At 38.2% G+C, this 132,624-nt stretch overlaps 5 protein-coding genes across 12 annotated transcripts in view; 3 read left to right on the top strand and 2 right to left on the bottom strand.

Annotated features, from left to right (window-relative positions):
- Window positions 1-33,786: 33,786 nt before the first annotated feature.
- LOC125229135 lies at window positions 33,787-36,892 on the bottom strand. Of its 2 annotated transcripts, XM_048133922.1 has the most exons (3): window positions 36,091-36,892; window positions 34,851-35,802; window positions 33,787-34,336 (listed from the first exon to the last, which is right to left on the bottom strand). In XM_048133922.1, the coding sequence occupies exons 1-2, from the start codon at window positions 36,191-36,193 to the stop codon at window positions 34,856-34,858; spliced, it is 1,050 nt and encodes a 349-aa protein (XP_047989879.1). In that variant the 5' UTR covers window positions 36,194-36,892; the 3' UTR covers window positions 33,787-34,336; window positions 34,851-34,855. The 2 variants fall into 2 exon arrangements, with proteins under 2 accessions (XP_047989879.1, XP_047989874.1); XM_048133917.1 differs by lacking the exon at window positions 33,787-34,336 and having other exon boundaries at window positions 34,730-35,802.
- A 5,827-nt stretch (window positions 36,893-42,719) lies between these two features.
- LOC125232729 (ecdysone 20-monooxygenase) lies at window positions 42,720-90,933 on the top strand. The gene is made up of 9 exons (XM_048138491.1): window positions 42,720-42,925; window positions 72,559-72,760; window positions 73,527-73,725; window positions 80,614-80,804; window positions 85,980-86,175; window positions 86,840-87,002; window positions 87,729-87,962; window positions 88,088-88,285; window positions 88,602-90,933. Exons 1-9 carry the CDS (start codon window positions 42,875-42,877, stop codon window positions 88,704-88,706), a joined length of 1,539 nt encoding a protein of 512 aa, XP_047994448.1. The 5' UTR covers window positions 42,720-42,874; the 3' UTR covers window positions 88,707-90,933.
- A 6,506-nt stretch (window positions 90,934-97,439) lies between these two features.
- Window positions 97,440-99,242, top strand: LOC125232742 (putative hydroxypyruvate isomerase). Its single transcript, XM_048138510.1, has 5 exons — window positions 97,440-97,577; window positions 97,749-97,949; window positions 98,104-98,388; window positions 98,511-98,641; window positions 98,953-99,242. Exons 2-5 carry the CDS (start codon window positions 97,760-97,762, stop codon window positions 99,127-99,129), a joined length of 783 nt encoding a protein of 260 aa, XP_047994467.1. The 5' UTR covers window positions 97,440-97,577; window positions 97,749-97,759; the 3' UTR covers window positions 99,130-99,242.
- On the bottom strand, window positions 99,238-103,852 carry LOC125232736 (aurora kinase B). The gene is made up of 6 exons (XM_048138501.1): window positions 103,661-103,852; window positions 103,366-103,557; window positions 102,569-102,725; window positions 101,956-102,092; window positions 101,597-101,828; window positions 99,238-99,413 (listed from the first exon to the last, which is right to left on the bottom strand). The coding sequence occupies exons 1-6, from the start codon at window positions 103,735-103,737 to the stop codon at window positions 99,315-99,317; spliced, it is 894 nt and encodes a 297-aa protein (XP_047994458.1). The 5' UTR covers window positions 103,738-103,852; the 3' UTR covers window positions 99,238-99,314.
- An 11,394-nt stretch (window positions 103,853-115,246) lies between these two features.
- LOC125224778 overlaps window positions 115,247-132,624 on the top strand; it is a 72,315-nt gene continuing 54,937 nt past the window's right edge. For 4 of the 7 annotated variants that reach the window (XM_048128277.1, XM_048128270.1, XM_048128262.1 and 1 more), the window contains exons 1-2: window positions 115,298-115,424; window positions 120,060-120,242. In XM_048128277.1, the coding sequence (XP_047984234.1) occupies window positions 120,160-120,242 (83 nt within the window). In that variant the 5' untranslated portion in view covers window positions 115,298-115,424; window positions 120,060-120,159. Of the gene's footprint in view, window positions 115,425-120,059; window positions 120,243-132,624 lie in introns of all 7 variants that reach the window. The other 3 variants (XM_048128231.1, XM_048128256.1, XM_048128285.1) reach the window with 3 other exon arrangements.

The following is a 132,624-nucleotide window of genomic DNA, read 5'->3' as shown; positions in this document are numbered from 1 at the left end:
AACAAACATAACTAAATAAATGTCACTGTTCTAAACTTAAATGCATGCTTTTCTTACCAAAATACCAAAGTCACTATGAGTGTGCCGTTCAGATTTGAGGAGTACGGTTCTGACTATCATCAGCAGTTCCACTGCACCAAATGTCACTGTTCTGGACGTAAGTGCATGCTGTTCTTATAAAAATACCAAAGTCACTATAAGCGTGCCGTTCAGATTTGAGGAGTTCGGTTCTGACCATCATCAGCAGTTCCACTGTACCAAATGTCACTGTTCTAGACGTAAGCGCATGCTGTTCTTATAAAAATGGCAAAGTCACTATAAGCGTGCCGTTCAGATTTGAGGAGTTTGGTTCTGGCCATCATCAGCAGTTCCACTGCACCAAATGTCAGTGTTCTGGACGAAAGTGCATGCTGTTCTTATAAAAATACCAAAGTCACTATAAGCGTGCCGTTCAGATTTGAGGAGTTCGGTTCTGACCATCATCAGCAATTCCACTGCACCAAATGTCACTGTTCTGGACGAAAGTGCATGCTGTTCTTATAAAAATACCAAAGTCACTATAAGCGTGCCGTTCAGATTTGAAGAGTTCCGTTCTGGCCATCATCAGCAGTTCCACTGCACCAAATGTCACTGTTCCGTACCTAAATGCATGCTGTTCCTTTAAAAACACAAAAATCACCATATGTATGCCTTTCAGATTCGAGGAGTTCCCTCGATTTCTCCAGGATCCCATCATCAGAACCGGGTTCTGAGAAAAATGGGACCAATCTGTATGCATATACATTCAATCAAAAAAAAATTTTTCAAAATCGGTCCAGTAACGACGGAGATATCGAGGAACAAACATTAAAAAAAAAAAAAAAGCAGACGACTTGATAACCGTCCTTCTTGAGAGATATGAGGCGACGGTTAAAAATAGGTGAATAATACCAAAGATCATTAATAAAATAACTGCTACGCTACGGTCGTACGTATTCGTAAGGGACTGAGTACAAGTTTAGACAAAGCCCTAAAGCCACTACCTACTTATAAAGTAAAGTTTTACTAGGTGTGCTACAGGGAATCTAATTGTACGGTTGAAAGCTATTAAATTATGCAAAATACACAAGCGTATAAGCACGAAGCACTTAAGACATTGCATTTATATAAATTCAAATCGATTCATTCGGGTGGCCAAGTGGTAGTTATGATAAAAACGCATTTTGATCGCGCAGGTAACTCCTCTGGTGTAGCAGCCGTCCATATCTTCAGCTCCCTGAGAAACGCATTATGGTTGGCATGGTGGATGGAAGACGGGGGAGTGGCCATCCACCCATCCGCTGGGTGGACAGCGTTAAGGCATGCCAGGGATTGACACAGGCGCCTATTATTAGGACTGCATCAGAAGACCGTGATCAATGGAGAGCTTTCGCAAAATAATGACCTCATGTGGTCGCGACCCTCAGCCATGAGGAACCGAGGAAGAAGATATCTGCAGTAACTGCATATCATCAGACAGGCCGTATGCTTGTTTGCCATTAGCGGTCCTTAAACGGCCTAAACACTTCAGACGTGAATAATCTTATGACATATATTTTCGTAGCAAAGGATGAAATGAAATGAAATGAAATAATTTATTTGCTCAACATACACTGGTGTTGTAAATTTACATGTCAGTATTTTAATTGTATTACATGAAGGTATGTTCCACCGTAATTGGCATGCAAAATCTTACATTAACTATTATAATTATTTACAGTATTCACACAATATATTTACATTTATAATTAATTATCAATCATATCATAAATATTAATGTTATAACTTTAATTAATAATACAAAATATATTCTCATTATTTTTAATTATACAATTTATCAAAATATTCATTTAAATTATAAAATGGCCGAGTTATCAGGTATGACTTTAATTTTTTTGAGAAATCGTTAATATTATTACATTGCTTAATGTCAGAACTTAAAAAATTGAAGATTTTGAACTCTACTCTATAATCTACTTAGCTGCCATATAGATTCCGTACCTTAGGGATATTCTTTTAAATAACAACATTATTATGTACAAAAGTTACATAGTAGGTATTTAAAAGGTACATTTGTCACGCTTATATTTTTTACATCAGCACTTAAGCAGAGTTATGTACATTAATGTAACATTATAATCATAGCATGGTACTCATTTATGACGCTGCAAATTGTGTATATACAAACATATATTATATTTACAATGTATGTATACATAATATAACTGTATAGTAGAATACGGGGTACTTCCAATAATAAGTGGATACCACAGAACTTTGTATAGGGGCCGAGCGTGTCAAATTTTGTACTGAAGTTGATTCTTGCCTGTATTTTTAAATATGTCTCAGGCTCTTGATTGTTCATAATTTTTGTGTTGTTGCAATTGAATATCACGTAACGAGGCATTTTTTATGTTTTGGTTGACTTCAACTTACAAAAATTGACGCCCGAAAGCTGCAAGCTGCGAGTAAAGACGGACAACTCAGTGGATTTCACTGAGTTCATTTGACACGCTAAGTAGATACGTTTGCTTGATCTATGGTATATATGACATCTGTGGTGGATACGATATAATTTCGAATGATACATTATATCTTTAATTAGAAATAGGTACTAGTTAGTAATCTTATAATATTACCTACTTCAATTGTTAGGCCATATCCCAGAATCTGACTATTGTGTACCTATTTATATAGTTTAAAAAGTAATAGAATACCAGTATCTAATCATGAAATACGAGTATTCCACAACCTAATTTATCTGTACCTTCTGAACTCCGCAGGATTCATAAAAGCTGAGCTTACTTTAGAAGTTAGTTCTTAAATTGAGGAACGTTTTTCTTTGTGTAAAATAAAATGCGTGCTGGACTCATTAGCCATGTAGCATGTAGTGTCCGACTAAGTTATAGTAAGTAATCGATACAATTTAAAAAGCAGAATCTCAAGATTCACAGTTAATTGTAATTTATCTGGACCTCCTAAAATCCGCAGGCATATAGAAGCTCTCAGTAGTTAAGATACACTCTGGGATATGGGCCAACAGCAGTGATAGTAGCGATTTCAAGGTTGTGGATGCAAAGAGCAGCACTGAGACCTCCTATTTTATTAGCTTTCAAAGGAACTACTAAAACTGCGTCAAAATATAAACACAATTTGTTTTGTAGAAAAGTTAAAAAAACCGTAGTTTAAGAGTTGAGAAGAGTTCAGAGTTGTTTTAACTATGTTTTAGTTATGCACTAAATCATAAGAACATAGTTGTAGTATGTATAACAATTATCAATCATTTCATAGTTTTAATCTTAACATTCGCTTTAAAAATATGGCGTAACCGAATATTCGGCCGAATGTTCGGTTCGGTAAGAGCTGAACCGAATGTTCGGCCGAATATTCGTATTCGGCAAAGTCCATATTCGGCCCATCTCTAATATAAACTTTTTCTTTTCCATTAATATTTACTGAGATATTAGGGTTCTAACTGTTCTAAGATTAGTAAATGGCACTAGCACTTTAATAAAATTAACGCGTATCTCGCAAACGGTCTAGGTTACAAAATGGCGACTTTTATATAGGTATAGGTTAGGTTCGTTAGGTATCTTCAAACCGCCGAAGGCCAAACTGCACAGAATAGGAGCCCCGCATAAACGGGGCTCCGTCGATATCGCTTTCTGTCTCTGGCGCCTTAGTAATGCTACGGGAAAAATTTGCAACTTTGCACCACTCTAACTCCTAAATTAGTAGGATTTAAAAAAAAACTTTAATTTATAAAAGATGCTTATTTTAATGCATTCTTTCAAATAAGAACAAAAAAACGTGAAAAAAGTCCCAGAATCGGGCCCCTTTTGCTATACTCTGACCGCCCCTGTCTATACTACTGTAATGTTTGACGTTATCACGTTAAACTACCGTCCGTAACCGACTTTACAGACAACCAATTTTTTTTGTATGGAGTTGGCGTTCTTCTCCTAGTGAGTATTATATTCTTTGCTATGTATTAACTCGCCCTTTGTCAGTTATCTTTGTTCGATTTCTGGACGTTTGTAGCGTTTCTAAACGAACTATCTGTCACTGTCACCAGAAGGCGCGCAACGCGCTCTTTACTCGTCAATGCGTACTTCATAACTTTACCGGAAGAAACTTCCTGCGACGCTGTGCTTTCTCTCGGTACATAATAATCGTTTTATTGTTATGTAAAACGGTTATATTATGTGCCTTTGGAAAGCACAGCGTCGCTTTATGAAGACGTGTTTGTTATCTGCTTGTGACAACTCTACACGCAATTCCCATACAACCATTTCAGTCGCAAAATCTTCAAATCAGTAACTAACTGTCAAATGTGACATAACGCGTGGTAACGTCGTGCAAACAATGCGACCGTATTGATACAATAACAAAATGTAGTCGTCGTGTGCACTCGTTACGGTAACAAAATGTGTACGAATTTGTGGCTGTCAATGTCACTGTCAGAATGACTTTTAACGACACTTTATTAGTCGACGTTTGCACACATAACGGTAACAACATGTGGACGAATTTGTGGCTGTCATTGTCACTGTCAGAACGGTTTCTGACAGTGACATTGACAGAATTTGTACACACATGTGTAGGTTTGATTACCGAACTGCTCCTAAACCACTGTATCCGCAAATGACAATCTGAAATACGAAGGTTTCTCAAACTGTCTTGTGAAGTTGTGGACTGGTTGCTTTGAATCATTTAAATATGAGCGAATTAAATAATAATAAACGACGACGACCATTTAAGCACTCTTCGACATTTTATAGAAATGTGGGAAAGTTAAGAAAAGTGCAAAATGATAATACAAATAGATAAGCACTTTTATAGTTACTTAATGTATTAAATATATAATTTTTAATTCTTATTGATAAAAATGAAGTCTAGTGTTGCTTTACACAATAAAAGTAGGAATCAAATGAAATAGAGTATTTACTGTGATATTAATAGAATTTCTGTTGCGCAATGATAGTTTTTTTCACTACAGATGCTGCTTTTTTTAACGCAGTAGTGCGAGCAAATCAAGCAATGATTCATTTCTTGTCTGGTCGAAACTCTTAGCTTAGATTTAGGTACTGAAAATCGTCGTACGATACACGTGCGAAAAGGACATTCACAACGTGTCGATTTAAAACACTCCCTTCGTTCGTGTATTAATTTATCGCTACTCGTATTGATTTTCCTCTTTTCCGCACTCGTATCTACAAGTATTTTGTTTGGGTTACAAAAAAAACACATTATTTACTCTACTACGTTAACATTACAAATTTGTAGACACTTATCTATACAAAAATCTTGACAAAAGAAGTACAGATCGCTGAAATTAATGTTGATAGTAATATTAATGACGACTACTTCAACAAGTGTCAATTGTGAAATGCCGCAAAATAAAATACTAGTTGCTCTATAGAAGACCATAATAATATGATCCCCGATCCTTTATAACCCAGCAGCTCGGTACGCACGTTACAATTTTTTTTTAATCTTCTTTAGTGAGGGCAACTGAGTACGACGGCATATTTAATTTAATTGTTTATAAAGTTTGAGGATACCTGGAAAAAATTAATACAAGAAGCCATTTTGAAAATATAATAAATATTCACTGCTTTCGGTCTCGCGTGTACGCTGCGACCATTTTGCGACCGTTTGTCGACCGTTTGGTGACCGTTTGGCGACTGTTTTTTACATGGAATATTACCGTCTTAATCCATATTTTAACAACTTTATTGGTTTTCTAGGCATTATTTTTATTATTTCAGTATAGTATATGCACCACAGCACTAAAACTTCACCAATCAATATACATAACACGCAAACACCGAGTAGTCAATAATATTATTACTGGTTAAACTGAGGTAAATTGGACAGTGTTATGGAATAAGCGATCAAGCGACAGTTAGTTGAAATCGAGAAAATGAGCTAGAAGATTTGAAATTTGAATCAGTTGTTGTAAGTTCATTTATAAAGCAAAAAAGTTAATTTTGACATTGAACCTATAAAAGTGTTCATAATTTAAATTGATAAAAAAATAACACCATACCTATTCAAGTTTCGAAGTTATTAACGTTTTTCCGCTTGATTCTTTATTGAACTAATATTGCGATGAGGTTAATTTATTTCGCCGTAGCGTACTATGAGACATATTTTGTCGCTTGATTCTTTAATGCAAATTGTTAGAGGTAAAGTGAATACTGGAATAAAATAAAATTCCATATATTTGAGTAAATAGTGCTATTGTAAATAAATTAACAACAATGTTTTCCTCTACAATGATTAGGACATTTAGGACTAATCCGTCTAACAATTTTGTTTTGTTCTGCAATCAACTTTTTTTAATAAATGTCAAAAAAATCAGCATATATGGCAAAATTGGCGTTGTAACTAATAATAATTCATTAGTACTAGCCAGGATTACACACATAAGATATTATGATATAACAAAACCTCTTGATACTTAGTTCTCATTAAGCGAAATATCCTGCAATTTCAAATATGTAACAACGAATTAAACGACACCAATAGGGCGGTTAAATCGATATTGCGTTTATAAATCATCAAAACTTTAAACCAAAACGAATTAATAACATCTTTATGGCGTTTAACTCGATTTTGCGATTTAGAATATACGCTTATTATAATTTGTAAAAGTAAATTTGGCGTTCAATTCGTTTTTACGTAACGACTTAAGTAGTACACAGGACCATACAAATTTTAACGTGTCGCTTGATTTTACCCCTTAAAATAAGGCTGTAAGCATGATTTTTCAACAAAGAAGTAATCAATACTATAGATTATCACATTTATATCCGAACTGCATTCATAACTTTTTTTTCGGATTTTGGCGCTTAGTTCGCTATTCCATAACACCGTCCAATTGATGGCGCGTTGATAAATTTAGACTTATTTTATGAAATCACTCGAGCAATTTAATTGGCCATGGTAATTAGCCCACATTATATTACAAATGCAAACAATATTTTATCTTTAACAATTTCTTACGCCATTACATTTTAATGTCAAATGATTTTATTTCTTTTTTACTTTGACGTCTCTGACAGTCGCCATTTGAAAAGAATGAAATGAACGAATGATTTTGGGAAAGTAGTCGCCAAACGGTAACAATGTGTGCACGCGTAGTGCACACTTCTGTCACTTCTGTGACCATTTGTGCCTGTTACCAATCGTCCCCATTTGGGTCGCCGCGACTAAACGTCGACCGTACTGCGACTAAGCATTGAGACCCGAAGACCTGTGTGTACACAAAATAGGAGGATTTGCGTAGGAACGGCGACCGATTATGGTTATATGGGTTATGATTACATGTTGAATGAACACCACTATTTAGAAAGGTTAATTCACTTAATTCTTAAAACAAACTTAAAACATGAGTCTCCTTCTCATGATAACTTAAACTCCTACTTTAATCTATAACAGCCTTCATAGGAACTTAACCCTTAAATGCATAGTGATGTATATATGCATCATGTATTTTTGACTCTATTGACAGCATGTCAAAATTCAAATTTGAATAAATCTTTGTCAAGGTCATGCATTTAAGGGTTAAATGATTACCTACTTCTAAAACAGTCTTTATCTCTCATAGAGATCAACTTAGCTGATATAGTCTGTTCGATTTTCAATCGATCGTAATTGCAACAACGATAATACTACAATGTTCATAGCTAGCGCTGGAATGCCACTGAGTGGCCCCATACCCTCAGAGCCTCGGCCCAATTAGTACTGAACTTGTACAATCAAAGTTAAATGTGAGTTAACCACAACCTATTGCACCGCACTGAATAGGCTTGTGTCGTTCACGAACTATGAACTGTTAGGAATAAAATCCCATCAATGACCGAAATGAACTGAATCTTTCCGTGGTCTGAGAATCGGTCCTTGCTCATTTAGTTCAGTATAGGATCGGCGAGCGCGAGCGGTTTGGATCGAGAACGAATGTGTGACTGCGCCGACCGAGAGCGAGAGCTACTTAGCAGAGCAACAATAATTTTTAAGAAAAAAAAACCGCCTTCCTTTGGGGTTCTGCCTTCTGGTGATAAATACTTTCAAATGTTGGATTATGTTATCAATTCGTCTGTATATTTTTTAATGTTTGTTATTCGATATCTCCGTCATTTCTGAACCAATTTTGAAATCTGGATGATTCTGAAGTACTTACAGATGAGAATGATTATCAGAACGGAACTCTAACCAGGGGCGGCTTCATCAGCAGTTCCACTGCACCAAATGTCACTGTTCTGGACGTAAGTGCATGCTGTTCTTATAAAAATACCAAAGTCACTATAAGTGTGCCGTTCAGATTTGAGGAGTTCCGTTCTGTTCTGACCATCATCAGCAATTCCACTGCACCAAATATCACTGTTCTGGATGTAAGTGCAATGCTGTTCTTATAAAAATACCAAAGTCACTATAAGTGTGCCGTTCAGATTTGAGGAGTTCCATTCTGACCATCATCAGGAGTTCCACTGCACCAAATGTCACTGTTCCGTACGTAAATGCATGCTGTTCCTTTAAAAACACAAAAATCACCATATGTATGCCTTTCAGATTTGAGGAGTTCCCTCGATTTCTCCAGGATCCCATCATCAGAACTGGGTTCTGAGAAAAATGGGACCAATCTGTATGCATATACATTCAATAAAAAAAAAAAATTTTCAAAATCGGTCTAGTAACGACGGAGATATCGAGGAACAAACATTTAAAAAAAAAAAAACATACAGACGACTTGATAACCCCTTCCTTTGAGATTTGGAAGGCGGTAAAAAAAGTCAAGTTTTCATATTAAACTTCGGTTACTTACAACCTTTCGGCCCGGAATGTTACTATCTGTGGACTATTCGTATAATTTTGACACTATTCGGTCCCATTCGTTCTGATCTTTCCGACCCTTAGGCTCCCCACAGACAGTCTTAAAAATTCATAATCTTAAAAAAAAAATGTATGGAAATTGACAGTTCAACTGACACTGACATCTGTCAGTGTCAGTTTGAACTGTCAATTTGCATACAAATTTTTTTTAAGATTATGAATTTTTAAGACTGTATGTGGGGAGCCTTAAACAAAGGATACTATAGACTAGACAGCCAAATAATAATACCACTACCGAACGAGATGGTCACATACAAATTATAATAAGAGTAACAGAGAGCAAAATGTTATTTTTTGTCTTTGTCATAGTTTCACTTTTCCGCCGTTGCCACAAACGAGTTTGTGGCAAACAATAAGGACGTGACTTGTCAAGCTTATTATCCGCCCAAATTACGTAGGTTGTTTATGGTAAACTGTCAGCCATTTTTAAAGTGATTCTTAAATTCGCTCCATTATTCTATATCTGTCCCTTACGGGTGTACGCTTGCATCTAGTCTATAGTATCCTTCGTCTGAGTTCCGACCGCAGTGGTCACTGGTCTGGCTGAACTAAATGAGCGAAAGACCTAAAAGAGCGAACTAGTTCATGGGAGCGATTAAAGCTAGGAACATACTACGCGGACGTCCGTCGTAAAACGACCGCGACCGCGACCTATCAGTGTGCACGGAACAAAACATCCAGAGAGCCAGATTTCGATCGGACGTCCGTGCGCTCAAGGCCTCGTCCGCGTCCGTCGACCGATAGTTTGCACGGTTATGTGTAATGTCATTGTCCAGATTCCCGTCCGCGGTCGATTCACGACGGACGTCCGCGTAGTGTGTTCCTTGCTTAAACGACCCATATAACCATAATCGGTCGTCGTTCCTACGCAAATCGTCCTATTTTGTGTACACACAGGTCTTCGGGTCTCAATGCTTAGTCGCAGTACGGTCGACGTTTAGTCGAGGCGACCCAAATGGGGACGAATTGGTAACAGGCACAAATGGTCACAGAAGTGACAGAAGTGTGCACTACGCGTGCACACATTGTTACCGTTTGGCGACTACTTTCCCAAAATCATTCGTTCATTTCATTCTTTTCAAATGGCGACTGTCAGTGACGTCAAAGTAAAAAAGAAATAAAAAAATTGACATTAAAATGTAATGGCGTAAGAATTTGTTAAAGATAAATATTGTTTGCATTTGTAATATAATATTACCATGGCCAATTAAATTACTTGAGTGATTTCATAAAATAAGTCTAAAGGGCCTGGCCGGACTGCCATGGTAAAATCGCCCCTGGCTAAATATGAAATATTGATATGCAGGATTATTTGTATTATTACTACATGTACTACTGCTGAATATTATGCCTCAAACTATTTCCGTTTATGAAAAAAATAAAAAATTTTGTTTTTTATTTTTTTCTTTAAAACCGCGTATCCGATTGACTTGTTCTTTGGATATTTTATAGATATATTAGGGATACATCAATTAAAAAAAAAAATGAACTTCCTGACTTTTTGTTAAGCACATTTTTTTTAAATGTATGTTTTAAATATTTTTTTTTTACCACATACGAGTTAGCGACACCTACTATATTTTCATATAATAATCGCGATTTTATACTCTATTACATATATTTTTATCAAAAATATTAGTTTGGATCAACAATGTCAAAATAAGTTATTTATGTATGCAACAGGAGCAACGTACTAAGTACTAAAGGGTAATATTTAGTACTTAGTACGTTGCTCCTGGAAAGTGATGTATGAAAATTTCGGCATAATTAATGGAACATTTTTTTTTTAATTGGGATATGTACATTATAGGCCGAAGTTATTTTTCATCAACCCTATAGGATAGGTAGGGGTACACCAGTTTAAATTAAATACTGTTTTATAGTTTAATCACTTTTATATATTTAATGACTTTTACTATATTTATTTTAACACATATATTTTATAAATATATTTTATACTTAGGAGCTAGAACAGATCTTTCTCACTCTCCAGTCTGGATCAAAGTGAGGCATGGCGCCTGAGGAACCAATCAAGTGAACAATATGAACATGGAATGAATCAAATCAATCATTCACTTAATCAGTCTGCCTCATTCATTCATTCATTTAACACAGTAGTCAAATCAGTTACCTTTTAATTACAGGTGAGTATTATTAAGTTAATTTTTGTACAATTAAGACCCCTTACTCCTTAGAGCGCTCATCAATTTCACGAAACGGCCATCGATAGATGGCGTTGGCGCTCGGTACGCGAGCACCGGCAACTCAACGCGCGTTTCAACGCAGACACGAATAATCTTGATAGTTTTGAATTAAATTGCTAATAACATAATTTTCAATTTTATATGGGGACTCTTTATTTAATTTCATATTCATGGTATGGTAGTAGTAAATAAGGTATATGAATGTAGTAAAAGTATAGTATTAGTCTACATGTACATATATAAATTCAGGTTTCCTAATTGATTGATTCAACAACCAACACCGCTGAGCCGAAACTACGAAAGCTAGAAAGTCGAAATTTGTATAGATTGCATTAACAAAATTTCGAAGAGATAAGAATCGATTATGAAAATTTACACCCCTAGTAGAGGGAAAAAGGGGGTGAAAGTTTGTAGCGGGATCAATTTGTTTTTTTTTATTAGGAAAATTTTAGTTAGGAACTTGAAATTAGAGAATAGTTTAATAGTGATTTCTGTTTTTTAGGGTTCCGTAGTCAACTAGGAACTCTTATAGTTTCGCCATGTCTGTCTGTCCATCCGTCCGTCCGTCCGTCCGTCCGTCCGTCCGCGGATAATCTCAGTAACCGTAAGCACTAGAAAGCTGAAATTTAGTAACAATATGTATATCAATCACGTCAACAAAGTGCAAAAATGAAAAATGGAAAAAAATGTTTTATTAGTGTAAAGTGTAAAGTGGGGGCTGATTTTTTTTTTCATTCCAACCCCAACGTGTGATATATTTTTGGATAGGTATTTAAAAATGAATAAGGGTTTACTAAGATCGTTTTTTGATAATATTAATATTTTCGGAAATTATCACAGTTATAGTGACTTTCATATTTTTATAAGAACAGCATGCACTTACGTCCAGAACAGTGACATTTGGTGCATTGGAACTGCTCATGATGTACGTCATGCTCCACGGCAGCGCCACCTTAGCTTTGATGAACATAAACATATGGGAAAATATCTATATAAAGTCTACAAAATTCTAGACTAGTTAAAAAAATATCTATGTTTCTAGTTTCGTCGTGAGCTCTTATACATTGTGGCGCTGCTGTAGAGCATACTCCACAGCAGCGCCACCATAAAATATCAATTACTGCATATGGTACAGGCACGTATATGACTTCAAATAATTCTATAACAATTCTATATTGACCTAGCTTACAAAATCCCTACTTTTATTTTGCATATAGGAAAATACGATGCCACAAATCTTTTATAACAAATAATTAATCGCAGCGCCTTAATAAAAAATCAAAACAAACACACTAACAACATTGCCGAGATTTTCAATAAGGCGCTGCGATAATTATTTCTTACAAAAGGTTTGTGGCATCGTATTTTCCTAAATGAAAAATAAAAGTAGGGATTTCGTAAGCAAGGTCAATATAGAATTGTTATAGAATTATTTGAAGCCATATACGTGCCTGTAACATATGCAGTAATTGATATTTTATGGTGGCGCTGCTGTGGAGTATGCTCTACAGCAGCGCCACAATGTATAAGAGCTCACGACGAAACTAGAAACATAGATATTTTTTTAACTAGTCTAGAATTTTATAGACTTTATATAGATATTTTCCCATATGTTTATGTTCATCAAAGCTAAGGTGGCGCTGCCGTGGAGCATGACGTCATGATGTGTCACTTTTTAACCGTCGCCTCAAATCTGAGAGATTTGAGGCGAGGTTCTCAATTCGTCTGTATGTTTATTTATTTTTTTAATTTTTTTATGTTTGTTCCTCGATATCTCCGTTGTTACTGGACCGATTAAAAAAAAATATTGAATGTATATGAATACAGATTGGTCCCATTTTTCTCAGAACCCAGTTCTGATGATGGGATCCTGGAGTAATCGAGGGAACTCCTCGAATCTGAAAGGCATACGTATGGTGATTTTTGTGTTTTTAAAGGAACAGCATGCATTTAGGTACGGAACAGTGACATTTGGTGCAGTGGAACTGCTGATGATGGCCAGAACGGAACTTCTCAAATCTGAACGGCACGCTTATAGTGACTTTGGTATTTTTATAAGAACAGCATGCACTTTCGTCCAGAACAGTGACATTTGGTGCAGTGGAACTGCTGATGATGGTCAGATCAGAACCGATCTTCTCAAATCTGAACGGAACACTTATAGTGACTTTGGTATTCTTATAAGAACATCATGCACTTACGTCCAGTCCAGAACAGTGATATTTGGTGCAGTGGAACTGCTGATGATGGTCAGAACACTCAGAACCAAACTCTTCAAATCTGAACGGCACGCTTATAGTGACTTTGGTATTTTTATAAGAACAGCATGCACTTACGTCCGGAACAGTGACATTTGGTGCAGTGGAACTGCTGATGATGGTCAGAACCGAACTCCTCAAATCTGAACGGCACACTCATAGTGACTTTGGTATTTTTGTAAGAAAAGCATGCATTGAAGTTCAGAACAGTGACATTTATTTAGTTATGTTTGTTAAGCATAATTATTGAGTTTTCAAGTCAAAGTTTGTCAAGCTTCGATTTCTTATAATCGGATTCAGGAGGAATTGAGAAACTCCTCAAACCTTAGCGTTATACGTATATTGATTTGTGTTGCCATCAAATAATTAAAGCATTAAAAGCAGTTTTAAAAAATACCTACACATTTCTACATAATCCAACATTCGCAAGTAGCTTTCACCACAACCCGAAAGGCGGCGGTTTTTTTTTCTTAAAAAATATTAAACGTTTTTTTATGGGATAGGAGGCAAACGAGCAGATAGGCTGCCTGATGGTAAGCGATCACTGCCGCCCATGGACACCAGAAGCACCAGAAGTGTTGGAGGTGCGTTGCCGGCCTTTAAGATGGATGTACGCTCTTTTCTTGAAGGTTTGATGGTCGCATTGGTCCGGAAATACCGCTGGCGACAATTCATTCCACAGTTTAACTGTGCATGACGTGACCAAATTTGCAAAACGTTGCGTCTTAGAAACATTTTAAAGGGTGAAAATCAAAATATGTACACCGTGTCCAATATAAGTTTGAATACAGCACAAATAGCCAATAAAACAAAATGAACAAATAGTTACTACATTATTATTATATTTTATGAATGGCACTCTTATTTACTACATTCACAACAAATGTTTTGGAATAACTCCAGCATTAACTTGTTTACCAGCCTCAAACGCTTCTCAAACGGATCACACGCGGCACGCACCGTTTTCTTCACATTTCATCCCAAATACTCTCAATAATCTTTTTGAAATGATCTAGGTTTATGATTTTATAAAAATTTAGTCTTCAAAGCATGTATGACCATACAAAGTAGTCTAATACGCCTAAACCTGGAGGCCTGGGTGGCCACTCATGTTTCGGATAAAAAACTGCCAAATTAGTCTGAAACTACGCTAGAATACTATTTGCCGAATGTGCTGGAGGTGCGTCTTGTTGGGACACATGATACTCATTCCCAAGCATCCTTTTTAACTTTAAGGCATTTTTTTCTCCAAAACCTTGGTTTTAAAGAAAAAAACGTTGATTTTAACGCTTTTATCTGTAAGTACTGAAGGTAGTTTACCTCGCTTACATACTGGGCCGATGGTGAGCTCGGGAACCTAGGCACATTTTTCTAGTTGCCCGGAACGTTATCTATCCTCGGTACCCATAATAGTTTATTTTGGACACGTGGCGTCTGTTTTATCACATACAGATTCTGCTTATAAAAAATAACTCGTCACCTGCGTGCCGAGCAAGTATTTTGTTGGCACTTTACCTCTTTGTTTTTCTTAGACACTTCGGAAATTTCATGAACTTTGTGCTTGTATTTTATTAAAAGGAATATACTCTTCAGTTTAAATAAGAATTTGATGGCCTGTGATCCCTATATCTTTAGAACTGAGGTAAAATGTGAGTATTCGGACTTATTGGACACGGTGTACATGTTCGTTCTAAAAGTAGCTGATCAAGCATCGTCGGTTTGGAAAGCCTGCGGTAAAATTTTTGCTCATTACTATACATATTCGATTTAAAGGGTTTTGAGATTTAGGAAATAAAACAACGCTTCATTAGATTTAATTTAATAGCATTATGTAATTATAATCTCAATGTAAGTGCAAGCAGTCTTATTTACAATAAACTTAAAAGCGGAAACAAATATATGCAGAAAGAAAAAAAAGAAGCTGTCAATACTGAATCCCCTAGGGTGGCTATGTATGAATAGCACAGAAAAGTATTAAAATAGAATAAAAACCGGCCAAAAGCGTGTCGGGCCACGCTCAGTGTAGGGTTCCGTAGTTTTCCGTATTTTTCTCAAAAACTAACCTATAAAGTTCAAAACAAATTTTCAAAGAAAGTCTTTGTAAAGTTATACTTTTGTGATTTTTTACATATTTTTAAACATATGGTTCAAAAGTTATAGCGATTATTTTCGAAAATATGAAAATTATCAAAAATCGATCTTAGTAAAACCTAATTCATTTTTAAATACCTATCTAACAATACGTTGGGGTTGAAATGAAAAAAAATATCTGCCCCCTCTTTACATGTCGGGGTACCCTAATAAAACATTTATTATTATTAACGACCTTCCACATATTTATAATGAGCCCAAACATGATGGGGTTATGATGAGGAGAATAGCAGTTCTGTTGACCACCTCCTGACTCCATCATGAGAACTTGGACCTCATCTAGTTCGATGGTGCTCGTCAGCCCAAATCTAATGAGCCCGAACATGATGGGATTATGATGAGGAGAATAGCAGTTCTGTTGGCCACCTCCTGACTCCATCATGAGACCCTGGACCTAATCTAGTTCGATGGTGCTCGTCAGCCCAAATCTAATGAGCCCAAACATGATGGGGTTATGATGAGGAGAATAGCAGTTCTGTTGACCACCTCCTGACTCCATCATGAGACCTTGGACCTCATCTAGTTCGATGGTGCTCGTCAGCCCAAATCTAATGAGCCCGAACATGATGGGGTTATGATGAGGAGAATAGCAGTTCTGTTGGCCACCTCCTGACCCCGTCATAAGACCTTGGACCTCATCTACTTCGGTGGTGCTCGTCAGCCCAAATCTAATGAGCCCAAACATGATGGGGTTATGATGAGGAGAATAGCAGTTCTGTTGACCACCTCCTGACTCCATCATGAGACCCTGGACCTCATCTAGTTCGATGGTGCTCGTCAGCCCAAATCTAATGAGCCCAAACATGATGGGGTTATGATGAGGAGAATAGCAGTTCTGTTGACCACCTCCTGACTCCATCATGAGACCTTGGACCTCATCTAGTTCGATGGTGCTCGTCAGCCCAAATCTAATGAGCCCGAACATGATGGGGTTATGATGAGGAGAATAGCAGTTCTGTTGGCCACCTCCTGACCCCGTCATGAGACCTTGGACTTCATCTAGTTCGATGGTGCTCGTCAGCCCAAATCTAATGAGCCCAAACATGATGGGGTTATGATGAGGAGAATAGCAGTTCTGTTGACCACCTCCTGACTCCATCATGAGACCTTGGACCTCATCTAGATCGATGGTGCTCATCAGCCCAAATCTAATGAGCCCAAACATGGTGGAGTTATGATAAGTAGAATAGCAGTTCTGTTGAACATCTCCTGCCTGACTCCATCATCATGAGAACCAGAACCTCATCCTGGTCCCAAAATATAATAATAATTCAAACTCTCAACAAACTTCACGTATAACTTAAAATCCAAAATCATATGAAAAGCATGTCGAATGCTAAAATTGCATAAGGTGTAAAAAGGATCAAGATTTGTTTAGTCGCAGTTTACGGCACTTCTCGGAACTATCGAGCTGCTTACGAAAGCTAGGTGCGCCGGACGATCAAACGCAGGTCCGTTGTCTTCGAGCGCTCGGCGCAGACTGAGCGGGCTCGCGTTAGCACAGTGTCTTTTATTCGAATTTTAGGTGTTTTAAAAACATATCTATCGACAGAAAGGTATGTCTTATATGTATGATTTTTTTCTTATAGGTCAATAAGAAGTTCTAGTTTAGGATAATATTATTTAAGAGTTACAAAAAATGCAGGAATCGCAGGAAAAATACATAATGTAAACCTCTTTTTATCGAAAAAATGGGGAGGATACGGAAGGTTATTTATCCACCATTTCAAGTAAATCTTAAAATGTCAAAGTATTAGCTAACTCGTACAGGATATAACAAATAGGATTGTGATCATTTATTACCCCAAATAACATTTTTAACAGCACAATCACGATTCTAAACGAGCTATCCCACTATGAAAATTGAAAACGTCTTCCGAAAAAACTGATTTTTCGGAAGTATAAAAAGACATATTTTAAAGTAGTACCAATTGACTTTCTAGCTTAAGATATGTACTTTTAGGAACATTATCATTTTTTTAATAATCATTTATAGTTTCTTTATAATTTTGAATGAAAAAGGTTCTATTTTGCAAAAAACGCTCGTCTTTAGGAATAAGGCCTCTTAATATAATCAATAATCAACACGCCCCCTCAAAAATTAACAATTATTTACAATAAAAGATCATATTCCACTTCTAAGTATTGTCTGGGAAAATTACTTTATGACCCAATATTCATTGCTCACGGATTGGGGAAACCCAGAAAAACCCAACCAGGTCATTAAAAAAAAAAAACAATAAAAAAATACAACAATAACACCTAAACATATTTTTTTTTTAAACATTATTGCAAACCCATTTCAGATCGCATTGTTTTAAACGCAGCTGTAGGCAGCTGTTTCGTTAAGGTGTCCGCAATCTGTTTACCTGTGGGAAGATAACACAATTTAATAACATTTTTCTCAATTTGTTCCCTAGAAAAATGATATTTAATGTCGATGTGTTTTGATCTTTTATGGTTAGTGGGGTTGTTGGCAATACTTATACATCCGTTATTATCCTCATAAATAATAATCGGCTGTGTGATATCTACTTTAATGCTTGACGCAAGAGACTTTAACCACAAGGCTTCACGAACAGCCTCAAATAATGCCATGTACTCAGCTTCTGTTGAGGAAGCTGCAACTGACATTTGCCTCTTTGTACTCCATGTGATAGTACATTTATCAAATAACTTGAATAAATAACCTGTAGTACTTTTTCTATCACTTAAGTCATTGCCACCCCAGTCAGAATCTACATAACCACAAAGCACATTATTAAATTCACCTCGTGTGTAAGTTAATTTTAAGTCTATTGTGCCTTTCAAATATCTCAACACCCTTTTTAAACATTGCCATAATTCTTTATTGTTTTTAAATCCCTTTTCAACAAGTGCAGGGATCGGAACCCGTTCCCAAATACCATTTGATATCGTTCTTAAACCGTTACCTATAAATTTTGTTCAATGGGAACAAAATAATTTCGGTTACGGTTCTTATATCGTTCCCTAAACGAACGGTTCATTATAAATTTTGTTCAGTGGGAACAAAATAATTTCGGTTTCGGTTCTTATTTCGTTCCCTCAAAGAACAGTTCCTTACAGTAACGTTTAAATGAACGAACAGAATTTTAGCGTTCCTAAAACCAATATTATTTCGTTCCGAGCCGCGCGGGAGTAGGTATAGCGACTGTAGCGAGCGCCAGAGCCGAACGTTTTCGCCGACGCACGAGCCGCCTTTCGCTGTCTCTTTTTCACACGAAGTTCATGTATATTTCTGTTTCGGTTAGCCGGCCGGCCGCGGCCGGCAATGAAGGTGAAGGTAGGTTGTTTGTTTTGTTTACTTCATTTACTTGAGTTGCAACTTTCGGCGTATAAACAGCGAACGTGCAGTGATAGTGTATGCTTGATATTGAAACTATTAGGATAGGAAGAAACAGCATAGAATATACACCATGTATAAAGGGCGGCAAATTTTAAAATTGTAGGGCTCACCGGCCAATTGTCTTCATAAAACCTGTCTACTTAAAGTTTCACGTTAACGGAATCATTAAAGGATTAAGACGATACAGGAGGCAAGCACGAATTCAGATTTTTAGGTCTTTATCGCCGTCGCGTTGACGGGGGCGGAACCCACAGAGAGGCCCTGTATAGTAAAGTTGTGTGTGCGCGTGGCGCACGCACACAGACGCGTACGCCGGCGGCGCAAGTACTCGCGCTCGAGCCGACCGGCGCCCGCAATCGCTCTCTATAGTCTCTATCTATATTTTTCTAGTTTTGGACTTCTGATTTGCGTATAGTTTTGGACTCCGTGAAGTATACTCGTACTGATTTGAATAGAATGCAAATTTGTCATATTTTAGGTATTCTAAATATTATTCCTTACCTTATACATAATGTAATTATCTTAAAAGGAATCATGATACCGAAATAAAGTTATTCGGTATGTAAAAAACTAAAGCCTTTTCGATGTCAAAAAGAAAGTTTAAAATAATTTTGTGATAAAGTAAATATTTTCTGAAAGGATTGGGTTATACCTAGGGATTGCAATAATATAAAATCCGGATTTTCGGATTATTTTTAGGGCAAAATCCGAACTCCGGATTAAATCCGGATTTTTTTAGTAACTAAAGCCTGACAAGTTTTTATTTGACCCTGGAAGAGTGTCGCTACAAATCGTTTTCATATGGCAATAATGTGCCGACGTCATGTATAATCGGGACAGCGAGTACTGGGTTTCGTTTCGCGTTAATATTTGTAGAAAATTAAAGCATGGTTTTAGAGAATGACAATTTAATAAGCTAGGTTTGAAGACTTGCTACTTCCACACAGCCTAAAATTCATGAAGCTTGTGCCTGTATCGAAGTCGTCGATGTTTATTTTCTTCTTACGTGGGACCTTGTTTTGTACTGGTGGCGATGATGAAACGGCCTCCTTATTTCTTTAAATATTTTTCACGGCAGAGCTAAATACAGACACCATAAATAAGAACAAAAAATATATTAAGCTAAATCGAAACCAACTAATCATTGCATGAGAACATTATTAGGGTGCCCGCCCCCTACACGTAAAGTGGGGAGAGATTTTTTTTTCATTTCAACCCTGACGTGTGATATACCTATTGTTGGATAGGTATTAAAAAATGAATAGGGGTTTACTACTAACATTTTTTGATATTGTTAATTTTTTCGGAAATAATCGCTCGGAAATGTATGGGACATTTCAGAGGTAAACTTTTGTATGGGCTTTGTCAGTCCCGGTATCTATCGTCCTTGATATTAGGCAAGTCAATGTGCACCTCTAACGACTCTTACGCAGTGGCCATTGAGGCCAATCAATTAAAGGTGAGGAAACAGTCTCAGCTGTTGCCATTAGATTTGGTGAAAATAACATTGATCGCGTTGGATATGGTAAGTATGGTTAAGAAACTAAAGCCTGACCAGAAATATAAATAACTATTGTCAGGCAGGAGTGCGCTGTTATTCTGATGTATGGAGTGACAGTTCAGTATAGTATGATGACTATGAAGAAAATAGTTTTAATGAAATTCCGCTACATGGCGCGTAGTCATATATTTCTGGTCATGCTTTACATGTGTATAAAATAAAACAAAACTTATGAATCTTATGATATAATCTTTCCAGTAATTGCCTATGGGAAAATAACATTGTAGTTACCACTGGTAACAACTTAGTGGTAACTCTGACTAGTGGAATAACCCTTATTTTATAACGATATTTCACTAACGAATGTACCAAAATATGATTGACTTTTACACTGAAGCTATAATTATGATAGAGTACACATAATCTTGATACACATTTAATAATATTTTTCTATTTTATTTTCGAGATCTTCTAAACAAGCCCGTAAATTCTCTTCGGGAACTTGTTCTAACTTTTTCTTATAACGACTGCAACTATATTACGCTTGCATGAACAAGGGCACATCGCGTCCGGTTCCGGTTCACTATAAATGGATTGCATGGGTTGTGCTCTCTCAAGGACTGCATCTTGGTCCTTAAAAACATTTAAAAACATATCACTATTACAAATTCACACAGATTAAGTAACACACATATTTATACAAATTAGTGCAGATTATATTTTATACAGCTTTCTCACACTATAAGCACTTACATCCAACTCAAGGTCATCAGAATCGCTTGGATATGGGGTAGTTTTTTCTCTATATATATTTTTTTGAAGGCTAGATCTTCATCATCTATGTCAAAGCTTTTATCTGCAATAAAAATATCTTATTTATTTTGCATAATGTACTTACATTTCTAGAAAATTATTACAATAAGTTACAAGCTTTTGAGAATTGGGCCCTTGGTGTATCTACATGGAATACACAACTGTAGTTGGCGAGTGTATTAGTGTCTACACTGTCTACAGACGACCAAACCGACCAAGGTCCAACAAGTACGGGATTGTAAGAGCGGGAGAGCTACGTCAACCGGGGTGGCTTTAGGAAAATTTGGGGTTACTTTGATGGTATTTGAACGGCTTTAAAATTAACATCATTCATTATTTACTGAAACTGTTCATGTAATTAGTAGATAGATAATAGATCAATAAATATTCTTGTAAATCTACCATAGAAAATCGCGAATTTACTTACAGTATGACTTTAAAACTAAATTTTCAAAGTCACCCCTGCGTTTTAAAGCCACCCCGGTTGACCGTATAAGGCTTTCTCATTTTTTTACAAATAACTGCGTCCCTAATTGACATATGTCGGTACGGTCGCCTGTAAGTACCTACTTTAGGAGTGACACCGAATAGGGCTTGTATTGTAATCCGGATATATCCGCTGATTTTGAAATTCGGATAATTTGCACGTTAAAATCCGGATAAAACGAATAATTCGAATATTGTGAATGACAGAAATACCATTGCAATTTTTAAGAAGCTCATTTGGAAAACAAATTTTAAAGTAAAATTAACACATTTACGATATTAAAGCGATTTATATCAAAAATTACTCCTTGAGTGGCACTACTACCTTATTTAATAATAGTCATACTAGTTATGAAAAGAAAGCTGCACTTTTGGATGGAAGCAAGTCGCTTTGCATGGTGATAGTAGACATCATAGTAAACGATTTTTTCCGAGGATATCGAAATTTCATCCCTTAAGAAGCCGAGCGTAGCGAGGTGTTTTATGAAAATGAAAAAAATTCTATCTTTTTATTGTATCGTCCGATTTTGACAAAACGTATCTCAAATGAAAGGTATTAATTTGTGTAATTAAAAAAAAATACAAAGAAAAAAATTTAAAATAAAAGTAAGAAAAAAATAAAAAAAGTAAATTTCCGTCTCGCACTGAATAACTTCAAAGAATGACAGACAAAATGTACAATGTCGATATACAAGTTTTTTTTAATCGAAGACAGATAAATTTTTAGTTGAAAACTGAAGACCGCATCGAAATCAGAGCAGCATTTTTTAAGATACAAGTTGCCAAAGTTGGGAAAGATCGCTTTATATGGCCACTTTGAAATTCCTTTGCCAGAAAGTCAGAAATAATATGTTTTTCGGACACAGAAAAATACATAGTAACAGTACACATCAAAATAAAATTAAAAATTCCGAGGATATTATAATTTCATCCCTTAGAACGACGAGCGTAGCGAGTCGGTTACGAAAACCGAAAAAAAAATCTCATTTTTTTGTACGTCGTCCGATTTTGACAAAACATGTTTCATTTGAAAGGTATTACTTTATGTAACTTAAAAAAAATATTGAAAAAAATTGGAAAAAAAATGTAAGATTTAAAAAAAAAACCTTAATTTTCGTATCACACTGAATAACCGCAAAAAACGGTAGACACGGTGTATAATTTCGATATATGATTTTTTTAAATTAAAGACAAATAAATGTATGATTATAAACTAAAAACCGAATCGAAATCGAATCAGTAGTTTTTAAGATGCAATTTTGTCAAAGTTGGCTTAGTTTGTTTATATGGTCGCTTATAAATTCCTTAGCCAGAAAGTCAGAAACATTATATTTTTCTCACAGTTAAAAGTATGCATAGGTAATAGACATCATAATAAACAATTTTTTACGAGGATATAAAAAATTCATCCCTTGGAAAGCCGAGCGTAGCGATGTCTGTTACGAAAAACAAAAAAAAGGCAGTTTTTTTTATTGGATCGTCTTTGTAAGGGTTTCTAAGGAATGAAATTTTTATATCCTTGTAAAAAAATGTTTATAATGATGTCTATTACCTATGCATACTTTTAACTGTAAGAAAAATATAATGTTTCTGACTTTCTGGCTAAGGAATTTATATTATAACTATTATAAGCGACCATATAAACAAACTAAGCCAACTTTGACAACTTGCATCTTAAAAACTACTGATTCGATTTCGATTCGGTTTTTAGTTTATAATCATACATTTATTTGTCTTTAATTTAAAAAAATCATATATCGAAATTATACACCGTGTCTACCGTTTTTTGCGGTTATTCAGTGTGATACGAAAATTAAGGTTTTTTTTTTTAAATCTTACATTTTTTTCCAATTTTTTTCAATATTTTTTTTAAAGTTACATAAAGTAATACCTTTCAAATGAAACATGTTTTGTCAAAATCGGACGACGTACAAAAAAATGAGATTTTTTTTTCGGTTTTCGTAACCGACCTCGCTACGCTCGTCGTTCTAAGGGATGAAATTATAATATCCTCGGAATTTTTAATTTTAGTTTGATGTGTACTGTTACTATGTATTTTTCTGTGTCAGAAAAACATGTTATTTCTGACTTTCTGGCAAAGGAATTTCAAAGTGGCCATATAAAGCGATCTTTCTCAACTTTGGCAACTTGTATCTTAAAAAATGCTGATCTGATTTCGATGCGGTCTTCAGTTTTCAACTAAAAATTTATCTGTCTTCGATTAAAAAAAACTTGTATATCGACATTGTACATTTTGTCTGTCATTCTTTGAAGTTATTCAGTGCGAGACGGAAATTTACTTTTTTTATTTTTTTCTTACTTTTCTTTTAAATTTTTTTTCTTTGTATTTTTTTTAAATTACACAAATTAATACCTTTCATTTGAGATACGTTTTGTCAGAATCGGACGATACAATAAAAAGATAGAATTTTTTTCATTTTCATAAAACACTCGCTACGCTCGGCTTCCTAAGAGATGAAATTTCGATATCCTCGGAAAAAATCGTTTACTATAATGTCTACTATCACCATGCAAAGCGGCTTGCTTCCATCCAAAAGTGCAGCTTTTGGCCAAAAATTCTCCATAACAAGTATGACTATAAGTAAATAAATAATAAACAAAAATATTGGGGGACATCTTACATAGATCAACCTAGCCCCAAACTAAGCAAAGCTTGTACTATGGGTGCTAGGCGACGATACGAATACATACTTATATGTCTTATATAGATAAATACATACTTATATATACACAGAAAACATCCAAGACTCAGGAACAAATATCTATGCTCATCACACAAATAAATGCCCTTACCGGGATTCGAATCCGCCGGGACCGCGGCTTAGCAGGCAGGGTTTTTTTCATGAATATTTGTGGATAATCTCATGTAAATGTATATCAATTTAACTCAATCAATCAAGTGACACTGAGTACCGTATCAAACGCTGCACTTTCATTATTGTTAGCATCCGAATACATTATAAATAAATAAATAAATTGCAAACAGAACTAAAACTGTTCAAATTTTCTGACAAAAAGAAGTCTTCTATGTATCCCGCGGCGGAAGACCTGTTTAGTATTGAACTGCAGAACAAGATGAAGTAGTTAAGCAGATACGCTTTTACATTTTATCCTTTCAAAATAGGTTGCAAGTGTTGCAACACCAAAACTTTTTCGCTGTATACGTAACGTAAGGCCCTCTGGCTAAGAACGTCTACCCGAGAGTCCCAAGTGTAACTGGAATGGAGTCACGAAGTCATCAAAGATAAGAGGTGAAAATTATTAGAGAGAAAGATCATTCAGCCTTGTTATTTAACAAAGCTAAATGGTGTTTGTAATATGTCATAGTTCTTTTTGCATTTGAATAAATCGGCAATGAAAACCTCGTAAATGCAATCTGATATTTAAACAAGGAGTAGGTAGGTAATACCTTTTTTAGGTAATATTCGATCTAAACGATCACAACATGACGTTTTGCCTCATATGGCAATCAGATTATGTCTCTAGCATTAAAATTCATTAATATCAAATATTAGTCAAAATTACATAAAAATAAAATCATATATCTTATGGGCAACTGAAGTCATTTCATAAAAACCGGCCAAGAGCGTGTCGGGCCACGCTCAGTGTAGGGTTCCGTAGTTTTCCGTATTTTTCTCAAAAACTACTGAACCTATCAAGTTCAAAACAATTTTCCTAGAAAGTCTTTATAAAGTTCTACTTTTGTGATTTTTTTCATATTTTTTAAATATATGGTTCAAAAGTTAGAGGGGGGGGGGACGCACTTTTTTTCCTTTAAGAGCGATTATTTCCGAAAATATTAATATTATCAAAAAACGATCTAAGTAAACCCTTATTCATTTTTAAATACCTATCCAACGATGTATCACACGTTGGGGTTGGAATGAAAAAAAAAATCTGCCCCCACTTTACATGTAGGGGTGGTACCCTAATAAAACATTTTTTTCCATTTTTTATTTTTGCACTTTGTTGGCGTGATTGATATACATATTGCTACCAAATTTCAGCTTTCTAGTGCTTACGGTTACTGAGATTATCCGCGGACGGACGGACGGACGGACGGACGGACGGACGGACGGACGGACGGACGGACGGACGGACAGACAGATGGCGAAGCTATAAGGGTTCCTAGTTGACTACGGAACCCTAAAAAAGCAAGAATGAAATAACTAAGTAACCTAACCTAACATTAAGGTTACGAACAACAGCTCAAGCCTGATTATAAAATAACAATTTCCTACGACGTGTTTTTCGTATCGTAGTACATAATTATGTTACTAATTATGAGATTTATTAAATAAAATAAAAAATATTCGAAATATCCATTTTATCCGAATATCCGGATTTTCAAATATCGAGTCGAATCATCCGGATTTCGAATTGGACGGATAATTGCAAGCCCTAACACCGAACCACCGGGCAGAGTTTCAGTATTTAGGTTTATGAAGGTTTAGTATAGGTAAGTACTTACTCAGTGGCTCATTCTGTGCATCGATCAAGTCATAAATATCATCATTAGTGCCCCTTTCACTCGCAGCAGTATAAGAACATTGGATGAATTGGGATTCTTCGAGTTCTGGGACACGGAAGTGTTGAATACTAAAAACAATTTATTTTTGTGACTAATTGCACATTTCACATCTTTCATTGTGACGTTTTTAGACTAAGGGCCCGTTGCATCAACCACATTTGACACACACATCATCGTCACGCAGCAGACGCCTATGGAACTGTCCATACAATAAAATTTAACGAATGCTTTAACGGTGACAGACGGTTTGGTGCAACTGACCCTAAAGGTCCATTGTTGATAGTAGCTGATGTAATTTCTATGGTAATTGACTATCTACAGTACCAACGACACAATTAATGGGAAAGTAGTGTATATTGTACACACGCACACGCACACGCACACGCACACGCACACACACACACACACACACACACACACACACACACACACACACACACACACACACACACACACACACACACACACACCTGAGATGACCGTACCAAGGTCAAATAAGGACGCTCGCTCTTGCTAATAGCGGCGTCCCGTCCTTATTTGACCTTGGACTGTACGATTGCCTGTAAATAAATACTTAAGCGTCGTGACATTACTTAAATTTTAAAATCGGTAAAATTGAAAGCACTAAGTTAAAAGAAAAAACTTACTTCATTGTGGTTGTGGTGCAGAATGTTTTCGACGTATTTGTTTCGTTCGACGCCACGTTTACTCACCGCTAGTCTCAAATCAAACTAAAGTTACTAAAGTGATGGCCGTGGCCGACACCGCTTGCACTGTTCGTTCAAATTCTTGGAAATAGAAAAACCGAAATAATTTCGTTCCTGCGAACTGTTCTTTAAAGAACGTATCATTTAATTCCGTTCCCACGAACTGTTCTTTAAAGAACGTATCATTTAATTCTGTTCTTCGGAACAGTTCTCACTCATAAACGTTCGTTCACTGAACGAAAAAGAATACCGGTTAATGGAACCAGAAACGCTAAAGTAAAGTTCTCGGGTCAACGTACGGAACCGTTCCGAAAAAAATACCGGTATCCGATCCCTGTTTATCAACAACATTTTTATTCATTGGTCTCGGTACCAAAGACCACGTGTTGTTTTCAGAGAGAGACTTTAGCTCTTCATCAATGGCAGCTTGCCACTTTGATTTATCAGGTCGAAGCCTAATTTCATCATAAGTTTTAGGTGCATCATCCAATATAGCCTGCTCACTCAATATGTACTCATCGTCATCTGATTCATTATAATTTACAGGCGGACGATTTTTAAGCCTATCACTCCTCCTAGCATCTTCTGTTTTCGTACAATTATTATCAGAGGCACTGCCAGACTTAGGGTCAATAATGGTTTCATTTAATCTGCGCTTTTTAATAGGCGGGCCAACATCATCAGATTTAGATGCATCTGATTTACTATTGTCACTATACCGAGACTCTGATATCACTAATTTTGATTTATTGTTATTATCAGTTTCATGTTAGAAAATTTGTTTCGTCAAAAATAACGTCCCTAACAGTGACAAATTTTCCGCTTTCGGGTCTCCAAACTTTATATCCGTTTGGTTCATAGCCTACCAGTATTCCCTTCCATGATTTATCGTCAAACTTAGACTTACTGGTTTTATTATGTACATAAACTGTGGCACCAAAGACTTTCAAATATTTAAGTTGCGGTTTTTTATCATGCCACAGTTCATATGGAGTTTTTGATTGCATAAGGGCTCTTGAAGGCGTTAAATTTAGTAATCGAACCGCCGTCAATACGGCTTCACCCCAAAATACTTTATCTAACTTAGCACCACTAAGCATAGATCGCCCTTTCTCAGTAATAGATCTTATCATACGTTCCGAGACTCCGTTTTGTTGTGGAGTTCTCGGAACTGTCAGATGGTAAGTTATACCCTTTTCAACACAAAAACTTTTCATCTCAGCGGATATATACTCGCCCCCGTTATCGCAGTATAAATTTACCATTTTTAAATTAAATTTGGCTTCACATTTACTAACGTAGTCTTTAAATGCAGCAAATACCTCTGATTTGTACGTTATCAAATACACAACGCAGTAGTGAGTATACTGGTCAACAAAAATGACAAAATAATTTTTGTTATCTATCGTAGGAGGAGTGATTGGGCCACAAACGTCAGAATGAACAACAAATAAGGGTCTCGTAATGTGATCTTTATTTTTAGCCTGATTAAATGGCAATATTGCCTGTTTACCGTTTATACAAGCTTCACACAAATTGTCATTTGGTTCAATACATTGAATCTGATTAACGTCATCAATCATATCTTTATTTTTCAATTCCAGAAATTTATTTTTACTAATATGGCCCAAACGTTGATGCCATAAGTTATAGTCGGTATTATTAGCTTGGTATAAACGGGAATCAGGAATCACCATATTTAGCGACACGGCAAAGTCTACAACAAACTGTTCAAGCACTTACCAGTCATAACAGTTTTGCCATCTTTACATACTTGGCATCCACCATTTTCGTCGAAAATGATCCTGTAACCAGCCAGCTGCATCTTCCGCACCGACAGCAGATTGTAAGGGGCGTCAGGGCAGAGCAGCACGTTGTCTAAGAGTCCTTGCACGCCCACGTCGCTTGTCACCTTCATTGTTCCCTTTTGTGTAGCTAAAATAAATTCACCTTGCTTAGCAACTGATAATTTTGTTGGTGGGTTAAGAACTGTGAAAGTATTGAAAAGATTTGACCTGTTTATGATGTGGTCCGATGCTCCCGAGTCCAGAATAAATCTCACTTTATCTTCTTCAACATCAGCTGGATACTCGCCGGTCATAAAAGCAAAACCAGCAAAGTCGTTAGGAGTTTCTTGATTCAATTCGACTTGTTGAACTGTGCGTGTCCTGTTTGTTTCGGCCTGTTTTTCTTGAATCATTTGTTTGAAGAAATAACAATCCTTCTTGATGTGACCTTTGCGTCCACAATGATGACATTTTATAAAGTGGGTAGTTTTCCAGTTTTTATTCTTGGGTTGTTTACGACGATTATTATACTGAATTGAAGGCTTGGGTGTATCCAGTTTTCTTTTCTTGAAATTGTGGTTGTTTTGTTCGACGTGAAGTACTTTGGAGCTTGTATCTGCACTATCGTTTCTCAATTTAACCTCGTGGTCTAATAATCTCGTTTTCACAAATGCTAAAGTTATTTATCTTCAGATAACGTCTCAATTGCAGTGATTACGCCATCGTAGGCTGCCGGCAATGTTAATAATAGATGGGCAACCTTATCAGTCTCCTCTAATTTTGCTCCAGCCGCAAGTAGTTCCGTGATCAAGTCGTCGAAGGTGGTAAAATGTCGCACTAAACTTGTATCACCTTGTAATTTCAAAACTAACAGTTTCTTTCTCAGTGCTAGTTGAGTGGCGATACTTTTACGCTCATAAATGGCATCTAGATTTTGGAAAATTTCTCTGGCGGTAGAATCGTCGCGAGCAAAACCGAGGTAAGAGTCAGCTAGATATTCGACAATTATGTTTTTAGCTATCCGGTTGTTTTTAATCCAATCACTTGTATGTTGCGCGAAGTCTTCATCAATTACTTTTAAGACGTCTAGTTCACTTAACAGCGCACGAACTCGAAATTTCCAAACACTGTACTTTTCTCCGTCGAAAGGCTTAATATTCCGTTTTGTTTTTAGATTATCCATTGTGATTAATATTTTTAGAAATGCGATAATCTGGGCCCATAACCTATAGGATAGGTAGGGGTACACCAGTTTAAATTAAATACTGTTTTATAGTTTAATCACTTTTATATATTTAATGACTTTTACTATATTTATTTTAACACATATATTTTATAAATATATTTTATACTTAGGAGCTAGAACAGATCTTTCTCACTCTGCAGTCTGGATCAAAGTGAGGCATGGCGCCTGAGGAACCAATCAAGTGAACAATATGAACATGGAATGAATTAAATCAATCATTCACTTAATCAGTCTGCCTCATTCATTCATTCATTTAACACAGTAGTCAAATCAGTTACCTTTTAATTACAGGTGAGTATTATTAAGTTAATTTTTGTACAATTAATATAATCAATAATCAACAAACCCTCCTTACCCCTCCCCCCTCTGCGTCACCCCTTTACCCTCCCTTAAAGAGCCCAAAAGCGGTTTTTCTAAATTATTGACAAAACCGTTTGACGTAAATTTGAAATGTTAAAGAGAGATAAATAAAACGTAGTAGAGTAAATAATTTGTTTTTTTTGTAACCCAATCAAAATACTTGTAGATGCAAGTGCGGAAAAGAGGAAAATCGATACGAGTAGCGATAAATTAATACACGAACGAAGGGAGTGTTTTAAATCGACACGAGTTGCGAATGTCCTTTTCGCACGTGTATCGTACGACGATTTTCAGTACCTAAATCTAAGCTAAGAGTTTCGACGAGACAAGAAATGAATCATTGCTCGCACTACTGCGTTAAAAAAAAGCAACATCTGTAGGTACTGAAAAAAACTATTATTGCGCAACAGAAGAACCCAATACATTTATGAAAAACTGCGTCACAAATACTAAGTAGTAACTACCAGCATTCATAACAATATAATATACGTCGATTTTCATTAATATTACTATCAACATTAATTTCAGCGATCTGAACTTCTGTGCCATTTCTGCCTAAAAATAATGAAGGTTAGAATAATACTAACTACGTTATGTATAGGAATTTACTCTAGTATGCACTTCACAAGACATCTATTAATATCACAGTAAATACTCTATTTCATTTGATACCTACTTTTATTGTGTAAAGCAATACTACACATCTTTTTTATCAATAAGAATTAAAAATTATATATCTAATACATTAAGTAACTATAAAGTGCTTATCTATTTGTATTATCGTTCTGTACTTTTCTTAACTTTCCCACATTTCTGTAAAATGTCGAAGAGTGCTTAAATGGTCGTCGTTGTTTATTATTATTTAATTCGCTCATATTTAAATGATTCAAAGCAACCAGTCCACAACTTCACAAGACAGTTTGAGAAACCTTCGTATTTCAGATTGTCATTTGCGGATACAGTGGTTTAGGAGCAGTTCGGTAATCAGACCTACACATGTGTGTACAAATTCTGACAATGTCACTGTCAGAAACCGTTCTGACAGTGACAATGACAGCCACAAATTCGTCCACATGTTGTTACCGTTATGTGTGCATACGTCGACTAATAAAGTGTCGTTAAAAATCGTTCTGACAGTGACATTGACAACCACAGATTCGTACACATTTTGTTACCGTAACAAGTGCACACGCCGACTACATTTTGTTATTGTATCAATACGGTCGCATTGTTTGCACGACATTACCACGCGTTATGTCACATTTGACAGTTAGTTACTGATTTGAAGATTTTGCGACCGAAATGGTTGTATGGGGAGATCGGAGCCCTCCGATCAACGAACGAAACGGCACAAGCCTAGCACTGAAGCTATTAGGAATATTGATTAAAAATGTAAGTACCTTAATTTGAATTAAAGGCATGTCATAACTCATAACAAAACAGACAACTTAATCTATATTAATTCGCATAACTGAATACTCCTAATATGAATTGGCATACCGTTTATTACGCATAATGTTTAATACGCATATCATTATTTCGCATAACAGATTTCGTATAATATGAATTAATGCGCATAATGTAAATTGTTATAACGATAATGTAATTGGTATAAGTATAATAAGCATAACTTTGTTTCGTAGAATGTTTAAATGGCATACAAGAAAATTATGTTTTCACCACACTAACGGGTAACGGCTTACTTTTCTGTTCGAAAACAGATAGCAAAATTGCATTTTATCCACAAGAGTGCAAAGTAATTTCATACAAATTTTAACTTGATGTCTTAAGCTAGCTGATAGAATTTTACCTATAAATGATGATTTTGAATCATAAATATTGAAGAAATCGATGGATTTGATTTAGTTTGATGTTTTATAGTCAGTATTTTGTTCGTGTTGGGGTGGTGAAAAATTTGGTTTTCAAACTCAGTGGCAATGTTTAACGTGCCGTACGAAGGTTAATGTGCCTTGAAACCCTCGCAACGCTCAAGATTCCACTTTTTGAACTCTTCCGCTTGCTCGGGTATCAGTATCGGCACGTGCGATCAGCGAAAATCTGAACGATGAAATAATATTATATAAATAAAACATATGAAGATCTCAGAGAATCACCTTCTTTTCCATAGTCTTTGAAAAGTTAATCAGAGAGAAAGAAAGGTGTTCTTTGTCTATTTGTTTTAATAACATTAAAAAGTTATTTCTGGTTTGCTCACGATCAACCTAACACGCTCCTCCTCGCTTCGCTCGTCGTCGCACCTAACTGGACTCTGTTACATGAAATTTGTGTTACTATACTTATTATTATACATTAAATTCGCGCCTTAACACAATTATAAACGAAACGTATTATGATTTCTAAATATATGACTTCATTTTTGTATACAATATTAATACTATCCATAGTAATACATCGAACTAAGGACAATTATGCTCAGCAAGCTTATGACTTAAAATTTTATGAAAATAAAAAATATGGCAATAAAAAATATGATATAACACAGCTATGACGTAAAACAAATATGTTCAAAAATCATTCTGACTTCAAAGTTTTATGACATACAATGTTATGTAAATAATGCTCTGACAATTGAAAATATGACAATAGTTTATAGGCCACCAGAATGTAACCCATTTAAATACTATCCATTTTCAATTTCTTTAGTAAGGTACAGCGGGGCAAATCTAGACTAAAAGGCAATTGTAACTAATCCATTTTTTCCATTATTACACTATTTCCATTATGCCATTATTACATGTACCCACTGAACACGCTTACTACATAACTGGTAGACACTCTATTTTCTGAAAAACACTTATGAAAAACGAAAAAACTTAATAAGTAATGTATAAATAAAATAAAGACTCCTTAACTCAAATAATCTTTTTAATTTATGATTAGCAGATAAGTTCAAAAATGCATGTATGTTTCTTAAAAATAAACAGTTTTTTTTAATAATGCAAACATTGTAAAACATGGAAGAAATTAACCAGTTACATTTGCCCCCCACTCGAGATTTGCCCCGCTGTACATTACTTACCCCTATTTTTTTCATGCTTAATAAGTGAGACAGTATAAAATTAAACACTCAAAATCGGGCGCTCGAAATTGGAAAATCAGCCCCTGATTGATAATCGCTTTCTCCGTTAGTAAGTATGGCAATTCATTTTAGGATAATTAAAGTTATACGAAATAATAGTATGCAAATTTCAATTATGCAGATTCATTGTTATGCGAAATAAGAATTATGCATTTTTAATATTATGCTTATTCAATGTTATGAACAATTATGTTATGCCAAATCTGTTATGCGAATTCAAATTATGCGAATTAATGATAGGCGAGATAGAGGGCACCCGTGCGGTACTCGAGCTTGAAGCCGGTGTACGATTTTGTCCCTGTTGCGGTTGAGTCGGCTGGTCCCTGGTGTGCCGAAGCCAAGGATTTTGTGAAGGCCCTGGGTAGACGCTTGCGGGATAGGGGTTGCGATCCTAGATCGGGTTCGTACCTGGTACAACGTATATCGTTGGCTATACAGCGCGGCAACGCGGCTGGTATTTTGGGGACATTTGTTCCGGGTACTGACCGGGTTGGGATGTAAGGTTTTTATTTAAGAGTACTGTGTTTGCCATTTTTTTTGTGTGTGCTTGTGTTTTGACGATGCATGTTGCGGATAGTGTATGTTATGGTAATGTTTTATTTTGACGAAACCTTAGGTGGACGAACACTCTGTTATATGACGAAGCCTGCGCTGTGGATGTTAACGTATGTATTTTTTAATGATTTCTTTTGTTCAATAATTATGTGCTATTCATTTCTGCTTAAAAATATCTGTTATTATATCAGCTCTAGAGCAAACTCAAAAATAATTTTGAATTAAATGTTAGAAAAAATTTCAAATACTTAATCCTGTTCTCATCAGGAGACCTGCAGACTGCAGACCGAGGATCTCCACGGAGCACTCCCACCCTTAGCATGTTTCTGCCAGCTGGAAATAAACCAATTTATGGTTAAGAATATCTCCACGTTTCACTCCATGGAAATATCAAAAGCTCACAATGAAATCTACTTACTCAGTCTGACAGAACGCACCACACAAAATATGGAACGCCACGGCAGCACGTGGCATGCCGGGCTCCAGGCCCTTAATACGGCCGTCCGATCACTATACAAGAGGATCTCGTCACAAAAAGCCGGCTCTTTCTGAGGCAGACCAATTTATTTTGGGAACAAAATCCTGAAAGACTTGTCTTTCGAAGGGGATGGAGTAACCCTCTTTCAGCCAGGTCAAAATAACATATTTTTAAATTAAAGGAAAAATTGAAAAATTCACACCTCCTGCCGGTGTGAATTTTTCCATTTTTCCTTTAATTTAAAAATATGTAATATCGCTCGCAGACGTTTCTGCATGATAAAAAACAAATTCAGGTCAAAATAACTTCATTTGAAGTTATTTTGCACCAGCAGTCATAAAAGGACCTGATTCGTCCTGCATGGGGTACCTGGCTCATTGTTGAGTGGCAGCACGAGTCTTGGCCTGGCCCGCCGGCTTGGCTTGTGGGTTCGGAGCTGGTTTGCGAGCCGCTGTAGCTTTCCTGTGAGCTCCCCGCCCGCCCCTATTGGACTGGTACCGTGTAGGTCCTGCCCAGTTTCCCTGGAACTGGTACTGATTTCGTGGGACAGGAGTCGAGCTTGAGGAGGCTGGTGTATTCTTAACGGCAGGTACAGGTTTCTTGATTTGCAACCCCTGTTTTTCAATAGCCTTTGAGGCTTTGATTTTCTCTGCAAGCTTGCTTCCGAAAAGTAACTCGTCCCTTTCTTCATCTTGGATGACATTCAGGAAAGGTCTGGCTAGCCCTGGGGTTATCAATTTTATGCGGGTTTGGGTCTCTCCAAAATGCAGATCAGACAGGATCCGGCAACTGTCACTTAACAACTTTATTGCTGTGACTTTGTCATCGGATGCGAGTAGGATCGATAGGCTTCGATTCACAGCTGTAATTCCTAGGCCAAGCTGTTGTTGGCTGGCCTCCAACTTCTTATCCCTATTGCGAACCATCTCCGTAATAGCTGCGGAGATTTCCGGGTTTAGCTTTGGTGCCTGTAATAGGGTGCAGTTCTCTGGAATGAGGTATTCATTCTTTAATTTTTCTTTTGCCTCTGAGGGCAAGCCTTTCCGCAGTAGCGGGGGCCAAAGAGATGCCAATTTTTCGTGGATTTTGTCTCCGAATTTAGGTTTGTCATCTGTTGCTTCACCAAGTGCAGTGACGAGTTCTGGGTCCAGATCCGGTACTTCTGCAGTCTCGGGGACCGGTGCTACGTCGAGCGCGACGGGCGCAGGGGAACCGTCTCCCGGAGCAGCCTCTGGAGCCTCATCGTTGCTAGGCGCGTCCGCGCCTTGGCCATCGTCGTCCGGGATAACCAGGACTTCTTGGTCGAGGAACTCCTCGTCTTCTGTATGTAACAGAAAACAAACCAAAGGATTAGTTTAGTAAACTAATAATAAACCAGGTAAAGCCTTGGACAGCACGTGCGCGAGTGCGAATTTAACTCTTAATCTTATCTCTCGGATATAGACTAAGGTGTTATAATTGACATATTAACATGTATTCGTAATAGAATCCCATGTCTTACATGTGTAATTGCCTTCGTGTTGGCTCACGGCCAACCCCCAGGCTCGCGTCCTGTGTAAGGTACGCGTTATGGGAACGACTGTTAGTCGTTTTAGAAATATCAACTTACCCGAGTTCTCATCTGATGAAGACGATGAAAACCTTAAACCAGCATACTTTCTCAATTTTCTTTGATAATGTTCTATCTTTTCTTGCCGCTTGCGTTTGGTCATGATCGCCGCATGATCGCCGCCATATTTTTGCTTTGCGATCTAACCACGCCGACCAAGAATGAAAATTGAGGTTGTAATGTCTATGGTTTTTCTTTTTTTTGTAACGGTAAGCGGATGCGTGCGTCTGTTGTCGTGCACGAAAAAATAATGAGGATTGCTTCTAGCGACCCCACCAAGGTTGGGGGTGGAGGGGTGGTTTTTTGAGTCAATAGTAATACTTATTTTTTAAATCTCTAAAAATAAGCGTGCAATATGTTGCCAGTAGATTAAATAAACTACAATAATGTAAACTTAATTACATCGAACAATGAAGCGAGGAAATATTAATAATGCATAGTTTGTTGGAGCAAACGTTTGTAAAATTTAAAACTACTTATCTACGATGTGAATTTATTCATCAAAAATTGTATAAATAGCAAAATGTTTCTCATATAAGTGAAATGTAAATTTCTTTTTGAGAAATAAATGATTCTTTAACCCGAACTGACAAAGGGCGAGTTAATACATAGCATCTTCATAAAAGCGACGCTGTGCTTTCCAAAGGCACATAATATGAATATTATTCTTATCCACGTTTATCCAAAACCACGTTTATTCATCAAAAATTGTATGAATAGCAAAATGTTTCTCATATAAGTGAAATGTAAATTTATTTTAGTTGTACTTAGGTTAATTTTAATTGTAATTTCCGGCTTTGCTTTTATCAGCGTGCGTAGCCGAATGGCATTTCTCCGACGCCAAACGAAAACGAAACGCCGCGCCAGTTTGTCCGGCTCTGTCGCGCCAATACGCACGAGCGATAGAGATAGATATCTACTAGCGTTTCGTTTCGTGAGCGTTTCGTGAGCGTTAGTGCCATTCGGCTACGCACCCTGGACTTGAAAAAAAAACGCTGAACCCCATCTACAGGACATATGCCGATCTTGCCTTATAAATAAAAAAATGCTTATATGTTAAAATTTTTAATGTTGTTTCATTTAATGAGCAATTCCCGTTAAGGTTGTAGTTGTACATTTGGATCACGTCTCCGATTTTGATAAAAATTGGTAGGCTGATAGAGTCCATGATGCTGAGCAAGATCCACTAGGTTTCCCAAAATGTCTTATGTAGTTTGTATGAAACCTTCCTTTTTATTAACCGTCGCCTCATATCTCAAGAAGGACGGTTATCAAGTCGTCTGTATGTTTTTTTTTTTATTTTTTATGTTTGTTCCTCGATATCTCCGTCGTTCCTGGACCGATTTTGAAAATTTTTTTTTTGATTGAATGTATATACATACAGATTGGTCCCATTTTTCTCAGAACCCAGTTCTGATGATGGGATCCTGGAGAAATCGAGGGAACTCCTCAAATCTGAAAGGCATACATATGGTGATTTTTGTGTTAATAAAGGAACAGCATGCATTTAGAAATCGGTTCATCCGTGCGAGAGGCTACAATGTCACAGACAGACACACACACAAACAGACAGACACGTCAAAATTATGACACCCCGTCGTTTTTGCGTTGGGGGTTCTGAAATGACGGAGATGTGGAGATGATAAGTAGGTACTTACATAAACCTACTACATGACTACTACTGTACAGTCAAGTGTAAAAATATGGGTGCGTACAACTTATCAAAAATATGTCCCATAGCACTTTATGTCGGCGGAATAAGGTCTCGGTACATATTTTTGAGCGGATAAAATCGATACGTATTTTTGCACTTGACTGTACTATTGTATATATCTACGAGTATATAGAGATTACTAATTTTAATACCATGGAATTGATCAGTGATCACTTCGCTATTGAAATTGGAACTCCGCTCCGCTTTTCGTCAACTCTCTTACAATTCTAGTTTTCCCATTAGGTATAAAGCCTGGCGTCCACAGACATGAGGGAAGATATGAGGGAAAATTATTTAAATAAATAGGTAACACTTATACATATAATAACCACAAAATTAAAATTTTGAAAAAAACCCTAACATAGTGGACCGACTTTCATGAAACATAGAAAAGATTCTTATCCAAAAACGCAAAAACGACGGGGTGTTTTAAATCTAAATTAGTTCATCCGTTCGGGAGCTACGACACACACACACACACACCTAACTTTCGTTAAAACTAAAAATCTAAATCTAATGAGGGCCCTGAGGCATAGTGACTAAGATGCTGGCAGCATTTCCCCGCTGAACCGCAATGCTTAACCGTTAAGCGAGGAAGCTGCCAGCTCTTTTGTCGCCCGTGACATCAGACAACCGCTTTGCCAAGTCTTTGTACGAATCTGGCGCCCGAACCCCACGGGGACACCGTGGGTCTCGACACCAAAAGCAAGAAAGTTGTAATTGGCATCGAGACCTCCGTATTTCCGCCTTTTGCGTCTCAGCAACGTCCGCAGCCGCGCCCGCCTTCTTTGTAGTATCATGAAGGTGGGACGGAGCCAGTGTGTCCACACAGGTTGCGTCCTACACCAGCACTCGTCCCATCCTCCATGAGGGATTCCTTGCAAACTGTAGTAAATACCTCCACTACGTGTGAACCTTTTGTGGTGGAGTAAGGGTGATGGAGTAATTGGAGTAAGTAAGCACATACTGTGTAGAACAGTTACTAGTTAACCTATTAACTTTCGTTAATCTGACACGTTAAACCATTTTCATGTGTCCACTATGTTTAACCCCCGACGCAAAAACGAAGGGGTGTTATAAGTTTGACGTGTCTGTCTGTGTGTTTGTCTGTCTGTCTGTCTGTCTGTCTGTCTGTATGTGTGTCTGTCTGTATGTGTGTCTGTCTGTATGTGTGTCTGTCTGTGGCATCGTAGCTCCCGAACGGATGAACCGATTTAGATTTAGTTTTTTTTGTCTGAAAGCTGAGTTAATCGGGAATGTTCTTAGCCATGTTTCATGAAAATTTTAATTTTGACATGAAATCTTTGAAACCCCCTAGCCGCCTTCTGCAACAGTGAAATGAAAAATATATAACATTTTTTGACACCTACGCCACAGTATAATAAAGAGTACTATCGTACACCCGGCAACCTTACCTTCAAAACAAAATGAGTCCCAAATAAGCTCAAGCACCTAACTGCAAATTTAGTATCCTGCCAGGCAAGTAATATGGTCGCGCGAAAAATTATAAAACATCGGATCCTGCATGGACTCCCCTATTTATAATTCTAATACTTAGATACTTGGAATACGTTGTTGGTTTTATTTGCGCCACACACTACAAATTGTATAAAAGGTATGTAGGATAGCCGATAGTCGCAGGTTAATACTTAATACTTTGCTTAATACATACATAGACTAATAAGAGGTACATAAGTTAGATAGATGCTTATTATGGAATAGGTAGGTACATACTTAAGGCATATAATTAACCGGGCAACTAAAATATTAAACGGGAAGTTAAATATGTCGGGCATACAATAATATAATTTGGCTGTGTTTTAATATTGTGGCGACAAAAAAAATATATGAGCCTCAAATACTAAGTACCATTATTATTGAAAAAACGGCAGCAAATTTCAAGCGACAAAAATATTGCCGAGGAACATTAAACAATACTTTGGCGACTAAAATAATAATTGGCACCTAGTATTGTAAAGCGTAAGATTTTTAATATTTGTAGGCATATAGATGTTAGCATCTAAATAATTATACTTAGCTCATCGTTTAAAGTAGTATTTAAATGGCGGAGGCAACTAAAAAAAATTATTGGGAAGTAGGTTTTTTTAAACACATATAAAATCTGTTTTTTTATCATGCAGAAACGTCTGCGAGCGATATTACATATTGCGCAGTTGGTAAGCGCGATGGCCCCGGCAAGGCCAAAGGTCGCAGGTTCGAGTCCTGCCGTAGGTGTGAATTTTTCCATTTTTCCTTTAATTTAAAAATACATATAAAATCGTTTCTTTATGGAAACGTTGGTCTCATCGGAAGATCAGCGCTGGAAGTCACCAGCAACACGCTGAGGTGAGGCCATTTCGTGGCACTTCATTCCTTTCTGTCGTGTTGTTAATATGTGTAATTTGTCTTGCCTGTGTTCACGAATAAATGTTTATTCTATTCAAACATCGTATTTGAGACCAGTAAACCACGGGTAGTATTTAAATATTTCACATCCTATTTTCGAGCGAGTTGCAAGCGAGGGAACGCGTACCAAATCATTTTATAATAAGTACACAGCAAAAAGAAGTGTATAAGCTTCTAATGGGTCGGTAACGCGCATGTGACACCCCTTGAGTTGCAGTCGTCAATAGGTTACGTTGACCGTTTTCCATCAGGCGGATCGTATGCTTGTTTGCCAACGACGTGGTATTCAAAAAAATTACCATGACAATCGTATAGTATAATATTACAAGAGCAGAATTATTTTCTGCTAGCAGAAAAGTGGGTTAGGGTTAGGTTATTTTTTTTGTAGAATATAAGTCCTACCAAATTTGCTGTCATATTCTCAGGTACTTTGTATGAACAAAACAACGATAGCAAAAAGGAAATGAAATACAGTCCCAGAGGCACCGTTAGGTACGACGACGAGCGAAGCGAGGAGGAGTGTTAGGTATCTTGCATCCCCAACAGACATGACTCGCTATCAAAACAGAAATAGGAAGAAAATGGACAACTTTTTACCGTCTAAATATTATGCAATCAAAAATCTACGGAAGTACTCTTAATCTAGAAGATTATTTTGCTCTTTAACATTATGCCAGCATAAGATTCGATATTATAAAATCTGCGGAACGATTTATGCCAAAGCATATTATGATTAAGGTTTTCCTGCCAAAAAAAATAATCTTTCAGAATGATGTTAAGACTGCGTAAGGCCAGCCTTAGATTCGATAGAGTAAACGTCATGAAAAGTTAAATTAATTGTATAGACGAAGTTGCCTGCACCCCCAAACACCTAATTTCTTACCCATAAGTATAATATTTTGTCGACCGTTATATTTTATAAGAATCCTTTTTTTATTAAATTGACAGCTCAGGTGATGAGTGCCGATGTATAAATTTTAAATGTAGTTTTTATATTAATTTGCTATATAAATATTTTAAAAGAACTGTATATTTTATATTAATAGACAGCCGTTTTCCTATTAAACTGTATCTCTTAAATTGTTTCCAATATAATAATTCAGTTGCCAAATAAATAGTTTGTACTCGCGTCTGAATAAACCGTAGCCGTAATGACATTAAAATGCTACCTCATATTTAAATATTTTGAGGCCCCATTTTAGTCGCCAAACTATTATTTTTGATACCCATTTCTATGGTTATTCAGTCGCCCGGTTAAATACGTGCCCATACTTAATATTAATATCATTGTCTTTTATTAAGAATTTTAATGATGACGAGTCTAGACAGTGCGTTGCGTTTCCCTCGGGCGCCGTTCTTGTATTTACTTTCACCCTTGTCTGTGCAGTGCGCCACCCCACTTAGCAAGAGCGAAGGTTAAAATTCACTAATTCGTTCATACTTTTTAACCGACTTCAAAAAAGGAGGAGGTTCTCAATTCGACTGAATGTTTTTTTTTTATTTTTTTTATTTTTTTTTGTATGTATGTTATTCGATATCTCCGAGAATCGTGGACCGATTTTCAAATTTTTTTTTTTGATCGAATGAGTATAACCCCGAGATGGTCCCATTGACACCAAGTCAGGGTCTGATGATGGGATCTTGGAGAAATCGAGGGAACTCTTCAAATGTTATAGGCACATGTAATGTTTTTAATGTATTTTTCAAAGGTACACCAGTATTTACGTCTGATGGTAATAATTTTATGTGGCTGAGCTGATGATGGAAGGTCAACTCCTCAACGGTTAGGAGTTAAAGGATAATTCTTTCACTATTGTACATATATTCGGACTGATACATATAATATCACTAGGAACCACTAAAAATCAACAAATAAATTAACTTTTTAACAAAAAATAAAACCGCCTTCAAAAAAAGCGTGTTACAAAACACGGAGAAACTAAAAAGCCAAAAATAATAAACTTTCGAATTCAGATTTCTTATCGGATTGCAATCCAAATTATAAACAAATCAATTATTTTTGGAGTCGGGGCCAGCCTGCGTATGGTTGGGTGGGGCAAACAGGAAATAGCAAGGGGACGAACAGGTCTGGAACCGACTACAAAAATAATTGATTTGTTTATAATTTGGATTGCAATCAATCTGAATTCGAAGGTTTATTATTTTTGGCTTTTTAGTTTCTCCGTGTTTTGTAACACGCTTTTTTTGAAGGCGGTTTTTTAATACATTTGAATACTTGAAGTAAATGTGTTTAAATCTTAATGGCTGAAATGGGTCGAGCCTATATTCAGTATCCGCCTAGGAAGAAGGTCGGGCTAAGTGATTAATATTCACACGTTGCGTACTATTTAATTAGTATACTGGTAGAGTTGATGGTCGATATCGACGATATCCAAGATTCATAGTTATTAATTCGTGGATATAGAGCGTGAAATCAAGCGTTCAGGCAAAGCAAGAAGTAAGTATATAGAGGCACAACGTGTTGGCGGTGTGTCAGTCGCTAGCGAGGAGGCAGTGTGCGCACCAGGGCTCCGCAGCCCCGCACCGCGCACGTGAGCTTACGATAAAGGAATTCCTGTGTGATGTTAGTAAACAAAAAGAGTAGAAATAAAAACTGTGCCGTGTTGTTCCTGTCAGTCTTGCAGTGAACTCCTACTCGCCACCATGTCCCTTCCGGGAGGTTACTTTTTCTCTCAATATGTGGAAAGCTTTTGGGTAAGTGTATTTATTACTTACGTACTTACCCTATGTTTTAATCGGCTAATTGAAAAATACTATTATTTAGGTTACACAGGTTCCTACATACAACATGGGTACATGGTACTTTACGTTGACGGTAGAGCATTCTTTATACTTATAGGTACCGGCTTTCAGCGGAACATTTTCAGCATAGAGTCGTATGAAGCTAAGTTGGCAACGATGTTGATAGCCTAGTGTTAAGTAAAAGGCATTAACGTTTACCGCTTAAAATAACAGCTGCACGGTCTATGCATGATATTGAAACACTACATTGCGGTTTCATCTAATAACTACATATAATCAATCATCTTAACCATTCTTTTAAATTATAGATCAAATGAGAGCCCTTGAGCTTTTGCCCCTATTAATCTTATTATAAGTTCGTCTATAAAATTACTAACCTAGTGTTTACAGACACAATTAAAATCACGAACCTATTGTAGTGTAAAGAATATGGTATGAAGTGGAGAATATACATTATTCAGACTCTTTCTTATACGATGCATCGTGGAAACACATCCACTTGCGTGTTTTGGAATAATAATATTAAGTATTAGATAAGAAATATAAAATTTTACAATTTCGATGTAGATTTTCAGTTACAAAGATACCTTTCTCATTAGAATCCCATAAAAAAACACTTGAAGTAATTGATAATACTAGCAGATAGTTTGTGTTTTATAAAACATACACATTCGAAATAGATGCAATAGCGTAGGTATATGGGCTATGAATGAATGAACTGGTTTGCTGGCCGGGCAGAAATAAAAATGATGACTGCTTGGTATTGAAACCGTAGCAATTTTCATGTTGATTCGTACAATTAAGTAAACTCGGCTATTCAACCGTAACAGAGTGTTACGGTCGATGTGTTTACTTAAAGTTTACTACTTCCTGCGCGTGCGTTTTATTAGCTCTGACCTTTGCAAAAACTGCATACCTGATTATAAAAAGTTGGATTAGCCTATATTTAATAAGGTGAAACATGTTCGTGTCTTAATGGAATAGAGACAGGGTTAAGTTGAATGGTTTAGATACAGTGAGGGCAAATGCCGAGTGAATTGTTATATAATTATGTAGTCCACGCCGGGAGTACCTACTGGCACAGTACTGGTTTGCCGTGGAGTAATCGCTCGGGCCTCGGCGCCAGTGCTGCTAAGCTCTGCTGGCTTGCTGGGCATTGCTCAACGCATCTCACGCCGTGGATGTCATGCGTGCGACTAGCTGACCGCGTCGTTGAATATTCAGCGTTTGTTCACTTCGCGATTTATTAAAATGCAAACGGTCGCTAACTCCTCCTGATTCAAGGTTAATTTTTTGTTCCATATAATTATTGCTAACGATGACTTACACGATCACTGCCCTTCAATTTATAACTTAAAAATGGAAGCACTTACTCCTTTTATGTAATGATAAGTATTTTTAGCAGGTAATGATGAACTATTGGCATCGCTGTTTGATAAATATTATTGAACACGTTGTAAACATGTATGACGAACTCGCTACGTACTTACAATAAATTTAGAGAAGGCTTTAGAATCTAAAAAAATAGATAGATATTAGATAGAGATCAGCGATAATTCTTAATGTTAAATCTTAATGTTAATAGCTCATTTACTCGTGACTGATAAGTAGACATGAAAGGTAGAGGAAATCTACATTCATAAGGATAATCCGCTATAAGGTCCTTTAAAAAATAAATTGAAAAAAAGGATAACCCGCCAGGAATTAAAGCGTGTATTGTTATATAGCATGTATTGTGTACTTAATATAATATAGATTAGATAGATAGATTTATTTTTATTTGGTTTGAAGGTGCAAATTGATAATCCCAATTCTAACATTTTTGTGATTCCTTATTACTTTTAGCTCTACGTCATTTTAATAGCTGTTCTGGTTTAGGTAACCACGGGGACAACATGGTTATCTAATCAATTGCTCTAAGCCATTTAAGCCAAGTCATTATATCGTCGGTGGTTCAGTGATGAGCTGATGAGTTTTGTAATTTAGCCATTCATTACTTGTATAATATTTGTAATACCTTAAAATTATGATTCCATCTTGTTTTCGAGTCTACGATAGCCCTCTAGCAGCGAGTTAAAGCCCATTTGTATGATAATGGATTGCCAAACCGGGCTGGGACCTTCGTCTCACCACTGTCGCTAAATAAAATGGCTTAAGTTAATATCAAATCGGAGGGTCGCCGGTCTTTTTATTTAGGTATAGCTTATTTTGTGCGGCGAGGGCGACGGGTCTGAAGGACGATGTTATAGTCGCTTGAGGGCTAAAGATGCCGATATTGCCATTTAAATTGTAACATAAGTCTTGTATTTTTTCCTGTTTTAGGGTTCCGTACCTTATAAAGAAAAAAAGGAAGGAACCTTTTTTTCTTCCGTTTTTTTTTCTTTGTTAGCTGTTCGTACCCATCCGTTAGTGGGTCCGGCTTAGACTTGTCGATTTTTTTTATTATTAGACAAATTTTAATTTTTTATTGAAAATTTATGGTCAATTAAAACTACTGACCTAGTTATTTATTTGAGTAAGATTCACACACTGAGTGTAAGAAGCTCATGTCGGTTATATTTATTGGTTTTTTACTGTATATTTATTTTTGCCTACTCGTAAGTTATGAAATATGTAAGTAACTAATTAAATAACACATCTTACTTTATAATTTTCTTTATAATTTAAGTGTGTTGTAGAGCATTTAGGCCACTTCTAAATGCAAGCAAATGCCATAGATTGAGAAAGCTATCATGTATGGTCGTGCGTACTCGTAGTGTTATAGTGACACATATCTGATGCGCCAGACGACGGACCGGGCGACCTTCGGGAAGCAAAACGAATCCGCCCTCGCTTCGAGTCTGCAGAGGAGCTACCTACTTCTACCTATTTAGGTACCAGCTCCTACTAAAAGAAATAGATGCCTTCATAAACGTTCGTGAATTTCTTAACCTATGGTTAACTGGTAGAGAATGCCTTGCCTTATTTTTTTCCGTACAGTAAAGTTCAAATAAATAAGGCATTTGTATACCTACCTACTAAACACATGCGAAACAAATGTAAGAAACCCTGCAAAGTTTAATTTATATTATATCTCCGGAGTATTTTCTTTGTCATGGGAGCAGTTTGGACTTCTTATAAGAATCTCCAGACTTCAAGTTGAAGAAAACATGTTTGCTGTGCTCAACTTTGAGTCAGATAGATATTTTAGCAAAGAGTAACCTTACAGACAGTCAAAATAAGTTCCCGTTAGTGGTCCCGCCATGCCATTAAGATTTCTTAAAAATATAAATATACAGTGTACGTATCTTATCAAAAACTTTTTATAAATTGTCTAGACATTCCAGAGTAAAGAAACGTGAATGACCTCAAAGTCTAAAATAAACAAGACAGTATTGAAATGAACCCGTAGGTAGGTAATCAAATGTTTGTTCTTCGTTACCCGAAGAACCTGTTTAGACTTTTTATATATCTTTAGGTAAATTATGTAGGTACAATCGCCATCTGATATATCGGAGCGGCCGAATAGTTCATAATAGTATTTTATGCAACTGGCGTTTAAGTGAGGTCAAAAAAGACGAGTGGCGTGAGTAACAATTTGAGGCGAAGCCGAAAATTGTTAATAAAGACGCCACGAGTATTTTTTGACTCAGTTAAACACCGTTGCATACAATACTTTTTCTACGACCATGCACTTACTTTTTAATAGTTTTCTAGAATAACTTTCGTGAAATTCGCACTGTTTCCGGTATTTTGACGCGTCGGCTTATGTAGGGTTTTAACGATCTATGCACGTCACTGTAAATGACGAATAACAACACGGGAGTAGAAAAAATACTATAATAGGGCGACGGAATCAATTATGGACATTTCTTAAGATAAAGTTTTGCCTATTTTTGATATTTCACTGATACAAGTAAAAATTCTACCGCTAACCGTATTAAACTTGAATGTCCTATCCTTCTTTTCCATTTCAAGCGTATTGCAAAACAGATACTGCTATTGGTTTCCCCATAGTTAACAAATTAAAAGGAGAAGGAGGTGTTTTGTCTCCAGTCAAAGTCATGGACGTCAGTGCTCCAGTAATGAATCCCCCATTGGAACATGAAATAAGTTTAAACTTTTACTTTTAAAGCCAACTCATACTTATCGATTCAATTTTATATACCCCAAGTTTACTAATTCTACAATTTACGTAATTTCGATAAACAACTCCGCAGCTACATATGTATAGACGCTAAGTTGTTAAATAATGCATATATCAAAGTCTTCAGCGGGCCGGCATCCTGTCCGAACGATGAGGAGTGCAATCAATTAGAATCGCGTGAACCGAGTGAACTGGCCCAGATACACGCGGAAGAGATACAGGATCATGCTGTTTGCGCAAGCTTTTCTAGCTACTTCTAGCATGTCACGCTCCGTAAGTTAGAATAAATTGATCTCGCGAGTGTCACGGCGCCCTAAATTTGAAAGTGCTTTATTAAGATGCAGCACTGATTCAGATTGTTTCGTGTGCCGAATATATCGACATATGTACTGGTTATAGAATGTGTACGTAATAAATTCATTATATAAAATACAAATACATACAGCATTGCGATACAGCGAGGAAATGTCGCCAGTATCCTTGGTACAATGCCTCAAGGGCCTATTTTAGACATTAGCTAGCTTTTAAGTTTAGTCTTAGTTTCTTATATAATTATGTAAATATGTTCATGTAAATAAAGGGATAAAAAATACATACAAAACATCCATGACATGACTCAGGAACAGATATGTTCTCATCACACAAATAAATGCCCCCACCGGGATTCGAACCCAGGGTCACTAATAAGTAGGCCAAACCGGTCGGCGTCGGTCAGTTAATTATGAGTGATGTCTCATCAATGAAAGATATATTCTTGATTTTTTTGGTCATTTATCAATTATCTGAATACTTAGGCTTGAATTGAACTGAAGCTATTGTTAAAAAATAAAGTCTATGTGTTGAAAGAAGTCCGAGGTGAGCAGTCTCTTATCTAGAACATGTTTGTCATGGAATCATGAATCCTGCCCTTCAACATAACGTAGGTATAGGTACCTAAACGGTATTGTGCATTGAAACTAGTGGGTTCTAGTGGCACGTTTTATACATTAATGTTCTTATGATAATTAATGCATTTTTACAATAACATAATTATTACTAACTATTTGGGAGAAATAAATCAGGCTAAAGTTTAAAAAAAAAATTAGTATTATTAGATTTAAGATTAGGCATTCATCAATTGAACAGAAACAAAATGATGATCATAAAATCCAAAATATATTGCACATAAAATATGGCTCTTACGAATATAGATAAAATATTGAAGAACCGATGGCCGTTGGTCTTATAATTCTATCTGTAGTGCCAATTTAGGTGTTTCAACTCAAAAATCGATGAAAACCGTGTGGAGCCCCTTAAACCGCAATAATAGGATTTTTTAATTGAATTAAGGCATTAAGTCATCATTATGTTTCATGAGTAATTAATTATTATAAGAGTCGTTACAGAGGTAAGCGTTTTGTGTTAAAAAACTGCGAACTTGACTCACGCAACCTGGGGTCCGTTGTTATGTTACACACTAGCTTTTTCCCGCGGCTTCGCCCGCGTACTAAAAGTATTCTTATTCAAACGTATACAAAAATTAAGATCTTTGGATCCGTAGGTTTCCATGTAGGTACATTTGTCTGCGATTATTTCGATTACACATATTAAAATATTATTGTTTTTAAAGAAATGCTTGCAATGATTGTAGAAATGTTACAGAGCGACCAGTATGTAGTAGGTACGAGTAGGTATGTATTATATGATAAACACTGGCCCACTGGGAAACTTCATACAACCCACATAGCCCGTATCCCGACACTATAGTCGGTGGACTCGGTGGGTAAGAAATACTTTCTCGCATTATCGCTTACAATTTTTTGCATTTTGCTTATACTTATTGCAAACGTAAACTTATAAAAAGCAAGCAAACAACGATCTTCTTACAACACATTGAATGTAATAGTTATTACGGATGCAGGACATTCGCCGATGCCTACCTACTAATTTGCCGACCGATTATCCCTATCCCAATCAATATCCTTATCCCTATCCCTGTCCCCGTCTTCGTCCCCATCCACGTCCCTGTCCCTCTCCCTGTCCCTGTCTCTCTCCCTGTCCCTGTCCCTCTCCCTGTCCCTGTCCCTGTCCCTGTCAAATTATTCTTAGTGCACCTCTAAGGAACTTACGTATCAATTTGAAATGTCTTGAACCAGAAGTAAACATAAAACACTCCCTTTTCACCCTTTTAGGGGTAAAATTTTCAAAAAACCTGAAACATGTATTTAATCATACTTATGTTCTTTAGGAATCCTCCTGTGAAGTTTCGAATAAAGTCAAACTAATCTTGTTTCCCCATACAAACTTTGAACCCCCATTTGACCCCCTTAGGAGGTGAATTTTGAAAAATCCTTTCTTAGTGCTCCTCTACACTATTTAAGGAACCTACGTGCCAAATTTGAAATCTCTTAGGACCAGCGGTTTCGGCTGTGCGGTGATATGTCAGTCAGTCAGTCAGTTTCGTTTTTATATCTAGGTTTGACGTATGTGTGACTCGGCAAAAGCATGCCCTTTGGTAGACAATAATAACTATGGTATAAGTTAACGGATTATACTTCCCCTGATACGATGGGAGGATGGATACAGAAGCTGCTAAGCATACTACTAGTAGGTAGTAACTATTAACATTGAAGTGAACGTCAAACGACGAATCATTCATTGTGTGATAATTAAAATTGGAAACCCTCCAATATACGCCTGTAATACGAAATTGATATTTAACAGAAACATACGTTAATTAGGAAATGAAGTAAACCGTATGAATAAATGGACAGAACCCTAACTGAATTAAGTGGCGGGCCAGATGTCGCGTGTTTGCGGGACATCCTTTACCACTTCCCGTGTCCTGGCGTGTCACGAAGGTCAAATCTTTAATAAAACATCTTTTTGTCTTCGTTCTTATGCCGCCGCGCCCTACTTGGTAGATGAGCAGGTGTGGCTTAATTTATTTTGCCCAGAGTGTGCGAAAAAAACGATTAATATCGTGTTACGTCTGGGCCTCGTGATGTGTGGGGATGGGGAAGTTGTTAAAATTAGCTTCAATATTTCAAATTAAATGTCTAAGGCCCACTTGCACCAACCACTTAAACTCAGGGTTAGTGGGCTGTCAACTGTCAAATTCCATATAAAATGGTGGGTTAACCCTCCATTTTCGTTGGTGCAATTAAATCTTATCTTATACCTTTAAACGAGCAATTCTTGTATATTTATTTATTTATATATATACATATATATACCGGTTATCTCGGAAACCGCTCTAACGATTTTGCTGAAATTTGTCATGTGGGGGTTTTCGGGGGTGAAAAATCGATCTAGCGTAGCCTTAGATGCCGAAAAACGCCAATTTTCGAGTTTTCATGCGTTTTTCTTTCGCATACGCAAACGTAAAATAAGGTCGTTAATTTTCTGCGCGTCGGCTCCGCGTAGCTCAGTCGTACGAGGTCGGTCTAATGTTCGCAGACAGATCGCATGTGTCAGGGTTTCGAATGCCGGCCAGAAATTAAGATTTTTTTTGTATTTATAAGAGTTTTTTTTATCTAAAGACGTGATATAATAAAATAGAAATTTGTATTAAAGTGCAGATGTAGTGCGAAAAGATCTTCCTTCGTATTTTTACGGAAACGTATGAACGTGTCATGATATTTCAGCCAGTCTCAGTACAAGACTTACTGACACTTTAGAAAAAGTAAAGGTAATCGGTAAAGTAACGAAGAAAAACCTTTTCGCACTACATCTGTAGGTAATACAGCTGGGAGACATGGAAACAAAGAAAACTGGCATCAAGTCTATCCAATGTCAAATGTTTGCAAAGGTTGTTACTTATCGGAGTTTAAATAAAACTCTTATAAAAATGAGCTACAAAAACATTACCCAGACAGTAAATAAACCGTGACGAAATGTTGGTGACACCTTCATACTCGTCTAGAGATTAAGAGTGCTGCGCATGTGCACTTGATGGTAAACATGCACACGATTCTATCTTCAAAGTATTTACACCTCAGAAGTCAGAGCATTAATAGTTATTTGTTATACAAGGGGGCAAAGTTGTATTTTAACGCCGAGTGTGGAATTGAAAAACGAGCAAGCGAAAGGATTATATAGTTGAACCACGAGCGAAGCGAGTGGTTTGAGAATAGAATCCTGAGCTTGCGAGTTTTTCAATACCTACACGAGAAGTAAAATACATTTGCACTCGTGTGTAACACAAAACTTTTCCCCTCATTATAGCGAGAAAAATACAACGCAAAAAACGCGTTTATTACTGCTTCCAGTAGTTCCACAGGTGGTAAAACATCTTCATCACTAGATTAACCCACTTTTATCAATTTTAAAGCAGAAAATTTGGCTCTATTCAAGGTCAAATTACTTTATCCACTAGTGGATAAAATGCGTTTTTACCCGCTGGTATTAAAGGACAAAACACGTGTTTCCAAGCTAGTGAGGGGAAAATATTGTGATTTACATCCTTAAAACGACAGAAATATTAAAATTACTTATTAAAGTATAATAATCTCGGGCGTAACAGTAGATTGCAATACAAGAGGAAGTTCAAAACGAGTGACAATAAATTAAAACACGCCTAGGTATATCGAAACTTCGAAGGGCCATATGTACTGAAAAACGTTGTACAGTCGACTACAAAGAGATGATGTATCCACTTTTTCACCTTATTGCATTGTAGAATAAGGTGAAAAAGTGGATACATCTCTTTGTAGTCGACTGTACAATACGTGCGAAGAACTCGTGTCGATTTAAAACACTCCCTTCGGTCGTGCTTTAATTTATCTACAATTCGCCACTCGTTACGAATTTCTTCTTCGCTCTTCTCTACTTCCTCTTTTCCGCATCTGTATCGTAATGTACGAACTATTATTTCATCATTATAACGTCCCCGGCATAAAGCTCCCAACCCAACCCAACCGAGCTTTAAGTCTAAACTTGTAAAATATTCAAATTTTTACAGGTTTCCGATGGATCTAACACGTTTCTGTCTGTGTATCTCTATTAAAGTATTCATTATTTATCTAAATTACGCTGTTTTTTTCACAGTAATGTTTTTTATGTAATGTAGGTACATAATAGAGATAATATGTTTTATCAATTAATACGTTATATTTAAATGAACGTCTCGACTCATACGATCAGTTGAAGTGAGTCTTGATTTTTACGAGGTTTTTGACCTAGACCACTACGACGACGTCCAAACAGGAACACGATAAAAATGTCCATAAATATTATCGCTATCAATAATAAGTATGTATGTTCACCATCGATAACCCTGTCCTAACCGAAACGTTGAAATTACAAAATTCGGTTAACGCGTTACGAGTTAAACCGATATAGCTTCTTCACATGTAGCCGGTAAACTGGTGACATTGATTACAATAAATAAATGCTATAATACTTTCAGCAATGCAAATTGTAAGTAGTACCTATCTACAGGTATTCTAGCAATTTCACTAGTCAAATTGACTGATTGTCTTGAATCAACTTCAAAGTCTCGTATTTAAATAATGATATTAGGTGAGCTCGTAGCTACTTATACCTCTAGCTTACTTTTAACGAAACCAAAACAACGCGTGTACGCCGCCGCCAAGCTGAAGTTTGTGCAGTTGCATACAACTACATACTTATACATAATAGCAAGGCCATTACTCGTAGATATGAATAAGCTCGAAGCATAACTTATTGCTTTGTTTAACGCGTTTATCAGTCGAAGTGCATTCAATTGGATGCATTAATTCGTATGATAGGGTCGCGCGTCCTTGCAGAACCATTTACTGAAACTGGAGCACCGAGATAGACTGGAGATGTTCGATTACTACATATCTTATCTTTTACGCACGTGTTGCGTGGCCGACTAAAATATGTGTTGGAGTTTAACCGTAACCCTTAGTTCCTGTGAAACTTTATTTGCGTGGTGGACAGATAGAGAGATATACATATAAATAGTTACATTACGTACAAATGCGGAAAAGAGGAAATTCGCTACGGGTGGCGATAAATTAAAACATGACCGAAGGGAGTGTTTTAATTTGACATGAGGTGATCCCAAATCCCAACCTACAAACAGTGGGTAAAGATTATTAATTATAATTAGTGGCATTCATTAATGCTTATATCGAGTATTATACTTTCAAGGCTCATGTTTAGAAAAAGAAACTTCGATCGATTAAGGCACGGAAACAAGGGTTGAATTAGAGATGGGCCGAATATTCGGTAAATATTTGGTATTCGGCATATTCGGCAAGTTTTTCAATGTTCGTATTCGGCCGAATAGTTCGGTTACATTGCCGAATATTTACCGAATAAACAAAGTAAATAAATAGCGTAAGTAAGTTGTTGCGTAATTCAACGGATAATGACATCCTATTTCAGCATTCTAAGGAACCACCAAATGGAGTTGAAAATGCGTTAAAATATGAGTACCTACCTACAATAATTATGTAAAAAAGTACAAATAACGTAGCTTAAGAAACAAAAATCAAAATTTTCTTATGCACTAAATTACAGGAAAATTAAGATCCTTAGTAACCATAACCAATCATTGAAAAGTTTTTAACTCTAAGCTAGGATTTAAAATATGGCGGAACCGAATATTCGGCCGAATGTTCGGTTCGGTAACAGCTGAACCGAATGTTCGGCCGAATATTCGTATTCGGTAAAGTCCGTATTCGGCCCATCTCTAGGTTGAATTATGGTGCTGTGCTAATATTTGTAAAGGTATGACCGTGACCATAATTTATGGATATTCAGGAAAATATTAGGCAAAATTAAGATGTACTTTATTATTGTTTTGGGTTAAATATTGCCGATGTACCCCTTACCCCATTACGTATACCAATTTATAGACAAGTGTAATTTTACAGGTCCTCATTTCAGAGTGTATTAGAGGTGTTATCATTAAACCGCAAAATACCTATGATATTTCAAGAATAATTAAATTACAAGACTAGGCAACTCAAAAGATGACATACCTGAGTAACTCTGAAACTGTGTATAATATAATAGATATGTCTCGTTACAAGAGGCAGCCAAGGCTTGTTTATAAATGTTCCGTATCTAAATCCTAGACCTACTAATATATGGGCCAGAGAATAATCGCTGTATTCCAATTAAGAAAATAAATTGCCTGCAGATTGGCGAGCGGTTAGAGCTAAAACTATGATTGCTTTTAATGTTCTGATTAATCTGAAAACAATTAAGGTGGTTATAATCTTACTTGTATGTTAGTGTGACAGATTCGCAAGTTACATAAGGCTCCGTGAGTTCGCGTTTTTTTTCCTCACTGAACGTAAAGAGACTTACTAATATTTTTTCATCACATTTGCTGTTTAAAGGTATCATTACGTCTACGTGTACTGAAGCATAATGTACTATTTTATTACCAAGGGAATAATGGATTTAGTTTTAAAAATGAATACAATCCGTACAATATTTCAGGCAAAGGATGTTTCAATCTGCCAAGCACTGCACAACCAAAATTTGTCTATTAAGCTATAAAAGATATTATACGGTATGAAAAATGCATTTTATTGGGTTGGTAAGAAAGTAATGAGCGAATCATAACCAATATTGTAATTTTTATTTAATTTATTATTTTAATCATTTATCAAAAATATAACGGCCTTCGTTATCTACTACTTGTCTCCATCGTTTTGGTAAAGAATGAATAGCATCGGCGAAGAAGTTCTTAGGTTTAGATTCAAAAAACTCAGCTATGTACTGTCGTAGATGGGCTTGATCATCGAACTTTTTTTTCATTCAAGGCATTGCTTAGCGGTCTGAACAATGCGTAATCCGTAGGTGCCAAGTCTGGAGAGTACGGTGGATGAGGTATCACTTTCCAACCTAGCTCCAATAGCTTTAGCCGAGTCACTTTTGCAATGTGTGGGCGAGCATTGTCGTGTAAGAAAAAAACTTTAGCATGCTGTGGACGATTCTGACAGATTTTTTGGTTTAAATTTTCAAGCTGATTACAGTATACTGATGCGGTAACAGTCATTCCACTTGGTAGGAGTTCCCAGTGAATAATACCATGAATATCCCACCAAACGGACAGCATAACTTTTTTCGGGTGAGGCTCTGTTTCTGGTGCCTCTATTCCTTTTTCGTTTGGAGCTATAGCCACTGACGTTTGCGTGTGTGATTTATATATAAGACCCATTTTTCATCTCCAGTGATAAGATGGTCCAACCAGTTGAATGTGCGGCGAAAAGACAGAAGTTGTATGCAGATATCGGCACGGCGGTTTAGTTGATCTCTATCAAGTTCGTGCGGTATCCAAACACTGTATTTGTAGTTTTTTCCCAATTCGTGTAAATGCGTTTCTATGGTGACATGAGAGCAGCCTAACTCGGTAGCAAGAGTACGACTCGTTAGCCTCGGATCTCCTTCAATTAAGGTTTTTAATTTGGCTACATCAATCTTCACCGGTCGACCAGACTTAGGTTGATCTGATAATGAAAAGTCGCCACTACGAAACCGCTGGAACCATCGTTTCGCCGTGGCCTCAGACACAACTTCAGGAGCAACACGCTGACATATATTACGCACTGCTTCGGCGGCTGAATGGCCAGACTGAAATTCATATAGTAAGCAATGCCTTACATGCACTTTTAATTCGTCCATTTTCTTCCTTATATTAGCTCGGCGACAGCTAGTGAATGACTGACGAGAAACTGTGCGACTCGCCCTTTATATACTTTCGACCATAGAAGATTCTAGAACTCTCTCAAAAATTGTATGTGGAATTCAATCGATCGCTTATTACTTTCTTACCAACCCAATATTTATGTTTTACAATTATCTCAGTGTGTTTTGCATTTATTTCGTAAATTTAACTGAGATAAATTGTTATAATTTATAATCTGACAACATACTCTCTACTCGCGCTTGACCGCGTGCGTACGCGAGGCACCCACCGTTGCCTAGCAACGGAGAGTACAACAGATAAAAATATTTAACTGAATGAAAAATAAGTGAAATTTTAGTTCAATCATATGATTTATCTGCTTTTTTGAACATTGCATTTAATTTATACGCAGTCAATTCGAGTTTGTTTTCGTTCAAAAAGTGTTTGTTATCAAAAACAATGGATTTAATATGAATAATCTGATGTAAATCAAGATACACTACTGGTCGCAATGCCGCCGGTTGAAGGTTTTGCCTTATAACTGTTTCCTCTGTATTTTTCTCTCAAATGTGATGAAAAACATTGTGTGTAACTCGGGGAGTATGAGTATTACTAACTCGAGTCTTTAAATCGCTCCGGCAAGCCGTCGCGATTTAACTTACTCTCGTTAGTAATATTCAACTTCCTCCCCTTGTTGCACAATGTACTATAACCACCGCCCAAATCTCAAGGAAGGTGGTGACGTTGACATGTGACATTTGATGAATGGTGCTCAGAACGGAACTCCTCAGCTATGCATAGTTCATGTTAGGAGATTTTGTTCTCTTCTTTCAAGTCACTTTGGTCAAGCTCGATTTCTTATAATCGGATACCGGATTCATGAAGAATTCAAGGAACTCCTTAAACCTTAACGGTAGGTATACGTATAATCATTTGTATTTCCATCAAATAATCAAAGATTTACATTAAAAGCAGTTTTTAGAAAAATACTTACACATTTCTGCATAATTACATAATCCAACATTCGCAAGTACCTTTCACGTTTCAAAGTTTCACCAGAACCCCAAAAGCGGCGGTTTTATTTTCTTAAAAATCATTTTACGACCTTTTCTTTTTAAGGTGGCCAAGAAGGGGTCCCGGGTTAGATAGTTTTTGACATAAGTCGTAACCAGACAGCTTTGGGAAGAACTATTTTGATCACATAATATAATAGGGACAATTTTTGATACCCGTAGATCATTTTAAGATTTTTAAGTTTACCTACCTATAATAACTGGTTTTAGTAACTCGCCCCGCAATTAGAAATCGCATTCGCTGAAATCTACCGCCCAAACTGTAGGTTTTGATTTCTAACTCAATTTCACTAGAAGTATACATAATTATCTACTAATAAGCATATTGTGCATAGCGCCATCTCTCGGTCCGACCCGTTTTCTGTGTACCCTAAACATCGAAATGCCGGGACGTACCCATCATTAAGTATGCCGGCCGAGCCGTGTGAAGTTGAAAATGTTGTAAGAACTTCGCTTCGCTCGTTCGATTAATGTTTTGATTTTTTTAATACCACGTCGGTGGCAAACAGGTATACGGTCCGCCTGATGGAAAGCGGTCACCGTAACTTATGGACGCCTGCAACTCAAGGGGTGTCACATGCGCGTTGCCGACCCATTAGAAACTTGTATACTCCTTTACTTGATTACCTATCAATTTGTAATTACTATAACAGTAACGTAAAATCCCGTTAACAATCTTAAACATGCGGTTCGAGTGTCAAAAATGTACATGGCTAACGGTATCCAGCTACATAAAGTCCATCGCCCTCAATGTTTGCGAATTCTCAACATCAGGCCTTGACACGGACACATCATCGTCTCATCTTCAGTGAGAAAAGAGAACAAGAGTCGCTATATCTAATCTCATTTTTTTATTTTAAACTCTTTTGATACCTCGTGAATCCCATCATTGTAAGTGGATTTTGGTAAATTTTCATCATCATCAATCAATTTGGGAACGCATACGTTCATATTACATATACAAGTACATTTTTTTTGCAAATGTGTTCCATGGTTTATGGAGTCTGCGTTAATATACATAAATAGGACAAAACCACGCACATTAACATAGGTAATAGTAAGGTCGGTTTGATTATCTTTTTCGAGTTTCGGACTTGGTTAATGTAGATATACTTGTACATACATTAGGCGCTTGCCTTTGTTAATTCTGATGACTGATGTAGGTATTTATATTAGAGCTAATATTCGGGTCTTAGACTGGCTACACGAAATGCGTAGGCGTTGTTAGTTACGTAACGCGTTACGCAAATCCAATGTCAAGAGCGCTGCGCTTGCGACAGCAGACCACGCCGAGGGTCGCTGACCGCTGATAGCAAATGTTTAACCTGGGATCTGAACCCGGTCACATTCGAAAGTTTATTTTTAATTGGAATGTTCGATAACCGAACAAAAACAAACGAATATCTATTATGTAGGCACTTACTTAATATAGTGGAAACTGAATAAGTGGAACCTGGGTAAGTGGAAAACCTCTTTAAGTGGACCCAAGTTCTCGGTCCCAGTCCCTTAGCAACGAATTACCTCTATAAGTGGAATTTTGGGGCCTCTATAAGCGGAATCCATTTTTTCGTAAATTTCTTATTTTTACCTCTGCAACTGGAATCAGTCGTCTTCGAAACCTCTATGAGTGGAAAAGCTTGGCGTTATAAAATTTGTATTTTTAATAAACCGCCACAAGGAGGGTAGTTTGTTTCGTTAACATTATGGTTTGTGTTTTAACTATCTATATTGTATGAGATTACACATCGTTCAGTTTGGTTTTAGCTGCGGTGCGGTGCCGTGCTGTTAGATAAGCAAAGCCTAAGCACACAATCAAGTGTTTATCTCTTCGGGAGAAATTAAACAAATTCAGATTTTTTCATTAAAGTACAATCGGTATATTGATTGATTTATTTAACCATAGAGGTACTGGTTTCTCTTGCATAAATAAATATTAGGAGTGATTTTGTTTAAATATATTTAAGTTACTTTATAACAAAGGAAAGATATTGTAGTTTGTATAACAGTATTGTGGATTATTTACAGTAGGTATTGCTTTTTGAAGTCGAGATTACATGCCTACCTATTTTTTGTTAATTTATATCTACATGCATATTAAATAAAAGATACATATTTATTTGACCATATACGTGACCTCTATAAGCGACATTACTAGGATCCACAACCTCTGTTAGGGAGAGCCTCTGTAAGTGAGAAAACGTTTTATTTGAGCCTGGTTAAGTGGAAAACTGGATAAACGGAAAACCTGGATAAGCGGAACTAAACAGCCGGTCCCTTGCGATTCCACTTATACAGTTTCCACTGTACTTACATGTTTGTATGGAAAGCAATTAAGACGGTGTAACTAAACCCTCGCTCACCTTACTTATATATTACTTACTTACTTGACTAATCGACGGTATGGCTAACCCTCCTTTAAATATACCCCGTAAATTTGGCCTTGTGTCGTCTAGTGTGAATATGTAGAACCCTTCAATGTGAACCGCGATAACCCAGATCCTTTAATGAGTATCAGCTGTATTTTTGACTAGTATTTAAATTTTTATTTATTTATATTTTAAAGAAGAATAAAGGTTATTGTAGCATAATAATATAGTGTTATAGAAGAGTATTTTATCAGATTTAGGCCTAGAAAGTTATGAGTGAGAAAATTAATGACGTAATGAAGAAATTTTTAGAATAGAAGTTAGTGAGTGAAACATACATGAAATAAATATTAAAAAATATTTTGGTAATCAATCATCCGCTACGCCTTATTAGTGGTCCCGGCTTGGGCAAGAGCTTGCGGTGCGGTATGGGACCCCTGACCCGAACAAACCACTTTATCGGGAACCTAAGCAAGTAAGCCTGAAGGGCTATCTATCTACGAACTAACCCCCTTTTTGTTTTGTTTCTTTTTCCCTAGCTAAACCCCCGTTTTCCCCAATACTGAGAATAGACCATGACTTCTCGATCTTTCTAATGTATTAACGAAATACCGAGCAGTCGCTAACTTTTATGAGAACTAAGTAAGTCTACTAACTCTTCTAAGATTTTGACTTTTCATCAGTGGACGGCGCTCGCATGCCACTGGCCCCTATAACAAACAAATCCTTTTATTCCAAAGACAGTTTGTTTCCCTAGCCAACTTGATAGAATTTACCTTGAAAAACTAGTTAGCAACACTTAGCGTCCCGTCGCTACAATAAAAGATCAGAAATTGCTACCACAATTATTAATTTCACTCAGATAAATTAAGTAATAAGAGATTTTATAAATTACCAGTTTTACCACATATTTTAAGATAGTAAACACCACATTTAAAGTCCATTTAAACCATATAAATAGTAGTAGTTAAATTATTTCTCCACAATACACGTTTACCAATTATATTTTAAGACCAATCATAAAAGAACTCTACTTTCATAGAAATAGTGTGTGACTACCCTAATCCTATCATTTTCCCTACTCTAGCATATATCTGAAACACAGACCGTCACTTACCATAGATCTTGTGTTCAGAATATGCACAAGTGTATCCCTACTAGAGCTGTACAGTTCAGCCAGCGAAGCTGAGATGAGCAACGTATAGGCTTGAGTTGGTTAGACCCCCCCCCCCCCCCCCCCCCCTCTGCTTTTGCCCGCAGGCTAGGGTAGCAGAGAGTAGATCGCCCTATCCGTGTATATATCCAGTATTCTAGGACACACCAGTACCAGTCACATGGGAGACCCAGCTGCGATCAAACTTTACTTAGATATGGATCGATCACAACCAAAATCCCCAGCGACCAACGCCAGCATGACCAGAGCACCGAGTAAATAATTATATTTATATATAAGACCCCAGCCTCAAATACTGCCGACTTCAGTGAGCAAGGATTACTCCTAATGTCTTTCTTCAATCGTGAAAGTCCTCACTTCCATCTAACAGTTGGACTCTTTGAGACCGGTGAGAAAGTACGCCTTTTGTAAGTATAAATAAAGGCGCCCAAGCCTCCACTTGGAACAAAAAGACTCCTAAACGCCTTATGTTTAACAGCCGCAAGGTATAAAGCGCTTAGCCGGACAACAGTCTGTCACAAACACAGATCAATACAACAAGATGGCCCTTACAGGGCGACTCGCGGTCACCAAGCATACGACAAATCAGGTTTATAAAAGTTTGAACGCGTGCGACACCGATCAGTAGCGCCCAAGTATACGACCCGTTAACAGTGTCCGTGTCCGTTCGGGAAAAAATCTTAAATAATCAATTTTGGTTGCAAACAATGGTCTCTTACAGCATAAAGTGGTGTGGCAAGTCTTCTAACATTTCTACATGTAAAAGATGGAACAACATTCCACAGTTAAGTCAAATTAATTATTTTGTTGAATATTGTTTATTGTCCGCGGAGTTCATTTATACTGGTCAATATGGTTGTGCTGAGCGGCGCCGAGGCGCGTCCATCCCTCTTTACCGAGTTAACAATGTGATATGCTATCCCTTTCACGTAAACGACTAGGCATGGGGCCATGTTAGTTTATGTCTGTTGCGGGAACTTCGTACTGCCGTTCGTACCATGTGCTACCATTTTATGAAATATAAAAGAAAGCAGATTTGTAATAGTGAATAATTATCTAGAATCTGTAGAGTCTGTAGTGGTATTTAGTTCATTGATTAGTTTAGAATATTTAGTTGGTTATTTAACTTAGTAAACGTAAGTAAAAATGCACAGTTTAGTTATTAGTTACTAGAATGATTTTTATTGAGATGCTATCACAATTATCATCCTCCTTGCGTTATCCCGGCATCGGCATTCGCCACGGCTCATGGGAGCCTGGGGTCCGCTTTGGAAACTACTACCAAGATTTGGCGTAGGCACTAGTTTTATGAAAGCGACTGCCATCTGACCTTCCAACCCGAAGGGTAACTAGGCCTTATTATAATTTAATTATAATATTATAATTTGTTGCAAAACAAATTCACCACAGTACTGGTACCGGTACCATTGTCTATAATAGACATGTCCCATTCCCATCCCTACTGCTAATCATAAAGGCGCGCCATTATTTGAAACGACCAATGGCAGCACCGTGCGCGCCCGCCTCACCCCGCAAGGATTGGTGATTTGCGTCTCGAACAATATCGCTTGCATTTGGCTTCTAGTGGGGTGTTCTGTGGTCACAAACAATGATCTGGCTTATAACTTTCACATAATAACCCCATAGAAAATTACTAAATTCAATTTTACTGACCAACTAAACAAACGAGTGAAGTTTCCTTTACGTGCTATAATCTAAGCTTAATTTTACAAGAATTACTCCATATAAAACCAAGCACAGACTTATCTCCAAGCACCAGCCATACATCGACCCTGTCTTTGTATTGCTTGACGGCACTCATGAAACAAAGCACAGAAAACTTCACTATACACAATTACACATTAATTTAAATGTAACACTACGCTATAAATAGAACACTAAAATAAACCCACAACTGACGGTAAAGCAATTCCACCACAGGTCTAAGTTCAACTGTACGACGATATTGTCCCCGCACAATCAAACAGAGACACCATTTCAAAGTTTACAATCACTTAGAATAATTTCCAAGTAAAAATAAACAGAGAAACAATAGCAGAACAACTTCACTCACCAGTATAACACACGAAAGCCAGGGACACTGTTAGTCTTGTAGATATTTTAAGAATCCCGCGCGTCGGCTCGCTCCGACCCTTTTATAGCCTTTAATCCAGACATAATGCGGACTGCAGACGTTTTGCAGACATATTACAGACATACCGCGGACTGCAGACGTTTTGCAGATACAATACAGACGTTTTACAGACATAACGCGGACTGCAGACGTTTTGAAGACACACTACAGACGTTTTATAGACATAACGCGGACTGCAGACGTTTTGCAGACATACTACAGACGTTTTACAGACATAACGCAGACTGCAGACGTAATGCGGACTGCTTTGTTTACTAAGCCGTTAGCCTTATACATTTAACGGCCATGTTCTCTCAGCAAATAATTGTTTACCCATCAGTAGTAACACCTGCATGATTGCACGTGTTTTAGAGAGAGACAGAGCTATTGACTATTTCAATAGTCGATAAATATTTTTACGTAAATATTATTTTGTGAAAGATTGTTTAAATCAATTTAGTAAGTAACTTCGCAATGAAAGATCACATTTGTTCCTAATTGTTACATTGAATGATATATTCAGGAAGTATAATAATCAATATTAGTGATTATTACCTCTCTGACTTGTAATTGGAACCAAGACGCAATATCGGAACGCCATTCGTTTGACAGATCAGATTGTCAATGTCAACAATCGGTTCATGTAAATATAGTTTGTAAATAAGCCCTTTCCTTAAGTTGTGCATCAAATAATAGTGAAATTTTATGAGTGATAACGCGACTAAACATGTGATAAAGCATCACAGATATTATTTGTTAAAATATTCAATGAAATCCCACTTACGAGTACGTTATTTCGGCGGTCGGAGGGGAGTTAATTTTCTTTTTCACTAGTCCATATTAACACACAAACACAAAATATTACAACAACACAATATCATCACTAAAAATTCATGTACACTTTTTCACAACAATTTTTGACAATCAACTGATAGATTCTTTTGTTGCGTAGGTAAACTTGTTTCAGCATTCCAATTTCAAATATCTCCTCTCAACAAAGACCTATCTGTTGAGTGATCTTCCTCAACCTTGGTCTGGCAACTGGCTTTGTAAAAATGTGCGCTAGTTGATCTTCACTAGGCACTTTTGCAATAGCAAGTTCTCCGCTTGTGACCAATTCTCTGGCAAAAAAATGTCGAACACGAATATGTTTCGTTCGACGATGAAACTCTGGATTCTCAGCAAGCTTAATTGCTGCTTCATTATCCACTCTTAAACAAGGTACGTGCTTGAGGTCGGTTATACTGCGAATGAGTCGAGAGAGCCAAATCGACTCCCTTGCAGCTTCATTAGCAGCTACTATTTCGGCTTCCGTTGTGGAGATCGAGACGCTCGATTGTCTTTGGCTAAGCCAGGAAATAGCTCCTCCTGCATACAAGCATAACACGCCACTTGTTGACCTCCCTGTGTTCACGTCTCTAGCATGATCAGCATCACTGTAGCATTATAAATAACCCTTTTTGTAGTCTTTTTGATACAATATTCCTAAGTCAGGCGTATATTGCAAATACCGCATTATTCGCTTCAACTTGATACAGTCATCGTCACTGGGGTTTTCTAGACTTCGTGATACTATGCTAACAGCATAAGCGATATCAGGCCTGGTGCATACCATTAAGTAGGCTAAAGCTCCAACAATCTGTCTATAGTTACTAAGCATGTAACTTCGGTCAATTTTATCACGTAACATGCTTTCCTTTGCTATAGGCGTTGAGACAGGCTTACAGGTATCCATCCCAAATCTGCGTAATACCTTGTTAACGTACGAGGGTTGACAGATTTTTATATCGTCTCCTCTTCTTTGAATCTCTACTCCCAAGAAGTAAGATGCTTCTTTTGTCGTAATCTTGAAGCGACCAGAGAGCTCTTTGACTAGTTCATCGATTAGCTTCTGATTTGTGCCAGCCACCAAGCCGTCGTCAACATATAAAGCTACAATCAGCTTTCCACCATCCTTAGTGCGAGTCAAAAGGCATGGATCCGCGTCGCTCGGTTTAAAGCCAATTTCTTTGAAGAAATCCAGGATCCACCGATTCCAACATCGTGGAGCCTGTTTCAAACCATAGAGGCTTTTCCGTAAAAGGCACACTTGACCAGAGCCATCATCATAGCCTTCTGGTTGTCTCATATAGATTTCATCATCCAGGGAACCATACAAGAATGCAGTTGCAACATCAAATTGTAGCATCGCCATTCCTTCACTTGCGGCTACGCTAATAACAGAGCGAACTGTCGCCATTCTGGTTACTGGACTGAAGGTTTGCTCGTAATCTATACCTCTTTTTTGATAGAATCCTTTAATTACAAGTCTAGCCTTGTATTTTTCCACTGAACCGTCAGGATTAATTTTTATGCGGAACACCCACTTACAAGCTTTTCTTCCTTTTGGTAAGTTTTTCAGTTCCCATGTCTGGTTCTCTTTCCAGGATTTCATTTCAGCATCCATAGCTGCTTTCCAAAATTCTTTTCTGGGCTCAGAATAACTTCCTTGATCGAAGTCGGTTCGTGATAGTCAGGGTAGCCCATTTCTGCGTTCATTACAAAATCTTTGAATCTTTCAGGAGGACGAAGATTAGAACGATTTCTCAATATAATCCGTTCTGGTGCGATAGACTCGTCTTGGTCTTCCCCAAACAACATTTCTTCCGTCGATCTCGATCGTCGAAATACATATGGACTATGCTCTTTGTTCCTCTCATTCTCCTCTGATTCAACAGATTCTTGTTGGACCTCTTCTGGTAACTCTGGCAATGCATCTTCGAATTCATCTGCGCTAGTGACAGGTAATTCAGAACAATCTACAACTTGGTCTCCTCTAGAACCAAACTCTTCAGTCTCGTCATGCTGAATCTCAGGATCAACCATGCTATGATTTCCTTCAACACCAAGTCTGTTACGTTGTTCTAAATTCTGATCACGCTCATTTTGCAGAACATCAACAGATCTAGGTACCTCCTTACGAAGAAGAATCTCAAGCTCAGTCGTTTCTTCTCCTCTTTCCTTGTTGTCATCGTCTATTTTTGTTTGAATAGGTCTTTCATCAAAAATAATGTCTCTAGACCTTACCAAGGAGTTCGTACCTTTGTTCCAGAGTCGATAGCCATCGTCGTTGTCATAGCCAATTAAGATGCATTTCGTTGCTTTTTTATGCATTTTCTTCCTCTTCTGCTTGGGCACATGCGCATATCCGGTTGAGCCGATAATCCTTAAGTGTTTTATTTGAGGCTTTTTACCAAGCCACAGCTCGTAGGGTGACTTTACTCCGTCTTTTGTCGGACCTGTCCTGTTTAAATATATATACAGCAGTATTCACCAGTTCAGCCCACAAAACTTGAGGAATTTCGTCGTGCGCGTGCATCATGGCTCTTGCTGACCCATTCTGTTCAGGAGTGTAAGGCATGATTAATCTTTGCTTAATACCACTTGCCTTCAACAGATCCTTCACTCTCTTGTCATCCTATTCACGACCATTGTCGCTGAGTAGCTCCTTAACTGTATGTCCAGCATTCTTAGCCTCAGACAGCATCTCCTTGAGCTTCTCATAAACGTCAGACTTGTTCTTCAAAAAATAAACATATCGGAAACGTGTATACTCATCTTTAAATAAAACAAAATACCGATATCCAGAATTGCTTCGTACAAATGGACCGCACACATCAGAGTGTATCCGTTCTCCTGGCATAGTGGCTTTTTCCCGAGTACCAAACGGTTGTCTATGCGCTTTGCCAAAAATGCAACCTTCGCATAAGTCTCCACTCTTCACAGTCTTGACTCCTAATTCTTTTTCAATCAGTGTCTTAATGTGATTTTTGTCTTGATGTCCCATGCGCTCGTGGTACAATTGAAGCATATCTTTATCCTCAACGAGGTTTATATCAGGAACTGGCTTTATGGCTTGACAATCTAATTTGTACAAACCTCCATATCTCTGCCTTCTTCCTGTCATAGCAACCTTCCCATTGATAGTCATGAAGCACTGTGTAACCTTCGACTCAAACAGGCTGTTTGTATTTCTGTCCTGGGTACTGAGGACTGAAAAAAGGTTATTGCTTATCTTAGGTACGTACCACACGTCTCTGAAGTATAGGTCTTCCGTCCTTTTATTGACCGTAGCCTTCACGCGAATCGTACCTTTTCCCACAGCTCCAATCACATTACCATCAGCCGTTGTGACGGTATGAGCTTCTGCAAAATGTTCAAAATCTGTAAAAAGGTCACTGCGCATAGTGACATGGTGCGTAGCCCCGTTATCTACATACCAGCCTTCACTATCTGCGCCTGAATCAGTCGAGCTCAAAGTGAGTAACATCATATTGGTACCTGTCGACTTCTTCTGAGATTCCCGCCTTATCTGAGTTGGACAATCCTTCTTCATATGACCCACTTCTCTACAGATGAAACATTTAAACTTACTTGCAGGTTTCTTAGTTGTGTCTCCTTTGGCTAACTTCTTACCGATCCTCACTGTCAGTGCTGTACCGCTTGACTCTTCCTGAGTATCTTTCGCTAGAAGCGCCTTTTCGTGTGCACAGAGCTGACTTGTAATATTTTCAACTGTTCTGTCCTTTTTTGCTATCAGCAGCCAACTAGACCTGAAAGCAAAAAAATTTTCCGGAAGAGTGTCCAAAATCTTGCAGATTAATAACACTTCAGGAAGTTCTGCTTCTTTTTCTTTGAGGAGTTCTTCTTTAAGTTTATGCCATAAATTCTTCACTTTTGACACATGAGTAGCTATGTCGTCAACAGCTTCCTTTTTAAACTGGAAAAATTCCAAGCATAAATCGTATAACCGATCCTCGTTAGCACCCTCGTAGAGTCTGTGAAGTTCTTCCCATACTTCCTTTGGTGTAGACAGTCGTATTACCTTGCAAAGTGCCTCATCAGTGATGTTTGTAGTAATCAAAAGTAAAGCCGTGCTTTCTAATTTTGAATACTCTTTTATCATTGTGTTGTAAGTTGCCAAAGCAGCAGCATCAGCAGCGGCATCTGCAGCCCCACCTTCGCCACCACCAACCACGGGTCTATTTGGCCTTTGTGTGTTTGTGGTGTATTACATGTGTGCGTGCACACGCACACAGACGCGACTACCTGTACTTACCATTATTAGTAATAAACGAGCATCTCTCAGAGCCGGTTGTTTCACTTAAATACTTGCAAATACCTCACTGGCGACGATCCGTGCTATACCCGCGTGTGTATTTAAAATGACTACCACTACCTTTATCGGAAATTTGAGCCATTTCGATCATAATACCCAAGAATGGGAAATTTTCAGTAGTCGTTTGAAGCAGTTCATCGTTTTAAATAGTATTAAAGATGATATGAAACAGGCAGTGCTACTGACACATCTGCATGACGATACATACCGGCTATTGAAGAACCTGGTGTACCCAACCAAGGTGGAGGATGCCGGGTACGACAAGTTGCTGAAGGTGCTCGACGGTCATTTTACTCCGAGGAGGTGTACCTTCGCCGACAAAGCCAAATTTTACGAGGCAACACGTGACGTAGGGGAGAGTGTCGAGAAGTGGGCGGCCAGGATCAGAGGACTCGCCGTACACTGCGAGTTTGGAAACTCGCTGGACATGCTGTTACTGGACAAGTTCGTGCTGGGGCTACGAGCCGGCAAGGAGCGCGAGCGACTCTTCGAACAGGACGTCTCCACGCTCACGCTGGCGAAGGCGATGGAGCTGGCGCAGCAGACGGAGTGTGCGCAGAAGGCGCGCGCTGACGCGGTGGCCGTGGCCGTGAAGCAGGAGCCGGTGTACCGGGCGGGCGCGCAGCCGTCCGCCGGCCGCCGGGATCCCGTCGCGAGGACCTGCTCGGTGTGCGGTATGAGGAGCCACGACGAGAGTAGGTGCCGATACAAATCCTACCGGTGTCAGCTGTGTGGTGAAAAGGGACACCTCAAGAAAGTGTGTACTTCAAAGAAACAGTCTAAGTGCCGTGTAAATAACGTGGAAGTGGCAGAATTTTCGACGTCGGAAGGTGGAGACTGTGACAATTGCAAGGAATGTCAACTTTTTAGCTTAAGGTACGTTGCTTATAAGCCAATACTTCTTAAAGTGTCCGTTAACGACCTTGAGTTAAACATGGAACTGGACTCGGGCTCCGGTGCTACCGTTATTAATGACGAATTATATAAGAACATGTTTCCTAATGTGTCGCTGTACAAAAGTGATTTAAAAATGTGTCTATACAATTATCATAAAATTACGCCTGTAGGATTTTTCGTTGCAAAATTAAATTTTATGTCGAAGGAACGACTGTTAAAAATCTACGTTGTAAAAAATGGCGGGCCGCCATTACTAGGGCGTGATTTTATGGCAAAATTTAATTTGTCATTTACTGTAGACAACAAATTAATTACTGATGTAAACATTAATCAGAGCTCGAGCGAGGTGACCAAATTGCTAGATCAATTTAGTAGTTTATTCGAAGGGGGTTGGGCAAATTTAATAAGTTCAAAGTTCACTTGCAATTGAAAGAGAACGTAAAACCTAAGTATTTCAAACCGCGGCCGGTTCCGTTCGCGCTTAAAAAGCGGGTAGAGGACGAAATCGACCGCCTGGTAGATTTAGGTATACTCGTACCGGTTAATTTTTCAGAATATGCAACACCTATCGTTCCTGTTTTGAAGGAAAATGGCAAGGTCAAAATTGCAGGAGATTTCTCGGTCACGTTAAATAAAGACATGGTTATCGATAAGTACCCGATGCCCCGTATTGAGGAAGTTTTCGCTAAACTAGGCGGTGGTGAAAGTTACACGAAATTAGACCTTAGTAACGCGTACAATCAGTTCGTTTTGTCTGATAGCTCGCAGGCGCTTACGACCATTAGCACGACGAAAGGCCTGTATAAATATACTAGGTTAGTATATGGACTTGCCAACGGCCCTGCTATCTTTCAACGTGCAATGGAGTCGTTGTTGGTAGGTATCGAGGGAGTCAGCTGTTGGTTGGACGACGTTTGTGTAACGGGACCGACGAACGAGGTTCATTTGGCGCGATTACGAGAGGTTTTAACTAGGTTTAGCGATGCGGGTTTAAAATTACAGAAGGAAAAATGTGTTTTCTTAGCTAGTAATGTAACTTATTTAGGTTACGTGATTAATAAAAGCGGTTTACAAACGTCTAAAAATAAGGTGGAAGCTATTCATAACGCACCTAGACCCACTAATGTTTCGGAGATAAAGAGTTTTTTAGGACTCGTTAATTATTACCGCAGCTTCATACCTAACGCATCGAACATGTTAAGTCCTTTGCATGAGCTACTCCGCGCGGAGGCGAAGTGGGAGTGGGGACGTTCACAAGAGGAGGCGTTCCAGGCTGTAAAAGGGAGCTAGGCTCAGAGCGCGTGCTGGCTCACTTCGACCCTGAGGCTCAGCCGGTGCTGAGTGTGGACGCAGGCCCGGGCGGGTTAGGTGCCCTGCTGGCACAGAGGGACCCGGCGACCGGCACTGAGCGTCCAGTCGCGTTCGCCTCGCGCTCGCTCAACGCTAGCGAGAGGAACTACAGTCAACTTCAGAAAGAGGCTGCGGCAATAATTTTTGGTGTGAAAAAGTTCCACCAGTACCTGTATGGTAGGCAAGATCCGTTCATTTTAAAAACGGACCATAGACCTTTGTTGTCCATTTTTGGCAAAAGTAGTGGCATTCCTGTCATGACTGCATCCCGGCTTCAACGCCACGCTATTATTTTATCGGCGTATAATTATAAGGTACAGTATATAAGTAGCGCAAATAATCTCGTAGCTGATTATTTTTCTCGTGCGCCCTTGCCAATCATGGACAATGATGAAAATTATGACGACCACGACGATGTAGCTTATTTAAATTTTTTAGACGAAAGTGTGACTCCCGTGACAGCTGATAAAATAAGGCAAGCTACCGGAGATGATCCAACACTAAAAAAGGTTTTTAAATATATGTGTCTCGGATGGCCGCGAAAGATTAATTGTGCATTTATTTTACCTTATTTTAGGTGCAAGGCTGACTTACAAATAGATGGAGGTATACTCTTTCGCGGCCACCGGGTGGTTATTCCGACTGTATTTAGAGAGCAGCTGTTACGCGAACTACACACCGGTCATTTAGGTATTGTTAAGACGAAAAGCGTCGCGCGCGGTAAAATGTGGTGGCCTAACATTGATAGTGATATCGAGCGCTGGATCGGCTCGTGCGCCGCGTGCGTGGCCGTGCGCGCCGCGCCGCCCCGCGCCGCTCCCGCGCCCTGGCCGCGTCCCCCCTCTGCGTGGTACCGGGTGCACATCGATTACATGTCTATTCATCAGAAGGTTTACTTAATTGTCATAGACGCATACAGTAAATGGTTAGAATGTTTATTAATGGACAAAGGTACTACCACTCGAGCGCTGATATGTAAACTTAAGGAAATATTTTCTAGATATGGCGTACCGAATGTCATTGTGTCCGACAATGACATTAAAATTAATTCAGCCGAGTTTAATTTATTCTGTACAATGAATGGCATTCGTTACGTCACTTCTCCAGTTTATCATCCGGCCAGTAACGGCCAGGCAGAGAACTCGGTGAAGACGTGTAAAAAGATGATTAAGTGCATAGTTAACGTGGACAAGTCAAAAGTCGAGGAAAAACTAATGGGGTTATTATTCGAATACCGTAATACTCCTCATTGTGCGACAGGTCAAACTCCAGCGAGTTTAATGATGGGCCGTAATTTGAGGTCAAGGTTAGATCTTGTAATACCAGATGTTAATGTAACCATAGATAGTAATGTCGATAAAAGCGATAAAAACGATTGTAGAAAATTTATTGTCGGAGATCGGGTATGGGTCAAATGGTTTGCTGAAAAAAAAGAGATTTGGATTTTAGGCACTATTAAAAATAAAATTGGCAACCGAATGTTTCTGATTTACGTGCATGCTAAAAATACTGTATGTAGACGCCATGTAGATCAAATTCTCAAGTTTACTGGTAATAAATTTGATGACATTAATGCAAACGACAATGTTAGAGATGATAATGAGGACCCGTGGTCACCACCGGTTGCGCCACCGGAAATTTCGGTGGCCCCCGCACCCCCCGCGGCGTGCGCGCCCCCTCCGCCCCCTTCCCCCCGGGCCGAGAGTCCCGTACAGGCGGACGTACAGCCGCAGGATGTAGTGAACGATGAGGCGGAGGAGTACGACACGTGGCTCTCTGGGGAGGACGAGGGGTCGCCCGCGCCGTCCGCGGAGGTCGCGGAGGACGCGGCTGCACCTGCCGCGGAGGAGGCGCCTGCCCCCGCCGGCAGCGCCGACGCGCAGTTGCAACCGCCACATCCTAAAGTTACTAGACCAAATTTAAGGCCCAGAGATAAAAAAAGTCGCGTCTGTGTGCGTGTGCACGCACACATGTAATACACCACAGTGTTGCCTTCCACAATATCCATGAGTCCATGACCGCGGAGCAGTGCTAGCATACGGTACTTCCATGAAACCCAATTGTGGTTGTCTAATTTGTTGATCGAAATTTTTGACAACTCCATTTTAATCTTTATTCTCCGGGCGCTGGGCCCGTAACCACTTACGAGTGCGTTATTTCGGCGGTCGGAGGGGAGTTAATTTTCTTTTTCACTAGTCCATATTAACACACAAACACAAAATATTACAACAACACAATATCATCACTAAAAATTCATGTACACTTTTTCACAACAATTTTTGACAATCAACTGATAGATTTTTTTGTTGCTTAGGTAAACTTGTTTCAGCATTCCAATTTCAAATAATCCCGAAGGAAATATGCACCGAAAAAGTTGGTCAAGGAAAAGCTGATTCGCCGTAAGTTTTATATGTAATAACGAGTCCATTTCTTCGTCATAGACGCTTGTTCTGTTACAAAGGTATATATGCTATCATTATTGTTGACTTAAACCGATGTCACAATTCAAGCACGTGATCATCTGGTACATAGCGCAAGTTCGAAGTGCAAACCTCCGAATCTGATAGCTAAGTAATTAAGGAGTGGTGATCAGAGCAAGACCCTGACCCTGACCCTGTCCATTCCATTGAGATTATGTTTAAAGTCGGCACAATGTTTGAAGTATATCAAATAACGGGAACATTATTCCGCAGAGCACCTCCCCGCCCCTGTTCGATTGGTCCGGGGTGCCGACGCTGGTGCTGGCGGTGATCGCGCTGGTGGTGGCGGCGACGGCGCTGGCTACGCGCGAGGGCCGGCCGCGGCTGCCGGGCCCGCCGGCGCTGCCGCTCATTGGCACGCGCTGGCTCTACTGGAGCCGGTACAAGATGAATAAGCTACATGAAGCTTACGAAGGTGAGTTTCATTGTTAACGCCCGACCACCCATGTTTCATGCCAATATCGAGATTAAGTAGTAGGAAATCGCTTTCTTACTACATACCTATTCAGGTTGTGATGCAAATTAGAGATAAGACTATTGAGAATTAATCCTTGGTATGCTTGAGCACTGACTACAAGCGCGGATCCAGCTTCGTGCCCAGGGGGGGGTCACGTGGTAAAGGCCCAGGGCCCCAGGGGGGGGGGTGTCACGTGGTCTATTTGTATGGCCTACTTAGGCTCCAGGGGGGGTCATGACCCCCCCCTGGATCCGCGCATGACTGACTAGTGCATCCCTAAATTTAGTTTCAAAAACAAGACTAACATGAAGTTTACGTTTTGGATAACAGATTCAAAGCATCACACAAAGCACAAAAAGCTTGACAAAAGCTTTTAAATTTTTCACATTCATATGTTATGTTTGTATTCTTTGTTATCTTCTGTTACATTAATTTGTAAAAAACATTTGCCAACGCTACACCTCTACAAGACTGCACGGTCAGGGCCTTCAGGAGTCAGGGTAACTGACGAGTAAACTGCAGGACCAAGTGCCTATATCTCATTTGTATAAGGCATTATGCTCGATGTTCAGCATGAACAAGTACAGCACTGTGTATGCGCAATTACCTAACAACAAAGACTCGTTGATGGACCGATATCTCATTTGTAAAGTAAAGAAATTGTTCGTAAATTAAGTATCGTCAAGGCCCCCTCGCTGTGACAGTGAGAGATATTTGCACGCAGACATGTTCAGGCGCTACGGGCCGGTGTTCGCGGAGACCGCTCCCGGGGGCGCGGCGCTGGTGTCCATCGCCGAGCGGGCGGCGCTGGAGGCCGTGCTGCGCACCCCGGCGCGCCGCCCCTACCGTCCCCCCACCGAGATCGTCCAGGTCTACCGCAGGAGCCGCCCGGACAGATACGCCTCCACTGGACTCGTTAATGAGTAAGTTTTCTCTCCGTCTTAAGTGCTTACACATACATAAATTAACGCCTCTATTCTCAAAAGGGGTGTAATGTAAAGTTTGATCGTAGGCATATATTATGTGATGCACAAAAACGAGCACATGCATGATGATCATACTGGGCCATGTTAGATAATTAAATTCGAATCTATTATTACGGGCATGTCCGTGAATAGGTATAGGTACTGAAATTCGGAACATGTTTACATTAATGATGAAGTTTTAATTGCTATTGCATCATATCATTTGTAGATCCGTCCTACCGAAAAAAAAAAAAACATTTGTCCAGATATACATCCAGCAAGATTAAATATAGGTAGGTACAAACAAAACTTCACATTTTGAATAGTGTCAAGTACGATAATAACAATAGTTTTATAAAAACGTACTTGTAAGTATATAAAATGTTATTTGATACCTACCTTAAAAGTAGGCCACGTTACGTTGATTACCTACTAATTAAATAATTTCTCATATACCTTTTACGCATAATTTCTCATATGAGGTATATAACTGTAGGTAACGTCTTTTATCAGGTTATTTTATTTATTCGGTCAATGCTATCCTATCCCATAACCGGTATAAAACTAGCAACAATACTTCGTAAGTATTTTTTGTATTTGTTTTTGTATGGCCAGTTGAGTGGTCGCGGGTTGATTACTCGCGGATTGATGTCATCCAACCAATATTTGAATATTTATGTGAAACGCGTGTAACCCACCTGTTGCCGAATCACTTATTTTTATTAATAATATCAGTCAATGAGATTGGTCAAATTGTTAGGAATATTATGATTCTTCGAGTACCTATTTAAAACAACTCTGTCGGTTACCCATTCATGCGGAACTAGTTTAACCCTTTACCAGGCGAAGGTATGTATTCCTCCCACACCTTATATCGGTTACCGTAGTCAGGTTTTAACTCCAAACCTCCTACAAAATATTTTGTGAATCCCTGAAAATAGTATTTTATGATCTACATTCACAACACGCTTCTAAATCGCGTAATATATCTTTGGCAGTCGTTTAAATTCACTTGAACGCTAATTTCAGGAAACTACGGAGAAATTCGAACACTTTCCTTAATTTCTATGAAACAGAAGTACATTGGTCGAACAATTTTTTGACATTTTGTAGATTTTGAGTGTTGAAAGGTAATGTAATCGTAAATATTGCTAAATATTTACGCATTATTGTGTATGACCAGAATTAGGATGTGGGTTGACATTATCCCATGGCCTTATTAGAGTTTAACTGTGTGGGAGCTATTCTTCCCATGGCCCAGTAAATTGTCTTGTCATGTCATAAAAACTCACGTTAGTAATAAAACTGTTTTTGTGTTCAACCTAGAGTGAATTCATGTACCTAGCTAATCTAGCTATAAAATCTCCTTTTAAAGACTTTCCCTGAAAAATTTCTTCTTGAAGATAGTATCATAAAATTTAATAATTGTGTTGCTTTTAACCAAAAAATAATGAGGTAAGTATTTATCCCATTGCCTGTCTAGGTGTGAGACTGTGTTACATATATATATGTATATATCATAGTTACAAAAAATAAATACGTACCGAGAATGCCTTTAAACGAAAACTCGTATTTTTGATAAACCCTGTATACTTAAAAATAAATAACAAAAACCAAAGAGACTCAAAATCTAATCGGGCCATGGGAATAATAGTTCCCACACAGGCAAATTCCAGCCAGGCAATGAGATAGAGTCATCCCACATCCTAATTCTGGTCATATCACAAGGACGCAGGAGTATTTAGCAAAATATATGATTATATTACCTGACAATCATTAAGATCATGAAAATACCAAAAAATGGTTCGATATATCTCCTTGTGTTATTCTTAAATTCAGTATAGTGTTCGGATTTGTAAACAAACCACTAACATCACTGGTCAAGTGAATTTAAACGACTGCCAAAGATATATTATGCGATTTAGAAGCGTGTTGTGAATGTAGATCATAAAATACTATTTTCAGGGATTCGCAAAATATTTTGTAGGAGGTTTGGAGTTAAAACCTGACTACGGTAACCGATATAAGGTGTGGGAGGAATACATACCTTCGCCTGGTAAAGAATATAATAAGACAAAATCGAGTATGACAGTTAGTTACTTGGCCAGGCGATGGGATAACCGTAACCCACATTTTTATTTCTGGTTTAAAGGAACATCTCCGACTTTCGTAAATTTATGCATTTTTAACCGACTTCAAAAAAGGAGGAGGTTCTCAATTCGACTGAATGTTTTTTTTATTTTTTTTTTTATTTTTTTGTATGTATGTTCCTCGATATCTCCGAGAATTGTGGACCGATTTTCAAAATTTTTTTTTTGATCGAACGGGTATAACCCCGAGATGGTCCCATTGGCACCAAATCAAGGTCTGATGATGGGATCCTGGAGAAATCGAGGGAACTCTTCAAATGTTATAGGCACATGTAATGTTTTTAGTGTATTTTTCAAAGGTAAACCAGTATTTACGCCTGATGGTAATGATTTTATGTGGCTGAGCTGATGATGGAAGGTCAACTCCTCAATGGTTAGGAGTTAAAGGATAATTCTTTCACTAGTGTACATGTATTCGGACTGATACGTATAATATCAATAGGAACCACTAAAAATCAACAAATAAATAAACTTTTTAACAAAAAATAAAACCGCCTTCAAAAATAAGCGCGTTACAAAACACGGAGAAACTAAAAAGCAAAAAATAATAAACCTTTGAATTCAGATTTCTTATCGTATTGCAATAATCTAAACATCCAAATTATAAACAAATCAATTATTTTTGGAGTCGGTGCCAGCCTGCGTATGGTTGGGTGGGGCAAACAGGCAATAGCAAGGCGACGAACAGGTCTGGTACCGACTGCAAAAATAATTGATTTGTTTATAATTTGGATGTTTAGATTATTGCAATACGATAAGAAATCTGAATTCAAAGGTTTATTATTTTTTGCTTTTTAGTTTCTCCGTGTTTTGTAACGCGCTTATTTTTGAAGGCGGTTTTTTACAAGGCGTTCAATACGGTTGTAACAGTATATACAGTACGTATGAAGACACGCTAGTTCTTTGGGGCCTGGTAAAGGGTTAAAAAACCGGGAATGGAGCTTTTATTATCATCATCCTTCTCTCATCATCATCATTCTAACAAACCATTTGAAGTTTTCGATCACAACATTTATAATGAATCGGTTTTTATAGCGATATACCTACTTTGATACGCCAGACATGGTGTTGTTTTTTATGGTCATATTCGCTAAACCATTTCCGCAAACGTTTGAAGGCCACGGGAGTTCGCGTATGTTGGCATACTTACTAAGTAATTACCGCCTCGAAAAAAATAAGATTTAGTAAACACATCTACAAACTTTAATCTTCTGACGTTTTTATACAGAGCAAAAAACATATCAATTACATGTGTATTAGCATCAATAAGACCTAAATTATAATTAGCAAATAATTCAAAATTATTCTATCATTACTTTTAAATTGCCAATAGAATAAAAAGTGTAAACATAGTTTGGTAATTTGAGCCAACCAAAGGGCCTATTCAATGTAGAAATCGTTATACCCCTAGGTATAGACAAAAATATAGGTATTGACGTCATAGCGTTTCTTTTCGTTTCTGTAAACGATTGTCATGGTTAAGAACCTACAGGGCTCTTGTATTTTCCTGTTGTGTGGCGGACTGTACTTTAAACCTTGAAAGTAACGGCCACGTCCAATAACAAGGATAACGATTTTGTTCCTTGTCAGACGTGAGACTAGACGTCTCCTTTGTAGAGCCGGTCACGTATGCCTACAAGTACCTACTAGAGAATAGCGTGTTTAAAGTTTCGCGTTTTTATTAGGGTTCCGCAGTGAACCCCTATAAGCACATATTTTTAGGGTTCCGTAGTCAACTAGGAACCCTTATAGTTTCGCCATGTCTGTCTGTCCGTCCGTCCGTCCGTCCGTCCGTCCGTCCGTCCGTCCGTCCGTCCGCGGATAATCTCAGTAACCGTTAGTACTAGAAAGCTGAAATTTGGTACCAATATGTATATCAATCACGCCAACAAAGTGCAAAAATAAAAAATGGAAAAAAATGTTTTATTAAGGTACCCCCCCTACATGTGAAGTGGGGGCTGATATTTTTTTTCATTCCAACCCCAACGTGTGATATATTGTTGGATATGTATTTAAAAATGAATAAGAGTTTACTAAGATCGTTTTATGATAATATTAATATTTTCGGAAATAATCGCTCCTAAAGGAAAAAAAAGTACGTCCCCCCCCCTCTAACTTTTGAACCGTAAGATTAAAAAATATGAAAAAATCACAAAAGTAGAACATTATAAAAACTTTCTAGGAAAATTGTTTTGAACTTGATAGGTTCAGCAGTTTTTGAGAAAAGTACGGAAAACTACGGAACCCTACACTGAGCGTGGCCCGACACGCTCTTGGCCGGTTTTTTTATTTAACCATATTACAATTATTGTTAGTGAGTCGAGTTATAGATTTCATTGAAACAATGCATAAAAATCCTTTTTGACTTTGTAACCGTGTCCTGCAGTCTATGGAAGAAAGTTATCAAAATGTAACAATAACACGGCATAACAATAGGCGAGACGACTAAAAATAAAAAAAACCGGCCAAGTGCGAGTTGGACTCGCCCACCGAGGGTTCCGTACAAACTTTCTTTCAAACTACCTAGTAAAAACAATCTCATATTTTCATATAACTCTAATGACTTGACTAGAAGACATAAGTATAGGCACTAATGAGTATTATAGTGTATAGCGCCATCTTCCGGTCAATTTGCTAACTAATTTGCGCGACCTGTGGCCCGTTTCTCGAAAGGTACATCAAGCCTTGTATTACAAGTGTGTTTCCATGACAACCCATACGATTTGACAGTTCGCGCACTTGTAATACAAGGCTTGTACCTTTCGAGAAACGGGGCCCTGGTTTTTCAGGGATAATTCTTTATAATGTTAACCGATTTAAACAGTTTTTACTTTATTGGACAGAAGATGGTTTACGTAACATCTCGTATTAATTTGAAGTACGATATACATCCGCAAGGGTGGGTAAATTGAAAGTAAAAATCTGAATTAAAAGAAAGTATTCAAAGTACAAACACGATTATATTTTTCCTGTAATATATAGCATAAAATCAATGTTTACTAAAATTTTCATAATTTTTCGTTGGTAAACTTCGGAGATAAGGGGGGGGGGACGGTATTTTTTTTTACATTTTCCTTCAAAATTCTTTTTTTTTCCTCAACAAAAAAATTATAAAAAATAGCTTATTTACGTTCAATTTGAGCTCTTTCCAACGATACCCCACTTGACCTAGTAACTTGAAATTTACAGTTTGCCCCCCTTTCATTTTGGCCATTTTCTACAATTAAAATTAATATATTTATAAAAATTATACTTTCTATTTGTAGAGGTTTATAATGTTCACAACTATTCCAAATTTCAAGTTGATAGCATTAGTAGTTCTCGAGATATTTAGGAATGTGACAGACGGACAGACAGACGGACAGAGTCGCACCATAAGGGTTCCTGTTGTACCTTTTTGGTACGGAACCCTAAAAACGAATTAGTCCGTCAGTTAGATTATCAAAGAATTTTAGACACGTATTTTTTCTTTTTTCTCGTAAACGAAAAATGACGACGGTAGGTACATAGGTACAGTGCGTTGAAGTTTTGCGTGACGTCACGCCTAGGTACAATTTTTACTTAGAACTGACGTCAGAAGCCCCCACTCCGGAACTTTGATGCTCTATATCTTTGTATTTTTCATTAATTAGAAAAAGCGAAAAATATGTGTTCGGTATTTTTGGACGATCTAACTGATGAACTAAACAGAATGCCATTTTTTTTATGTAGTCGTCATCCCTATTACAAGATGAACTATTCAAGCATACTCGTACATTGCTTACTTCTGTCCCCTTGCATTTGTGCAAGATGAGACCTACTTAGTGGAAAGATTTCAGCTTTTTCTGAAGAGCGTAAGGCGTAAGTGGCCCAAACCCATTAAGTTACAATGTTGCAAACTAGAAATGAGCAGGAACGTGTTTTAATTAGTTCCAATCGACAGGTCACAAGCAAGAGTATCGTGCGAAATTGTTATGAAAACTTTATTAAAAACATTTAAAATCATACAAAATTGTACGCTACGACTAACATCATTATGGTAGATTTAATGAGATGAGATAATTTATGCGAAATTGTGAATATTTTGTAGGCATCCAACATAACAAGCATACTAGTGAACAACTTTAATAGTACCTAAACTGAAAGAATCCCCCAAGCCCTTAAGGCACTGGTCCCACCACAAGCTAGTAAGCTATGAGCTACCGGCTATAAAAACGAACAAAAGATAAGCACTCCCGTGCAAATAAAAGAGACACGGCGATGTTTATAGTTACTCGCCCAGCGGTGAGCTATCGAAATCGCCGTGTCTCTTTGATTTGCACGGGAGTGATTATCTTTTGTTCGTTTTTATAGCCGATAGCTCATAGCTTACTTTACTAGCTCGCGGTGGGACCAGTGCCTAAACGGTTCCTGTGGTGACCGGTCAAGAATATCACCACCGCCTTTCCTACAAATAAATTAAATTGGTGAGATTGGCCGGCCAGAGACTGGTGTCACTGTAATATCACAATTTCGTTTCCTTCCAACCATTAATTGCTAAAAGCAGTATTAAAACTCCAGCAGTTTCATGAGCTTTGCTTTCCCTTTTGGGAATACAGGCCTACGTTTATGTATGTAATGTACTTAAAGAATAAAAATATTTTGCTGTCGCGCAGCATGTGCTACTACTACGATTTTTCAAAGTCCGTGTTGTAATAAAGAAATAACCTTATTTCAGGCAAGGAGAGAAGTGGTACCACCTGCGGCGTCACCTGACGGCCGAGCTGACGAGCCCGCACACAATGCAGGGGTTTATCCCTGAACTAAACCACATCTGCGATGACTTCCTCGATCTCCTGCAGGCTTGTAGGCACGCCGACGGCACGGTCAACGGCTTTGACCAGCTCACCAATAGGATGGGCTTGGAATGTAAGCATCTACTTACCTACCAGTTTGATTTATTATCTTCCGACAGACTCAATTTTTTTAAGCGCGAGCGATACTTTCATGTTCAGGTCTGATCAAGACGAAAAGATGGGTTACATTACAATTCCTCACTATACTTTATTTTTAGGTTAAAGAGCAATTTGCATATATTATGGATGGGGAGCCGGTTAGGTTATAAATCAGTATTGGAGTAGTCTGGGGCAAAGTGGTTAGTCTTTTATTTCGGGATAAGAAATATGCCTTTCGCGGTTCTACCTGCGGCGTTACTTATAAAGCCCCACGCAGCGACCGTGGGTGCGATGTCGACGCCGAATTAGGACTTCTTAATATAATACCAATAAATTTTGATTACCTCATTCAGAATTCAAGGTCTAGGTTGTGAATACTTCATCATGGCCCACCGCTGTGGTAAACAATAACCATCCTAATCGGGAAAGTTTCAAGTAGACACGTATATAGATCATTTTTAACCGCCGCCTCAAATCTCTCAAGGAAGGTGGTTCTCAATTGGTCTGTATGTTTTTTTTTAATGTTTGTTCCACGATATCTCCGTCGTTACTGAACCAATTTTGAAAATTTTTTTTTGATTGAATGTATATGCATACAAATTGGTCCCATTTTTCTCAGAACCCAGTTCTGATGATGGGATCTTGGAGAAATCGAGGGAACTCCTCAAATCTGAAAGGCACACATATGGTGATTTTTTTTTTTTAAGGAACAGCATGCATTTACGTACGGAACAGTGACATTTGGTGCAGTGGAACTGCTGATGATGGTCAGAACCGAACTCCTCAAATCTGAACGGCACGCTTATAGTGTCTTTGGTATTTTTATAAGAACAGCATGCACTTACGTACAGAACAGTGACATTTGGTGCAGTGGAACTGCTGATGATGGTCAGATCCGAACTCCTCAAATCTGAACGGCACACTTATAGTGACTTTGGTATTTTTATAAGAACAGCATGCACTTACGTCCAGAACAGTGACATTTGGTGCAGTGGAACTGCTGATGATGGTCAGAACTGAACTCCTCAAATCTGAACGGCACACTTATAGTGACTTTGGTATTTTTATAAGAACATCATGCACTTACGTCCAGAACAGTAACATTTGGTGCAGTGGAACTGCTGATGAAGATCAGAACGGAAATCCTTAAATCTGAACGGCACACTTATAGTGACTTTGGTATTTTTGTAAGAAAAGCATGCATTTAAGTTCAGAACAGTGACATTTATTTAGTTATGTTTGTTAAGAATATTGAGTTTTCAGGTCAAAATTTTGTCAAGCTTCGATTTCTTGTAATTGGATTCATGAGATATTGAGGAAACTCTTCAAACCTTAACGGTATACGTATATTCATTTGTGTTGTCATCAAATAATTAAAGTATTAAAAGCAGTTTTAAAAAATACCTACACATTTCTACATAATCCAACATTCGCAAGTAGCTTTCACCAGAACCCCAAAGGCGGCGGTTTTTTTTTCTTAAAAATTATTGTTACAATGAAGGATCTATGACCTACCTATATCTAAGTAACTGTTAATTATTATTTAGCTATCGACAGGGGCAACTCACTCCGCGATTCTATCGCCGCGCTACAAGTACATGCCGGCGGCCGCGAGTTCGCGGCCTAATCAGGGTAGCGCGCGTTATCACAAAACGCACGTTCGCACTTTCTGTTGTTACTTTACGTCGCGAGTTTTTTTTTTAAGTTTTATATGCGATGTCCGCGTGTGAATGGCTAATGGCGCTTAGATAAACATCATCAGACATCATGAATAAAATAGGACAATCATACACAGATCTACTATTGATTAAGTCCCAAGGAAAAGTTCAATAAGGCTTGTGATGTTGGGACTTAAACAAAAATATATAAATATTGTACATATACCTAGAAAACACAGTACCTAAAACTGGAATATAATAGCATAACATTTCATCTGAGTATTATTAATAATTCGTTTTAATCCATAGCCAACCCTATCGTCCGACGCTGCGCACGTGCGGCTCGTTTCTTTGTTACAATTTTGTAGGCATTTGAAACGCGGCATTTCGTGAACATCAAAGCAGTGGGCCTTCTGTACTTGTACTATTATATATTCTGTGCTATCGATTAAAACTTATTTGCACGAAATAATATAAAAATGTAGGTACAAATGGCGGAAGGTTTAAGGCCAATAGGTAATCTGTACCTATATATAGCCTAAAGCCTAAGAGACTTTAATGTAGTTAAAAACAAATTAAGTGTGTACAAGCTTAGTCTCAGTTTGTCTAAACCGTACACACGTACAAAAAGAAAAAACTGTCAAAACGTCCTTATGCCAAGCGACAAAGACAAGTGTTTGTTGTCGTTGCGTGGAAACGATACATTTTGTTGTGATTTAGGTATCACAACAAAATGATGGTATTAGATGGTGGATATTTAGTAAAAATTTTTACTAAATGTTGAAGTACTTTCGAGTGTCTGTGGTGCTACAAATCTTAAGATATTTACATTTTTAACTTTCTCAAAACGTGTGGACTGAGTGAGCACTTACAAAAATTTATTATAAAAAAACCTGACACGTTAGTGGTTCGTTTTGTATTTTACAAATTCCCATTTCACTTTTACTAAACTATACACAATATACACATATAATAGCGGTCTAAATCTTATATTTTTCATCAAAATTCGGCTTTTCAAAAGTGTGAGGATTGAGTGAGCATAAGTAACTATTTGTAAAAAATTAAATACGTCACTAGGTGATCTAAAATTTATAGAGGTAAGTTGGCATATTTTTTACTAAATGTTAGTATATAAATATTATCTTCTTCTTTGTCCTACCCTTTTCCCATTATTTGGGGTCGGGTCTCCTCACTCGTCTGCGCCAGGATACTCTGTCCTGGATTGTCTTTTCAGGCAAATGGGCTTCCTTGAGGTCTCTTTGTATTTTTGACCACCAGGTTAGTGGCGGGCGGCCTCCACCTCTTTTCCGCTCAGGCAAACCTAGTGCAATCTGAACCACATGGTCCTCACTGCGTCTTTTGATATGTCCGTACCACCTGAGACGGTTCTCTGTGAGTTTCTGGGCGATTGGTGCGACTTTAAAGCTGCCTCTTATATATTCGTTGCGCACTTTATCGAGCCGAGTCACACCTCCCGCCCATCTCAACATCTTCATCTCATTGACGTGGACCTTATGTTCGTGGATTTTCTTGACTGTCCAGCATTCGGATCCGTACAGTAGGGCTGGGCGAACTGCAGTTTTGTACACTTTGCCTTTCACCTTTACGGGCATACGATGATCACACAGTACTCCTGTCAGCGTTCTCCATTTTTGCCACGCGACACTTATGCGATGTGTGACGTCGTCATCCACGTTTGCATCTGGTGTTAGCATGGAGCCCAGATATTTGAACTTCCTCACTGTTGGTATGGGTGTTGTACCGATGTGTATTGTGTCTTGCTTTGTGTTTCCACTGAAGGAGCATTGCATGTGTTCGGTTTTGCTCCTACTAACACGTAGGCCGTACTTTTCCAGGGACTGTGTCCACATATTGAGGAGTTCCTGCAGATGTTGTGCAGTATTTGCGGCTAGTACAACATCGTCTGCATACAGCATGGTCCATGGTAACGGTGCCGGTATGTCCTTAGTGAGGTAATCCATCACCAGATTAAAAAGTAAAGGGCTCAGCGCAGAACCCTGGTGGACGCCTACTTTAACCTCAAAAGCTTTGCTTAGACCCGCCAGGCTTCGAACTTTTGTGGTAGCACCGTAGTACATGTCCTGAATAATCTGGATGTAGTATTCCGGTACGTTTTGGGCTCGAAGTGCTTGCCATACAAGTTTACGTGGCACGCGGTCAAACGCCTTTTCAAGGTCGATGAATGCTAGATGTAGGTCTACTTTATTGATTTTATGCTTTTCCATCAAGATTCTGATCGCTTGTATGGCGTCGGTGGTGGATTTGGAAGCAGTGAACCCAAACTGACTTGGAGATATCCTGATGAGCGCTGTGATACGTTTGTTAATGATCCGTTCCCATATTTTCAGCGTATGCGAGGTAAGTTTTATACCTACCGAGGTAAGTAGTATATAAATATTATATGTTAAATGAATACATTCACTGTTTTCGTTGGTAGTTTGTGAGAACTGAGTGAGCACATGGTAATGACTGTATCTTTTGATTTATCTTTTTACAAATTCAGAGATTCGTTTTACAATTGTTTTAGAACTTTTACTAAATGATCAGCATATTTTTTTTATTTTCGGAAGGTGCTCACTCAATCCACACGCACACCAATAGTTCGGTTATGAACACGTTATGAGATTTTAATTGCAGTCTACAAATGCAGACATAAGATAGTTAAGTAATGAGTATGAGTTACATACATATTACAGCTTTACGAGTACACTTTAAGATCAGGAATTTCCCAATAAATATCCATAATTGTTTATAGTATATTGTGCAACGTGAGGCGAAAGTTAAATATTGCAAACGAAAGTAAGTTAAATTTAGAGATTCGAGCTTGCAATATTATACAGACAGCTGTTGGTCATCACATCATGCTGTCCTTTACGATAAGGATAAAAGCCTACGATTGACGAAATTATGCACATCTCACTCTCACACGGACTCAATGAAAACCGCACCCGGACTCTCAGCACACACGATGCAATGTTCCATAACTTCCGTTCCAATTTTCTTTCGTAGTAAAGTGAAATGCATTGTCTTTATCGGACAATGACGTTGTCAGTCCAGACCTAATGGCCCAGCGTCGAAGGCGCTGCATTGTAATGACGGGTATAATATGACGTTTCTCAAGATAAGACCCGCGAAGTGGGTCAGATAGCACAGGAATGGCATTAGTTTAATGTGCACCCACATCATTGTATATTGCATTTGTAGCCGACTGAGAATGTTATGTACTCGTTACCATAGAAAGTATGTATGTCGAATTTTACGGGGAATTATTACGCTTTACTTAATCGTAGAGCCTAAAATACGAGTACAAACCGTTCTAGTTCTAAGTTTGACTATTTGGATGATTCGTACAAGGGCGGGACACACGTGATCAGTGGGTAGCACAGTCACTATAATTTCAAGCATGTTTTCACATTGGCCTATTCCTGACTCCTGTTTCAGTAGTTTATGAATATTTGTATATTTTCCAGCCGTTTGCGGCCTAATGCTGGGTACGCGGCTCGGTTTCCTGGAGCGCTGGATGTCCGGCCGCGCGTCCGCCCTGGCCTCCGCGGTGAAAGCTCACTTCCGCGCTCAGCGGGACTCTTACTACGGCGCGCCCTTATGGAAGTTCGCACCGACCAGTCTTTATAGGACCTTCGTTAGGAGCGAGGAAACCATACACACGTGAGTCAACACACATTTTTTTAAACATAGAACTAGGTTAGGTATGTGGGTCAGCAGTTCTCGAAAAGTTTGTACAAAAATTAAGAGAAAAGTTAAATTTGTTTTTATTAATTCCTATTTTGTTACCAAGATTTTGTTAATGAATTGAGATTTTATTAAGTTTTATTTCGTCATTAAGGTTCTAGTATCTATATTTTCTTAATTATAACAATTATCCTGTATATATCTTACGAAAGTCGAATTATATTACTAAATGTTGGTAACAAAATAGGATCAATTAAAATTTGATGACGTGGCATTGTACAAAGTTGACGGGAATTGCTAGGGTAGTCTTATTCGAGACTTAACAAGAACTAGAAGTCTACGCTTCGTCTTATCACAAAAGAGCGATCTTTTAAGTCATTGTAATATTATCGCAAAATGTCAGATTTTTTGGTAACAACAATCAAAATGGGGATGAAGAAGTTTAACCCTTAAATGCATGACCTTGACAAAGATTTATTCAAATTTAAACTTTGACATGCTGTCTATAGTCAAAAATGCATGATGCATATATACATCACTATGCATTTAAGGGTTAAGCTTTAGCAGACCTACAGGAGGTTACGTTACGAAGCCACGATATGATATAAGATTTAATAAACAGTGATCCTTCATCTGGCAGGATAGTGTCGGAGCTGATGGAGGAAGCGAAGCAGCGCTCGCGCACCGCCGCGCAAGACAACGGCATGCAGGAAATCTTTCTCAAGATACTGTCCAACCCCGCGCTAGACATGCGCGACAAGAAGGCTGCAGTCATCGATTTCATCACTGCAGGGATTGAGACCGTAAGTCATTCATAAAGTGAACTGACTGGTTGCGCGTTAAAGCTGATGGATACGGAGTAGCGCTTGCGTGCCTCGCATGCAGAAGATCTTTCACAATAAGTACCTTGTTCAACCACCAACGGTTGAACAGTAATAGGTTGGTGACCAACCTATTACTGTTCAACCCCGTAACCTAAACAATAAACAACATACATTCAGGTCTGTATTTATAAAAGGGATAGGCAGAGCATATGAACTACTCACGATTCAGTTCCACTCTTATTAGCCATTAACGGTTTGAAAGAAACCCAAGCCCAAAGTTAACTTCGACGACAGCCACGGGAGGAAAAATGGTGACACTCTTAGCCCAACCACCATAGTACCAAGCGAGATAAACAATATACCAGAATTATACCTAATACGAGTATGTGAGTAGTAAGAACAAGGGAGGAAGAGTTACGTAAGTACTTAGGATTTATGTAGGTAACCCAGACAAACTTTTACCTAACAAATCAACTCGGTACAAGGTTTCGCTTTCAAGAGTTGCAAGTTTGTTTTCAATTTAAAGTTCGTATGATTTCCTTTACACGAAACCGACTCTTAAATTAACCTAGCTTCTTACTTATGCATGGCTTATAGGAATGTCTTTGCATTTCGAAAAATGTACCTTTTGAATTTCCACATTGCCGTACCTACCTACGTCGCATGACAATTTGACATTTGATATTCTTTTATAATTATTTGCAGTTGGCAAACAGTCTAGTCTTCCTGTTGTACCTGCTAAGCCGGCGTCCGGACTGGCAGCAAAAGATCCGGTCGGAGCTACCGTCTTCTGAAGAGCTGCACGTCGAGCAGTTGTCCGCGGCGCCCTCCGTGAGGGCGGCTGTCAACGAGAGCTTCAGGCTGCTGCCGACAGCGCCCTTTCTGGCCAGGCTTCTAGATGCGCCTGTTACTGTAGATGGACATACGATACCTGCTGGGGTGAGGAGTTAAATGCGACTACTATTTATAGATAAGTCGTTTTGGTAATGAGATCTGTACGGAGAGTTGTCACTGCTGCTCGCCGAAAACTCTATTCAGAATGATAAAGAACACTCACTTTCCAGACGTTCGTGCTAGCACATACTGGTGCGGCGTGCCGTCGAGAAGAGAACTTCTGGCGCGCAACCGAGTACCTCCCGGAGCGGTGGTTGACCGTGCGCGAGCCGCATGCATCCGCGTTGGTGGCGCCGTTCGGACGCGGCCGCCGAATGTGCCCCGGGAAGAGATTCGTCGAACTCGAGATCAACTTGCTTCTCGCGAAGGTAAATTAAATACCGCAGTCATTTCTTCGAATTCTTGAGAAACTTTAAGATACGCTATCTTTCGATTATGGAGTCCCCAGAGTGGTGGCAACTGATTGTCTATCTCGGATCTCGGTACGAACCTTTCCACTTTCGGTCTCGAGAGAAATTTCGTTGAGCTGATATCATTTTTTTCTCCCGAAGGTTCAAAGTCTGTTTTAATGTCTTGAGAATGAAAGTAAAAGTATGTAATTATGTATACCTTATGATGTAGATACCTACAGTTGACTCATAGAGACACAATCAAAAATGAACTGTGATATCCGTTGGTTGACAGATTCTTCAGAGATGGCGAGTGGAGTACGACGGAGAACTAGACGTGCAGTTTGATTTCCTGCTGGCCCCAAAAGCACCAGTGTCCCTGCGCCTTGAGGAGTGGTAGGCCAATAAACCTGGCAATCAACTTACTCACGCGGCATCTCAGCATTATAAGACGATCTTTGAAAAGAGCATATCTGATTTGCTTCACATAAAGTATATATCTTATACCTCTACATTGTAGTAAGTAGGTATACGTTACGTACTGTATGTATTTGTGTGCCACTTTAACACAGTTTCTGTCTCTTGGGGGCAATATACTGTTTATAATAATCCTTTGTACCCATCGACCTAGTTATTTAAATCTTTAGTATCTCAGTGTCCGATTGCAATCTGAGGACGTGTTGAGAGTTGCCAATATAAGAATTAATAATATACATCGTCGTTTTCTAATTGAATCCCGAGCTGTAGGTACTTATCTCGAGCAGATTTTGACTTCAGATGTTTTTGGGATTAAAGACAGCCATCCAGACAGCCAACATATTTAGGTTGATTTTTTGTCAATAAAGCCAGCATCTCGCATGAGTGAAATGCAGTTCTTAATGTATGATCGAAGCTTCGTTGCCATGACAGTTAAATAGGAGATTTGAAGACTTAAATGTTTAAGATGTGTTTGAGATTTGATTGAATCTATTAATTGTTTTTGGTTTACAGGCTGTCAGAAATGTTTATTTATAATTAATTTAACCATACACATTCCTGCTTGTGATTCCTATAGAATTCGGCTTTATCAAGAATATATTCTTACTAATTATAAGGTTAAGAGAAAATACGGAATAAGGTCTACTTTAATATAAGCGCCATTATCAAGTCAGCAAGTTTATGTGTTTGGGTTTTAATTTATATGATTATAAGCAGCTCTTTATATTGCACGGAGAAGATAAAAACGCGTTAACTCAGTGCCTGTAGGCAATATTAGACTTTTCTTATGTTGAACGTAGCAGTATCATTGTGATTTGATTACCTTCTTTATTGATTTGAAGATATTGAACAAATGTCACTCAATGAAACGAACTTGCCTATGTTACAGGTAAGGCACTGAGTTAGTGCCAATTATGCCATGCAGAGTTATCGCACGCGATTAGAGAGTTGTAAGCAACCGTATTTTCTATTTGAGGTATTTATTCTGTTTACGTTCAGTATGTTTAGTTTTCGTCGAAAAACAAACTTTAACAGATGTATTGCATGATCCTTTGCCATCGTATTATCTCGGAAACCTTCGTATTTGTCATGCTACTTCAGTGAACCTCGAGGTACATAGCCAACGTCACAATCGCTTACGCTGCAGCTAGGCTAGTCATTTCGGCTAGACCCAGTACTCGTTATACTGGGACTTACAGTACTGAAATAGCAAGACTGACAGGAAGGTTTTTGATAACGTCTTAATTTACCCAAATGTTATTTTTACTCCACTTGATCCTATTAGATTAGATCCCATATAGGTATATGTAGGATCCCATATTGGTAGTATAGGATTGGTACAGTATGCGACGAACTTTTGGACCATTAGGCGCGGTGGTGGGGACAAGTTCGCGCCTCGTATACATACGAGCAAAAACACTACCTAATAAGAAATATCGCTTTTGCGCAGGTAAGGCCATAATGGTCTAAAAGTTTACCACGCAGTATACCTACGGTATACGGGAATACGCCGTGTGGTGTCTAGCCTATAGGATTTGCACTACCTCTGTAGGTAGGTACTTAAATCTCTTATGCTCTCAGAAATTTTCATTCTGTGAAATATGCACAGGTAAAAATCTTTATGTGACGTTTGGTTTGCTTTTCGTGAAAGTGAACTGCAGCTTTTTCGTGTGAAATGAAACGTTATTTTGTGATAAAAGTTGTTGTTGGTGATAGGTACTCATATATTTTTATACCACATTAGGTACTGGAAGAGTCTACCGCGAAAATGTAAGTTCTGTAATACTCATTAGTCTAATCACTGCGCAGAGGAGAACAAGACAAAGATGACCTTTATTTGCGAACTTCGATATTCGCGGTAGGCCACGCATATGTTAGATATAACAGCGTTTCATCATTAGGCTGCATACTGAACTAAATCTTTTTTTATATGGCGATAATATATAGCAATTTATGGCTGTGTTAATATCAAAAAGGCGTATTTTGTGAACGTTGTGAACCGCAATACCTCTTGTTAAATAAGACTGCGCACTTCAGCACATGCATTTTTTTAGCATTTATGAACCTTTAGTTTGTACCGTGGATAAAATTAAGATTAAAGTCTTGCGACTCGAGTGAATAGGTGTAGAATAGAATAGAATAGAATAAAAATATTTTTATTCGTAAGCACTTAACAACGACGATAACAATATAATATACTTACACAAAAATTACCGACACACAAACAAATAATCATACATCCACACAAAAGGGTGTGTGTGTGGATTGAGTGAGCACCTTCCGAAAATAAAAAAAAATATGCTGATCATTTAGTAAAAGTTCTAAAACAATTGTAAAACGAATCTCTGAATTTGTAAAAAGATAAATCAAAAGATACAGCCATTAACATGTGCTCACTCAGTTCTCACAAACTACCAACGAAAACAGTGAATATATTCATTTAACATATAATATTTATATACTAACATTTAGTAAAAAATAGGCCAACCTACCTCTATAAATATTAGATCACCTAGTGACGTATTAAATTTTTTACAAATAGTTTCTTATGCTCACTCAATCCACACACTTTTGAAAAGCCGAATTTTGATGAAAAACATAAGATTTAGACCGCTATTATATGTGTATAGTTTAGTAAAAGTGAAATGGGAATTTGTAAAATACAAAACGAACCACTAACGTGTCAGGTTTTTTTATAATAAATTTTTGTAAGTGCTCACTCAGTCCACACGTTTTGAGAAAGTTAAAAATGTAAATATCTTACGATTTGTAGCACCTAAGACACTCGAAAGTACTTCAACATTTAGTAAAAATTTTTACTAAATATCCACCATCTAATATTTTATATTCGTTGTCTGGTTTTAAAGATATTCAGACATAACTTTTCTCATACAAATGTATCAAGTAGGGTGACTACACTACAGTGGCGGCGCGCTCATACAATCCAATTCCCACCGAGTTGCCCTAGATGTTCCGCAACAAATACCAAAGTTACAAATCACCATTGAAATAAAAAAAACATACTTATAATTAAAACATTACGTATTGCCTCACAAATAATAACACCATTTGCTTAAATTCAAATAATTATGTACCTAAAATTATCGGGCGCGCGAACGCGAAGTGAAGCTACTTATGCCTAAGCTTTCATATTCATTCATGGTCACTCCACACAGATATAAAAATCACGCACACGCTGATAAAGACAGCCCGCTCAACTAAACTCCAAAGCAACTCGGCTTCTTATCGAGTTATTCATTTGAATAAAAACCGTAAACAATGCGTTATAAGGTTTATATTTGAAAACACGCACATACACATTCACAAAGTCCGCGCGTGTGAGTGTTTGCCTATCGCGAACTCCTATGTACGTAATTTGGGCGCAACTATCTCTTTTACTCTACTCATAGCAGGATTGAGATGACAGAGAAGGGTGACGGCCATTTGCGAACACATAAACAGCCAAGCGCACAACATTCGATGGCTCGCACTTGTTCATTTGAATTTAAAGCTTCGAGTGAAACAAATAAGATTGATATCACAGTGTAATAATTGCATGCTAAATATTGCCATACTAAAATTATAAATGTATTAATGGGTAAATTTTTATTGTGTTTTGTTATCGCACATATATTTATTTTAAATAAAAGCCTTTAAATATTGATAGTTTCTATTAAAAACCCGAGAATCTTATTTAATTTAAGTTTAGTAATGTGATAATGAACGTTTCTTCATCAGATATACTTTGTATGAAAAGGTTTTTAAATTCGTGGGTGAAAATGGAATAATATCACTGCAACACTTGCGTCCCGCTTGTTACCGAGGTTTCGTGTGCTTTCAAATGTTTTGTGTTATTCTCTCAGTTTTTTTATTAACTTGCTCATTACGTGCAATATATCAGTGAAATTTAAATGATTTGGAGTGTTTCGGTGTCGTGTTTCAGTGACAGTGCAAGCCAGAGTTTCAAGGTTAGATACTACCTGTTTTTAAGAGATAGTTAGGACTTTCTTTGGTTTGTTTAGTAATGGCAGCGTTAATTCATTTTGACTGTTGTATAATAGATTACTTACTAAATGAATCAACACGTTTTTCGACGCAAACATTTGAAATAGAGAAATGTATTGTCACGCGAGGCCGTGATCGTCCAGAGTTAAATATAAGTTATAAGCGGAGAGATGGCTTTTTTAAGCGCTTTCATAGCGGACTGTATGATAAATGCACTTGGATGGGCGCCTATGGTACCTAATATTAAGGTAGGTTGCGGTTTTTAGGGTTCCGTAGTCAACTAGGAACCCTTATAGTTTCGCCATGTAATCTCAGTAACCGTTAGCACTAGAAAGCTGAAATTTGATACCAATATGTATATCAATCACACCAACAAAGTGCAAAAATAAAAAATGGAAAAAAATGTTTTATTAGGGTACCCCCCCTACATGTAAAGTGGGGGCGGATATTTTTTTCATTCCAACCCCAACGTGTGATATATTGTTGAATAGGTATTTAAAAATGAATAAGGGTTTACTAAGATCGTTTTTTGATAATATTTATATTTACGGAAATAATCGCTCCTAAAGGAAAAAATGTGCGCCCCCCCCCCCTCTAACTTTTGAACCATATGTTTAAAAAATATGAAAAAAATCATAAAAGTAGAACTTTATAAAGACTTTCTAGGAAGATTGTTTTAAACTTGATAGGTTCAGTAGTTTTTGAGAAAAATACGGAAAACTACGGAACCCTACACTGAGCGTGGCCCGACACGCTCTTGGCCGGTTTTAATTTTTTGCTCTGTGTTGCCTTCCAAATATATTCACGCGCCGCCACTGCTACACTATGTCGGCTCCTGATTTTCCCCACCTTCCCATTGTCATATTGAGATTGGAGAGTTTCGTTCGTTCAATTTTGATAATATTAAACTAATACCATATTAATTATCCATCTGCAAACTGTTTTTAGGTTATGTTCTTGGCCTAGTGATGATGTGTATTGTGTAATTTTTATCGACGTCAGGATAATAACCATATCGACATGCATGCATTAAAAAGGACATGAATGATAATTGGTAAGAAACAAAGAATATAATACTTCCCTAGTAAGAAACCAGAACCTGGTAATCTAATCGCGCTAACAGCTGAGCGTACCGGATTTGTAAGTGGGAGCGAGAAATAGTTATTCTTTTCTCGCTCCCACTTACAAATCCGGTAAACTATTATCAAAATTGAACGAAACTCCCCAATCTCAATATGACAATGGGAAGGTGGGGAAAATCAGGAGCCGACATAGTGTGGTCACCCTACTTGATACATTTGTATGAGAAAAGTTATGTCTGAATATATTTAAAACCAGACAACGAATATAAAATATTAGATGGTGGATATTTAGTAAAAATTTTTACTAAATGTTGAAGTACTTTCGAGTGTCTTAGGTGCTACAAATCGTAAGATATTTACATTTTTAACTTTCTCAAAACGTGTGGACTGAGTGAGCACTTACAAAAATTTATTATAAAAAAACCTGACACGTTAGTGGTTCGTTTTGTATTTTACAAATTCCCATTTCACTTTTACTAAACTATACACATATAATAGCGGTCTAAATCTTATGTTTTTCATCAAAATTCGGCTTTTCAAAAGTGTGTGGATTGAGTGAGCATAAGAAACTATTTGTAAAAAATTTAATACGTCACTAGGTGATCTAATATTTATAGAGGTAGGTTGGCCTATTTTTTACTAAATGTTAGTATATAAATATTATATGTTAAATGAATATATTCACTGTTTTCGTTGGTAGTTTGTGAGAACTGAGTGAGCACATGTTAATGGCTGTATCTTTTGATTTATCTTTTTACAAATTCAGAGATTCGTTTTACAATTGTTTTAGAACTTTTACTAAATGATCAGCATATTTTTTTTTATTTTCGGAAGGTGCTCACTCAATCCACACACACACCACAAAAGGCTAAGAGAGAAAAGTGCCACGAAATGGTCTCATCTCAGCATGTAGCTGGTATATTAAATTATTTTTAAAGGTATTTCAGATACTGATTGCATTGGTTCTGCATTATGTTTTCGTATGACTGAATTGTTGGTTACCTGCCTTCTTTGATATAAGTTTTATTAGTGTTGGTCTCATAAAATTATAAAACTATACTATAAAAAAGAAAATCAATATTAACCTATCCATTCACATCGCCTATTCACTATTTATCAAATAATATATATGATTAGACATATAGGGTGACCTAAGGTCCAATGAGTATATAATGTTCTTATGTAAGGTACATACAGTTGCTCAAACATATTTTGGCGCTAAATTTATATATTTTTAATCTGATGTGTGATATCCTTAAATATTTACATACCGCATAGCCTAAGCCTGACCAAGCGCGACATTATGTTGCAAAGTGAGTGGATTTCTTGTTATTTGTACCAGTAATAAAATGAGAGCTCAAAAGGAACTTGTCGTGTTATACCATTCAAGCTCCGAAACGTTAAGTACCGTGAAACAACATATGTTCGCCTAGTATACCTAACTTCGCCTGGCGTTGTAAGGGCATAAATTACCGTCTATGATTTAATGCGGGTTCCGTAGAAAACTACTAATTTACTGGAGCGACAGCGATGTTCTCCTCTACAGGTCGCAATTCTCAACTGCTTGTGAAAATTTGTGACTGGTTGTGAAATGTGGAAATTGCCATAAAATACCTAAGCGCCAATAGCGTATATATATATAACCATCGTGACTATACTGTGATATATTTTGTTTGTCACTTTTGCATTCTGAAGCATATCGCGACGGTCTACATCTAACAGAGCCAGTTAATTTAGTAAAATTTGTTCAACCTGAACTATAAATCGGTAATTATTTTTAGCTTTTACTAACAGAAACGGGCCAAGTTATTAGGTATACTAGGCGAAGAGATTCAAGAGGTGGAGATTTACGGTATCTATTTAAAATTATGACAAATAGTCATTCAAATCTTACCTCTGAAAATATAATAGATTTGAAGAATTTGTAATTCAGATGTCAAAATGAAAATAAGTATGTATACAGGTACATTAATATTAAGCAAGTTATCTATTAAAATGTCACTACTTTTTATATAAAATGTGTAGTCATAAGCTATTATAATAATATTAAAATGTGCCTAATAATGGATTTATATATATTGTTTCATTTCACGATTAACCAAATAGTTCCTGAGCCACGTACCTACAGATTTAGGTAAATGACTAATTGCCTCCCGACGATACATCGTATTGTATAGTAGTTAAGTAACTGCATGAATAAAAAAACGTCATAGGCGTCAGCTGGCGCTTTGTTGGTGGGTCGAGGAATGGCAGCCACCGAAACACGTAGGAAAAAGTTGTAAATTCAGTCATGGCCTCCCGTTTCATACTTTGTCAGATGATCGTTTAGAAGCTAAATATTATAATCATAACCAATTGTCAGATGGTGTATCTCGGTGGAAAAACTGTACACTGGACACATGAACATGAACACGCTCCCGAGTTCCGAGGGCTCAATTAAGAGGCTATTGGTTTTAAACTTACAAAAATCTGATACGAACGCTAAATATTATGACATTTCTGAGTTTTCATTGTTATAAAATTGTTTACGAAATGCCCATGAATTCGTACAGTTGCATTAAAATACTTAATATTTTTTTTATACATTTTAACTAAGTACCTATAACTCGCGGCTAATTTAACGATATTCCCTATTTCAACCTTATTTGAAACTATCGATATGGACATCGCTGGCCTAAGTAGGTACTAGGTAAAATTTGTACATAATGTCAATTTAGTTCGCCTGATTTTGAAACAAACTAAATTTATAAATTGAGAGTCAAACAAGAGTCTAAATCTTCATTTAAGCACAAGAGGTACTGGCCTAATTTAAAATACTTGACATAACTAAAAGCGTGCGCAGACAGAGAGCGGTCTGGAGTTCTGCGTTCCGCGTTCAGAGTTCTGCGTTCTTTAGAATGTACCGAGTCTGTAGCAGCAACGCACATAGCGGGCACTGCGGGCAGTCTGCCCGCGGCGGTCAAAGCGTAACGAAACGAACGCCGCGTTCTAGCGTTCTTTTCCCGCCGAGACAGAGAAAGCCGGAACGCGGGGATGTTTGATGTTGCAAACACAGAAAAAATAATGAATTTGTTAGGAAAAGGAAGGATTTCTGAGGTCGAATCTACGGATAGTACACGACGAAATGCTGTTATGTTTATTTTATCCTTAATAAATAATTACAATGTCCTAAAAATACAGCCAGCTTTTATTTTTCTCAATTAATGAAACTATTCATCGACATGCGAATAAAAATATCGAATCGCTGTTCATCTGTAAGGAGAATTTAATAGGTGGAATTTTTGAGCAATAATTCTTCATAGGAAAACGAACTTTTCAGTGACATGTTGCATGTACGAGTACAAAGACACAAACGAAACTAGAACGCGAGAATTTGAACGCCGCTTGTCTGCGTCGAACTCTTGAGCGGTCAACGGTCACCAGAACGCGGAACTCTCTCTGTCTGCGCACGCTCTAAGGCTCCGCGCACACGGGCGACAAAACTGTTTTGTCTTCGTCGCTCGGTCTATGGGCTAGTATGAACGCGCACCGCACACGAGGCGACGCAACTTTTCATACAAATACGACGGAGACAAAACAGTTTTGTCTCCCGTGGGGGGCCTAAACGAATAAAAACTTTACTATCAGCTGACTAAACGTCACTTGACAAGTGACAGTGACAGTTGGTGTAGTGGAATTATCAAACAAGCAGCCGATCGGCAAATAAAGTAGGTAAACAAAACTGTGAGCAAAATCACGTTCAAATAACAAAGATAAAACAAGCGATAGTAGGTACATTGTGGCCTTTAGCCACATTGCGGTGAGATAATTGAAGTGCTGTGATAACAATAATTTATAAATAACACAGAGGTTAGGTACTTATGTGTAAGTGGTTACAGACGAATCAACCATGAAGTTCTGTTCCAATCTTGCGTTTATGTTCACCGAAGCGTCTAATGTTTTGGAAAGGTATGCGTTGGCCAAAGATGCAGGGTTCAAGGCGGTTGAGACTGGGTTTCCTCTGGGTCACACGGTGGAACAAGTGAAGCAGGCCAAAGAAAAGGCGGGAGTAGAGCAAGTCTTGATAAATCTTAAAACAGGTGAGTTCTATTCACGTTCTATCCCTACTATTGTTATTATATAGGTACCTAAATAGGAGGTTGAACATCTTCACGATTTAATTGACATTTAACAGTTAACACAAAAAAAGACAAACTTGAATTATGTTTTGGAATGTTTTTTTTTCTTTCACAGGAGATGTTACGAAGGGTGAGTTAGGAGTTACTGCAGTTCCCGGAAAAGAGAATGAGTTCAAGGACAACCTCAAAGTGACGATTGAATATGCAAAAGCTGTTGGTGCAAAGAAAATACATATCATGGCAGGCAGACTAGATACAGTGACCTCTGAGAATTGGATCACATATGAGAATAACTTGGAGTATGCAGCTGAGCTGCTGAAGGAAAACAATATTTTAGGTGTGATTGAGCCGATTAATCAACATTCCGTCCCCAAATACTTTCTGAGTGACTATGGCAAAGGTTGGTTTTAGTTTCTAGTTATATCATAAAAATAAATTGCTTTTTGATTGAAAAATTGTACGTATACAGTATATTGTATGACATTTATGATTTTGTATATGTATTGTTATACTATTTTTCAGCCGTGGACATCATAAAACGCATTAACAGTTCACATATAAAGCTACAATTGGATATCTTTCACCTTCAGCATATATGTGGTGATTTATCACATAATATAAAGAACCTTATGCCTTATGTAGGGCATGTACAGGTGACCAAAATATTTTTTTTGTATATATGATTTAGTATTTAGGTTCCTTCAATTACACCTATAATAAAACATCAATAAAATAATGCATTTCACACATACAGCAAACAGCATTTCATCAAAAACGCAAACGTTACAAAATTTCTTATCAGGGGGCCGATTTTAGAGTCTCACTGTCACTAAAATACCGGTTGAAAACGGTGAATTGCCTATTATTTTCAGTGACAATTTTCTGAATTCGAACGCTGTGAGATTCAAAAATCGGCCCCCAGTTATCAAATTATCATTATTCTTAAAACAAATTCTCTTTACAGATAGCACAAGTACCGAATCGCAATGAGCCAGATACTACTGGGGAGGTGAACTATCCATACATATTACAGCATTTAGAGCAGTGTGGATATAATGACTGGATTGGTTTGGAGTACAAGCCTGCTGCGGGCAGCATGGCTGGACTCAAGTGGATACAAAACTTTGGCTACAGTCTGTGATTTAGAGAGAAATATTACTTCAAATTATACTGAACCTATTTCTTGTAAAAGATTGTTTTTTTAGTACTTAAGCATTTTTATACTATGTATGAAATAAAAAAGTTTTCCTTCAATTGTATTTAGTTAAAGTTATATTAAGGATAATCAACGCAAATAAAATAAAAATAGGTACTAACAGGCAAATACTATGAAGTTGATGACGCGTCGGTCCTGAACTTCTGAACCCAAGGGTGCTTTTTCACTGCACTGAGAGACAATCTGTCCTTGTTTGAATGCCGGAGCAGCTGAAACAAATATAAATTCATGATGAAAACTACAGTACATATTGATAATCCGGCACTGTTGCTGACATGGAGGTGCCGGAGTAGTGGAAAATTCAGATTGCTGAAAATTAGAGCCATTCTCCATATATTTTCATATTTTTATGTATGTTGTATAAAAAGACTGTGCTAAAATAATAAGTTCAAAAAACATTCGACCATTATCTGGTTTTTAGCCACTTATAAAGTGAAGTCAGACTGTTAATTTGCGCATAGATGGTAACTTGCACTTGAAATTATCTTTGCACTTATTTGCATTTTAGTGCCGGATTACTGGACGTCTCGGACCACCAAAGTTGTTATTAAAATTTAAGTCTGTGGTCTAAGTCAAGTATTCAATAAGTTCATGCTGTATTATGCAATCATACTTATTTACTTCTTCAAAGAGTTTTATATGAAGTGAGCAGGGCCGGATTAAGGGTAGAGCGAGTGGAGCGGCCGCTCTAGGCGCCACATGGTAAGGGGGCGCCAAAATAGAAACTGAAAAATCCATACAAAAAATTATACGTTGCGTGGGCGCGCACATATCACAAAATGGGGAGAGGAGTCGGAAATGAATCCACCTATTGAAAATCTAGATTTGTAATTCAGATTATTAAGTGGAAAGTTGCACCACATTGCCATTTATAAGGTTGCTGATGCTAGGGCGCCGTTAAAGGAGGATTCTAGCCCTTGACGAACCACGTTGTTGTGCGGCGAACGGCAAAGTTACGTAGCTATCAAAATGCAAAAATATGAGTCTACCCGATAGTCCAAAGCGGAGTTCCTCATAATGCCAAAGGCGCAAAACGTCTCAGAGAGGCGCAATTTTATGAGTCACAGCAGATGGTGAGCGAATTTCAAAGATCACTTAGTGGCAAAATACCGAAATGGGCATCCCGACGGTGACGATCGAGTCCGCAGTCAATCTCTTAATTAACTCTTAGTATTATAAAAATAATAGTGATGGCGAAATATAAGGCCTAAAAGTCGGGAACATAGGCGCCCTGTGAAGTCAAAATACCCCAAAATATGTCAAAGACCGCAGCTCTGCAGACGATAAAAGCTTGAAAGTTCGCGGATTCCCCGCTGGCGGGGAATAATTAACACTTTCGAAACCGGGCTCTACGCGGCGCTACGACATTTTCGCTACATACGGGGAAACCCATGTAATCGGCTACGCTTCTACGAGCGGTGTACCCGACAGTCGGGTTCTTGGTAGCGAAAGTGTTAATTGAGTCAATAGGAATAAAAATCGCGCTCGCTTCGCTCGCGCTTACTATTTATAATTATCTTCTCTTTTAGTTAGAACAAATTCCGAATCTGCTTTCCTGACTTGGCCACTATAGTGTTCCATTTTGCTTGTTATTTCACACGTAACTATACTAGGGTGCGACTACAAAAGTTCAACCATTTGTCCCTTTCGCACTCTGTATGGTGAAATCCATAAATTCTGTATTGCGTTAATCTTCAAATTACGGCATTACTATGAAAAAAAATTTCGCGCTCGCTACGCTCGCGATTTATTTTCCTACGTAGTGGAACTTCTTCCCAAGGGCGCCGAAACTCAAACTCGCTCTACCCTGATCGAGTGCACGGGCCGGCGCAGGAAGTGAGCATGATCTGTTCTGTAGAGGACAACACTTGCTTTGGTGTGAAGTGTGAATCTATAGTTTCCATTTCAGGTCACTAGATGGCATGCCTTAAAACGCGCATTTTTTTGGCAAACAGGTATACGGTTCGCCTGATGGAAAGCGGTCACCGTAACCTATGGAATGGACACATGCAACTCTTCTTTAGTCGTTCCCTCAATGCTGAGGATCGTGACATCACATGTCATTCTGCTGAAGACTAGGTCTCTCCATAGGCGTCTGTTCCTCGCCAAGCGCATGGCCTCGTGCAGTTTTAATCGCATGGGTGCAGTAATTTGAGCACACCAATCACACCATCTAGTAGGGGGAGGTGCCTGAGGTCTCGTGCCTTCAACTTTGCCCGTCATAAGTATTCTCTCCAGGCTATCTGGCGGGCGACATGCAACTCAAGGGGTGTCACATGCGCATGGTCCCTATTTACTCGTATATCTAGAACTAGCTTACATAACATTTATTACTACTTACCTTACTATCATCTCATCAGTCCCATAGTCCCATTTTAAGTGAAATGCATACCTTTGATATGAGATCCTTGGCTCCTTCAGGCACATACTCTGGATATTTCATGTCCAGAGACAGGATTTTAGCATAAGTCTGATCCTGAGTCTGACTTTCAAATGGAGGCTTGCCAGTGAGGAACTCATACAGCAGCACTCCGATGCACCAGTGATCAACAGACACATCATACACTTCTCGCTTGATCATCTCTGGTGGAAGGTAGTCAAGTGTTCCACACATTGTTTTACGCCTGTAAACACAAAATTATATTAAAACGTGTTTTACTAGTATTTATTACTAATTCATGAATAGTGATTGGTTATCTAATGCATTCTTGTAACTATTCACAAATATGTAAAGCACAAATATTTTTTTACCTTTGAGATGGTGCATGCACAGACCAGCCAAAGTCGGCCAGCTTGAGGTCTCCACTGAAGGAAACTAGAATGTTTTCTGGCTTGATGTCCCTGTGGATCACGTGATTCTGGTGGCAATACTCCACTGCATCAGCCACCTATGATAAAGTTAAAAATAACATCTAAATTTGTGTATTATATTGTATACAACTTTATTTTATTGGTTGAAAACTTGCAGTCAGATTGCAGTTTATTTTCTTAACTAGTGTGTATAACAAAATCGATTAGTTGCCAAAAGCATTCTAGGAAGAAGAGAGAGACATAAGGCCATACACATTAAGTCTTGACTCTTGACAATGTCTATGGATGAACAAACAAAATAGGATAAAAAGAAATATATAATGAACATGTTTATTTCATTACTAGTAAAAAGTGGAAGGAGGAAGCGGGAGAGGAAAGCCAAAGAAAAGAAAGATGGAAGGACTGTGTGAGAGATCATACAAAATGAATGCATATGAATAGTGAGATGACGTCCGATAGAGGCATGGAAGAAGACATGCTGCTCCGACTGCAAGTAATTGGAATAAGGGCAAGAGAATGATGATTTCATTACTAGTAATCTTAAAATTTATACCTGATAAATATATTTGGCAGCTTTGGCTTCGGGAAAGCGCTTCTTAGGTGCATCAGTGAGGTGTTTGTACAGCTCTCCACCCGCTGCAAATTCCACCACCAAGTAAATGCGCCTCTCATCATGGAACCATGTCAGTAGCCGCAGGATGTTTGGATGTCTATAATATGTAAATTGATATAAGAAATATAATAGAAAATTGCAAAAGTAAGTAATAAGTAAAGTAATGTGTGCATCACAGATCTAGATCACATTATATTATTTGTAAGGGCCATATATTTACAACATTACTTAGCATAAGCCTGGTCCACACTGGCCGCACGCCTCGCGAGGAAAACAGCCGTGCCATTTGCCTCGCCTGAGCAAATTTGCTCGGAAAAGGTGGCAGCCCTCGGTCAGCTGTAAAAATAGTTCTGAACAGCAGATTGAGGTGTGCAGCCAGTGTGGACCCGGCTATTGAATTTAGATGGTAAATGTGTGACTCTATTAGAAACTGTTACTCAATAGTCAGTGAACTGTTACAAAAAAGTGTAAAATAAATGCAAGTTCTGTGATATACACAGTTACACCATCACCTCCAGGACTGCATGGGCCCATTTCTCAAAACTCATCTCAAACTCAGGGGCTCATTTCTGAAAGTTCCAAGTTACAAGCAGAAGTCTCCTTTCAACTTGTCTTAAGAGACATTGGCTACCACTTGTAAATTGTACATGGGCCCCTTGTGTATCAAATAAAAAATAAATTATAAGTACAAAAAGCTTTCTCTGTTTTTTATTATTATTACTAACAAAAGTACTTACTTCAAGTGGGACTGTATCTCAATTTCACGCAGTATTTGTTTTTCACATTTTGATTTCGTTATTTGTGACTTGAACATAGTTTTAATAGCAACAAGGAAGCCTGTTTTCTTCTCTCTAGCTATGTGTACATGCCCAAACTTTCCTTGGCCAAGAGCTGAACCCAATTCAAAATCTCTGGGTGACCAAGTGTATCTGAAAAAAGAAAGGTAAGAATATTATATTTATTCACATAGTTGTGCCTAATGGAAACACTACAGGTATTTATTGGTACGGTGCAAATGATGTGATTACTTACGAAGTTCCATAGGCAGGATGGTTAGTTATCTTATTTTCTAGATCCAGTAATTCAGTTTTAACGGCTTCCACTGCCATTTTATTTTCGAAGTAGTAAGTAAAATTATTGTATTTCCTTTCCTTATCCTTCTATCTTTTTTGTTTGGGGTGTAGTAAAGCCGTTACTAGCTTTTCAAATTTGATAAGTTTGACATTTTGACAGCTTTGACAGCAAGGTAGGTTTGTCTATGGAAAAAATGTGGCCAGGATTATAAATACTATTTCCCTAATGAATGCCTAATGCTCGTTTCAAAAACAACGTTAATTATATAGTTTGACAATATTAGTAAAGTTAGTATGATTTGCATTTATTATGCGAATAAAAAAATCTAAATACTTGACCGTGTGGTTAAAAATTGGCTGCATCACATACTTTTTCTGATGCTAAACCGCAATTTTTGTAACTATCTTATTGAATGATCCAAAGACCTTTACAGGGGACAACGGAATCATATTTTTTGCCATACTAAATTGAACCTTATCACTGAGATTGAAAGGTGATCGTATAGACTAGCGAAAACGGTCCACATGAGAGGGCATTGTTTGGGCTGGTGTCCCTCTCGCACGTGTGGCCAGTGTTAATGAGGTTACCATAGTAGAATCGTCCCACGATAAGTTTGCAACGATTTTCACACCCTCGCCAGTGCAGATGTTATTTTAAACGTCAAACTTTGATGAAATTATGACGTTTACTTAACCCTTGCAGAGGCGGGGCTATTAAAATCTATGCAGACTTATCGTGGGACGATTCTAGTAGTATTTTTATCTGTATTTTTATCTGTGATTCTAGTAGTGTTTATATCTGACTTTAAATATAACTTCTTATATTATTTTAGTGTTATATTCAAACTAGGGTTTCTATATATTTCAAAGAATTGAAAAATAATTATAATGTAATTATTTTGATGCCAATAAATCAAAGATTTTGTATTATTAAAAAATGGGTGGTATTTAAACGAAAATCAAAAAAATAACTTTTTTTACGCAAATATAGTCCAAATTGATATCAAAAATATTAATTGAACAGCAAAGTTTGCAACTCAAAATATTACCTACTAAATACACTACAATATATATTCGTGGCGTGCATCTATTTTAACTTTTAGTAAAGCTTTTTCATGATTGCATCGCTAATAATTACTAACGCACAGTATACCTAGCAACGCTTTTTTTTTTAAATGTAGCTTCTATTTTTACATAATATATAGCAGTTTAATCTAAATGACACAGCATTTTATTCTAATTGCAATCATTTTTTTTATTAATTACAACATAAAGTGACCAGCAAAAAAAATTAAATTTAAAGCGCATTCAGAAAAGAAGAACGGCTTTTTTAACCGCCGCCTAAAATCTCTTAAAAGAAGGTGGTTCTCTATTAGTTTGTATTTATTTTTAATGTTTGTTCCTCGATATTTCCGTCGTCACTGGACCGATTTTGAATTTTTTTTTGATTGGTTGTATATACATACAGATTGGTCCCATTTTTCTCAGAACCCAGTTCTGATGATGAGATCCTGGAGAAATCGAGGGAACTCCTCAAATCTTCAGATCTTCTTCTGCCTTTCAAGGCATACATATGGCGATTTTTGTGTTTTTAAAAGAACAGTATGCATTTACGTACGGAACAGTGACATTTGGTGCAGTGGAACTACTGATGATGGTCAGAACGGAACTCCTCAAATCTGAACGGCACGCTTATAGTGACTTTGGTATTTTTATAAGAACAGCATGCACTTACGTCCAGAACAGTGACATTTGGTGCAGTGGAACTCTTGATGATGGTCAGAACGGAACCTCAAATCTGAACGCCACGCTTATAGTGCCACACTTATGGTGACTTTGGAATTTTTATAAAAACAGCATGGATTTAAGTTCAACACAGTAACATTTATTTAAGTAGTATATTGACTTTTCAAGTCAAATTTTGTCAAGCTTCTATTTCTTATAATCGGAATTGAGGAAACTCCTCAAACCCCGGTATACATATATTGATTTTTGTTGCCATCAAATAATTAAAGCATTAAAAGCAGTTTAAAAAAATACCTACACATTTCTACATAATCCAACATTCGCAAGTAGCTTTCACCAGAACCCCAAAGGCGGCGGTTTTTTTTTCTTAAAACTTATTGACTACTTCTAACCTAACCTAACCCACTTATCTCACAAAAGTTTGTTTCCGTGAGGGTCAAAGTTCTAACCTAATCTAACCCACTTATCTCACAGAAGTTGGTTTCTCTGAGAGTCGCAGTTCTAACCTGGATCCCACTGGCCCGGGAGAGACAAGTGGGTATGTCCGACTCCCATGGACTTAAACCCCTTGGGGTGTTCCGACGCTCGCCTTGGGCGGGGTTTCGGGAACACGGTTGTAGACCACCGTTGCCCCGCCAGCGTTGCCCTTGCGGGCCCGGCTCTTGTGGCTGGTCATGCAGCCTACTCCGCTGAAGGTACCCTTAAAACGCTTGAGGGCCTTCCAGCACAGAAACTCTTCAGGCGGGTGATGTAGCTCCCGGTCCATCACCCGCAAGTTTCGGTTAGGGCGGCATCAGTCTCTCTGCGAAGACTCTTCGCCGCCTGCCTGGCCTTCTGCGGCGCTGAGCTCGCGCACTTTTTCAGCGGCCTCCTTTTGCGTCATGACAACGATGCTAAAGATGGTCACTGCCTCCCACTCCTCTTCACTGCTAAGCATATGGCGTATTAGCGCCGGCAGTGAGAGATCACCCTCTATAACCGTGAACAGGGCAGCGCGAGGCTCATCCCAAGCAGGGCACTCTTCGCGCGTGTGTTGGGCCGTGTCCACTGCTCTTCGATCACAATGGTGACACGCTGTAGTAGGCTCCCTTCCCACCCTCTCACACAGGTACCAGCCGAAGCAGCCGTGCCCCGTCAGGAGCTGTGTGAGATGGAAAGAAGGTGCGCCGTACTTACGTTCCACCCATTCTTTTAGAACGGGCCGAACAACGGCCGCTTCTTTCTGGTTCCCGGCTAGCTCCCGGGATCTCCAAATGCTCGAAGAGCACTTCTCGTGCTTCTTCTCTAGACTTTTGGATTTCTTGAGGGGCAGGCCAGTTCTCTTCCTCCTTGCTGCCGTCACCCGCCAATAGACCGCGGTTTGAAGGCTTCAAGGTCCCACGGCGGGCTTCCGGCTAGTAGGCTAGCTATCGCGTACGAATTGTCGCAGTACGCTCAAGCCACCCTGAGAACTATAGCTCGTTGAGGACGACGCAGAAGCGCCTCACTTTTAGATCTCAGGGTGTCCGCCCATATTGGCGCCCCGTAGAGGGCCATTGAACGTACCACGCTCATATAGAGTCGTCTACATGCTCCTCCTGGCCCGTCCAGATTTGGGAGAATACGCCCAAGCGCGCCGGCAGCAGCCAGCAATTTTGGGGCCAGACGCTTGAAGTGTTCCTCGAACCTACCGTCGAGAACGAGTCCCAGGTACTTCATCGTCGACCCGATGGCTATGGAAGTTCCCCCCACTGTAATTTGGGCTTCCTCCGGAGGTTTATTTCGAGGCCCGTGGAAGACCAGAACCTCGGATTTGTGCAGTGCGACTTCCAGACCTAGCGCCCGAATCCTATGCACTACGTGTGCTACCCCAGCTGTGGCTACATAGGCGGCCTCCCTGTAGGTTCTGCCACGGGCCGACACGAGAGTGTCATCAGCATAGCAGGAGATTGCTGACCCCACGCAGAGTGGCCCCGCGTAAGACCCAATCGTATCCAATGTTCCACAGGAGCGGCCCCAACACCGAGCCCTGTGGAACACCGCACGCCATTTTCCGTCTTCCCCAGCCATCTTTAGTTGGGAATACCACAACGCGCCCGACAAAGTATTCCGCCACTGTGTTTTGTAGATGATTGGGCACATTGTGATATTTGAGTGCCGCCTTTATTGTGTCCCAGGGTAAGGTATTGAATGCATTCGAAATGTCTAGTGACACAGCCATCACAGTCCCACCCTGGGAGATCTCCTCTTCTGCGAAGTCCCTTACGTGGGCAATTGCGTCTAGTGTCGAACGCTGCGGACGGAAACCATATTGGCAATCGCTCAGACCCGGCTGCATGCTCTTAACGAGACGGGCGGCGATTATACTTTCGAAGACCTTGCTCGTCTCGTCAAGCATCACTATGGGGCGATATGCTGACGGCTGATCAGGTGGGCGCCCATTCTTCCGAAGGAGCACCAACTTGCCTGTTTTCCTCCTATCGGGAAAACGCCCCTGGGTTAGGCACGCAGTGAAAAGGTTTCTGACTCTTTCCTCCATCTCCCTGAGCGCGACTACCAGGGATCGCCCAGGTATGCCGTCTGGCTCAGGTGCTGTCTTTTTGGAGCGAAGTTTCAAGACAGCAACACTCAGTTCGACCTCCGTGACTGGCGGTACCTCTCTAACCACGTCTGGTGGTATGGCACAACCAGATGCCATAGCTGGTGGCACAAAGCCGCCCCTTTCTGGGAAAAGAGCACTGACAACTCATTCCAAAAGATCTGGCTCGAGACTGCTGGTCGCTGTTGAGCGCTTCCCTGGCCTCTTTGGCCTGCGCGATAGCATTATGCAGCGTTTTACGAGCGGCCCTGTACAATTCGTAAAAAGCATCTTCCTCTTCTTGAACTCGGATGCGCCTTCTTCTACTTCTTGTGTATTGACGGCGCGAAGCCACGCAAGCGTTTCGCAATTGATTCTGGCAGTGAATTCTAGCAATGAGTTCTGGTATCCACCAGTACACCCGTCGTTTCGTCGAAAGAAGTTTTGCTCTAGGCATCGCTGCGTCGCAGATGCGAATCAGCGCAGCTCCGAGTTGTTCCACCTCATGCTCAACCCTAACGTCCACTGAACCATTACTTTGCCCCTAAGACTCAACGATGGCCGCCTCCTTGGGCACAGTTCTAACCTAACCTAACCCACTTTTCTCACAAAAGTTTCGTTTCCGTGAGGGTCGCAGTTCTAACCTAACCTAACCCAATTTTCTAGCAAAGTTTGTTTTCGTGACGGTGACAGTTCTGTTCCTTAGAAATAATGCAATGAATTAAGATATTGTAGCTATAATAATTATTAAATTAGCTGAACGTGAATACTTAAAAAATAAGAAAAAAGGATGTATGCTCTTCGAATTGAATAACTTGCTATGAAGACGGGTAAATTGCTGCGCAATTAGTATTTTTGATAAGATTGTTGTATTTTTGTTCCTAAAGGAATTTAATTGTCTTGCATTAGAGGAAAAAAGTAATGTTGTGCTGATGTGTATTTTGGAATAATCTGCATTACTAGTTTTGTTAATCATTTAGTTTATTTGCAGTGAAGTAATTAATTTGATGTACAGAAGTATAGTATACTCAAACCTCTAACCTTTATATTTAATCTAAGTCTTGTGACCGGAATATTTCCGGGCATATGGAAAAGGGCGGTGGTAATTCCTTTGCACAAAAATGGCCCTAAAAATCTACCTGAAAACTTCCGGCCAATATCCCTCTTACCGATTTTTTCTAAGCTGTTGGAAAAAATGTCAACCGTCGCCTAATTAACTATCTAGACCGTTTCTCTCTTCTGTCGAACCTCCAGTTTGGCTTTCGACGTGGAAAATCGACAGAGGGAGCTGTAGATCTTTTAACCAGGAAAGTTACTGAAGCTCTAGACAAGGGTCAGAAGTGTGTCGGCGTTTTTCTTGACCTAGCTAAAGCGTTCGATACCGTGTCGGTACCGATACTATTGAGGAAGCTGGAGCACTATGGTATTCGGGGGCTACCGCTTCAATGGTTCTGTAGTTATCTTGCAGACAGGTATCAGAATGTTCGGGTCGGTGACTGCTCTAGTAAAAGGTTGCCAACGGTCTTTGGAGTGCCCCAAGGAAGTGTCTTGGGCCCAACACTATTTATCATTTATATCAACGATATTTTCTCTGTTAGTGCTCCTATAGATAAATTAATCTGTTACGCTGATGACACAGCTGCTATATTTTGCGGCAATTCGTGGGCTGATACCATGCGCAAAGCTGGAGAGGGTATGAATGCAATAAAGATTTGGCTAGATAATAATTTACTATCCCTAAATACTCAAAAATCTAAATTTATCTGCTTCCACAAAACTAAGGCCTCTGAACCCATTCAAGAAATGATACTCCGCATTAATTGCTCAAGTAACTCGAATTCCACAAAATCAACTGAATCAATTAGCCGTGCAGAGTCTGTCCGTTACCTGGGCGTGGACATCGACCAACACTTCTCATTTAAGGCGCATGCATCATCTCTATCCCAACGAGTCAGGAAGCTTGCGTATGTGATGAGGCTAATTCGTAATTGTGCTGACGATAGGGTTCTAAGATTAATATACATCACATTGTGTCAGTCTATACTGGGACTGGGGTACTGTATATTGGTATGGGGGGGCGCAGGTACTTCGATGATGCTGAATATAGAGAGGGCACAAAGATCTGTTTTGAAAACATTATATAAAAAGCCCTTTCAATTTCCAACCGACCAACTGCTGACACAAACTAGATCTCTCTCAGTCCGTCAATTGTATATCTATAGGGTAGGGACAATAATGCATCGTAACACGATATCCTCCTCCGGCTTTGCAAAGCTCATTAATAAAAGGACTTTTCGCGTTCCACGAAATAAAACGGCAACGGCATATGCACGTCGCTTTCCTCAATTCCTCCATCCATATGTGTACAATCAAATAATAAAATTTCTTAAAACACAGAACCTAAAAGTTAAGGAATTTCAGACTGCTCTTCGAAGGTGGTTAGCTTCTCTCTCTTATAAGGAAACGGAGGAGGTATTGAAACCTTTGCAGTGAAACACACACACACACACACAGACACACACACACACACACACACACACACACACACACACACACACACACACACACACACACACACACACACACACACACACACACACACACACACACACACACACACACACACACACACACACACACACACACACACGCACACGCACACGCACACGCACACGCACACGCACACGCACACGCACACGCACACGCACACACACACACGTATTCGTTTGCATGTATGTCAATTTCTGCATGTGATAGTTAAATTAGTTTACTATTCCCACTTATAGCCTCGTAGGGCCCAATGTACATTACAATGTACATAGTATTGCAATCTAATTTGAACCTTCCATGAACGGAATAAAGTAAAATTTCCATTGTTATACTGATTTTTGAAACAAACGAAAATCTTACCAATTTATTTATAGAATAAGGTTCAAATTCAAAATGGGAAAACTAACTATGGCGGGCCTTACGAGGATATATTGAACTTAAACAAGAATTGTAAATACTGTGTTGTATTATTAGCACCACCTTGTTGGTAATTCTGTCTGCTCTTACTGCCTCATCTTAGTCCTCACGACACAGGCTTGACCTAGTGTGAAGACTACTGTTAAACTAAGAAACATATTGTAATGTATGTACCCAAACCCACTTATGTAAATCTTGCTTGCTCCAATTGTCAATAAAGAAATTGTTGTAAAGAAATTGTTGTTGTTATATTATTGATGACGATAAATTGATAGGCGATTATTTTTTTGCTGTGCGCTAAATAATATCCCTTAAAAAAATACCTTGAATTGGGTATTAGTAGATTTGGTAGCAACTTTGAAAATTGACTGGTATCCCCAATGTATGACAGTGATGACGTCACTGAATAATGTTGACACTTGACATTGTCAGTAAGCGCGAGAGGGACACCAGCCCAAACAATGAACTCTCATGTGGACACACTTTTTGACCTAACTAAACAATCTAGTTTAATAATTCTAAATCTATGGAATGATCATACTTATTGCAAGTTTTACATCCATCAGCATCATTCATTTTTCATGTTTGACGAGTCAAGTCTGTCGTCAACCACTAATCCAGATTTCAGGCTCACCGAGTCGAATCTCATTAATTATTTAGTATGAAACTGCGTCCATTGGTGGCACGTCGAATCGAATTCACCGTTCATAGTAAATGTATAAAAGCTCGATTTGTCACGGCTCGATTAAACGTTCGACGTATGCTAGATGTGTACTATATTGCAATATCCTGTAGGGTATCATGTTGCTATAATAACCATTGTACCTAGTGTACGATCTACACCAACATGAGAGCAAAAAGTTTTATATCTCCCACAAAATAGGGACTAATATTCTACAGGCAACATTAATGGCACCTGTTTTCTTTATTTGCCCAGATTTCCAACGTTTTAACATGTATCTTAAATAGCTTGAGACATAGACAAGCTCAATTTTCGTTAATAGACGTACGTTCCAAATTCGATCGTATGGTACTGTTTAATAAGGATGAAGCGATGGTGGGTTTAATAGGTTAGAGCGAGAATGATATAATAAAACCTGAATTAAAAACGGGCTATGGTTGTTCGTTTGGTGGTGGTTTGGTGTGTAAAGTCTGTTACATTTAGATTGACATCACTGAAATTACGTCCATGATTGACATTGACTGTACGTCAGATGACAGGTTTGACGTAGGTTTGACAGATATTCAATTCAAGTTTTGTTTACTTACATCGGTCGGTAATAGTTCAAACCATCTTCAAACTCTATCTAGCATAATATAAAATTTCAGCTCAATATAAAGTGAATGCTGCAACGTGTATAATATATTATGTACTAACAAACAGAAGTGGGATAGAAACGTAAATAAATTTAAGCAAACAGCGAGGATTGGTATGTATATGTAGTGCTAGTGCGTAGTTCAGGTAGATAAAATAATTAATTTTTCACTACATCAACTTTACTGGTAAAGGCTCTCTTAGCTATTCAAAAACAGATAGCAAAATTGCATGTTATCCACAAGAGTGCAAAGTAATTTCATACAAATTTTAACTTGAAAAATGATAAAACAACATCGCACTTACAAATACTGCCTAAATGTGCAAAACAATAAAATCTATGTCTTGCAAGTCATATGATGGCATGTCCCATACCCTTCTTCTATATGTATATTAAAAATTACAATGTTTTTAGGGTTCCGTAGTCAACTAGGAACCCTTATAGTTTCGCCATGTCTGTCCGTCCGTCCGTCCGTCCGCGGATAATCTCAGTGACCGTTAGCACTAGAAAGCTGAAATTTGGTACCAATTTGTATATCAATCACGCCGACAAAGTGGTAAAATAAAAAGTGGAATAAAATGTTTTGTTGGGGTACCCCCCTACATGTAAAGTGAGGACTGATTTTTTTTTCATTCCAACCTCAACGTGTGATATGTTGTTGGATAGGTATTTAAAAATGAATAGGGGTTTACAAAAATCGTTTTTTGATAATATTAATATTTTCGGAAATAATCGCTCCTGAAGGAAAAAAAGTGTGTCCCCCCTCTAACTTTTGAACCATATGTTTAAAAAATATGAAAAAAATCACAAAAGTAGAACTTTATAAAGACTTTCTAGGAAAATTGTTTTGAACTTGATAGGTTCAGTAGTTTTTGAACAAAATACGGTAAACTACGGAACCCTACACTGAGCGTGGTCCGACACGCTCTTGGCCGGTTTTTTAAATTCAGTTCTAAACCCTTTTTGTCTCCTTTTGCTCGTTTTTAGGGTTCCGTTGTCGACTAGCAACCCTTATAGTTTCGCCTGTCTCTTATGTCTGTCCGTCCGTCCGTCCGTCCGTCCGCGGATAATCTCATTGATCATTAAGACTGGAAGTGGAAAGCTGAAATTTGGTACCAATATGTATATCAATCACGCCGACAAAGTGCAAAAATAAAAAGTGGAAAAAATGTTTTATTAGAGTACCCCCCCTACACGTAAAGTGGGGAGTGTTTTTTTTCATTTCAATTCTAACGTGTGATATATTGTTGGATAGGTATTTAAAAATCAATAGGGGTTTTCTAAATAATATTTTATTTCTAGGAAAATAATTTTGAACTTGATAGGTTGAGCAGTTTTTAAAAAAAATACGGGAAACTGCGGAACCCTACACTGAGCGTGGCCCGACACGCTCTTGGCCGGTTTTTTCATGTTGGTAATGTTTTGAAATAGATTTTGTACTACTTCGAGTTTTAGTATGCTATTATGTCCATACTGAGTTGTCATTTTGCCTATAGGTAAGTACGTATATGGATGACTCAAACAATATTATATTGGTTGAGAATATTCATTAACCATTCGCATGGCGGTAGTTTCGTAACAAATACACTTAATATCGAGTTCAGTAATCAGTTGCAACTTGCCGGCTGTCATCTAGCCGTGGCAAATAGTACATTGTGCAACGAGGGGAGGAAGTTGAATATTACTAAGAGTAAGTTAAATCGCGACGGTTTGCCGGAGCGATTTAAAGACTCGAGTTTGTAATTCATACTCCCCGAGTTACACACAATGTTTTTCATCACACTCGCAATGTAAAAAATATGTAAATAGATGTAAAAAAGTTAAGTACGGTACAAGAAATTTCATTATTCCCTTGGGAGAACGGTTTTTCTATAACTCACGCTCCGCCTGCGTGCAATAGTACATTTAAATTGCGGGTGTGATGAAAAAGTCGTTTCCATGCCAGGTAAATCAAAAATTAATCATAACTTCAAAGGTAATAAGGCAATGCAATTTTTCGAGTAAGTCATTAAAAAGGAAAAACTATTTGCGGTAGGGATGCAAGTACGTAATGGCTGTGAAAGCACTAGACTGCTCCCCGTGAAGTGTTTGTGTCCCGAACCCACCCCAACCCTCGGCGCCTCAACCCCTGTTTATTATCTAGCCGATAGCTACGCACTTCATAGCTATATGCGGCTGTGGTTTTAATTTGCAGCGAGTGCCGAGTGGCGAGGATCGGATGTTGTAGGCGGTTCTATGATACTCTAGTCTAGTATTTACAGGTTTAGCGATACTAGTGTGTCTGGTACCTGTCGAGTCGACGTAGCATCAAGTACTTAGGTACCTACTTCGTTGTGTCAATTTAGTTGTTGTAATAAAACTGAACGTGTTTATTAATTCTTCAGTTGACAATACCTAGCAAATTTACTTTTAATTTGACTACTTAGGTAGATAGAGTAGTTACAAATTTAAACTGTTTTCCAGTCATCCAGTGCTTCCTCTAAACATTTTTTCCTAGGTTACCGTACCGTAGGACCGTATATTTACAGTAACTTGAAAACATGTCATGTTCCATTATAATATTTAATGTGTTCAGACTAGTTTATTTACTAATATCTAATATCTAAGGTTTTATATTATTATTGAATCCTCTGTAGATTACATACAGTTGCCAGAGCATAACGTGTATCTGGCACTGTACGGCACCTTTGTGCACACACAATAACCGGCCTCAACAAACGAAACAAGCAGTGTTTAGCCAGCAACAAACGAGACAAGCGGTCTACTGTCTGGCGGGCTAGCAGGGTTGGAGGTGGGCTGGCCAGTGTACGGTGAACTAGCCGCGGTGCGATACCGGTGGCGGGAAAACGTGGAAAACGCGCGCAAGGGTAGTAGTGTAGGGGTGAGGCAGCGAGGCATGGCGTCGCCCCCTGCCGCTCACACTCGCTCGCTAGACGCGCGGCCGCGCGCCGCTCAATCGATACATTTTCCAAGCTGGAAAAACATTTCAACCCCGGAAAACTGTTAATTTTCAAAACAAACTAATGATTCTTATCTTCAGTTAGTTTATGTGTAAAATAAATTTCGTGATCTTGTTCAGAACTGGGTTGATTCGGAGATAAACAATGTGCGACGCAAAATCGTTTCTGGAGTGACTGGTAAGTGTAATAATTATGGGCACGTTGTTAGATGACCTAGTTATTGCTACGGTTCATTATGCAATTTCTGCGCTTTTGAGTGTTCATTGATTCGTGCTAACACGAATCTGACGCCTCGGGGCTGCTCGCTTATGGAAGTAGTAGTCAGGGACGTTTAAAGCTGTTGGTTAATATTTAAATTCCTGTGGTTCTTATTTTAGCCTGTAAAAGTAACGGGAACTGGGTCAATATTTTATTCAGTGCGTGATGTATACATTATACTCGAATTATATTGTTGGTACCTATTTTTTGTTATTTGAAACGTTATTTATATTATCTATCGGTTACGAATAAAGCTCTAACATCGAATACCTTCAAATTTACTTTATTGAACGTGGAAAGGTTTTGCTAGTATAGGTTGCTAGAAAATGTGACGGGAATACCTTTGAACATACGTAAACAAGTGTGAATTGTGTTCTCAAGTAAGAAGTAACGGGGTTGCAAATTTTCCAAATTGCTATGGGTAGGTAGGTACAGGAATAAAAAATAATATGATTACTGATAGGTACTAATTAGTATAAAAAATGTAGAGTGCAAGTGCATAAATAAGTATGTAGTACCTAGGTATACTAAATATTTACAGTAGGTTCTATATACATGTAATTTAAATTGGAGATGGTAACAGTCATGGGGAACAAAAGTAACAGAGCAATCCTTGAGGAGATAGTAGATATAAAAGGGGACGTACTTGTGACTGAGGAGAGTGGAAGCCGATCTGAACGAGACTTTTACAGTACAGTATGTATGTATAATATGTATATACAGTGAGTGCATGAAGCCATTATGAATGAATTCATTGATAAATTCGCCATCATGCACTTTGCAGCTCACTGTACTTATCGATATATATACAATCACGCCTGTAACCCATGATAGGGTAGGCAGAGCATATTAAACTACCCTTACAGTACGTGTCGGTGTAATACACCCACATACAATAAGTATATACATAATTACATATACTGAGTCTAAAAGCGGACGTAAATAGAAAACTGCCAATTTTAAGATTTCCTACTAAGTATTTGACTTTGAAGGATTGTTACGGTGACTCAACGAATTAAGTGTTGTTTTTCGCCTTTAATTTTTCTAAGCTTTTACTTAAGTACATGATAACAAACGGCAAAGTTTTGAAATTTGATGCTGACTTAATATGCATGGCAAATGCCAAATTTTCCATCCGGACATTGACCGCGGAGCGACTCGGCGAATCCCCTCGCCGTCTGGATTACCGCTGACAGGGATAAGATATGGGGCCGCGTGACAAACTTATCACATTCATCCCCTTCGGCTTTCTTTTAGTGTGTGGACTGTGGGGCCACTTGACATGTACATGTTTACTTCTTCTAGCTATAACTATAACTTATTTGTACCTATTATCTTTAAAATGGATGGTTGTTCAATAATTAATATTGTTAAATAACTCCTAAATTTTATACACGTGACTTACTTTCAACAAATACATTCGTTCAACGTAGGTACCTACGTACAACATACATATATACCTAACCGGCCTCTTCTTTTACATGTCAAAACCGCATCGGGTCAAAATCAGATGTAAAACGAATAAAATGACACGCAGTTTGCTTTTCATCCGATTGAAAGTGTTGTAGAGTTGCAGGCAAGGGCCGTACGTCGTGGAAAGCTGTTTGCCCACACCGCTAGTAGCTCGAGTGGTGTGACGAGTTGACAAGAGGAAAGCTCGCGGTGACCATGAATTATGCATTCGTCGACGTGACACACTATTCAAGTCACATCTACATTCGACACTTGAAATCGGTACACTTCCCATTGTCTCACTAATGATACACATCCTTTTTTTCACTTGTAGATTTTGTTCAAAGTACACTGCCGATGCTGTTTCAGTCTCGAATATTCTTAAATCATGGTCTCCGTTTCGCCGGTACCTAAAGTACCGTTGCTGGTTGGTTAGGGACACTTTCACTAGTCATGTCTGGTCGCGGCACACGCCCCGATCATCTGATGATAACTGTTGCTACAAGTAGGTGACTGTACGATCTGTAATAATGAGCGTGCATTATCACTGCCATAAGTGCCATATCATTTGAGGTTTGCTTGAGTAAGCACGTGCATTCTGTGGACTGGTTACCCTGAGACCCTAAATAAGATTACTACTTTCGTTAAAAATGATGCTAAGTATCATTATATTTAATATCGAACTTAAAACTAAAAGTATTTTTACTTGACACAGATTTGGGTTAGATTATGCAACTAGGATTTCGTGAATCTTGCAAAACTCTTAAAGGTAGGTCATATTCTAGAATGGAATATTCTTTATTGGAGAAATTATCTAATTGTGTTATCGGGAAAAGCATGGATAGATTGGACAGTTAACGAGTTGTAAGAGTAGAGACATTTGTCACAGTTAGCAAAATTAATAGATAGTGACGACAGGTGGGTACTTATTTAATTTCTATTTTATTTTATCGGAAGACATCTTTATTTATATTTATTTATTGTGTTATGTATAATACTTGTCATATATTTTAAGTAGTTTATTTTCTTGAAAGGAAAAGCTCTTATTAGGAGACGAGCGTTTAATAGTACTTAAGTAGGTAGTAGGTACCTAGTAAATTAAACACATATGCATAGATACACCCATGGTCTTAAGTTTTTTACGAAATAAATTGACAAAATCCTGATCGCAATGTTGTGTGATATATTCAATTCCATGTTGTAGTATTCAATTCCAAATGCGTGCCTAAGGCCCGACATACTATTCAATCACCGGAATTGCCGCGCTACCCTACACCTACTAACTCTACAATATTTATAGCCAACGCGTATCGAGAGCGATCCAAAGATACGTGAAAGCGAGTCCCTGAAGACCTATCTTGTCGCGCATCTTAATAAATCTGCAAAACATACGGTTTATGTAATGAGTTCCTGTTCGTGAGCAACTGTGACAGTAATCTCAGTTGAGAGCCAAGCGTAAGTCTCCGTAGAACATTTTCTTTCGATTAACTTCGGGCCGACGATCAATATTATAGAATCACGTGGTTGGTATCAGTTGGTATCAGTAATGGTAAAACTTAACGGTTAGCAGTCAAACCGACAGTCAGTAGCAGTCAAAGCGACAAATGGAGTGCGAATAATGGTGGTAATAGGAAATGGCAGCAAATAATGACTAATGACGAAGTGCATTATGCCTATAAAGCGTTTCTTGCCCGGGAATCGTGCGACTCGTGCGGCACGAGCGATAACAATTTTAAAAACAAAATAAAATACGGTTAAGTATCTCGCTTCTATCAATAGCTGTATCAAAATGTAATAATATACCCCAGATACGAATTAATTTACGTAACTCCAAAAACGGAAATACTGGGTTGAATGAAGTTTATCGTGGAAATTCATTACAAAGTTGGTCAATTTCTCTTCCCGTTCAAGGAAAATTTTTATTGAGTTTTAATTTCCAACGTAGGTATAATGTATGGCTTTTGCTGCACAGTTTTTAGGGTTCCGTAGTCAACTAGGAACCCTTATAGTTTCGCCATGTCTGTCTGTCCGTCCGTCCGTCCGTCCGCGGATAATCTCAGTAACCGTTAGCACTAGAAAGCTGAAATTTGGTATCAATATGTATATCAATCACACCAACAAAGTGCACAAATAAAAAATGGAAAAAATGTTTTATTAGGGTACCCCCCTACATGTAAAGTGGGGGCTGATATTTTATTTTATTCCAACCCCAGTGTGTGATATATTTTTTATTTAAAAATGAATAAGGGTTTACTACGATCGTTTTTTGATAATATTAATATTTTCGGAAATAATCGCTCCTAAAGGAAAAAAAAGTGCGTCCCCCCCCTCTAACTTTTGAACCATATGTTTAAAAAATATGGAAAAAATCACAAAAGTAGAACTTTATAAAGACTTTCTAGGAAAATTGTTTCGAACTTGATAGGTTCAGTAGTTTTTGAGAAAAATACGGAAAACTACGGAACCCTACACTGAGCGTGGCCCGACACGCTCTTGGCCGGTTTTAAGTGATATGTCTTCGTATGTGTCGTAGAACTAACTGTGGAGTGGTGTATATGTGGTATACAATATTTATGATATTTAATAGCCACATGCATCTGCAGGTATTAAATGCAATTCGATTATTATTTGAAAGTTATTTTTCCAAGAGAATACCTTAATCCACGCTCTATAAAACTACCGTTGCCAATTGCGTTTTGCCTTTACCACAAATATTTATCTATTTATTTCTTGGTGGTTTACTGTGGTTACATTAAATTCAAAAGCCACTGCCCTTCAGAACGTTGAAGCAAAGTTATTTGAATCAAATTCGCCTATACACATTTGACTACAATAATGGCAATTCGCATGTTAAACTTTTACAAATCTAATATATAAAAGAAAAACTAAACATACATGCACTTATAAAAAAGATTGATTAAGTATATCGTCGTAATTTAATAAAATTTTAGTTAAAATCAAAATTATCTATATCCTCATTGTATAGTTTATAATAACAATAATCTCAGAATTGAATTGTTTGTAATTTCACTTTCATCTTATTCCATCGTGCTCACGCGACTTACCCTATCAAGTTTCTAATTGACACTTTCCTCTTTCCAGAGATTACCTTCGTGAATTGTCGGTGTCATCACAGAGTGACTGATTATGGTAGTGAACGAAGTGCTTTCAATTAAGTGACATTTGGGAGGGAATATCCAAGATGGCTGCTGCTCCAGCTGCTTCCTGCATGAGCGCCGAAAATGGATGCGTTATGTTCGATTGCCTCGTACATCTGTGGGAATGGTGAGTCTATTTGTTTATTTTGACTAGTCTATGGGCAATCTCGAAAACGGATGTGGCTAGCATAGATTTAGAGATATTAAGCTAGATGACGTCATTCAAATTATTTGTCACACCAACTGGTAAAGGCTTACTTTGCTATTCGAAAACAGATAGCAAAATTGCATTTTATCCACAAGAGTGCAAAGTAATTTCATACAAATTTTAACTTGATGTCTTAAGCTGGCTGGTAGAATTTACCTATAAATGATGATTGAATATTGAATAAATTGATAGATTTAATTTAGTTTGATGTTTTATAGTCAGTATTTTGTTCGTGTTGGTGTGGTGAAAAATTTTGTGTTTCACTCGGCGGCAAAGTTTGTTTAACCTTCGTGCCTTGAAACCCTCGCAACGCTCAAGATTCCACTTTTTGAACCACTCGCTACGCTCGCGGTTCAATACTGGAATCTTTCGCTTGCTCGGGTATCAATATTGGCACGTGCAGTTAAACAACAACTTTGCCCCCTTGTAAAACAAATAACTATTGACAGTGGCAATAAGTGCGAGAGGGACACCAGCCCCAACTTTGACCCTCACGTGGACACACTTTTACTAGTCTGACACGAACGCCTTTCTGGACCGGTGATAAGGTTCAATTTAGTATGGCAAAAAACGTGTGAGCTCAGTCCCTATTGAAGGTCCATGGTTGCTAGTTGAGTTAGTTATATGTGGCTTTCCAAGGACGTTTTTGCCTAACATTCCAATAGAAATTTGTCCATGTTGCACTTAAAGCAAAACACAGGTATCGCCAAGTATATATCTGCGTAAGTAAGCAAACATCTAGAATATTTTCGGATAATGTTTTGTTTGAATCCAGTCGTAGGGTTTTACGTCTCTTAATGATTGTTTTTTTTTTATATAAATGCAATTGGCTTTTATATAAAAAAATGTAGCTTTGTAGCTTAGCAATGTAGCTTTCATTTTCGTAAGATACAAGTGTTTCCTAAAATGGGTTAATGGAAACTAATAAACTTAATTAACGGTTTGAGTTTGAAATGAAGGTAGAAACTTGTTAAATGAGAAAAGTAGGTTACGCGGAACTTCTAATTATCTTACAGTAGTAGAGTATAGATAGAGATAAAATATGCGTTACAAGGTGACATACTAAAACACTTAAGAGGGCTTTCATGTGAAAAATAGTGAAATCGCAACCGAGCCCTTAATCATACCGTGTGTGGTATCAAATTACGAGCTTTGCGAGTAGTTTACAAATATATAACATATTATAGGACTTTTTCTACTTGGTCTAACAAAATATGAGAAAATGTCCAGAAGTGGTAATAATTGTGACGGTGAAGGCTCGTTTTCAAAAAAAATCCAAAAATATACAATAGAAATTTATAATCAAATCCCACTATCTCAAACCAAACTATAGCCTGTCAACCAAATTTTGGCAGTAGCAATGTACATCAAACTAAAGTATGGTATCCCTATGAAACGAACAAAAACCAGCAATGTACGTCGAACAGCCACAAATATTTTTTTTTCAAGGATCTCGCTCCTTCCTTACGAATTAGATAATACGGATATGTGCTAGTTATTTCTCTTTTTGGTAGGACGGAGATTTCCACCAGGGATGTAACGGATGTGGTTTTAACGGAACCGGAAGCGGAAGCGGAAGTTTTGAATTTAGTTTAACGGAAGCAGAAGCGGAACCGGAACCAGAAGCGGAAGTTATAGATGTTAAAAACGAAATGAAAAAATACCACATAGGTATAACATAAACCAAAACTAATTAAATTACCTAGAATTTTTAGGTGTTTACTGTTCAGCCTGTAATCAGCAGTTTGTAATCAGCCTTTAGGCCCACTTAGGTTTTAAAAACGAAAAGAAAAGTTACCTGATATTTTATCTTAAGTATATCATTCATTACAATCCAAAAATTTAAATCACCTTGAACTTTAAGATTGTTTGTTGTTTAGGTAATCACTAAAAATCACATAAGAATCCTTTTAAAACTTTATTATGCCGTAAAAGGTTTTAGAAACGAAAAGAAAACTTACTCGTAGGTAGTATAATACAATCCAAAACTAACCAGTAAAAATTATATGTGTAATTGTTAGCACACAATTAAATTTTTAAATTAAATGGAGTGATTGTAAAAGAAGTAAACTGTATTTAATAAACAAATCTAAGGGGAGCTTCTAAGGGGATCGTAGATAAGCCCTGTACCACTGAATAGTTGTTCACTCGCTACTAACTAGGTGGACAGGACAAATATTGGCGCGCAATGGAATGAAGCGATTAATGTTTAGTATCGCAGCACGTGGCAAGCGGAGAGATGAGCGAATGATAGGTATAGACCTGTTGGTCTTTGATGTACGCCGCTCATGTCCCACCGTCGCGCTAGGTTCCGACATCCGTTATAACTTCCGTTTGAAAAATAACAGAACCGGAACAGAAGCGGATGTGTAAAACAAAACGGAAGTTCCGCAGTAACGGAAGCAGAAGCAGAACTCCGTTACATCCCTGATTTCCACAGATAAGATACAAATGACACGCGAACTTCCACCGATTTTCAAAACTAGTGTTGCTAGCCCGCGATTTTTCAAATTTGCCGCCTTTTTCTAGTGACAAGATTTGGTTGACGGTCTATAACTATCTCTGTTTTGCCCAATGGTTGACTGGTAGAGAATGCCTTAAGGCGTTAAGTCCGCCATTTGTACTTTTTATTGATAATTTGTGCAATAAAGTTTAAATAAATAAATAGCTAATAGTGCATTATTTATAGATATTCGTTACAATATCAAATGTGTAAAACCAGGGGCGGCTCACTCCGCGATTCTATCGGCCTAGCCACGACAATGGTCTAAGGCGTCTTGCGGCAGCGGCAAGCGGTAAGTCACAAAAACAAAAACGCAGCGCGCGCGAGGCATGCCACGGCCTTGCCGCTGTTCGAAATCGCGCGCGGGTTTTTACGGGCCTACCCGCGGGAGCGGCGCGCGGGGCGGGCGCGACTCAAACAACTGTAGCGCGCCGCGCGGGCACCGCCACGACATTACGGCTCAGCCACGACATTGGTTTAAGCGCGACAGCGGTGAGCGGCGGCCATACCAATGTATCTATATATCTATCTCCAATGAGCGAGACACAACGATGGGACTTTTCATTCGCACGTATGGCTGCCGCTCACCGCTGCCGCGCTTAGACCAATGTCGTGGCTGGGCCTTTACACAGCGGCGCGACCGGCCTAGGCGGCTAGATGGGGCTAGCGATTCCGCGCGAAACAAAATATTTTGTTTTTATTATGAGCGTCTTGAACCCGAAACCTTTATTTAATGAAAATTGAATTGTACTTTCGCGTATGTAGTATGTAATAATGTTTTCAAACATATTTTTGTATAGTATTTATTCGTATTTACTGTTAATTTTTTTCTAAGTGTTTATTTATATTAAGTATCATTTAACTAGCCATAAAATAAATTCCATGTACTTAGTCATCACACATATTCTCTTGTACAAGACGTAATTGACTAATTAAAGCATTCTATGCACTTTAGAGTCATATTCGACAGTAAAAAACATCTTTTTAAATATGAAAACGTTCTGGCCGCTCCTAGGCCCTGCCGCCGCTTCTAAAAGTACGTGGCATGGCTAGCGCCCGCGCGCGTTTCCCGCGCAGCCCAGCCGCCCCGCTCGCCGCCTTAGACCATTGTCGTGGCTAGGCCGTATCGCCGCGCTACAAGTACATGCCGGCGGCCGCGAGTTCGCGGCCCATTCAGTGGCGACGACCTTCGCGCGGCGCAATAGAATTCAATGTCGGGTGCTCGCGTGCGGTCCGTTTGTTAATGTAGGTAAGAATTTAGAATGGCGGCATTTTGTGAACACCAAAGGAGTGAGCCTTCTGTACTTGTACTATTATACACCGTGTTTCCGGTATCACTCAAAACCTCAGACACCCCAACTGATTTTTATTTTTTTAAACGTATCTAGAATATAATTTTTTTAATTTGATGATTATTATTTTTTTAAATTGAATATTTAATTTTCTGTGCAGCTCTACTCGACTTTTAACTCTACACTCAATAAAATAATTGCTAGCTACCATCGTAAACCTTAAAACTGATTAATTGTGTACGTTACTGCAACGACATAAGGTTTACCTATAGACAGCTATGTCACTGTAAAGCACGTTAAACTGTGTCACAGTAAACTTCAAATTGGACAGGTGACGCAGTAAGCAAATTTAAACCTAACATTCAAAATGACAAGGTTGTAATTAGGTAAGAGTTCAATTTGTTATGACTTATGATAAACTTTAAAATTAAAGTGACGCACAACGTCCAACTCGTAGCGGAAAAAATAATCGTCCAAGTAACCAGCTAGTATTAATACCCCTAAATACTGAAAAAGGTATACAACCTCAATCGATTCTACTCTCGATTCTGTTTGTTCAGGTTTTTAGTGTTAAGTGAAACACGGTGTATATTCTGTGGTAAAACATTAAATTCAAGCTGCATTAAAAAAAATCCTATTTAAATTCCGTTACATAAAACGAGTTCAAAGTGACGTTTGGCATTTAAAGGAGTAGTTTGTAGGTCACGTAAAATAATTGTGCATTTCAACATTTTCAACACTCCATGCCAGAGTTGATATTTCCTTTGCTTACCTATCTATTTGCTTCGCTTCGGAGTATCCAGGAATGTTGAGAGCTCTGTTATAGGGGTTTATGTAAAACTGATGGTCCTTCATGAGAGAGTGTTCAAGTGTTGGGAAGTACAGAGTAGGCCACAATCCGCGCGGACGGCTCACTGAAATGTTTCCTGCCTCCGTAATGTTACTCTGAGGAGAGATTAGGCTCGAGGTTCGCCTGACATCTACTTACCACTCTGTCGTTTGTGGCAGTCTGAGGCCTGTATGATTACTAGTGTGTTATAAGCACAGGCATAAGTGAAGTAGTGGTGCGATTAAGTATTTTTAATACCATTTACAACTTGCACCTTACGCCAGAAGCTCACTGCACTCAATTCTCAATTAGTTTGTAGGTATGACATGAGGCGTTTATTTGAGATATTTCGAATAGTGAATACAGAATATTTGGCTTCTCTCAGGGCCGAAGTGAAAAGCATTCTGGACAATATTTAAGCAGGTAGTATGTGCGTCTAGCTAAAAAATATATTTATTTATTAGGTTGTTGCATAATTATTTTCCCACTTCAAAAATTTCTTGCCATTTCCAGTATTGTCTGGAATATCCTAGAATAAATCTGGTATATAGCAGAATGTTCTCGAATCTTTCACGTCGGGTATATAAGCGGGGGCTTGTCACAGGGATTTAGTTAAAATATAAAAAATGGACCAACAACATCTTCGAGCGATTTACTTATACGAACACAAATTGGGAACCAGTTCAAGGGAAACAGCAAATAAGATTAACAGTGCTTTTGGCCCAAACACTACTACTGATCGCACAGTACGAAATTGGTTCCAGCGCTTTGATAAAGGAGACACAAGTCTAAAAGACATTCCTCATACTGGTCGCCCCGTGACTTTTGACGAAATGGCATTGCGGCGCGAGCTTGAGTTGCATCCGGATTCCACCACCAGAGATTTAGAGAAGACTCTAAAATATCACTACAGTACCATAGATCGTCATCTACAATCCATGGGTTACCGTAGAGTTTTGCCAAGATGGACGCCTCATGATTTGACCGATGCTCAACGTGAAGTACGTGTTAGCATTTGTGAAAGTCTGCTGCTGCGTTCCCAAAAAATAACTTCTTGAAGTCGATCATCACTGGAGACGAATCCTGGATCTTGTACGAGAACGTCACATGAAAAGCCTTTTGGATACCTGCCGATAAACGGCCACCAACACAGCAGAAAAGCAGTACGCATGGTCGGAAATTTCTCCTGTCAGTCTTCTGGGATTTGCAAGGAATGTTGTTTTGGGAGTTACTGGAGGATAACCAGACTATTGACGCCGATGTCTACGTGAATCAACTAAAGAAGTTGGCGAACGCAGTTAAAGAAAAACGGCCAAAACGTCTTGAAGTGTCATTACTTCATGATAATGCAAGACCACATGTTGCGAAGAGGACCCGTAAATTTCTAGAGGAGCTCGGTTGGACAACGATACCTAACCCACCTTCCCTGCCCAGCCCTGATTTGGCACCTTCCGACTATCACCTTTTTCGGGCTTTAAAACAGCATCTTCGTAAAATGAAATTCGAAAATTCCGGTGACCTAAAAAATCACCTTGCTAATTTTTTTGCCTCTCAGCCACTTTCTTTCTGGGCTAAGGGTATTGAAACTTCGCCTAGCAGATGGGGGAATGATGATTATATTGTCGATTAATTGTTTCAATAAATAGATATTACAAAATAATTTAGTTGCATTTCAAAGTGGGAAAATAATTATGCAACAACATAATACTTTACAACATAATACTCTGTTATCCTTGTGGTGCAATAAAGAATATTTACTTACTTACTTACTTACTTTGTTAAAACCGAAACTGAAGGTCCGATTAGACCCTAGTTTCGGCCGAAATGCATCACGATGCCAAAATGTAGGAAGAATAAGCAAAGTAACAATACGGGCGCCTTGCGCCTTGTGGTGCATTTATATAGTCTAATGAAGAGTCTACACTAGACGAATCTATACGGAAGCATTGTACAGTCGGGGGCGCATGTATTGAAATTGAGTTGGATTGTGTGTTATATTTTTGATCTCTAAAATAGCAAAAACCCAAGTATTTTAGGATAATCCAGTTTAAAAAAATTACATTACATACGTAGGTGATGAATGTAAGTTTGAATATGGACTTATGGAGTGACTTTTCTTACTGTCAACATCTGGAACATTTAGCTAATTAAAGATCAAACGTTAGTTGTGGAAGGGAAAGATAATTCGGTCAACGGTCACCGCGACTATAAGTAAAATGAGTATTAGGTATATACCTAATTTGAGCGTGCTTTGCTCTCGAGAAGGTATTGTACACACTACGCATGACAAGATTGGCTGTGCCATATGAAAATATTGAAAACTACCACATTCTGGCTCAACGGATGCTAATTCCTTTTATATCTTCTTTGAAAACGTCTATTGGATTTAATTTTGTTGATATTCATTGAGTTAGAGAAGTCTAAAAAAGACCACGGATATTACAGAGTTAATTAATTTGAGAGGGCTACAGAAAAATAGAAATATGAGTTGTATTTAATTAAATTAATTACTTCATCCTTCTAATCAATCGCATGGAAAACTTCTTCCTTTTGTATTTACTCAATCTGCAAGGTTTTCTGTAATCAGTTTGGAAGGTTAAGTTGTACTGTGTTCACTTTTACAAAACTATGCCGAGAAACTAGGGAATTTAAATAAATATTTAACAAAATATACTTCATAGTTATGGGAGAAGCGCATTATTTAAATTTATGAGAAGAGTCACAAGGAGCGAGCACAGCGACGTCGTTTTAAGGTCAAAAGTTGTTAAGAGCGAGGGATGAATTTAAGTGTTCTCACCGTCGCGGGCGGCTAAGGCTTTTTGTATTATAATGGACCTTTGGTAATTGACTTCATTAGAAACTGATTCGACCTAAATTTCTGCGTGAAGGGGGGGTCTCGTTTAAGTAGCTTCCACTTCAAACCAAGATTTACGAAGTGAAAGCTCCACATTGCTTCTTTATACACCTTATTCATATGATTATCTACCACATTGAACATTTTTACATTGTCATCTTCTTTGTCCATGTCTTGCTTGTTTAACAGCTGGGTTATCATGATGGGTGCTGGGGCTTATTATGTGTCTGGTTTGTTTGGCCCTGTGTGGTGACGGGCCTGAAATTTCACCACCCGGCTTTCTTCGTAGAAGTCGATTGTGGAATTTCGGTTCAATTGTGGTGTGGACACTGTGGACGATGAGCTAGCAACCTGTTACTGCAATATCACAATTTCGGTACCTTTTAACCTGTTAACTGCTAAAAGTTCACTGAAACGTTAGCCCCCCACCCCTTTCATATATGACTGAATTTATCTTATATACCTAATGTGGTTTGTCGTCATCTCTTTTTTTCCTGGTCTCCTGACTGTTTCTTAGATCTTGCTTGATTATCCGTAAAGTTCGTAGCTCACTGTTTAGTTTTCGACCCTTTGCGTAAGATATCACTTCATTTCCTCTCTTTTAATAATAATTATTACCTTTTAGATTAAATTGTCTTAAAGGGCATCTGCGCTGTTGGCTTCGGCCCCACGCACGCCTTCCAAATGTCCGGGACCCCATGGTCCCGAGATAAACGAAAGACATACAAATAATAATAAAAAAGTGATTGTTCCCGGTATCTAATCTAGACGCCTAATAACACCATTAGCTTACTAAATGATTTTCATTTCTACCACGTGGAGTTTTTATTCATGAACTTTCTTAGTGGTCAGCATTATAAATGACTCTAATTGCTGGTCTAAAAGCGGCTTTTCCTCTTTTTTTATATCGAGCAACATAATTAATGGCATTACCTTGAATAGACATGATGTACGCACCTACGCAATATTGTCACGTTAAAAATGTAGCCTGACCAAATCAATATAAAAGTAGTGTACTAATGATGTATGTACAAAAACTGATCGATGTTTAATTTGAAGGTTGGAATAGTGTCGCGTACAATCCAAGTAGGGTCATTACTATTCATCGTACAAAGGGGTCAGGCGTGGTTTGGTTCGATTTCTACTGTACAAGTGTACGCTGCAGTGTCCGTTAGTGATGCTAATACCCTTCCTTGGCTTGACATCTGCCAGAATGAGAGAGTGCTACGTGCCACTGCATATATTGATAATATATTATGAATGCATTTAATAAAACTGGTAAATAAGTAACTGATATATTTCGATATTAAAAATTAGACTTCAAACTGACCATAGGTACCTACTCTGTTTAGAAGAGTTTTTCCTTACCGTTGTTGTATTGCAACAGAAAGTTTTCTGGAGCCATGCATAACTAGTGTGTGTACTATACGGCTCTACTCGACGTTTCTTTAAAAGAGTTGATGTTTTTTTTACATATTATTATTATAATACTGGTTTATGTTTTTTGTATCTGGAAATATGGAATAAGTACGTCCATCTAATAGCAACTTGTTAAGAATAAAACGCTTACTGATTAAAGAAATAAAGTTGCAATTTAAGTAACTTTATCTTACTTACTTGCCTATTATATGCCTAGTAAGTGCTGTTCCCGGGAAAATTTCCTAAGTAGGTAATATCTATATATCTATATATATATATAATGCTAACGCTAATGTACGTATGTCCGGGGTTTTCTCTATCACCATCAATTCCAATCAACCCCCCGTTGGGGTGGTAAATACCCCTTGGTCTCTAGATGAAAGTAAGGGAGTTTGGTCGCGGTGGGTGGAAGTGGGTGGCTGTGGTTGGCGAAAATGTTAAAAAAATATATATCTGTCCTTCTTCTGTACTGCACATCTGTACTTCTGAATCACGAAATATAATTTTAAATGTGTCACGCAATATAAAAAATGTGGGTAAGTACATCTGTACTTATACATCTGTACTTCTGGAAAGTTCTAAAAATTTCTGGAATGATCTAGAAAAGTCCAGAATTTGTGTAAATGTTTCAATCGATCTGGAATGTACTAGAAAGTTCTAATATTTTCTAGAATAATCTAGAACGTTCCAAAATCTGCAAAACTGAATGTAGTTGATATAGAATGTTCTGGAAAGTTCTGATATTTTCTAGAATGATCTAAAACGTTCCAAAATGTGTAAAACTGAATGTAGTTGATATAGAATGTTCCGGAAAGTTCTAATATTTTCTAGAATGATCTAGAACGTTCCAAAATGTGCAAAACTGAATGTAATTGATATAGAATGTTCTGGAAAGTTCTGATATTTTCTAGAATGATCTAGAACGTTCCAAAATGTGCAAAACTGAATGTAGTTGATATAGAATGTTCTGGAAAGCTCTGATATTTCCTAGAATGATCTAGAACGTTCCAAAATGTGTAAAACTGAATGCAGTTGATTTGGAATGTTCTAGAACGTTCCAAAATGTGTTAAACTTAATGTAGTTGATATAGAATGTTCTGGAAAGTTCTAATATTTTCTAGAATGTTCTAGAACGTTCCAAAATGTGTTAAACTTAATAAGTTTTACATATTACACAAATTTCTACATTATTCCAGAAGTTTTCAGAGCTTTCTAGAACATTCCATATCGATTAAAACATTTACACACATCCTGGACTTTTCTAGATCATTTCAGAAATTTTTAGAACATTCTAATTAACAACATTAAGTTTTACACGTTTTGGGACGTTCTAGAACATTCTAGAAAATATAAGAACTTTCCCGAACATTCTAATCTAAATATATAAAAGAAGAAACTGACTGACTGACTGACTGACTGACATATCAACGCACAGCCGAAACCGCTGGTCCTAGAGATTTCAAATTTGGCACGTAGGTTCCTTATATAATGTAGAGGAGCACTAAGAAAGGAGTTTTCAAAATTCACCTCCTAAGGGGGTGAAATGGGGGTTCAAAGTTTGTATGGGGAAACAAGATTAGTTTGACTGTTTTATTCGAAACTTCACAGAAGGATTCCTAAAGACATATGACTAAATATATGTTTCAGGTTTTTTGAAAATTTTACCCCTAAAAGGGTGAAAAGGGGGCGATAAAGACAAAAAACCAATATGGGTAGGCATCGTTTTTATGGTTTTTTGGGTTGCTGATCACGATAATGACAACGCTTTTAAAATCTAACCAGGCGGAAGTGAAATACCTTTTCCTTTGTTGTGGTGTAATGGGGTTTAAATATCAAAAATAGCCATATGGATTTCTTTTTTATGTTTACTTCTGGTTCAAGAGATTTCAAATTAGAAGAAGGATTTTTTGAAATTCACTGCCTGACATTTGACAGGGACAGGGACGGGGTGTGGCGGGGCGGGACGGGACGAGATGGGACGGGCCGGGACGGGCCGGGACAGGGACAGGGACAGGGACAGGGACAGGGACAGGGACAGGGACAGGGACAGGGACAGGGACAGGGACAGGGACAGGGACAGGGACAGGGACAGCGACAGCGACAGCGACAGCGACAGCGACAGCGACAGCGACAGCGACAGCGACAGCGACAGCGACAGCGACAGCGACAGCGACAGCGACAGCGACAGCGACAGCGACAGCGACAGGGACAGGGACAGGGACAGGGACAGGGATAGGGATAATATGGGTATCGTTAGAGGGATATGGATAATTGGTCGGCAATCGGTATCTAGGCAGTGTAAAAAGCAGGCGGCTCAGTGGGAAGGGATCGTTGTTGTAAGGGATAATTCAAGAAAGTACTTTTTACCCACCGACCATTAGTGTCGAAATACGGGCTATGTAGGTTGTTTATAAAGGTTTCCCCAGCGTATATAGAATACATACCTACTCATACCTACTACCTACGCTGTGGTCGATGTGTAACATTTGTACAATCATTGCAAGCATTTCTTTAAAAACAATAGTATTATGTGTAATCGAAATAATCGCAGACAAATGTACCTACAGAGAAACCTACGGATCCAAATGGAAATCTTAATTTTTATATACGTTTGAATAAGAATACTTTTAGTACGCGGGCGAAGCCGCGGGTAAAAGCTAGTACATATATAAAATGCTAACGCTAATGTACGTATGTCCGGGGTTTTCTCTATCACTATCAATTCCAATCAACCCCCTGTTGGGGTGGTAAATACGCCTTGGTCTCTAGATGAAAGTAAGGGAGTTTGGTCGCGGTGGGTGGAAGTGGGTGGCTGTGGGTGGCGAAAATGTTAAAAAAATATATATCTGTCCTTCTTCTGTACTGTACATCTCTACTTCATATCAGGCAATATAATTTTAAATGTGTCACGCAATATAAAAAATGTGGGTAAGTGCATCTGTACTTATATATCTGTACTTCTGGAAAGTTCTAAAAATTTCTGGAATGATCTATAAAAGTCCAGAATTTGTATAAATGTTTCAATCGATCTGGAATGTTCTAGAAAGTTCTAGAAACTTCTGGAAAGTTCTAATATTTTCTATAATAATCTAGAACGTTCCAAAATCTGCAAAACTGAATGTAGTTGATATAGAATGTTCTGAAAAGTTCTGATATTTTCTATAATGATCTAAAACGTTCCAAAATGTGTAAAACTGAATGTTTTTTTTTATATAGAATGTTCTAGAACGTTCCAAAATGTGTAAAACTGAATATAGTTGATATAGAATGTTCCGGAAAGTACTAATATTTTCTAGAATGATCTAGAACATTCCAAAATGTGCAAAACTGAATGGAATGTTCTGGAAAGTTCTTATATTTTCTAGAATGATCTAGAACGTTCCAAAATGTGCAAAACTGAATGT

The sequence above is a fragment of the Leguminivora glycinivorella genome, chromosome 1, assembly GCF_023078275.1.
Source record: "Leguminivora glycinivorella isolate SPB_JAAS2020 chromosome 1, LegGlyc_1.1, whole genome shotgun sequence".
Classification (NCBI taxonomy): Eukaryota; Metazoa; Arthropoda; class Insecta; order Lepidoptera; family Tortricidae; genus Leguminivora; species Leguminivora glycinivorella.
The sequence above is the reverse complement of the archived record's forward strand: the minus strand, read 5'-3'. Positions and strand labels throughout refer to the sequence as shown.

What these genes read in the sequence shown, in the direction of transcription:
- LOC125229135 (XM_048133922.1), bottom strand. Translation starts at nt 36,193, where the DNA reads ATGACCAAACGCAAGCGGCAAGAAAAGATAGAACATTATCAAAGAAAA. An exon ending in TTCATCAGATGAGAACTCGG is followed by an intron (nt 35,803 to 36,090) that starts GTAAGTTGATAT and finishes TGTTACATACAG; the next exon opens with AAGACGAGGAGTTCCTCGAC.
- LOC125232729 (XM_048138491.1), top strand. Translation starts at nt 42,875, where the DNA reads ATGTCCCTTCCGGGAGGTTACTTTTTCTCTCAATATGTGGAAAGCTTT. An exon ending in TCACTGCAGGGATTGAGACC is followed by an intron (nt 87,003 to 87,728) that starts GTAAGTCATTCA and finishes AATTATTTGCAG; the next exon opens with TTGGCAAACAGTCTAGTCTT. An exon ending in GACATACGATACCTGCTGGG is followed by an intron (nt 87,963 to 88,087) that starts GTGAGGAGTTAA and finishes CTCACTTTCCAG; the next exon opens with ACGTTCGTGCTAGCACATAC.
- LOC125232742 (XM_048138510.1), top strand. Translation starts at nt 97,760, where the DNA reads ATGAAGTTCTGTTCCAATCTTGCGTTTATGTTCACCGAAGCGTCTAAT. An exon ending in TCTGAGTGACTATGGCAAAG is followed by an intron (nt 98,389 to 98,510) that starts GTTGGTTTTAGT and finishes ACTATTTTTCAG; the next exon opens with CCGTGGACATCATAAAACGC. An exon ending in CTTATGTAGGGCATGTACAG is followed by an intron (nt 98,642 to 98,952) that starts GTGACCAAAATA and finishes TTCTCTTTACAG; the next exon opens with ATAGCACAAGTACCGAATCG.
- LOC125232736 (XM_048138501.1), bottom strand. Translation starts at nt 103,737, where the DNA reads ATGGCAGTGGAAGCCGTTAAAACTGAATTACTGGATCTAGAAAATAAG. An exon ending in CATCCTGCCTATGGAACTTC is followed by an intron (nt 103,558 to 103,660) that starts GTAAGTAATCAC and finishes TTCTTTTTTCAG; the next exon opens with ATACACTTGGTCACCCAGAG. An exon ending in GTGCATGCACCATCTCAAAG is followed by an intron (nt 101,829 to 101,955) that starts GTAAAAAAATAT and finishes TTGTGTTTACAG; the next exon opens with GCGTAAAACAATGTGTGGAA.